This window comes from Mesoplodon bidens (assembly GCF_964165515.1).
Source record: "Mesoplodon bidens genome assembly, contig: HAP1_SCAFFOLD_270, whole genome shotgun sequence".
NCBI lineage: Eukaryota > Metazoa > Chordata > Mammalia > Artiodactyla > Ziphiidae > Mesoplodon > Mesoplodon bidens.
In genome coordinates this window covers 178,605-322,783 of record NW_027672389.1, presented here as the reverse complement: position 1 = coordinate 322,783, position 144,179 = coordinate 178,605, and the positions used below count along the sequence as shown (strand labels likewise).

The window sequence follows — 144,179 nt, the reverse complement described above, 5'->3', positions numbered from 1 at the left end:
TTTTCCTCTTATAAAAAGAGAGTTCAACTAGAACTGTCAATTTTCTCATCTTTAAACAAGATCACTGAATCAGCTGACTGTATTCATTCAGAACTCAATTTCCTTATCTTATGATCACTAAGGTTCTCCCTACATCTAATATACTAAGGTTCTAAGGAAAGGAAAATATATTACTAACGGCATGTTTTGGTTTTTATTTCTTAGAGTTCAAATGTCCACCATTCACCTTGGTCTAAGCTTAAGGAACCATTCAAGGGGATACAATGCAGATGGGAGGAGAAAACAGAACCCTCACACAAGCTGTGCCGTGTTGCAATGAGGCTTCCATTTGAAAAATAATCTTCTCTATAGCTTTAAAGTGATAACTTTGTACCTGCACTGCTTCTTGTTTCAAACGGATTTTCTCTGGCTCTTCCTGAACACGTTCTGAGGAATCATCAGCCTCTTCCACTTCTGAGGAGGAAGGACTCTCTACAGTCACAGTCATAAGAAATTCTGATGGACCTGAGTGTCTGAGGAAGAAGATAAGAAATCCCAGAGTTGTTACACTGAAGTGCAAAGAAAGAAGACAAGATTGTATAAAAGACAACACAAGCCAGATACCAAGTATCCAAATATTAGAGGACATTTAACAAAAGTGAACTGAGGTATCATTCTTTATAAATGTCTCTCACTGCTCCTTAGTCTAAAACAGGCAATGACTGAGTAAAATTACAGGAACTTATTTTTGCTATGTTACTGTACAGACCTCTGTTGTACGTGCTTAGGATTAGTAATGGGAATTGCCCATATTATTTTTTTAAGTTTCTTTCACAGAAGCCAAGTGAAGATCCAAGGTAAACATTTTTTCTCAGATCAACTTTATACTGCAAATGAAAAATTTACTCTTCACCATCAGACAAAAACAATCTGGAAGAAAATGTAGTTTTTCAGAAGAAAATACATCAGCAAAGGGACTGATGAATAATCAGAAAGTCAACATATCTAAGCTGTGAATAATAGACATTAGAATTTAAAAAAATAAATCACATACACATACACAACTAAAACTGACCCATCAAAAATTTCATCTTCTCACCACCCTTAAGCCAAAACTAGGGCAACAGTAATACAATTCTCCCATCAAGCTTCACTGCCACTGCAAAGTTGTTCAATAGGACATTTCCAAACATTTAAAAACTGACCTGGCCACAACCCCATAGAAGTCTACAGATCATAAAGTATGCTGGGATTATACAACCACGCAGAAAACAGTTCACTAGGACATCCTTTTGACAACAAGCAGCAAACCCTGCAGCATAGGAAAACCTTAACAGGAGAACGAGGTGCACACCCCTCTCTCTGGGAATGCAAGGCCAGGACTGACACCCGAGATGCTCTTCTCTCAACCTCAGCAGTGGTGCCATTCACAGAGCAACTATGCAGTCTCCCAAGACCACTGGGAAGGAGAATCTGATACTGACAGTATTAGCTTGACATGAGGCCATAAGCGAGGGAATGTGTGTGGCCTTGGTGAGAGAGCAGAGGTTTGGGAGATGCTGCTTTATACTGGCTTTCAGATCAGGAATTTGTACATTTAGCCCGTAAACAACGTTTCTTGAAAACGTGTGAACATTCTTGAGTATAACAGCTCCGTGTGAGGGGTCAGAAATGGCAGTCAAGTTCGCTTCACTGGGTAACAGCTGATTTGCGGACTGGAAAACAGGCTTCCTTGTTTACAGACATAACCACAGGCTGCGTGCTGTGTGCCAAATCCACACAACTACACAGTTGCATTGGGAGAGCGACCAAACATGTTTTACATGGATTTATTTCAGAGAGGGAAATGCTTCATGTAAGGCTCTGTCAGTTTCAAAAGCAAGAAGAATGACCATCCACCTTTCCCAGTTCAAGCCCTATATATCATAAATATGATAGCTACAAACCGGCAACTGATTACCTACATCACAAGCTTTGATGAATGGAAAGCCCCTAAAAAGATATCAACAGAACGAAGTTAGATCTTCATGTAAATACATCACCAGTTAAACCCACTTAATACAACTATTTAGTATTATGTACAGTATCCATACAGAATTGTGTATAAAAATAAATAAGCTCAAAAGAAGGACCTGGAAGGCTCTGCTATGGAGAAAACTCAACAGCATTCAGCCGACTGGCTTGGTAATAACTCTCTGAACTGCTGAGAGGCCCCTTCAGTTCCTATGTTCAGGATGGTTGAGATTTCAGTCTCACTTCTTTAAATGGTGATATTAATCGTTCTCTAATTTACCACTCTGTGTAACGAGGATGGACCTGAGATTAAGTGTCTCAGGAAGAAGACAGGAAACCACAGAGTTGTTAAACTCAAGTGCAAACACTGGGGATTCAACACTATGGTTTATGCAACAGCAATTCACATCACCATTTGGTCATATTCTTTCTACAAAACAAAAGCTGCACTCACATGTATGAAAAGACAAAAATTAACTGCCATCTGTATCAATATGTTAGTGTGCTTCAATCACATATGTTTTCATGAAAGTTTAAACATAAAATCACCTTTAAGATCTTGACCATGTGATCTGTTCCCTGCCAGGTCAGATTATACCCCATGAAGTTTACTGTTTTAACAGTGATAGAGTTCTTTATACCTTGACAACTAAAAGGAAAAACACACACACACACACACACACACACAATAAGATCAAGAGCCTATACATTTGTCAATCTTGACTTATTTGCTTTTCTTGAGTCAATTGGAGGTTTATAGCCACATTCTTAAAACCATTAATTACAATCTTCCCAAACAGGTAATTGATGAACTGATGCATTCTAAAACTCGTCAGTAACAAAGTGTTATTCCAGTTTACAGCAACAGTTTAATTCTATTTAGGTACTAAAACTGAATACACTGAATACTGCAAACTTTATTCCCAACCACTCAGTAAAGTACTACATACTTTTGAGACAAAGGGAAAAAAAGAAAAACCTAAAAACATAAGACTCCTCCGATTTTCATTTCCAATGATACATGCCAATCTTGATGATCAATCAGCGATTTAAATGTCAACTATAATCCCGGTATTTTATTAGCTGCTCTGCAGTGTACTAGAGCAATAGAAGAGAGAGGACCTCAAACCCTCTGTTCCCTCAAAGTGAAAGGCAGGCTTCCTGACCCCTCCAGACCACTACTGGACACAGGGAAGGCACACTAATCTTTCAGGACCCTAATCAAGAGTCACCTGCTTTGTGATTACTTCCATGACACACCCTCACCAACACCACTGAGTTTGCTGCTCCTACGGGACGTTACATATATTTCCTATTTTAACACATACCACACTGCAGCATAATTATGATTGCAGATAGATGTTTTAACAATTGAAAGAGAATGATGACTTTTTTGCTCTTCATCTTGCTATTTCCCTTCCTATTTCTTGAAGAGAAACCATAAAAATATAAACAAACAGAAAATATACAAAACATGTGGTTTGTGGCTTAACACAAACTTAAGTAAGATTAATTCTGACAGTATCCAGCATGACAAACTTCCATGGTACAAATGAGAATGGACCAAGGTTTGAGCAGGTACAGGAGACAATCCAGGCCTGAACAACAACAACAAAAGGTAGACAAGAAAATGTAGACAGACGTGGTGTGTAGGAAATCACGAGACCAGTCTGATGGGAAGAGACTTAAACAAGACTGAAACTCACTTTCTAAACCTCCATCCCCAACTGGACAATTCACAAGACACAGGTGCACCAAAGAAGCCAATTATTCAATCCCTTTAATGGGGAGGAACAGTTTAAACTTTTATTGGTTTAGTTCGCTCCAAAAAGCAACTATCAAATGTTGGCAGGACACAATGAAGGCTTACCTTTGTTAACATAGTTAAGTCTCTCTCTCTCACAACTAGCCCACTAAGCTCCACATTCCTTAGCACACCCGATGCACTTACACAGCATTTATGAGCTTTACACAACTGGAAGGTCACATCTTTATTTCTTATCTCAGGAACACGACTTTTGTAAACTTTATTTCTGTCACAACCTAAAGCAAAATTGTTGTAAAATGAGTGATTTAAACCATACATTTTATCATCATTAAAAAGTATCTAAATAAAAACAAAAACATCTGCTCTGTGCTAAGGATTAGGAACGACTCCTGCCCTTAAAGCCTTCATTAAGGAGGAAGATGTATAAACTCAAAATTTCAATCACGTGAGATAAATAAACATAACCTTTATGCATAGAGGTTCCTATGGAGGCAAAAAGTTATATCTAAGTGACGGCTTCATGATAACCCTGAAGTACAGTCTAGAAAGATGAGGCTACGCAGAGTTGGAGTAGGAGGTGCATTAACTGCAGAGGGAACATCTGTGAAAAGACACTCAAGCCTGACTCCTGCTGGGCACTGTAAATACTGCAGGTGGGGATGACAAAAGGCCAGGGGTCCAAGTGTGAGAAGAGACAGAAATGAAAATAGAGATGTTGGCCCAAGCAAGCCTGGGAGAGGGCATGGCTTGTATCCCACAGGTGGTGAGACCTGGGGCTACCACTGGCTGAGTAAGGGTGCCTCCGCTGATTAGAAAAAGGCTCCCCGCTGCTGAAGGACCGACTAGATAAAGGGAGTGATCACAAAAAGCTCCCCTTCCTCAGGGCAAAGAGCCCCAGGAGGCTTGGCCGAACATAGTTCAGACTACACGCCTCCGTGCAGAGCACACGCTGGGCGGCTAGTCTGCACTAACTCTGTGTGGGCAAGCCATCAGCAGCATTATTTTAAGCACATCTTTTTATGTTAGAAGATCACTTAACCCGAGTAGGCACATGAACTTAGAGGAACTGAACCCAGGGGCCGTGAAACCACCCAGGAGTTTCTGCCATAGTCTGGGCAAAATGCAATATGGATGAAGAAGCAAATTTAGGAGGAGGCCAAAATTTACAGGATAGACCCACTGGGTGCAAGACGTAAAGAAGGTTCAGTGAAGGAACTCTGAAGAGAATGGGCTCTGCAATAAACTTTTCTTACATTCAGTGTAAAATATTAGGCAAAATTAAGTACAGTGGCCTTTAAGGTCCCTTCCAGCTCTAATTCCTTTTGATTTCTAACTTATTACTCTGGTTGAGTAAAGTCCCTTCAGAGGTACAGAACAGTTCTTATACCTGAATGGGATGCAAAGAATAATCTGACTTCTCTTCACCAGGGGATGAGTTGAACTGTCCTTGCAGAAGAGGTAACAGATGGTGTGAACCCCAGATCCTAGAAAAGGGCCAGGCACACGATGAGTATTCAGCTTTTCAAAATCAAATGAACAATCATTTCCTCTCCTAGATCCTCACACCCTTCCTCTGCTGGCTACTTTCTCACAGCTTATAAACATCCTCAAATATACCCACTTAAAAATCTCTCAGACCTAGGATTCTTTGGATCTTCTTGTGGATAACCTAAGTCTCACCCATGCCTTCAAATACCTGTCCTCCCAAAAAGCCCAGATCTGTACCTTGGGTCCAGACCCGTCTACCAGGCCCCTCTAAAGCACTGAAGATGAAGTAAGATCCTCTCGCCACCCCCAATCCCTTCCTACTCTGCTCTGTATCTCTCAAAAAGATGCAGCTGTAAACTGTCACCCATGCTTGCTGCCCTCCCTTTTCTAACTGGTCACCAGGCCTCACCCATTCTCTCTCAGATCTGCAAAACCCAGTCCCACCTTTCATAACTTAAGTGGGACCCTCAGATTACAATTCACCCTGCACCACATCAACTGCCTTCCACATGGAGGTCCGAGTGAGCCTCTAAACCACAAGTCCATCTCACTGTTCTTTGGTGGAAATTTCCCACAGCCTTCAGGATAAACATCCAAACTTCTGACAGGACAAACAAGGCCCCCTTCTCTTGGGCCTCACTAAGTTTCCAGTATCCACTCTCATTTCTTTCCCAAACCCTGAGTTCCACTCCTGTACATTAGTTTTGCCATATTTTCTTATATTTCTCAAACTTCAACACACACTGCTCTCTCCTGCCACCCCAGGACCTTCTACATATCCTTAGAAAGGATGGCACCTCCTCCAAGAATCCTATCCTGAACTTTCCCTTCCAAGATTCTGTGCTCTGCAAAGGGGAAAGATCGGGGGGAGGGTTAAATTAGGAGTTTGGCATTAACATATACACACGACTATATATAAAATAGATAATCAACAAGGACCTACTGCATAGCACAGGGAACTCTACTGCATATCCTGTAACAAACTAGACGGGAAAAGACTCTGAAAAGGAATGGATATCTGTATAACGGAATCACTTTACTGTACACCTGAAACTAACACAATATTGTAAATCAACTATCCTCCAATATAAAATAAAAATTAAATTAAAGAAAAAAGAGATTCTGGGCTCTGTAGCACCAGAACTCACTTCTTCCAGAGCACTGACTACTGTGCTTGTGTTTACTTGCTGCCCAGTAGAAGGGAAGATTACATACAGCAGAAGCATCCTCCCCAGCAGCCCTTGGTTCTGACAACTCATTCAAGTGCCAGGCTACTTTACACACATAACCTGCTTAACTAATTCTAAGAACCCACAGAAAGAGTGGTTATTAACGTCATTTTACAAGTGTGGGGATTGTAGTGCAAAAGAAACCTGCCCAGGCCACAGACAGCATAAGCCCTGCAATTCACACCCTAAGCTGCCTTCACACCGGTGCTCTTTGCACTATATGATACGACTATTGAAAAAAATTTATTTTCCTGAGCCCTGTTTTAATGGAAAGGAAATGAAGCTGGGATATATCCATTTCCTAATCGCTTTGGTGTGTACCAGGCAAAGTCATTCAACGGACCAGGTAACATCTGTGCAACAATTAACGATGCTCCAAACTGTGCTAAGTGTTCTACTTTGTAGAGTCTAGAAGCATTAACACAGTGCATCCTTGTATCAGCCACAGAGACTGGGTCCTGTTCAGCCCACGCTACAGATGGGAACACTGAGACCTTGAATCCTTAAGGCACCCGGCCGGGGTCACCGAGCTGGCAGGAGTCCTAGGCCGCACACCCCGTCTAGTGCACGCACACCCGGGCACTGCGCACTGGTTCTAGTGCCCACCCTCCACCTTGCACCATTTAACACCCCGCTTCTCAGCGCCTACATGAGGGGCCCTGGAAGCGGGAAGTACAAACCTGTCTCGACAAGCCGTGGCTGGAAGAAGCTCTGGATACAGATCAGGGGCAGCGGGTGCTCAGGAGTGGCGCCCAGTGCACCCCGCGGAGGCGGTCGGCCTTAAGTCCAGCAGGCCCTCCTGTAGGGAAGCGCGCACGGAGGGCAGAGGCACCGAGTCCTGCAGCGCGCACAGGTCCTCAGAGCGCGGAAAGATGTCGGCCGCGCTGTCCCGGCGCAGCTTCACCGAGTGATCATGGCCCGAGCGCGGCCTCGGCGACGCTGGCTGCGGACACGATGCCCACACCCGCCTGGGGGACACGGCTCGCCTCCCGGCCCCTCGGGCGCCCACCGCCCGGCAGCTGCGGCCCCGCAGCGTGCGCAGGACTGGCGTCGCAGCCAGAAGACATAGGACCACGGGCCCCAGCTAGACCAACCCCCGCATGCCGCGCTCCGGAGACCCCGCGTGGCCTGGTGTTGGCGCAGGGATCGACGCCCTCCACGCCGCGGGGCTGCGGTTTACGTCGGCGGGCGGTGCCGCGGGGGCGGGGCTCGAGGACGTCAGCACGCTCGCCGTGCGTCGCGTCCCCCCGCAGCCCTGTCTCCCATGGTGACGCGGCCTGAAGAGAAGGGGCTTGAGCTCTGAGACTAAGGCAGCGCGAAACGTGCGAAGGTGTGGAGACTTCGGGGTTTCCAAACAGCGTTTGCTGACTCATCCTAACAAACGTGAGACCTGGTTGTATCAACGCATTTTAAACGTAAACTCCCGTAAGTGTCTGGGCTCCCCCCGCCCAGGAGAGAGCGTGTATTCCGTGAGGGACACACGAAAGGCGGAGTGAACGTCTGCCTGTGGTCCCTTACCTGGTGCACGGGTGTGTGAATTTATGCGGAGAGCTCTTAATTTCTGGAGTTTCTGCTAACTTGACACGGTAGATGGCAAATGGTGACGTGTTCCATGCATTCAGGACATGATCGTGGTTACTAATAATCACTTTGTTTTGTACTGACAACTCCACCGAGAATTTACTACTGAATATCCACTTTACAGAAGGGAAACTGAGGCGTAGGAACTGAAGTGACGGAGTAAGAGGAAGGACTCAGACAACTGGTGTTAGTAAATGAACCCTGCAGGGGGCCGTTAGCCTGCGGTGGCTCTAGCGATGCGGCCGCCTACGTAAACCAACCAAAATCTAAGCCTGTCAACGGCTCAGGGTGACGCACACCACTGAGGACAACCAGTCACAAACCACCAACTAGGCTTTAAAGCGATAGCAAGTCAGTCATTTCCTTGCTTGGCTTCTGCCCTTTTAAAATAAACATCTCTGCAGCTCCTGTGGCTGGAGCGCTCCTCACCACTTCCGCTTTGGTGGTGCCTGAATTGAATCTATTTTTGCTCACGGAAAGTCTTATTTTAAACATGCCTCAGTCTGTCTTTTAACATTGGCCGTAGAAGTTGGATTTGTGTCCAGTTTCTAGAACAGTGGTCGTCCTCTGGTCAGGCCTTAGGCGTTATGCATACAGCGTTCCTCTTCTACCACCACCTTCTGGATGCCTCCACCCACTACCAGCTCCCGCGTATCAGATCCCCTAGATGTGGTCAGCAATGGCTTTCACACGCAGCGTGCTCACATTATAACATCGCAGACACTCCTCCGTCCTCCAGCCAGCGTGTGAACTGAAACATTACCATTCCTGTGCAAGAGCCTGCTGTGACCACTTTCCCCAACACAGCCACTCCCCAGCTGACCCTGGGTAACCACTCTTCTGAACTTGGTCCCCATCACTGCATGCATGTCTTTCTATTTTTAAGTACTCTTAAACCTCATATAGTATTCTACTATGTTTTCTCTTCTTACTTGCTTTTTTTAGTGTTATCTTTGCTAGGTTCATCCATGCTGACACGTAAAGATCTGTCTAGTTCATGTACTTTCCTCACTATGTAGGATTCCCATGTAAGGAAATACAATAATTTATATGTGCATTTTCCTGTTGATGGACATTTAAATTGTTTCCAATTTTCAGTATGATTTCTGTTTTAAAAATTTTATATACTTTCTAAAGGTTACTTTACATTTACAGTTACTACAAAATCTTGGCTATATTCCCTGTGTTGTACAATACGTCTCTGAGCCTATCGTACACCCAGTAGTTTATGTCTCTCACTTCCCCACCCCGTATTGCCCCCTCCTCCCCCTCTGCACTGACAACGATTAGTTTGTTCTCTATATCTGTGACTCCCCTTCTTTTTTGTTATATTCGGTAGATTGCTGGATTTTTTAGATTCCATATATAGGTGATATTCTACAGTGTTTGTTTTTGTTTGACTTTTTTCACTGACCACAATGCCCTCCAAGTCCATCTATGTTGCTGCAAATGGCAACATTTCTTTCTTTTTTAAGGCTGAGTAGTCTGCCATTGGTTATATGTACCGCATCTTCTTTATCCATTCATCACTTGATGACACTTAGGTTGCTTCCATATCTTGGTAACTGTAAACACTGATGCTCCGAACATTGGGGTGCATGTATCTTTTCAAATACGTGTTTTTGAAAACACGTGTTTTTGTTCTTTTTGGATTTACACGCAGCAGTGGAGTTGCGAGGTCATATGTTAGTTCTATTTTTAGTTTTTGAGAACCCTCCATACTGTTGTCCACAGTGGCTGCACCAGTTTACATTCCTACCAACAGTGTGCCAGGGTTCCGTTTTCTCTGACAATTGTACATTTTCTTCCTCGGGGTAACTGAGATGATGGTCGGATAATAACGTAAGATCGGGCGAAGTCTAAAGGAATCGTAGAACAGCTGGATGGAGTAGGAAAACGTCTGTTCGCTGGCGTCTCAATGTGAGAGAGACACCAAGACATGTGGGCCACGTTCTGGAGAGAAGGAAACACAGACGCAAGCTTGACATTGGGCACAGCTTTTCTCCTTGGGGCATTTGCTAGTTCAAATGTTACAGCCTAGGAGCTGAAAAGCCAAAGAGTTCAAAAGACTCTAACGACAGAAGCCAAACGGCAAGAACCGTTTTACATTGATAAACAGCATTTTAACTATGTAGAAGCAGAAAATGAAAAGAAAGAACTTTGCTTTACATTTAATAAAAGTTGAGGGAGATCTTTGTGGCATATGAGTGAACTTATTTGTGGAAATTTAGCCATGTACATTGTGTTGAAGAGGCACCAAGAGTTCAAGAATTCTCACAATTTGAGTACACAGTTGCCTTAAATGTAGGCATGGTGGCACCATGTACATCACAATGATTTGGAGGATGTTGTGTTAGTCAGCTCTTGCTGTGATAATGCTTTGGAACAAATCACACCAAAGTCAGTTACATAAACAAGAATTTATTTTTCTTGGACCTATGGGCCAGCTGCAGTGGCTCTCTTTTAGACCTCTAGATGGCTAGTTTTGCTCCATGTTTTCGGTCAGTTTGAGGTCTGTCATACACCTCTTCGTCTGGAGCCCAACTGTGAGGCCGCAGCTCCCAGGCCCTGTCTTCTCTAAAAGTTCACGGAAACATAAGAGGTGAGCCCAACCGCACAAGCCCATTTAAGGCCTCTTCTGCTCATTTAAGGCCATCATGTCTGCTCATACTTCAGTGGCCAAAACATGTCACAGATCTAAGCTGTATTTAGAATATGTGTATTTGTTTAAAGCTGGGTGCTCTCACAGAAGAAGATTGCATTTTGGACAGTGTTAGCTTAGCCTTTCCATCGGCATTTGGAAACGTGATAAACGTCGTGTGCACTTTTTCACCTTTGAGAACTTTTTGAAATTGTGGGACAATTTCTATGGGGAAAGAGGAAGGTACGTTTTAGAACTCAACTCTAATTATGGCAGTGTTGGGCGAAGAATTAATGAAATAAGGTCAATACAAATGAAAGATTTGGGATTCACATATTCATAATTATCATTAGCATTCTACAGAACATTCCTGGAGAATTGTGATGCTTCCTTTACGTGATTTCTATCATAAATCATTATAATCTGACCAAGCCACTTCAGTAAAACATACATCATACAGTACATCGCATTTTAGTTGTTCCTACCACTGCACAACTTATCGTCAGGCACGAAAGGCTACATATGGTATGGTTCCATTTATACGAAATGTCCAGCAGTGGCAAATCCATACACATGGCAAATATTATACATTAGTGGTTGCCAGGGCTTTGGAACAGTGGGAAATAGGGAATGGCTCCTTCAAATGGGTGTAGGTTTCCTCTTGGGGTGATGCAAATGTTTTGCCGCTGGACAGTGGTGATAGTTGCAGAACATTGTGACCGAACTAAATTCCACTGAATGGTACAGTGAATTGTAAAATGATCAAAATGGTGAATTTTGTGTTCTGTTCATTTTACTACAATAAAAAGGAGAAAGCATTAGGGAAAGACTTAGAGTTTGGGAAAGTAAGGTGAGCTGGTCAAGAAAAAGACAGCTCTACTGTTCAGTTTTCTCTCAGCTCTCCCAGTGCATTAATCCTCAGCAAAAAGTAGCCTGAACTTGTAGATGATAGTCATTCCACACAGTCCGGGGAAAAGTAATAAAATAAAAGCCAACTCTTCTTCTTTAGCACATCTATGAAAGGTTAACTTCCTGCTCAGCCACATGGACATCCATGAAGATGTTTCACTTTAGGTTTCCTCTACTTCAGTACTTTACTCACAGCTCATTCACACGTGTAGGCAACAGCATTCCTTAATTCGATGGAATCTGCAGTGCTGGTTGTGACCAGTGTCATGAAAAGAAAAGGGAAGGAGGAAAAAGCCTCCACATTGACTTGGTGGTCTTGACGAAATGGATGCAGAAGACAGCTTGAGTGTCAAACTGGAAACTTTTATTTTCCTTTTCCTTTTCTTTTTATCTTTCCTATCAGGTCTTCTGCCCACTTCTCACCCCCTTCTTTCAAACAGGAGAGACACTCATTAGCTGCTTTTTTTTGTTTGTGCTAAAACAACTATTGTTTTGGGTTTCTTGTTGTTCGGTGAACATTATTGTTTTTACTGCCAAATGAGCTTCGGTGGTTGATGTAGGGGGTCTCTTGGGAACTTAAGTTTTTCCAGTTTAAGTGGAAAAGCTTTTTTGTTTGAATGGGCTTTTACTGGGTGCTTCAAGGTTTGCTCTTGGCTCTTTGATGGGAGACTGGATTGCACTGTGTTTCCTTTGAGGTTCCGATAAATAAAGGATCCTACGTCCTCCTGGGCACTTTGTATTGATTTTGCTGTGTGTCCTCTCTAATAGCCAGATGCAGATTCCAGGAAAATGACATATAAATGAATATGAGTAATCTAATACTTTTAGAATTTGCTTTGCCCATACTCCTGGTCTTCTTCTACTTGTAGCAGATGGGTTTAAAGAGCATTAGCTATGTACATATTAAATATAATATAAATATACCAGTATTAAATATTATATTGATATATAAATATAATATACTTATGTTTATATTAATGTATAACAATTATGTATTATATTAATATATATTTTTGCCTAGCATATATTATATACAAAATATATGAGTAATGAAATGTATTTATATGGTTAATATGTTCATAATATTAATATGATATATCGTGTAATATTGATTATAAAACAATTATATCATAATATATAAATTATAAATATATGTATTTATATATATATTATAAATATATAATTATTATTATCTGATATAATACACTATAGTTAATATATTCTATATAACACAATACATAATGCATTAGTATGACAATTATATTATATAATATAAATATAATACATCTATAAAACTATATATATGTTAATTCTACATTACACATACAAGTATGTATAGCTATTTATAATTTTATTTACATAGGAATCTGTTCATCATAACAGTTGATGTAAAAATATGCAATATTTTCATTCAAATGGGCCTTAACCTCACTACCTACACATAACTACTTTTACAATCGTGAACCCTGTCTAACTCATGCTTCCATATCTCTCAACCTGCTTTTCTACACATGCACATAGACACACATTTATATACGATATATATGTATACTACCAGTTTTCAGTTCAATGTATATAACTATATAATATCTATAATTATATTCCTGTGTATGTATACAAATATAAATCAAAGGTATGTGTATAGGTATGTATTTCATATGTTTACATAACTATATCATACAAATAATGTATGTGTATATAAATACATGATTATATACATACATTCACAGAAATATACTTATTTAAACAAAAGGGACCTAAATAAACATAGTTCTCTAAGAATAAAACTAGTTATGTCTCACTGTTTCAATAACAGTTTATAGTTTTCTACTGTATGTGCTTCTATAATTGTTATGAACAATTCCCATTTGTTGAATGTTAAGTTGTTTTAATTTTTTGCCATTATTAATGAAGCTCTAAAGAATACAGTGGGCAAGATTACTTGAAAAACTCTCCTAAAGGAAAAGGGTTAGGTATGCTAGGTTAAATGTACACAACTTATTTTTCAGTGCGTGGTTGATTTTTGAAGTATGCAGTAGAAATTTCCAGGACCCATGAAAGAAGGGTGGTACATGTGTGAGAGTTATAGCTATATTAGGAGTGGATTGAAGATCTTGATAGCTTAGAACAGAAGCTGGAAATGCTGTTTTTATGGAGCCAAGTGGCAAATATTTTAGGCTTTGTAGACCAAAGAGGCAAAATTGAGGATATTATTTAGGTACTTAGGTAACCATTTAAAATGTTACCAGTTAAAATGTGAAAATTATTCATAGCTCATAGGCCATAAAAATAGGCATCTGTCTGGATGCCTTAGTTTAATGACACACCTGACATAGAGAGTTGTTTTTAAATGGCCATGACCACATGAGAGGCAGAAGGTAAGACTCCATCCCTACTAGATGGGAAGTTAGAATTAAACCTATCTATCCCTAGCTTCACCTTTAATGAAAGGGTGTGCCAGGAGGAAAAATATCTGCTGGCAAAGGGAGACTAAGACCAAATTCTCTTGGCCTCTGCTCTGGGTAGGAAACAGGTAGAAAATCTTGAGAATTCTGAACCCCAGATCTGTGTTCACAGTGTTTGGGTTGCAAATTTATGTGCGGTCTTGCAAACAGAAGCTAAGAAATTAACTTAAAATGCTCCCAAATCGATGGTATTCCAAACACAAAACTAAATCCTTTCTGGAGAGGTAGACCTTCAACACAGGCCTATAGCATTCCCACAGATAAAGTTTAGGTAAACGTGAACTCATGATCTAAATTTATCCAATAATGAAGAAATCAGCTAGAAGTGGAGAGAATCAGCAAAAAACAATCAATACCAGGATTAGATTCCCACGGCCATCCATCAGATGTTGCAATAATCAGGTGCAAGGCAGAAAATATACATAAAACTAGAACTGAAACAAGGAACAAGGATGTTTTAAAAGACTGGGTAGGATCTTTAAAACATTTTTCAAGTACATGTCATTGATAAATCTAAAAACTCAAAGGTCGTGTAATACAGCAGATTAATCATGGAGAAGAGTGAATTTATGCTGTGTTTAAAAATATGGCAGATCAGATTTTCTGCCTAATTATATAAGTAGATTTATCTTTAAAAATACACATTATTTTAAAGACTTATTGGCTGTAAAATAAGTTAAGGGTATTTCAAAGGGCTTCTCTCCAAAGAAAAGTGAGAAGTAGCAAAACACAGAAAGTCGAGGGGAAAAAATGTCAATATATGCATTGCGATAGGGTGAACTAAGCCTTAGGCTAGCAACAATGTGGACGAGCTGACCCTTAGATACTTACAACTAAGCTGGAATCTTCAAGAAGTTCAACTATTTATAACTAAAAAGATTTCTTAAAATTAATAACCAAGTGTTTTAATTGACATCAGAAGAGTAAAACAATAAACCCTGAGAACATAGAAAATTAGATAATAAAGATATGAGCAGAACTTAATAAAACAGAAAAAAGTATAAAATTGAGATGATTTAGTAAGTCAAAAGAATATTCTTTGAAAAGATTTAGAAAACACACTTTGATTAAGCAAAACAAAAACACAAGTAAATAATATACAGAAAGAATCAGGACCATGTTATAGCAGAGAGTACAAACAGAGAATATATGAAATGCCAGTAAATTTGAACATTTCTGTAAAGTGGACAAGTACCTAGCTCCTAAAGTTTACCAAAACTGACACAAGAGGAAATTTATAGCTGGAGTTCTTTCACCAGTAAAGGAATGAAGTCAATACTTTACAGTCTTTCACCAAGAAAAGACCAGACCCAGCCAGATCATTTGGGAGGTGAATTCTATCGAACTTCTATTAAACAGATAACATCAATATTAACAAAGAAAAACTTCTAGAGAGTAGCGAAGGAAGAATGCTCCTTTATTCATCTTATGAAGTCTATATAATCCTAATACTGAAAATAGATTAGGACTGTGAGGAAAAAGAAATTTACAGCTCAAATTTACTTGTAAATATAAAAGCAAAAATTTTAAACTATGATATTAGCTACCCAAGTTCACCAGAGTAAGAAAAAGCATGAGCAAGTTAGGTCATCCAATGAATGAAATGGTAGTTTAAAGTCAAGAATATATATCAATAGATTGAAATCACCACATTTGATTTCTTTCATCTGTCTCTTTAAAAATTGATAAGTACTTCTATTGATCTATCTTGTACTAGGCACTGTGCTAAGTCACTTACATATTTACTCCTTTAAACCTTCTATCATCCCTGCGGGAAAGTTCTGTTTTGCTTCCATTTCGTAGCTAAGACTCTAACCCCCAGGAAAGTGAAGCAACATTTGTAAGTTTTTGTGGATGGTCAGTGATGGGACCAGTACAGGGACATCCAAAGTCTGTGCTTGGAAACAGTGCCGCATGTTGACACTCACATTACAGATGAAAGGAAAGGAACCATGCACTTACCATATAGATTAAATCTCACATTAGAGGTTAAAGGAAAGGAACCATGCACTTACATTATAGATTAATACCCCCATAACAGGTTAAAGGAAAAAGAAACATGTGCTTCTCTCAAAAGTTGTAAAGAAAGCATATCCATTTCTTAATATATTTCCCGATTTCTTTTGCTTGTTTTCTGACCTTTGTAGTGCATTTTGCCATGAGGCAAATTTTAATTCTTATATAATTAAATGTATCCTTTTTTCTTTGTATCTTAGAAAGGTATTCCTCATGAATACTTTATTTCATGTCTCCCAGGTTTCTGATGCCTTTACAGTTTCCTTATTTTTTAACTTTTAACTAGTTGCTGTATCTAGAATTTAGTAATGATAGCCATATTTTCCCACTTTTGTTGAATAATTTTTGCTCCTGATCCAAAATGTAAATTTTATTTTAATCTCAATTCCCTTATGCTCTTGCATCTAATTTTAAGATGCTTCCTATTCCATTGGGTGTTTTGTCTATCTAAAACAAAATGCTACCTTAATTATAATGTAATTATACTATAATAAATGTAATTAGTAAATGTAATACAATATATAATAAATAGAATATATAAAATAACAAAATATAATTTACCATATAACAAGGTCCAAGGAGAGCAAAACTATACAATCACTTGAAATATCCTGCAAAAGATAGTTTATAAAATTCAATATTCATTTGTAATTTAAAAGAAATAGTAAAATAGGGATTGATGAATGCTTCCAAAATAAGAAGAAATTATATGTCTAAAAGAGAAAGAGGTAAATGATAAACTTTAGTAACACTGGCAATATGCAGGACAAGATGAGGATGCCTGATATAATGTTAAAGAAAAAGTATTATGTAACATTGTTTTTGCAGCACTGATGAGTTCAGTGAAAAGAGAATCTCATAGAAAAGAGTATCTCGTTCTTCTTAATGTCTGTACACTTGTCCCTTGCATGAACATAACGGCTTATTTAGCCAATATGTTACTGATCTGCATCTGGATTTCTAGGTTTTCATGGAATTTTACCATGCACAATTGTTTCAAACACTAGGACTTCCTCTTATGTTTATATCTTTTGAAACAAACAATATGTCGACAGATGATTTATCTGTGCTGGCTGCTAGCTGACTTTGGGTACTTCTCAGTTCTTCCCTTTACCTTCCTTGTCAATATGAAAATGGAAGGCAAGAAGGTCTCCTGTTTAGAGACTGTAAAGATAGATCTTGGTGATAAAGTCTTGGTGGTAAAGGCTAAAAGTATCAACCCAGAACAAACGTTTTTCCAGCTGTAACTATGTGTGATTCCCTTGGCTTGATTCCGTAGAAGGTGTAAGACAAGACTGTAGAATCTGCGCCAAAGTGCTTCCAGTAGGATGGGCTAAGTCAAGTATGGTGGCGTATGTAATTCAAGACAAAATATAATGTCTCCTTTTCTCTCCTAGCAAAACTTGGTGGAGTGAATGTAGAAGTCACTGTCTGCTTTGAATTAAAGGAACACAATAAATCTTGTTTTGGAAGGTAAGTATTCTGGTCTCTTTGTGGAGATGAATTGGAAATTGTCTAGAAGAAGGAAAACGAGGTTAACCAAAGTTAAACTCGTAAATAATTGAGCATTAATTAAATATCTGTGGTCTATGTTTGTCTTTGATCATAATTTCTCCCAATTTATAGACCTCTTTGATACTTGATGAATCCTTGTCAAAGATGCACTTAACAATGATTATTACTTGTGTATTAGGTTTTTCCTGGGCCCTGAAGAAACTATCCTAAATTACCAGCTATGATTGTCACTTGATTTCCTCACAGAGAACAATCAGACCTCCTTGTCTTAAGTGGCTTGGAACGTGAAACTAGTTAGTCTCTTAGATATTGTTAGAGGACCCTACAGAGCCCATTGGTGAAAGTTTGGAAAATATTGGGCTTCTTAAAATTGATTCTTGTAGTGCTTTAGGAAAGATCACTGAACCAAAAGTATAACGGTGTTTCTGGTTCTGTTGTTAGCGTTCTCCATGGAAACATTGCTGAAGCTTCTGGACTCAATCTCCTTCCCCATGTGTGAATGTCACTGAAAATGTCCAACTCCATTCTATCCCCATATAACTTCAGAAACTAAGCAAAATGAAGACTCAAAATTCATTTCAAATAATGAAATGAATATATAACGTAGACTGGAACTGGGAAAATAGCTGGTTTAAATTCTGGAAAGTACCAACTATACAATTCTGGATAAGTTGCTTACTCCTACTTAGTCTAATTTAATGCCCATCTCACAGGATGTTATGATGATTAATTTAATGTCTTTGTATAACATACAGTGTTATGTAATTTCTTCTTGTTTTTCTTGAGTAAATTCATATCCTTAAGCAGCTCACTGTAAACAATAGTTACTTACTTGCTTAAATTACTCTTATCTTCTATTATCACCTGAACTGTGTCCTGCTCAAGTTAATATGTGGAAGTCTTAACCCACAGTACCTCATAATATGACTGTATTTGGAGATAAGGCCCTTAAATAGGTAACTGAGGTCAAATGAGGTCAAATGGGTGGGCTCTAATTCAATATGGCTGGTGTCCTTATAAAAAGAAAATATTAGGACACAGACATGCACAGAGAGAAGACCATGTGAAGACAAAAGGAAAACATGGCATCTACAAACCAAGAAGAGATACCTCAGAAGAAATCAATCCTGTTGACACCTTTTCTCAGATTTCTAGCCTCTACACCCGTGAGTGAGTAAATTTCTGTTGTTTAACCTCCTCAGTCTCTGGTACTTTGTCATGGCAGCTCTAGGAAACTAATACAACTTTTTATGGCCTCCTTGTCTGAAGTTGAAAGTTCAATATTTGGCACCATAGCTAAGAAACAAAAATATCATCTACATTCCTTGTTGTAGTCTTTCTTCCCCATTCTCATTGCTAGTAATTTTCATATTTGGGTCTGTTTTCTGTATCTTGTAAACAGAGCGTTATGCTCATTTCTAGTCTTACTGCTAACATACAATAAATGTGCAGATACCGAATAGATTTTGGAGAAGTGCAACATATAGTTGGTACATGTGTGATATGTGTGTATTCATATAATTTATACTTTTTCTCTATTTTCTTCCTTTGGTGTGAGCTAAGATTCTCTGCTTTTGTGACTAGTGCTCCTGAATACTAATCCCTGAATTTAATTCACCAAAAATTGTCAAAAATAATAATAATATGGGGAAAGAGAGAGTGATAGAGGGAGAAGAACAAACAATCAGGCAAGGGCAGTACTGTGAATTATTAGGGTCTTCTTAATAACATTATGTTAGTCTAGAGGAAATGACCGTAAGTATCATCAGTGAGCCCAGTTGGTCTTTATTGACTGCTAGAGACATCCCTGAGTTCTGTTCTTAGTCTCCAACTGTATGATGACTACTGTCTGGAAGTATTATTTGAACAACTAAAGTGACTTAATGGAAAAGGAACATGTCTTTAGAGAAGCAACAGTAATTTTTCTATCTGATTAAAAAGCAATGTTGACTGTCTGGCAACCTCAGTCATATTTGTAAGCAGAAAAGCATTGGCTCTTAAAAGTGGATGATGTAAAGAGATGAGCAGAAACTTTGGCGATAGGTATACCTGGATTTAATTCTCACTTCTACCACTTGGCAGCTGGATAGCCTTAGGCAAGTTTCATACCTCCCTGAAATTCACTTAATTCAGTCTGTAAAATGGCATAATAACTTATTATAGCATCCTTTTAGGAATTTTAAATCAGTTATTGAAATAAAAGTACACACTATATAGACAAGTATGGATTCCTCAATAGGTGTTTGACCTTTCATTTCTCCAGTATCCCACCCCCATCAAATAAAGAAAAATACTTTTTAAAATTTATGAATATTTCATTGTGCTAAAGTTAAAGCCATAAAAATAAAAATAATCAAATGACTTACTATCATACCATTAGAAGAACAAAAAAATAGTGTTCATGAGAGTTCCAAATTAGAATACAAGTTTTCATTAGGCACCTGTTTATGTATGGTATTCTGCTCTTTAAAATAAATAATTAAATTTGAAAGACTTATTTCCTCACTTTGAAGACTTTGTTAGTTTACAAATTATATATCAACCTATGCTAAATATTATACCGACCCATGCTAATGAATTCAGTACAGAAAACAAAAAACACTGCACTCAAGCAAACTACATATATATGTGTATATATATATATTACTTAAATGCATTTATATCCTAGCATGTCTCCTAAAGCATTGTGGTAACTCACCGGAATACATACAATCAAATATAATGGCAAAAGCACTTAATATAAACAGGGCCAAGGAAACATAGACAGAAGATGAAGAAAAGATGAGGGAAATGTGAACAGGAGGAAGTGTAGTTAATCAGGTTGTATGTTTTGACCTTAAGATTCTCTGTGTGGGGACTTCCCTGGTGGCACAGTGGTTGGGAATCCACCTGCCAGTGCAGGGGACATGGGTTCGAGCCCTGGTCCGGGAAGATCCCACATGCCGCGGAGCAAATAAGCCCGTGTGCCACAACTACTGAGCCTGTGCTCTAGGGCCCATGAGCCACAACTACTGAAGCCCGCGTGCCACAACTACTGAAGCCCCAGCGCCTAGAGCCCGTGCTCCGCAACAAGAGAAGCCACAGCCATGAGGAGCCCGCACACCACAACGAAGAGTAGCCCCCGCTCGCCCCACCTAGAGAAAGTCCGTATGCAGCAACAAAGACCCAACATAGCCAAATATAAATAATAAGTAAAGTTATTTTTAAAAAAAGGTTCTCTGTGGATAAAACAACATGTAAATAATTGGTTACAAAGCCACATTATTTGAAGGTGCCAGACTGCACATTAACAGTCTGACACAAAGGGACAGCACAGGAAAACTATTCAAAGATAAAGATTTTTAAATCTTTGCAGTTTGAAACCTTTCAGAGCAAGTATAATGAGCTCGACACACATTTCAACACTCAACATGTTAATCACATGTTCAAAGTATGTCTCAAAGTCATTGGAAATAGCTGTTGTCTCTGTCCCTGATATCCAAAACTGATCTGTGATGTGTAAAACTCAGGAGGTATTGATATCCACTTTTTGGCATCTGAACAGGAAACAAAGTTGTTTTGCAGTGATAATAAAGAATGAAGTAAATGCAAAAGGATACAAAAGACAAAGTACTGAGGGAATGTATTAACAAAACGAGTCAAACTAAATTCTGGTGAACTGGGGCCTACAATTGTACACACTCCATGGAAATACCCCAGCCTAAATACTGGCATAGGCGGAAGGGTACTGCAAAGCCCATCACAGTATAATCCTTTAAAATGTCCCTTTCAAGGTTGGCTCCACTCAACACTGAGTATAGGAAATCTTCCCATCAGGGAGAAACACTGGCTGCCCAATGATTGACCAAGAAATTAACACACTAATGAATAAATGATGCTAATTTATTTCTATCCCTGACAACGGGAAACAGCACACACCCTGTGTCAATGGTATGTCCTCTTTCCCACTTTTCTAAATGGTAAATTATGTTTTTTCCTTCATTGCTTTATATCATGTGTGGCAGGCATGTTGGGAAATGGCTATCAATGGTTCTGTTATTGATCTCTACCTTCATTTCACGGTGGCTAAAGAAGATACTTTGTATGATTTCAATTTCTTAAAAATGTATTGGTACTTGTATTGTGGCCTAACATATGGTCTTTCCCGGAGAATGTTCCATGTGTACTTTAGAAAAATGTGTATTCTGCTGTTGTTGAGTGGAGTGATCTATATATGGCTGTTAGGTTTCGTTGGGTAAATGTGTTATTCAGTCCCCATACCTCTCGACTGATCTTCTGTCTAGATGTGTTATCCATTATTGAAAGCAAGGTATTGATCTCCAACTATTATTTTAGAGCTATCTATTTCTTCCTTCAATTCTGTCAATGTTTGCTTCGCATATTTGGGGGTTGTTTGGTACATATATGTTTATAGTTGTTATATCTTCTTGATAGATTGAACTTGTTATCAACATATAGTGGCCTCCTTTTCCTCTTGTGATAGTTTTTGATTTAAAGTTTATTTTGTGTGATAGTAACATAGCCATCACAGATCTATCTTCCTTCCTTCCTCCCTTTCTTTTTCTGTCTCTCTTTCCTTCTTTTTTATTACTATTTGCATGGGATATTTTATTCTATGCTTTAACTTTAAAGCAACTTGTGTCTTTTGAAATCAAGTGAGTTTTTTGCGGACAGCATGTACTTGGATTATGGTTGTTTTTAAAGTCCATTCTGCCAATGTTCATCTTTTTATTGGAGAGCTTAATCCACTTACTTTTTCAAAAATTACTGATGAGGAAGAACTTAATTCTGTCTGTTTCCTGCTTGTTTTCTGTATGTCTTATGCATTTTTTTGCCCCTCATTTACTCCATTACTGACTTCTGTGCTTAGCCGATTTTCTTGTGGTGAACTCTTGATTCCCTTTTCGTTTCTTTTTGCATATAATGTATTGATATTTTCTTTGTGGTTATCAAGAAGATTGCATTTACCATTCTAAAGTTAAAACAATATAATTTCAATTGAAACCATCTTCAGTAGCACACAGAAACTCTGTTCCTCTACAGTTCCGTTCTCCTCTTTACATTATTGTTGTCACAAATTACACCTTTATACTTTGTGAGCCCAATAACATGGATTTATGATTATTTTATGCATTTTTTTTCAATCATGTAAGAAATAAAAAGTAGAGTTACAAGCCAATAACACCATACTGGCTTTAGTATTTGCCCATGTATTTATCTTTACTGGAGATTTCTATTTCTTTCTACAGCTTCGAGTTGCTGTCTAGTGTCCTTTGATTTCAACCTGAAGGTTCAATTTAGCATTTCTCATAGGGCAGTGGTAGGAAGTTGTAAAACAAACGCCCTCAGCCTTTGTTCATCTGGGAATGCGTTAATTTCTCCCTAAGTTTTGAAACCAGTTTGGCCAAATATAGAATTTTTGGTGGACAGTTTATTTCTTTCAGCACTATAAATATGTCTGGCCTCTTGATTCCATGGTTTCATATAGGAAATTAGCTCTAATCTTTTTGAGGATCCCTGCTTTGTAACAAATTTCTTTTTTCTTTCTACTTTGTGAGAAAAGATTCTTTCTGTGTCTTTTGGCTTCTGAGAGTTTGATTGTACTGTTTCTTGCTGTGGGGTTCTTTGAGTTTCTCTTAGTCCTGAAATCAGCCAAAGATTTGAAAATGGCAGGAAAGCTTTGTGGCATTTTTACTTGCCCTTGCCCCATCCACTGTTAGTGTAGTGGTGGTCTTAAAGTGGTGGAGTCTTAAGGCAGTGATAGTCTTAAAGTAGCAGCAGACCATTCCTAGTGTGGGACCCTCAATCCTGCTTCAGGAGGGAGCAGAAGAGACCGTACTGTCAGATTATTCTGTGTATCTGTTCTAACCTGTCTGGGAGCTACCTGAAGGACTGACACAAGATGCTTATCTCTGTCTTAGCTAACTTGGAACACAGTCTGGAAAAGCGGCGGTCATTGCTCAAAAGCAGTGCAAGGTGAACGAACAAAGCACAGATGGCTGTGGCAGAAGACTGTGCACTGAAATACAATAGACCCCATGAGAGGCAGGAGCCAAAGTCGGCGGAGATTCTTTGGGAAATTAGAACCTACAGAAAGTACACATGTGTCCAGAGAAATTAAGAAAGCCACATGCATACTCAAGATAAGATGCATGTTCTGAAAACACCAGAGGAGTCTCTAAGCTTTTACCATGGGCTGAGCCCTGAACTCAATGCAGGACAGCTAAATGTTGAAGGAGTGATCCAGCAATCTGCACAATGGGCAGAGGTGTGTGGTTTTGAGTGTGCATGTGGATGTGCTTGTGTATATTTATTTTTGTTTGTTTTAGGTGCAGGAATTCAAGGAAATCTCTCTCAAAACATTAGCTAAACATGAACTAAAGGAACAGAGACTTCAGTGTGTACATACGATAAGGAAAACAGTCATTGCAAAAATAGTTTGGAAAGGTCCCTAAACAAACAGACTACTACAGCCTTCAACAATCAAAAGCCCAGGAAACCTTGGGAAAGTCGGAGAATCTGATTTCCATAGATACCACATTATAATGTTTGAAAGACAAATTTTCAACCAAAAAAATCACAGGATATACAAAGACATGGAAAAGTATGGTCCATTTAAGAAAACAAATTAATTGATGAAACCATCGCTAAGGAAGCCCAGACATTTCTCCACTGCATATTCTTGCCTCCTTTGTCATAGATTCATTGACCATAAGTGCATGGATTTCTTTCTGGGCTCTCTATTCTGTTCCAGTGATCGATGTTTTTGTGCCAGTACCATACTGCTTTGATTACTGTAGGTTTGTAGCACAGTCTGAAGCCAGGGAGCATGATTCCTTCAGTTGTGTTCTTCATTCTCAAGACTGTTTTAACTATACAGGATCTTTTGTGTTTCCATACAAACTTTAAAATTATTTGTTCTAGGTCTGTGGAAAATGCCCTTGATATGTTGATACAGACTGCATTGAATCCGTAGCTTTCCTTGGGTATGATGGTCATTTTAACAATATTAATTCTTCCAATCCATGAACATGGTATATCTTTCCAGCTGTTTGTGTCATCTTTGATTTCTTGTATCAGTGTCGTATAGTTCCCGGGGTACAGGTCTTTTACCCCCTGAGGCAGATTTATTCTCATGTATTTTATTCTTTTTTATGTGATTGTAAATGGGATTGCTTCCTTAATTTCTCTTTCTGATAGTTCACTGTTAGTGTATAGAAATACAATAGATTTCTATATATAAATTTTGTATCCTGCAAATTTACCAAGTTCATTTTTGAGCTCTAATAATTTTTTGATGGTGTCTTTCAGATTTTCTATGTATCATGCCATCTGCAAACGGTGACAGTTTTACTTTTTCCTTTCCATTTTGGAGTCCTTTTATTTATGTACTTTTCTTGTCTGAATGCTGTGGCTAGGACTTGCAAAACTACCTTCAATAAAAGTGGTGAGAGTGGGCGTCCTTGTCTTGTTCCTGATCTTAGGGGAAATGCTTTCAGCTTTTCACCATTGAGTATGTTAGCTATGAGCTTGTCATATATGGCCTTTATTATGTTGAGGTATGTTCCCTCTAGGCCCACTTTCTGGAGAGTTTTAACCATGAATGGATATTGAATTTTTTTCAAAAGCTTTTTCTGCATCTATTGAGATGATCATATGGTTTTTAGTCTTCAATTTGTTACTGTGATGATGAGAGACCTAAGACAGCTACAGAGGCTAAGTGACCTTTCCTTCCCTGAATGGGTAGGTATCCTTGTTCTGCCTTCTAATTGAGTTAGTATCTGAGTAAAGAACTGCCAGGTGTCATTTAGTTCACAATACACTGCTGTGGCAATATAGAAATGAATTTGCCTAAATCATTTGGCTTTTCTAAATTATAGTAAATGAATATACTGAATGAATACTTCAACTTAAGGAAATGTTCTTAAAAATATATTAATGTAGGCACTTCAGCGGAAAATTGAAAACAAAATAAATAATTCAGGTAAAATTAAAGTACACTCAGTTGTATCCAGTTTCCTCTTGTTAATCTCTCTTTTTCATTTGAGTGGACAGTCACTGGAGAATATCTGACTTGGGACTAAGGAGATCTAAGCCTTCTTGGCCACACTGTATTCTCCTATGTCGTTTAATAAAGACACCAGTTGGGTTGCTGAAAAAATAGTGGGAAAAATCAATCCCTCACATCCAAAGGGCAGCTCTTGAAAATATGTGGATTCTTGTAGTCATTTTGCTCTTCTGGCCTCAGAAGTTTTAATCTTAACCTTAGCCCCTCATGCAGAGAGACTTTTTAAACCAATTCCCACATTACTCATTATGTGACTGTTGAATAAGAGAAACCCAGCTCTTTTCCTGTGCTTTCAACCAGTTATCTTCTTCAAACATTTGTTTGGATTGTTATACCTTAATATTGCCTGGCAAGGGACTTATGGGAAGGTTCTTATTGTTTGAAAGTTTGGTGCCAGTATCTGCAAAGAAAGAAGAAAGTAAAGAAGGAAAGGTGTGTTTATCAAACATCCCAATAGTGAAGGTGTGTGAAAGCAACTTTTGAAAAAGTTAATCTGTCAGAGTTTAGCCGTATTATTACATTTTATTTTATTCATTGAACATAAATAATTATCAATGAATCCTTTCTAGATTTCCTAGTTTCCCAAAGTTCCCTGTATTCACATTCTAAACTGAAAAATGGTATTTTAAGTCACTGCTCTCCACCTTATATTATTTATAATCACCCTCATGACCTCTTCCTTCAAAGAAACGTGATCCTGAGAAGTGTCCTTTGTTTGTCTTTGTGGAATAAGTGATGGGGATGCATCCTGGAGACCTGTGAGATGTTTAAATTGTGGCCTAATGAAACTAGGATGGAGAGTTCTGGAAAGATCTGGAAAGATGGCTGGTAGAGTGTGGCCAGATATGGGAGAAGAGACACGTACAGAGAGAGGGAGAGGAAATTTTCAGAGGGAGAAAATTAAATAATTCGATAAGTTTTGTTGTGTGGTGTGGGATGCAAGCCTTTCTCTCCCCCTTTCCTTCACAATCTCTTTGTGAAAGACTGTGTTTTTCATTAGTTTTACTGAGATAGGATTTGCCGTTTTCTTTGGATACTGAGAATGGACCCATGGAAACAGCTCCATTTGGATTATCTCTGACTATCTTTAATGAAGAACATAAATATTGGCCACACTATCTATGCACATGCTATCACCATGCCTTTTTTGTTCTCTGTTCATATATCTAAGTCCTCTTCTTTGAGATCAATCTCAAATCTCATCTGAAATGTACATTTATTGATAGATTCAACCCATAATGAACTGTCCCTTCTTTGTCCTCCTTAGGCTCTGATTATTTATAAAAACTCATTTTTGAACTTAGAAACTGTCCAATATGATGTATTAGTTATTTCATCAGCATCTGTTATATCCTCAACACAGTTATAAGCTTTTGTGGGACTGGGATCATACATTCTGTAATTTTTCTCAGTACTTACACTTACTTTGATAAAAAGCGCATTTATTCATCTAAACATCATTTATTGAGTGTTAATTAAATGTCTCAACTCAGTCAATATTGTTTGAATGAATGCATGCATGAATGAGGGAGTATGCAATAGGTAGCCTAATGTACCGCCCGATGTGAAAAAACCAAAAACATAAACACAAAAGCAAGCCAAAAAGTGGCCCAGGACTTTCTGTAAAATATCCTGCTTTTGTTGGATGAGGCCATGAAAATCAAGATGCTCCTGAAAGGTCTTAAGAGCTGACCAAGAATAGTAAACAATTGAAATTCTCTCAGGCTTATTCAACCCTATCACTGGACACATTTATACCTCTCAGGAATGTTATTAAAAGAAGAGATTAATATAGCTTTTATAGATGAGTTGATAAATCTCTAAATATTTAAACCTTCATTTCCTCCAAGGTTTCTCTATTTTGGGTTTCCAAAAGATTTCAAGAAACCACAGGATAATTAAAAAATTAGACATTATCTTTCTTACCTTCATGTTTTTTGATGGTAAACACCTTTTTATTTTCTTCATAGTGCTGCCCAATTTCCACCAGTACAGTTCTTAAGTGAATTTGGCTCTGGATGGTGGGATATATAAGATGTAAATGAATTGTTTGTATATGTTTTAGAATTCTTCAAAAGGGCCTGGCATTGGAAATGCATTGAATATTACTTAAATAAGTAAAGTAACTTCCTCAGCATTATTATTCTCTTCTGGTTAGGATACTCTCTTCCCTGGTTTGTTAAAATTTCCCTCTAGAGTGGTTTTAATTTTGTTTCTGATAGGGTCCTAGGATTTATTGCCACACCCATCCTGCATCTGTTTTTCTTTGAATTACTCTCCTTGCAGTTTCTGATTCCTACAGGGCCTTAGAGGTTAGTGACAACCTGGCCATCACAACTCTGGGAAGGACAGGCCTACTTTTCAGAGGTGTTGATGTTTTCTGTACCTGAAGGTTTTCAAGAGATATCAATCTTCCTCACCACCTCCCTTGGCCCTCTTAATGGACTAAGCAGTTCCTCATGAAATTTCTGTAGGATATCTGTACTAACTTCTCAATATTGTTCCATTCTGAGTCTAAATTCCTGGCCTCAAGGTAATGTTAGATTTCTAGCTGCAGCCCCTATTTACATAAGGCCTATACTAAGGAACGGAACCCATACACATCAGTCTGCTCTTATTTCTCTGGATTTCATTTCTCTGTTACTTTCGGAAACATGCAGGTGTTCCTTTCTTTCTTTTAATCTCAGCTATGTGCTTTTAACATTTTCAAAATTGACCCAGAATTTACATGTGTCTCCAGTAAGAGTACATTAAATTGAGCTTAGTCTGCTCTTCTACTGGCATATTTGAGATCCAAAGAATTTGCTACTTAACTGGATTCAGTTAACTGTATATTTCAGGCACTTAAAACTCACCATGTTCCAAATTTCCCCCTTTATTGTTAGTAATTTTCTTGGGAATCTGGATAACATTAGATGGAATAAAGTTAGTGAGTGGCCCAAGATTGCCTGAAATTTTGTTTGTCAGAGTGGCCAGGGAAAGTTAAGCAAAGAAGAATACCAAATGAAAAACAGAATCACATTATTATGGCTGAGACAAGATTCCATGCAGAGCTCTCTGTAGAGCTGGGTTGGGTCATAACTTATGCCAAAGCTCTAGGTGGGGTTGGCATCTCATGCCAAGCTCTCAGTTCTGGGCTAACGTCATCTCTGGTCCACTCTATGGAGTGGAAACTTTGGAGGAATGGCCAATGTGTTCCGCGGTGTAGGAAGAGGGAAATTGTGAACGTTACTTTCTAAATTGTGGAGGAAGAAACCACTGTAAATGTGCCTTCAACTATGGTGTTTAATTTGACCAGTCAGATCAATGACTTTCCCCTTGAATGAAATGCTGCTACGTATATGAGCAGAAAAACAAAACTTGTATAAGGAATAGATAGCTAGTGGGAAGCAGCCGCATAGCACAGGAAGGTCAGCTCTGTGCTTTGTGACCACCTAGAGGGGTGAGATAGGGAGGGTGGGAGGGAGGGAGATGCAAGAGGGAAGAGATATGGGGACATATGTATATGTATAACTGATTTACTTTGTTATAAAGCAGAAACTAACACACCATTGTGAAGCAATTATACGCCAATAAAGATGTTAAAAAAAAAACTAGTATAAGGAGATGGAGAGACTGGGAGTCTTATTTTCCCAGCAATTAACTTTTCCTCGACCATGACCTTCCCTTGGAGTCTCCTAGACCTTGGGGATGATCGCAACCCCTTGGGTTGGGTGATGGCAACCCCATCTTCACTAGAACCTCTATAGTTAACTTTGATTTTTCCCACTCCATCTATCCATCCCATGTATGCAGTCAGACATTTGATCTTGGACTTTTACTGACAAAATATCCTTGCATATAACCATTTCTTTTCACTCCCACTGCTACTGCTTTTGTCACTGCCTTAACTAGGGCTTTATCTTTAAGTTCTTTATATAAATATCTATATATAAATAAAATATACAAATAAATAAAATATAATATTAATTCTGATGATTTTAAAGTCTTTTCTTGATAAAGACTTTTCCTGATAAATATACACAATATCTTATATAAATATTTTTGTATTATCTGTTCTTTTCTTAGAATTTTAGTCATATGATTCTATCTCTTGGTATGTCTAGAAATTTTTGATTGAATGCTGACTATTTTATTTGGCTTTTTTTTATTTTTCTCAGTGGAAATGGTGTTTTGCTTCAAAATATTTTACTCTACCTGGAAGTAGCAAATCTTCAAATTACAATTTTTTAAATGCTTTCAAATATCAATACTATAGGTGTCACAAAATCTAGAAAAATGACATTTGGAAATTAACTCCTGCCAGATGTGTCTCTATAAAACTTTTTCCCCACTCTTGTAGCTATATATTCTTTAACTGCCTCCTCATATGACAGTTTATGTGTTTTAGAAATAAAATTTTAAGAAATAAACTTTGTAGTTTATAGACATAGATTTCTTTTAACATGGTTGATTAGAGTTTGCTTTTAGTTATTAATAGTTTAGAAAAGTTTATTTCAGCGTCACAATTTATTATTGATAATGTCACATTAATTTTCATTGTTATCTTTGAGAAAAACTCTATGGATTACTTCCTCATAAATATTTACTATTATAAATGCATTACTGATTTCAGTACTGCTATAGGTTTGTGCATTACAGGAATTCTGATAAAATACTCATTCACACCATTCCATTACACACATTATTGATGGGGTATATTCTTTTATTTTTTTATTTATTTATTTTTGACTGTGTTGTGTCTTCGTTGCTGTGCACAGGCTTTCCCTAGTTGCAGCGACTGGGGGATACTCTTTGTTGCGGTGTGCAGGCTTCTTAATGCGGTGGCTTCTCTTGTTGCAGAGCACGGGCTCTAGGCACGCAAGCTTCAGTAGTTGTGGCTCACAGGCTCAGTAGTTGTGGCTCACGGGCTCTAGAGCGCAGGCTCCATAGTTGTGGCACACGGTCTTAGTTGCTCTGCGGCATGTGGGATCTTCCCGGACCAGGGCTCGAACCCGTGTCCCCTGCCTTGGCAGGTGGCTTCCTAACCACTGTGCCATCAGGGAAGCCCCTGGAGTATATTGTTTTTGTTGTTGTTGTTGTTGTTGTTGTTTTGCGGTATGCTGGCCTCTCACTGTTGTGGCCTCTCCCCGTTATGGGGCACAGGCTCCGGACATGCAGGCTCAGTGGCCATGGCTCACGGGCCTAGCCGCTATGCGGCATTTGGGATCTGCCCGGACCGGGGCACGAACCCGTGTCCCCCTGCATCGGCAGGCAGACTCTCAACCACTGCACCACCAGGGAAGCCCTGGAGTATATTCTTGACAGAAGGAAATTTCCATTTTGACTAAGCGTTGAAAAAAACTGAATCTTTGACTTATCTTTCACATGCCTGATGATTGAAAGAATTTTCCACAGAATAACTTCTGGTTTTATACTTTTCAGTTCTTTTTTTCTTCTTCAAACGCACATGCTTTGAGAGCTGTGAAGTGCAAGACATGGCTATATTGTAAGGTGGTTTTTGTCCTTACGCTTCTGTGTCTTGTGATAGTTAAGTCAGTAGAGTAGTCAGTAAGAGTACTGGAAGTTATTCCTGTAATGGGATAGTATATAGTCAATTACATATGGTGGTGTCTGAAAATCACATAATAGCCTCACTGAAAACATCTCCTTAGCCAGATTTCCAAAAAGCCTGTGACCAATCCAATATGATCCAACACAGCAGAATATGATAGAAGGAAAATTGACAAAGAAAGAGACGCTGGTCTTACCTGATGGAAATTAAAATATCTCACTTTTGACAATTTTGCAAAAATCTATAATTACATGAACTAATTTCAAGGGTTCTTCGTAGGACCTAAAAAGGAACCCATAGAGTTGTGGAACAACAATAGAAGCTACTGTGATGAGAAGCCCGGGCACTGCAACAAAGAGTAGCCCCTGCTCGCTGCAACTAGAGAAAGCCTGCACGCAGCACTGAAGACCCAATGCAGCCAAAATAAAAATAAATAAATAAAAATAAATAAATTTATCTTTTAAAAAGTAATACTCAGGTTTGAGGCATAAGAAATTTGATGAGGAGAAATTAGCTAATGTTTTCAGAACTTTTAAAATATCAAACTCAGTCTCTAAGATTTTAGCATTATATACAACATCGGTTACTTATTAGTGGTTTGGGAAGGCCAATTTAAAATTTTCTCATCTTACTGTATTGAAATTCACGGCCCTAATGTTTTCCACGTTGACTATATGAATGATGAAGAAAAGTCAATCATGAATTTCATTTCCAAATGGACAGAAAACCATATTTTAAAGTGTTTGGCCTACTGACTTTTGATTTCTTCTAAGGCAAATGGATAGGTAATTTTTATTCCCTGATTAGGAGAAAAATGGTGGAAGAGGGCAGGGTTAAGAATTAAGATTTCAAGAGCATGAGAGGTAGATGGCCAACCAGAGTTCCTAAGGTTCGGTGCCTGTAACTGTTGCCGCCGCTTAAGCCTGTCAAAGCAGTGGTACGGCTGCTGCGCTCGTGCTTGCTACCACTAGAAACATTCTTGCCAGTAGTGGCGGCAGCGGGACTCAATTACCCCCTTTTTTCACTCTCTCCAGAAGCTCCAGATGGCGTCTTCCGTGGGCAACATGGCCGACAGCACAGAAGCAACGAAACGTATGCTTTCCTTCCAAGGGTTAGCTGAGTTGGCACATCGAGAATATCAGGCAGGAGATTTTGAGGCAGCTGAGAGACACTGCATGCAGCTCTGGAGACAAGAGCCAGGCAATACTGGTGTACTTTTATTACTTTCATCTATACACTTCCAGTGTCGAAGGCTGGACAGATCTGCCCACTTTAGTACTCTGGCAATTAAACAGAACCCTCTTCTGGCAGAAGCCTATTCGAATTTGGGGAATGTGTACAAGGAAAGAGGGCAGTTGCAGGAAGCAACTGAGCATTACCGGCATGCGTTGCGTCTCAAACCAGATTTCATCGATGGTTCTATTAACCTGGCAGCCGCTTTGGTAGCAGCAGGCGACATGGAAGGGGCAGCACAAGCTTACGTCTCTGCTCTTCAGTACAATCCTGATTTGTACTGTGTTCGCAGTGACCTGGGGAACCTGCTCAAAGCCCTGGGTGGCTTAGAAGAAGCCAAGGCATGTTATTTGAAAGCAATTGAGACGCAACCGAACTTTGCAGTAGCTTGGAGTAATCTTGGCTGTGTTTTCAATGCACAAGGGGAGATTTGGCTTGCAATTCATCACTTTGAAAAGGCTGTCACCCTTGACCCCAATTTCCTGGATGCTCATATCAATTTAGGAAATGTCTTCAATGAGGCACGGATTTTTGACAGAGCTGTGGCAGCTTACCTTCGTGCCCTTAGCTTGAGTCCGAATCATGCAGTGGTACATGGCAACCTGGCTTGTGTATACTATGAGCAAGGCCTGATGGATCTGGCAATAGACGCCTACAGGCGAGCTATTGAACTGCAACCACATTTCCCTGATGCTTACTGCAACCTAGGCAACGCTCTCAAAGAGAAGGGCAGTGTTGCCGAAGCAGAAGATTGTTATCATACAGCTCTCCGGCTGTGTCCCACCCATGCAGACTCTCTGAATAACCTAGCCAACATCAAAGGAGAACAGGGAAACAGTGAAGAGGCAGTTCGCTTGTATCGTAAAGCATTAGAGCTCTGCCCAGACTGTGCTGATGCCCATTCAAATTTAGCAAGTGTATTGAAGCAGCAGGGAAAACTGCACGAAGCTCTGATGCACTACAAGGAGGCTATTCGAATCAGTCCTACCTTTGCTGAGGCCTACTGTAATATGGGAAACACTCTATGGGAGATGCAGGATGTTCAGGGAGCCTTGCAGTGTTATACTCGTGCCGTTCAGATCAACCCTGCATTTGCGGATGCCCACAGCAATCTGGCTTCCATTCACCAGGATTCAGGGAATATTCCAGAAGCAATTGCTTCTTATCGCACTGTTCTGAAGCTTCAACCTGATTTTCCTGACGCTTACTGTAATTTGGCTCATTGCCTGCAGGTTGTCTGTGATTGGACAGACTATGAGGAGCGAATGAAGAAGTTGGCCAGCATTGTGGCTGACCAGTTGGAGAAGAATAGGTTGCCTTCTGTGCAGCCTCATCATAGTATGCTCTATCCTCTTTCTCATGGCTTCAGGAGGGCTATTGCTGAGAGGCATGGGAACCTCTGCTTGGCTAATATAAGTGTCCTTCATAAACCACCGTATGAACATCCAAAAGACTTGAAGCTCAGTGATGGTCGACTGCGTGTAGGATACGTGAGTTCTGACTTTGGGGATCATCCTACTTCTCATCTTATGCAGTCTATTCCAGGCATGCACAATCCTGATAAATTTGAGATATTCTGTTATGCCCTGAGCCCACATGATGGCACAAACTTCCGAGCGAAGGTGATGGCAGAAGCCAATCATTTCATTGATCTTTCTCAGATTCCATGCAATGGGAAAGCAGCTGATCGCATCCATCAAGATGGTATACACATCCTTGTAAACATGAACGGTTATACCAGGGGTGCTCGAAATGAACTCTTTGCTCTCAGGCCAGCTCCTATTCAGGCAATGTGGCTGGGGTACACTGGGACTAGTGGCGTGCTTTTCATGGATTATATCATCACTGATCAGGAAACTTCACCTGCTGAAGTTGCTGAGCAGTATTCTGAGAAACTGGCTTATATGCCCCATACTTTCTTTATTGGTGATCATGCTAATATGTTCCCTCACCTGAAGAAAAAAGCCGTCATCGATGTTAAGTCCAATGGGCACATTTATGACAATCGGATTGTGCTGAATGGCATCGACCTCCAAGCATTTCTTGATAGTCTATCAGATGTGCAAATAGTCAAGATGAAATGTCCTGATGGAGAAGACAACGCAGACAGCAGTAATACAGCTCTTAATATGCCTGTCATTCCTATGAATACTGTTGCAGAAGCAGTTATTGAAATGATTAACAGAGGACAAATTCAGATTACAATTAATGGATTCAGTATTAGCAATGGACTGGCAACTACCCTGATCAACAATAAGGCTGCCACTGGAGAGGAGGTTCCCCGTACCATTATTGTAACCACACGTTCTCAGTATGGGTTACCGGAAGATGCCATTGTGTACTGTAACTTTAATCAGTTATACAAAATTGACCCATCTACTTTGCAGATGTGGGCAAATATTCTGAAGCGTGTTCCCAATAGTGTACTGTGGCTGTTGTGTTTTCCAGCAGCAGGAGAAGCTAATATTCAACAGTACGCACAGAATATGGGCCTTCACCCGAACCGTATCATTTTTTCCCCTGTTGCTCCTAAAGAGGAACATGTTCGGAGAGGCCAGCTGGCTGATGTCTGCTTGGACACTCCACTCTGTAATGGACACACCACAGGGATGGACGTCCTTTGGGCAGGGACCCCCATGGTGACTATGCCAGGAGAGACTCTTGCTTCCCGAGTTGCAGCTTCCCAGCTCACTTGTTTAGGCTGTCTTGAGCTGATTGCTCAAAATAGACAAGAATATGAAGAGATAGCTGTGAAACTGGGAACTGATCTCGAATACCTGAAGAAAATTCGTGGCAAAGTCTGGAAGCAGAGAACATCTAGCCCTCTGTTCAACACCAAACAGTACACGATGGAACTAGAGCAGCTCTATCTACAGATGTGGGAGCATTATGCAGCTGGCAACCAACCCAATCACATGATTAAGCCTGTTGAAGTCACTGAGTCGGCCTAAATCATGACTGTGTGCCCAGGAGAATTACCCCTGTAGCTGAGCCTCAACCTTCTGAGGGAAAGGGAACTACTTTTTCAATATCATGTTGCAGATGGGTGACAGACAATGATAAGAAATAGCACAGCCAGACTTGCTTCCTGCATGATCACGATAGGGAGAGACACAAGAGATGGGAAACTGCTGTTCCACAACGAGTCTCCATCGAATTTTGCAGCAGCCAGGTGTTTGGAAGGTCTGGAAGGTAAGTCTGGAAGGTCTGATCTCCCTTGGCCTTCCAGGGGATGGATGGTTAGTGTGGAAGGGAGATAGAGATTGCCCAGCCGTTTTGTGATTATCATGGATTGACTGAGTCTTCTGAATTAATTTTTTTCTTTATATTTTGGGTATTGGAGCTTTTAAAAATGTTTGGTTTCAGGTATTTTTATTCATGTGAAGTGTATATGATTCTCTTGAGATAAGGTTTTAAGCTAAAATAGTCCTTGTTTTAGTTTCTGAACTCTACAGATAAATGGGGACTTTGCTGCTGTAGTCTTTTTATAGGTTTTATCAACCACTTGAGCCTGTATCAGTCACTTTAGTGTCTGACATAACGTTTGGAACTCTCGGTGCTTTCTTGGTTTGTACATGACGGCTTCAGTTCTTTTTCTGCTCCGTTTCCTTCTTCCCTTCCCCCCACTGTAAAAATCCTCCTGTAACTTGGCTAACACAAAACCAAGTCTGATTCAAAACCTCCCAGAGTGTTTCTCTTAAACACATCATCTGGTGCCAAATGAAGATTCTTAGGAGTGCTTATTAATTATGAAGGGCACAGTTGTGGTACTGTCACCAATGATAATAATAATGGATTTTTGGCCTAGAGTTTTGACCTATTTCACCAGTGTTTTACCATTGACTGCCCCTCTATGCTGCTTCCAAAAGTGATAGTGTGTGATAAGATTTTTACTTCCATTTCTAAAGTTTGTTTTTTTTTAGGTGAGTCCTGTTCTTCCTTTTTCTTTCAGCAGAAATGAAATCCCAGGTAAGTATAAGTATTCAAATATTTGATCAGTAAGTCACAATTATCTCCAGTACATTAAATAACTTTCATCAAAAAACATGTTATAGGGCTTCCCTGGTGGCGCAGCGGTTGAGAGTCCGCCTGCCGATGCGGGGTACACGGGATCGTGCCCCGGTCCGGGAAGATCCCACATGCCGCGGAGCGGCTGGCCCCGTGAGCCATGGCCGCTGAGCCTGCGCGTCTGGAGCCTGTGCTCCTCAACGGGAGAGGCCACAACAGTGTGAGGCCTGCGTACCGCAAACAAAACAAAACAAAACAAAAAAAACATGTTAAAGGTAAAAAGCTCTGAAGGACCAGCTATGTATATGATAATTATGTTTCAGGCCTTCTAGGGTATTATATATAATAACTTGTCTTCTGGTCGTGGTCTTGAAGTCTTTATGGATTCAGCCTCAGTAGTAGCGAACTGCACTGCTACTTGGTTTGGAGTACAAATTAGACTTTAGCCCTCCTGGAGGTTGAGTTTTTGGTATTGAAAACCATAGGAATGAAATTATTGTATTTCAACAAAGGATCGAGGGCTTGAGGCTTAAACAAGCCAACATATGTGTGGGAAGCAGTCAGCCTTGAGAGCAGGCTACGGACATGCCAGGCATGCCGCCGCTGCTCGAAGGGACTGTCCCTACTTGTTCCCCTCCTTGTTCCAGTCCACGGGAGATAAATCACCAGGGCCCAGAAATCAGAAAGAATGTAAAATGAGACAAGCAAAGCTGTCTCCCCCCTGCACGTGCAGGTTATTTTGGATGATTCTGGGTTTATGGGTTTTCTCCCAGGGAAGTTAACCTTGAGCGGAGACAGTCATTAATTAGATAATGTAAACCACCGTCTGGCAACCTTCCCTTCTAGTCTATATAATCTGCAACTGTAGCCTTGCAACCATCAGTTGTCTTGGTCCTTCTGACCCCATTCGTCGGTGCTACTTCAGTTCCTTACCCCGTCCCTTCTGACCCTGGGCGGTGAAATCCTCTTTCTGAGGCTGGTCCGCGGCAAGTGGCGCCCGAACAGGGACCTGAAGTGTGAAGGCAATTAAAAGAAAAAGAAAGTGCAGGTAAGAGAACCCTTATGCAAAATATGTGTGGACACGAGTAAAAGTGAGACTAATAGAGGCATAAGGCAACAGTCAGAAGTAAAATAAGATGGGGCAAAAGGGCTCAAAGGAGCGTGAATTATTTGCTCCGGTTTTACTTTCGATGCTTAAAGCTCGGGGTAATAAAGTTTCTACCTCACAGTTGACTGAATTTTTGCAGCATATCCATGATGTATCTCCCTGGTTTCCTGATGGCGGCTCTGTGACATAGAAGTCTGGCAGAAAGTTGGAGAAGATTTAAAAAATTATTATGAGTCTCGAAGGCCTGCCTACTCATACTGCCGTTGTTACATTTAGTTTGTGGAATCTGATAAAAATATGTTTAGGTTCTTCTCATGATAGTGTTGATTTGAATGTAAAGTCAGAAAAACATAAGCCTCTGACAGAAGAAAAGTCTGTATTATCAGCTACTGTGTCGCCACTTCCTAAACCGAAAGAGCTAATTAATTTAAATATTTCAGATGAAGAGGAACATTTTGACTTAACAGATGAGACTTTTAAACATAAAAGAGAGAAATATCCTGAGGATGATTTTCTAATGGCTATGATAGATAAGTCAGTGAAAAAGCTGCAAGTTAGTAAGGACTGTCTTCCTCAAAAGTCTACATCTGTAAAAATGCTCAGTCTCTTGCAACGTGCTGTACAAGCAGCAATAAAACGAGGAGAAGATCCTATTTTCTGTTGTCCTGTCCTAGAAAGACCTGATCCTAATAATCCTCAACAGGCTATTAGGGAGCATCAGGCTCTTCCTTTTAAAGTTTTGAAAGATTTAAAATCTGCTTGTGCTCAATATGGGCCCACTGCTCCTTTTACTACTGCTATGGTTGACACTATTGCAGGAGAAGCTCTTTCCCCCGCTGATTGGAAGTCTATTGCACGAGCTTGTTTAAATGGTGGAGATTATTTAATATGGAAGTTTGATTTTTATGAATGGGCTGCTGAACAAGCAGAAAAGAATGCTACCCATGATATTCCAGTTGATTATCATATGCTGATTGGGGAAGGACCATATATTTCTTTACAAGATCAATTAACTTATACCTTTGTTGCTTATCCTCAAATAAATTATTTGGCATTACAAGCCTGGAGGAAATTACCTTCTACACACAAAACTGAGGATCTTTCAAAAATGAGACAGGGACCTGATGAACCATATGCTGATGTTGTAGACAGATTGTTACAGGCGGTGGGGAGACTCATTGTGGATGGACTCACTGGTACAATTGTAGTTAAGCAACTTGCTTTTCAAAATGCTAATAATGCATGTCAGGCTGCGATTCGACCTTGGAGAAAACGGGGAACACTGGAGGATTATATTCGCCTTTGTGCAGACATTGGGCCTGCTTATATACAGGGTGCTGCTATGGCTGCAGCATTAACTAAAGTGGGGTTTAAAACAATCAAAAGAGAACAAAGAGTAGTTTTGAATGCGGAAAGGCAGGTCATTTTGCTGGAGAATGTGGATCTTTTCATTGTAACCCTGCTCCTTCCTTCCCTACTCAAAAACCTCCAAATGGTCAGAAAATCCCTGGTTTATGCCCTAAATGCAATAGGGGAAAACGTTGGGCACGAGATTGTCGCTCAGTGGCCCACAGGGATGGGTCACCACTGTGGGGAAACTCCTCCCGGGGCCTTCCCCGGCCCTAACGAATAATAGGGGCAACGTCTGTGTATCATCCTCAAACTAACAATCAGACATTGACCAAAAACAAAAACATACAGTATCTTCGCTCTCCAGAGCAACAGCAGGAAGCACAGGACTGGACCTCAGTACCTCCGCCCGATATGTATTAACTCCTGAAATGGGTCCTCAGGCCCTCTCTATGGGCATCTATGAACCTTTACCCAAGGGTTTGATTGGACTATTATTGGAAAGAAGTAGTGTTGCCATGAAGGGTTTAACTATTATGCCAGGACTCATAGATTCTGACTACGAAGGAGAAATAAAAATCATGGCACAAACTATTAAAAATATAATAACGATTTCTCCTGGTGATAAAATTGCACAATTGCTACTTTTGCCCTTTGTGCCTCATGGGCAAATTTTACAACATCAAAAGAGAGAAACAAAGGCTTTTGGATCGTCTAGTGCTGCCTACTGGATTCAGAAGATAGGGGAAGAACGTCCAGAAATGAAATGAACCATTCATGGAAAGGTTTTTTCAGGTTTGTTAGACACTGGAGCTGATGTCTCTGCTATGACGCAGATGCACTGGCCTAAACATTGGCCCGTTAGTCCTATTATTACAGAACTTCAAGGAATAGGACAGAGTTCTTCTCCTATGCAAAGTAGTCAGTTATTATTATGGCAAGATAGTGAGGGCCATTGAGGATACTTCCAGCCTTATGTTTTGCCTGGGCTGCCTTTAAACCTCTTGGGCCAAGATATATTAAAAGAAATGGGAGTATTACTTTATAGTCCAAATTCTCAAGTCTCTAATATGGTGTTGGATCAAGGATTTCTTCCCACAGAAGGGCTGGGAACAAATCAAAAAGGAACTGTCTATCCTATTGATGTGAAAATAAAAAGTGATAGACAAGGTTTGGGTTTTTCTTAGGGGCCTTGGATTCTCCTCCACTCACTGCGGATCCAATTACTTGGCTGAGTGATGACCCTGTATGGGTGGACCAATGGCCCCTCACAAAGGAGAAATTAGAAGCTGCAGAACAACTAGCACTGGAAGAATTAGGGCATTTAGAAATTTCCAACAGTCCTTGGAATACTCCTATTTTTATTATCAAGAAATAACTCTGGAAAATAGAGGTTATTAGAGGGTCTAAGAGCTGTTAATAAAACTATGCTAATAATGGGAGCTCTTCAACTAGGCCTACCCTCTCCAACAGCCATACCACACAATTATCATCTTTTAGTTATAGATTTAAAGATTGTTTTTTCACTATTCCTTTGTTTCCTGAAGATAGAAAACATTTTGCTTTTAGCTTGCCTTCCTTAAATTTTAAGGAACCCATGAGGAGATTTCAATGGAAAGTATTGCCTCAGGGCATGGCAAATAGTCCTACATTATGCCAAATATATGTGGCTCAGGCCTTAACTCCTGTGAGGAAAAGGTTTCCAACGTTATATCTCATACATTATATGGATGATATACTTTTAGCCACTGATAATATTTCTTGATTAGAGACTGCGTCTCAATTTTTACAACAATCCTTACAATCATTTGGCTTGGTCATTGCCTCAGAAAAAATTCAAAGACAATCTCCATTTTTCTATTTGGGAAAATATATTGATAACTCTACCATTAGGCCTCAAAAACTGCAAATTCGAGTTGATAATTTAAAAACATTAAATGATTTTCAAAAATTACTTGGAGATATTAATTGGCTAAGGCCTTCCTTAGAACTTCCTACTGCTCAGTTAGAGCCTTTATTTGATATTCTTAAAGGTGACTCAGATCCTTCTACTTCACGATCTATGACTCCAGAGGATTTCAAGCTTTACAAATAGTTACTAGAGCTAACAGCTCTGCACAATTAACTCGAATACATACTCACCTGCCAATTTGTTTAGTTGTCTGTCCAACACCTCATGTGCCTACTGCCATCTTATGGCAAGCTGTTGGAATTATTGAATGGATTCATATGAAAACTACATCCTCTAAAGTTATTAACCCTTATTATGAACTTATTAGTAAGTTAATAATGCAAGGTAGAACTAGATGCTTACAACTTATAGGTATAGAACCTTCTCAAATTATTATCCCTTATTCAGTTAGTCAACAAAATTGGCTTTTTCAACATAGTAATGAATGGGGTCTTGTTCTTGCAGGATTTTCAGGTACCTTGGAATGCCATTAGCCTGCTGATAAATCGATCCAATTCAGCAAACTTAACTCTTATATCTTTCCTTCTATAATTAGGCAACAGCCTATTCCTCATGTACCTTTGGTTTTTACAGATGGTTCTTCTTCAGGAGTGGCTACTGTAATCACTGACGACGGAACAAAACTCATTAAACAAACTTCCTTGACTTCAGCTCAACGTGTTGAACTGTATGCTGTCATTATGGCTTTTATACATTTGCCTTCTATATCTTTTAATTTGTTTTCTGATAGTAAATATCTTATTCGCTTATTATTTCTTCTGGAGACTGCGACCAGAGGATATACTAATGACCCTGAATTGTCATCCTCTTTTCGTTTGCTTCAACAGCTTATTCGTTCCCACGATGGTCCTGTTGCAGCTCTGCATATCCGTGCTCATTCTAACTTGTCTGGTCCATTGTCTAAAATGAATGCGACTGCAGATGCTTTAACTCGATCTAAACGTGATCTTTATCCTGTGCATTTTCCTCCCAAAAATAAAGTTAAAGTTACTCTTCCTCCTCAATCTCTTTTCCCTAAAGCAGGACATATCCCAATTTACCGTCCTCCTCCTTTCCGTTCGTCATGCTGTCAAGAATGGCTAAGGTATGGCATTCATTATCTTCATACTGTTGATACTCATGGTCCATGTCCTGGACACCCTCATATTATGGTAAGTTATGATCAAACTGCTTCACAAGCAGCACAACAATCGCATGCTTTACACCATCAGTCGGCGGCTACATTACACAAACAATTTTCCCTTACTCGTGAAGCCACCCGACAAATTGTTAAGCAATGCCCACACTGCTTACCTCACCTTCCTGTTCCACATTATGGTGTTAATCCTCGTGGATTATTACCTAGTCATTTATGGCAAATGGATGTTACTCATATCCCGTCTTTTGGGAAATTACTGTTTGTTCATGTCACTATTGATACTTATTGTGGTTTCCTCTGTGCTACAGCACAGACCCGAGAAGCTACTAAACATGTTATCACTCATTTATTACACTGTTTTGCTTTCATGAACCTTCCCAAAATTATTAAAACAGATAATGGGCCCACTTAACTAGTGTTGCTTTTGCAACATTTTGTGATTCATTACAAATTACCCATATTACAGGCATTCCATATAACCCTCAAGGACAAGGTATTATAGAATGTGCAAATAGATCTTTAAAGCTAACTATTAAAAATTAAAAAAGGGGGAATTATATAGAACAACACTACATAACCTTATAAATCATGCTCTGTTTATTTTAAATTTTCTCACTGTTGACAGGGGAAAGGTTGGTGGCTGAGCCAAGATTGGCCTCTCAATCTCTGGAGGTCCTCTGGAAAGATCCGCTAACCAGCACTTGGTGTGGTCCTGATCCTGTGTTGATTTGGGGACGTGGTCACGTGTGTATATTTCCCAGATCAGCTCCTGGACCTCTCTGGCTTTCTGAGCACTTAGTCAGGCAAATAGATGGCTCGCCACAGCTCACACCTAGTTCAGAAGATGAAGAAGCTCTGTATCTCTCCCGAAAATTTGACAGTATTTATTGAGAAAAAGAAGAAGAAGAGGAGACCACTTGCCAGGACGACTCAAAGGAGTGATGTTCCAACTTGGGGACAAATTAAACAATTGGTTTCACGAGCTCAAGAGTTAGTGAAACAACAGAATAATCCTGTTACACCTGTGACTTTATTTTTGGCTATGTTGGCAACCATTTCATGTGTTCCCTCTGTTAATGCAGCAACTTACTGGGCCTATGTACCTGATCCTCCACTGTTACAACCCATATCTTGGTCTGAAGCAGAGTTTCCTGTATTTTACAATGATACTGTTTATGGGCCTCTTATTGGGAATATAAAACAAATCAATATGTCTGTAAATTATACTAACTGGTTTAGTACATATCCTGTCTGTCTTAGCCCATTGAATCTGGAAACTGGATGTGAAAAGGCTATTAGTTATGAGCATACAGATGTTGATGAGGGAACGGATCAATCAATTAGTTTGTCAGGCTCTCCAGGCATCCTTCGTTTTACAGGAACCAACATTACTCTTACATGCCCGGCTACCAGCCGACGAGAGGATCTTAAGGATACCATCATTTGCTATAAAAATGGGCAACCTATTAATATTAGAGGTCGAATCTCATACGCCTCACCACTTAGGGATTCCGCTATTACTATAGCCAAGGTTACAGGTGAAGATTCAGGAAATTATTTGTGTATGAAGCATTTACTTGGAGGACAAGGGATACTTATGCCTGGACATATGGTTACTATTCTTAAGAGAAAATCAAAAACTCAATTTCCTCCTTTTATGACCATTAACTTTCCTGGATCCAATTTTGAATGTTGCAATGCATCTTGGAATAATAACCAAATATGGTGTACTATAGATTATACCAAGGGGTAAATTCTTATCTCTTCTATTCCCGTCATAGATAGGTTTATCGCATTTCAAAAGAACTGGGATATATGGAAACTAGCTCTAACTTATTCCAATACACCTGTTATAACTTGCGTTGCTCCTCCATATACACTTTTGATTGGTTCTATTAACATTGGTAATTCTTCCAAAGGAGGATAGAATATTAGCTCTGTTCATTGTATTTTTACAGTTGTATGTTCCCTCCTGCAGGAACACAATCTGTGCTTATACTAAGGCAACCTATATATGTTATGGTGCCTGTACATCTGAGAGAACCTTGGTATGAAGATACTGGAGTACAGGCATGGGTGGAACTCTCTAAAGCCTTGCAGAGAAGGAGACGCTTTACTGGGTGGCTAACAGTAAGTTTACTTGCCTTGGCTGCTCTGTCTGCTACCGCGGCTACTGCCGGTCTTGCTCTTTCACAGAGTATTAATCATGCTCACTTTGCTAATCAGTTATCTCAAAATACCAGTCTTGCTTTATCTTTACAAAGTCACATAGATTTACAGATGAATAACAAGTTAGATGAATTTAAAAACGCAATTTGGGGGATTGGAGATCAGATGGCAGCATTAAAATTGAGGATGCGTTTAGCTTGTCATGAAAAGTATACATGGATTTGTGTTACTCCTTACAAGTACAATGACTGTATTTGGGAATGGGAAAAAGTAAAAATGCATCTGCTGAGTGTTTGGTCAGATAATAATATTAGTCTTGATCTTAAAAAATTAAATGCTGAAATTCAGGGTATACAAAATGCACATCTTGATGATATTTCGCAAGAAGATGTAATTAAAACTTTACTGGACCATTTAAAGTGGTTAAACCCTCAGTCGTGGATTACTGGAGGGTTGTCAGGATTTATTACCCTGGCCATAATTTGCCTATTATTGATAATAATCTTCTCATGTCTGTTTCGTATCCTCATGCAACAATATACTACTCTCGGCACTACGCTTCATGGAATTATTTTGCAGCAAAAATTAAAAAATAAAAAAGGGGGAACTGAGGGAAACAGTCAGCCTTGAGGTCAGGCTACGGACATGCCAGGCATGCCGCCGCTGCTCGAAGGGACTGTCCCTACTTGTTCCTCTCCTTGTTCCATTCCATGGGAGATAAATCACCAGGGCCCAGAAATCAGAAAGAATGTAAAATGAGACAAGCAAAGCTGTCTCGCCCCTCCCTGCACATGCAGGTTATTTTGGATGATTCTGGGCTTACGGGTTTTCTCTCAGGGAAGTTAACCTTGAGCCGAGACAGTCTATAGATAATGTAAACCACCGTCTGGCAACCTTCCATTTCTAGTCTATATAATCTGCAACCGTAGCATAGTAAAACTTGCCTTGCAACCATCAGTTGTCTTGGTCCTTCTGACCCCATTCGTCGGTGCTACTTCTGTTCCTTACCCCGTCCCTTCTGACCCTGGGCGGTGAAATCCTCTTTCTCCAGCTGGTCCGCAGCACATATGAATATATGTTTTTGTCTTGCTGTACTGCACATATGCTGTCTAGTAACAGAAGTTGTGTCTGCTAGTAGTGTTGTAGATTATGTCTTTCCAAAGCGCTGAGGCAGTGCACCTACTCTGTAGTTGCAGCTGATGCCTGAACGTATCCTAGCTGACAAATTATTGATTAATAAGAACTTGAATTTCTAAAGATTAGTACTGTTAACCAAAATCTGAGCAAGGAGTCTCAAATGTAATTCTTAGCCAGAATTACATGTTAATGAAACATTTAACAGTGTAAATCAAGGAACATCAATGTAGGGATTTCTTTTAATTTATTTCTTACCTGCTTGAAATATCAGTTAAAGGTTGCCAGCTTGGTTGCAGATGAACGGACGTTTGAAGTTCACCAAACTACTTAATGTGGAATAGGAAAATAGACTTCCAACGCCCTCAAGGCTGTGACCTTGCAGCCATTTTACATAACACATCATCCTCCTTTAGGGATGAACCTTTCCCTGGCCCGAAAAGTAGCCACTCCGTTGAAGCTTTGCTTATTGTAACAGGCTTTTGTTTCCAGGTTACATGTCTGTGGAAGACTTAATTCTGAATAGAGATATAGATATTACTGGAAACTAATTGTTTTTGCTATTATACTCTGCTTTATCAAAAAAGTAAAACATTTAAATTATGCTAAAAAATATAGATGTTGTCTTGCAATCTTTAAACAATAAATGAAAGAATTGCCCTTAAAAAAAAAGAATTAAGCAATTAAGCTGTTGGTCCCACATCAGACAAATTATCCTTATACCTCCTGTCAATATTGTTAACAGAGACTGTTATTTTATTAATCCTTATGATCCCGTGATTCTTTCTTTCATGTTTCGGGGCACAGCAGGTGAGAGAGTGGGTTTAAGCTGGTGGGTTTATCCTTCTTTTATGCGTTCATTCAATTTTATGTTCATTTACTTATTGTACACATATGGCAATAGAAGCTGCTAAGGCAATCATTGCTATTCTGCAAAACAACAAGGCACAGAAGCAGATGTCTTATTTCCGATATTTGTCCCCCCAGGTTTTTTATGATTAAAGATCCTTTCGCCCCACTCCCTGGAGAGGACAAGGGGCTGTTCGCTGGAGGATTTATAATGACTTGGGGAAAGGCTCAAATATCCCCCCATTATGGTAATCCACCCCAAGGGCAAACCACACAAGAATATTATGAATTTATTTTATTTTTCTATCCTTGCAAAGGTAATACGCAGCTCATTAGAATATGAAAACTATACTGTCAAATTTCAGAATTACATGGATGAAGAAAATCACCAAAGTGGCATCATATCATGTGTGTTCTAGTTGTGTTGACTATGTTGACTATATTAACTATGTTGTGTTAACAATGTATTGTATAACTGTATATTGAAAAGGCAAAATGCTGTACCTTATTTCAGAGAAAATAATTATGTTGGCAAACCCCAAATTGTACATTGTAGACGGGTCCTAGGAAAAGAAGATTTCATTCATAGTGGACAAGAGGTTAGCTTCTGTTTTCATCCATGTGCTATTTCAAGAATTAAACATCATTAATAATACAGGATATAAGAGGAATAGTCTAAAGATGGAAAAGCACATTTTGATTAGGAAAGAGAATTTAAGGCTTAAGTCTTTTTTTTAATGGAAAACTGCCTTATTACTATGAGATAAGAAAATTGTTTCATTCTTTTCTTCCTTGCTTTCTTCTTCTTCTTTTTAACATTTTTAATATTGGATATTTGACCTCTAAGCTGAGATGACTGGAAATGCCTCCTCTGGGCATCAACCATTTTGAAAGACTTTTTCCCCCTCCGTAAGGGCTATTTGTCTCTTGGAGGCATTGTCTACATTACTCACCAAGAGGCAAGCATTTGTCCTTACACTAAATGCTGACATCTCCTGATAAGAGGGAAGCTGCAAAGTAGAAGAATTGAAGGTCAGTATGTTGATATTGGTCTCAAGTGCATTGATGTACATTTGTGTATTGGGGAAGGGGCGTGAAGCTTGAGAGTGGGCCAGTGGGGAGGGGTAAATATTTTGTGATGCTGTCTACCTATGGGCTTATAAAGTTTACAGCTGCATTAGGAGGACAAGCATTACCATTAGTATGAAAAGTAGGGCAGACGTCAGTTGCAAAAGCTTCTAGCCATACACATAGGGCCATACGTAAATGATACACCTTATTGCATTCACCCATTCACCCTCCCCTGTTCACGGTAATTGGAAATTTCTATCCACTTCAGAGAAGTAACACAACTATCAATCATTTTCCCTGGCACGAATCTTCCAGGAGGAAGAAAATGGAATACACCTAGCAACAGAGCTCACGCACTAGCCCATGTGTCTTAGATTTAATATCTGATCACTAGCTGGATTGAAGCCAAGATGTGGTTCACAAATTTGCTGCACATTAGAATCACCTGGGGAACTCTGAGACCTCCACGTGCCCAGGCTCCTCCCTAGACCTACTGAATCAAAATCTCTGGGGCTGGGACCCAGACACCAATGTTCTTCTTCAAAGCTCTTTAGGTAATTAATACGAGCAGCAAAACTTGAGGACTAGCCCAATAACGGGAACAAACTTATTTCACACAGATAAAGTGGGGCAATTCATATGTTAAAAGAACATGTATATATATATATATATATATATATATATATATATATATATACACATTATATTTCTTTTTTTCTCTTTATTCTGTTTGTGTTTCAAATAGGCTTTTTATTTTTCTTCTGCAAAAAGCATTATTGTTTCCATTTGGTCCAAGGCTTGGGAGAGGGCTCCAGGGCGGTTACAAAGCTGCCTAGTGGCTGCATAGCGGTGCTTCAGGCAGAAGCTTTGACGCCAGAGGGGCTCCTCAGTGGCCGTGGACTTCAGAGACTCCTGTTTGGCTCGAGGGTGAGCCTTTTGAAGAGATACTCGCCCAGCACAGCCTGCGGACCAGCCAGCCTGCGAAGGTTGGTCAGGTGGTCGCCCATCTTCTTGATGAGTTTCAGCTGCTCCTCCAGGAAGCGGCTCTCCAGGAAGTCACAGAGGTGGGAGTGTGTGCGGGCAGGACCCAGGGTGTGCAGATCCGATAGTGCCTGGTTCAGGTTCTTCTCCCTAAGAACGGCGGCTTCCACAGTGTCCTGGGTTCTACCCCACTCATCTTGAGAAGGCTTCCGCGCATCCTGGAAGAGGGCGCGGCCGCAGCAATTTGTTTGCATTTTCAAGAGTCGCTGGGCGCCCTCACACTTCTCTTCAGCCAGTTGGCGAAAAATGTGGCCCCCACTGTCCAGAGTCCCATTGTTGCTGTCGAAATAGAAGCTTAGAGAGAGGTAAGTGTCCACAGATGCATGTTAACAGGCGGTGGACGGCGGCCTCCACCTCGATGGAATAATTCTGACGAACCTGGGAACTCGTGGTTGATCAGTGATAAGGAGCTAAACTCAAAAAACGGTGTTGGCCTGTCCTGGAGGCTGAGGATAGCTGATTCCAAAGGTTGCGACAGGAAGAAAGGCTGGACGGTTGTCGGGGGCTGGAGCAAGGAGCGTCCCTGGGTCTGTTCATTCCAAACACCGTTGAAGCAAAAGGCAGATCTGCAGGACTGCCGAGCGCACGGCCTCAAATAGGCTTTGATATAAGTGAACAAGAAGTCCAAGCAAGGACAAAACGTACCCTTCCCCCCACCAAAATAGCTGGCGATTCTAGAATCTAGATCTGGGTAGGGATTCTTCCATTACTTTCTTAACATTCCAAGCCACTAGAGCAGTGGTTCTCAAAGTATGGTCACCTTGTAACCGAGCAGTACCCTATGGGGCCTTCCTAGGACAGACCCATCCCCCATAGCCTCTGCTGTAGTTCCTCTCTGAAGTACTCAGATAATAGTATCTCAGGCATATTTCTTGAGTTTTCAGATGCTGAAAACCACCACCCAATGGAAGAAATGAACTCCTTGATGATCATGAGCACGTAGCCCCCAGACCTTCTGGCACCTAAGGATGGATAATGTTACCTGTCCTGTGGCCTCAACATCAACCAATCAGAGGATTGTGCATGAGATGATCACATTCCCTGGGACGTCCCTCCCTCATGTGGCCTTTAAAAATGCTTTGCTGAAATCCTTTGGAGATTTCAGGGTGTTTTGGAACACAGGCCACCCCTCTCCTTGCTCGATCCTGCAATAAACCTTTCTCTGCTCCAGACTCCAACCTTTAGGTTTGTTTGACCTCACTGTGCTTTAGACACACGAACCTGCATTCGGTAACAACCTGACCAGCTTTACCAGCTTCCCCTGATAATATGTCATATATTCAAGTTTTAGGGCCCTGTCCCAGCCCTATGGAATCAGCAACTCTGGTGGGGCTCAGTGATCTCTGTTATAACAGGCCCTCCAGATGATTTTTATTCACCTTAAAGTTTGAAAATATCTGCATTGTCAGCTGGCCAAAGCGTCCACCAGCAGGTTAAGGGGAGTGGCACCTGGAAAAGTTAGGGAGTAGCCAAGTCAAGTACAGCAGCATTTGCCGTGGTAGTAATGGAGAATGCCTTTTCTCCACTGGTTGGCACAGACTAGTATCTGGGAGTAGTGGCAGGGTTATTTAGGATGCTTTACATTTCAGTGTAGAGTGACCTCTGTCCTGGTTTGCCAGGGACTTCCCCTGTGTGAGCACTTAAAATCTCATCCTGGCAAACCCCTTAGCCCTGGATTTGAAAAACTTAGGGAATAACATGAAATTTAGGGGAAACATGATCTAGGTTTTGGGCAAGTCACAAGTGCTAATTAAAGCTAGGCAAGTATGGACAACATCTAACCTTCTTTACACAGTTGCGGCGGCGGGGGTGTGTGTGTAAATCTGATTGGGTGAAAGGACTTATTGTTAAGAAATCTTTGTAGAAACATCCCCTTCTGCTTAGTCCGCTGGTTCTCAGTTCTGGCTAGACATTGGCATCGTCTGAGGAGATTTAAAATGATTTTATTTGTTTAGGATGCCCAAATGTTGGTGTGAGGGGTTTTAAAAAGTGCTTCAGATGATTCTAATGTGCAGGCAAATTTAGGTGCCACTGCTTAAGCTTTTGAACCACTGCTACATATTTTCACCTCATCTTCCTATGAGAATATCTGTAGTTGGTTTTTTTTTTCTTTTTCTTTTTTTAACTGTCTTATTATAAGATTTACTGTCTTAAATAAGATTGAATGTACAGAAAATCCTGCTAGTCCATCTGGTATAGCTGGATCCTTAGACTAGTATCGTTAAGATATATACCATTTAAGTATTGTGACTGGTCTTTTAAAAATTGACATATGCATTGAATTAGTACCATCTGTTTTGAAGTTGTCATGTTGGGGAGCTATACCTCTAATCTGCTGCCATTGCTAAATATCTGGACACCTCTTATTAGGAATTACTTTCAAACATCTTTAGGGATTAAAACCAAGATTGCTGTATTATTTGTACTGGGACCACACAAACCTCACAACGTTCCCCCGCTGTACCATCTACCCCCATCTCTAACCCTTGGCAACTTCTAATCTCTTCTCCATCTCCACAGTTTTGTTATTTTAAGAATAATGTGTAAACATCATCATGAATTACTTAATCTTCGGAGATTGGTTTTAAAAAATTTTTCCCTCGGCATCATTCCCTTGAAGTTCATTTCAATTTTTGCATATATTAATAATTTGTTCCTTTTGTTGCTCGGTAGTATTCAGTCATAAGATTTTATCACAATTTGTTTCAACATTCATCCATTGAAAGACATTTGGGTAGTTGCCAGTTTTTGGCTGTTATAAATAAAACTGCTATGAACATTGACGTGTAAGTTTCTGTGGGAACTTAATTAAGTTTTTGTTTCTTTTGGATAAATGCTTAAGAGTACAATTACTGCGTTGTAGGGTGAATCTAATTTTAGGATTAAAAGAGACTGTCAAGCTGTTTCTCCGAGTGGCTAAACCATTTTATTTTCCCACCAGTGGTGTGATATAATTTTTCTATGTACTCACCAGCATTTGATGTTGTCACGATACTTTAATTTTAGTTATTCTCTGATATCTCATTATGGTTGTAATTTGCATTTCCCCAATGGCTAATCATGTTGAGCATCTTTTCATGTGCTTCTTTGCCATGAGTATATTCTCCTCCATGAAGTGTCTGTTCCTGTCTTCTGCCTATTTTCTAGTTGGATGTTTTAAAGTTTTTGGGAGAGTTCTTTGTATATTATAGATACAAGTCATTTGTCTCATATGGGATTTTCAAATATGTTTTCCCACTGTGTAATTTGAGTTTTCATCCACTTAACATGATCTTCTATGAAGCATTTTAACTCATTTTGATGAGATCCAATTTATCTGTTTTTGCTTTTATGGATCATACTTTCGGTGTCCAGTCTAAGAATTATTCACGTAGTTCTAGATGCCAAAGATTTTCTCCTATTATTTTTTCTAAAAATATCCTGCTTTTACATTTAAGATTATGATCCACTTTGATTTAATTTTTGTGTAAGGTGTGGAGGTTTAGGTTAAAGTTCATTTTTTGTTTGTTTGTTTTTGTCGAGGGATGTCCAACTGTTTCAGTACCATTTTTTGAAAAGTCTATTCTTCCTTGATAGCTTTCGCACTGCTGTCAAAAACAAGTTACATGTATTTATGTCAGTCTATTTCTGGGTTCTCCATTCCATTCCATTGATCTGTGTATCGACCCTCCATCATGACTGCAAAATCTTGAAATTGGGTAGATTAATTCCTCCCGTTTTAATCTTCCTTTACAAATTGTTTTAGCTATTCTTCAGCCTCTTCTTACCATATAAATCTTAGAATAAGCTTGTCTATATCCACAAAAACCTTGAGGGCATTTTAAGAGTAATATGTTAAGCCTCTTAACTTGGGGAGAATTGACATCTTTATTATGTTGTGTTTTCTAATCCATGAACAAGGTATGTCTCCCTATTTTTTGGGGACTTTTAAATTTTTCTTCATCAGCATTTTGTAATTTTCAGTATAGAGGTCCTATAAATGTCTTATTGGGCTTATATTTAAGTATTTATTTAGGTCCGTTGTAAATGGCATATTTTTATTTAAGCTTCTAAACATTTGTTATTAATATATAATTTGATAAAATTGTGTTGATCTTGTACTCTAAAACATTTACAGGGCTTCCCTGGTGGTGCAGTGGTTGAGAATCTGCCTGCCAATGCAAGGGACACGGGTTCAAGCCCTGGTCTGGGAAGATCCCACATGTCGCGGAGCGACTGGGCCCGTGAGCCACAACTACTGAGCCTGCGCATCTGGAGCCTGTGCTCTGCAACAAGAGAGGCCGCGATAGTGAGAGGCCCGCGCACCGCGATGAAGAGTGGCCCCCACTCGCCGCAACTAGAGAAAGCCCTCGCACAGAAACGAGGACCCACCACAGCCAAAAAATAAATAAATTGATTAATTAAAAAAAAAAAAAATTTACAAACTAATATGATTTCTCAAGCTTTTTGTGGATTCCTTGGTATTCTCTCCATTTAGATTATCATCTCATCTTCAGATACAGACAGTTTTACTTTTCCTTAGGCAATATAATAGGATATATTACTATTCAACATTCAGTAGGCTATATTCCTTCCTGTTCAATGTAGTAGGAATAGTCCTTTTATCTTTTAAATAAACGTTTTAAAAATTTAACTTTTAAATTTATGTATTTATTTATTTTTGCTTTATTTTCTTAGTAGAACCTCCTTTAATATATTTAATAAAAGTGGTGAGAGCAGATATCGGTGCCTTGTTTCTGATGTTACAGAGAAAGAATTCAGTCTTTCACAGTGAAATATAATGTCGGTATAGGTTGTTTGTAGATCCTCTTTATGAGTTTCAGTATGTTCCTTTTCTATTCCTAGTTTGCTTGGAGTTTTTTTTTTCTTCTTTTTTAAAATTTTTTATTATTATTTTTTTACAACTTTATTGGAGTATAATTGCTTCACAATGCTGTGTTAGTTTCTGCTTTATAACAAAGTGAATCATTTATACATATACATCTGTTCCCATATCCCTTCCCTCTTGAGTCTCCCTCCCTCCCACCCTCCCTCTCCTATCCCTCCAGCGGTCACAAAGCACCGATCTGATCTCCCTGTGCTATGTGGCTGCTTCCCACTAGCTATCTACCTTATGTTTGGTAGTGTATATATGTCCATGCTTCTCTCTCGCTTTGTCACAGCTTACCCTTTCCCCTCCCCATATCCTCAAGTCCATTCACAAGTAGGTCTGTGTCTTTATTCCTGTTTTACCCCTAGGTTCTTCATGACATTTGTTTTTTCTTAAATTCCATATATATGTGTTAGCATACGGTATTTGTCTTTCTCTTTCTGACTTACTTCACTCTGTGTGACAGACTCTAGGTCTATCCACCTCATTACAAATAGCTCAATTTCGTTTCTTTTTATGGCTGAGTAATATTTCATTGTATATATGTGTCAAATCATGAATGGGATTGGATTTTGTCAAATGCTTTCTCTGCATTAATGGATAGGATCACATGACTTTTCCCCCTTAATCTATTGGATATGGTAGATTACACTGTTTGATTTTCAAATATTTAATCAACTTTGCATAACTGGAATAAATACCACCTATCATGGTATATTATTCTTTTTCTATATTTCTGGATTTAATTTGCTAATATCTGGCTGAGGATTTTTACAGGCAATTTCATAAAACATATTGGTCTGTAGTTTTCTTCTCTCTATACTATTCCTGTGTGGTTTTGGTATCAAGGTAATACTGGCTTCATAAAATTAATTAGGAACTGTTCCCTCTACTTCTATTTCTTATCAAATCATGTAAAATTGGTTTTAATTCTTTAAGTCTTGGGTAAAAGTGAAACATCTAAGCCTGAATATTTCTTTGGGGAGTTTTTAAATGAAAAATCAGTGTTTCTAATGGTTACAGGAAAATTGAGATTATCTATTTCATCTTGGCTGAGTTTTGGTAGTTTTGGGTGTAGAAGCATTGGCCCATTTCATCTACATTTTTGAATTTATAGTGTAGACTTGTTCATAATAACTTGTCCCTTATTAACCTGCAGGATATGTCATGGTATCCCTGGTTGCATTTCTGATAGCTGTGATTTGTGCCATCTCTCTTTTTACCTTTATCAGTCTTGCTAGATCTTTATTGATTAAATTGTTTATTTCCAAGAACCAGCCTTTCGTTTCATTGATTCCCCACCCCATTTTCCTGTTTTCAGTTTCATGGACTTCTGTTTCATCTTTATTATTTCCTTCTTTCTGCTTGTTTAGTGTTTTTTCCTCTTCCTTTTTTACTATTGTAATATAGAACATTAGATTATTGCTTTGAAATATTTTCTTTCCCAATTTAGTTCTATAAACTTCCCTTTTAGCATAACTTTCACTTCATTCCACAAACTTTGATCTGTTATATCTCCATTTTCTTTTATTCTGTGCATTAAAAAATTTTTCCTTGATGCCGTCTTTTTTACCCATGAGTTATTTGGAATTGTGATGTTTAGTTTTCATGTGATTGAAGATTCTCCTGTTCTCTTTCTCTTATTGATTTCTAGTCTGATTCCTTCATGGCTAGAGAAGATACTCTGTATGATTTTAATTCTTTTTAATCTGCTAATGTTTTTTTATCGCCCAGTATATGGTATATGAGTGAATGTTCCACAGACACTTGAATATGTGTTCCGCTCTTATTGAGTGTGTTCTTTAAATGTCAGTTATGTCCTGTTGATTGATGATGTTTTCAGTTCTTCCATATCCTTGCTGATTTTTCTGTCTGGTAGTTCTATAAATTGCTGTGTTGAAGTCTCAAATAATAATTGTGGATTTAAAATTTTCTCCTTTTACTACCTTTTTCAGTGTTTGCTTCATGTATTTTGAAGTTCTGTTGTTTGGTGCACACACATTTAGTATCACTAGGTCATCTAGGTGGATTATTCCTGTTATCTTTACGTAATGACCCTCTTTGCCCCTAATAATTTCCTTTGCTCTGAAATCTACTTCATCTGATATTAATTTAGCCATTCCTGCTTTTTCTGATTAACGTTCACATGATATATCATTTTCATCCTTTTACTCTGAACTACCTATATCATGATGTTTAAAGTAAGCTTCTTATAGACAGTATATAGTTGGATCATGCTTGTGATATTTTAATCTACTCTTCCAATCTCAGTCTTTGACTTGGTTATTTAGATCATTTACAGTTAATGTAATTATTGCTATGTTAAAGATTAGGTCAACCGTTTTATTTTTTGTTTTGTCTTTTACCTTAGTTTCTCAATCTTGTGTTTCTCTTATTTTGCCTTCTTGTGGGTTACTTAAACATTTTTTAATAAGCCCATTTTAATTTAATTTATTTATAATCATTTGTGTATACTGTTTATATAGTTTTCTTAGTGGTTGCTTTTGGCATTACAGTATACATATGTAACTTATCATAGCCTACTGCAATCAGTGTTTTATTACTTCAAGTGAAGTTTCAAAATTTTACTTCCATTTAGGTCTCTTAATATTCCCCAGTTTTAAAGTATGACTTTCTGTAGTATTTCCTTTCTCTACATTGAGAACCACATCACATGATGTCATAATTTTTGCTTTGACCATCATATAGTATTTAAGAAACTCATGAGACTAATGATAGTCTCTTATATTTACCCCATTTGTTTTCACCCATTCCATTGTTCCCCTTTTCTTTCTGAAGTTCCCAGTGTTCTGTTTTTGTTTTTTTTATGTTTTCATAACTGTAGGTGATATCTGGGCTTTGCAGTGCCATTGGATATGAGTTTCAGGAAACCCTGAGCCTGGCTCACTTAATGCTGCTGAGTTGGAGGGTTTGTATATGTGGGGCCTGTTGGCTCAGCAGATGCTAGCAGACTAGGCTAATGTTGATGGGACTAGGGCCACAGGAGGATGGGTTCCCATTCAGGCTATGCTGCTGCTACAGTAGGTCAAATCCCCCTCTACTCCAAGTATGGGGCAGTGACCTGCTGCTGTCACTGCTTTGTATTAGGCTGCTTTTGCCTCAGGTGTGTGGTGGGATCCCTTGGAAGCTGCTGCTGTTGCTGTCAATCACAATGTTAAATTCATTTCAGAAATACTTAAGTATAAATATATAGCCTGGCTCTTGTAGAACCTCTGTATTTGTTTTTTATTGCTTTCACACAAATTACCCAAAATTTAGTGACTCAAAACAAGGTAAATTTATTACCTTACAAGTCTGACATTGGTCTCAATTGAATAAAGTAAAAGTGTTGGCAGGATCGACAGACGAATGGATAAAGATGTGGCACAGGGATTCCCTGGTGGCACAGTGGTTGGGAGTCTGCCTGCTAATGCAGGGGACACGGGTCCTGCCCCGCTCCAGGAAGATCCCACATGCTGCGGAGTGGCTGGGCCCATAATCCATGGCTGCTGAGCCGGCACGTCCGGAGCCTGTGCTCCACAACGGGAGAGGCCGCAACAGTGAGAAGCCCACGTACTGAAAAAAAATAGTGTGGCCCATATATACAATGGAATATTACTCAGCCATAAAAAGAAATGAAATTGAGTTATTTGTAGTGAGGTGGGTTGACCTAGAGAGTGTCACACAGAGTGAAGTAAGTCAGAAAGGGAAAAACAAATACCATATGCTAACACATATATATGGAATATAAAAAAAATGGTTATGAAGAACCTAGGGGCAGGGCAGGAATAAAGATGCAGCCATAGAGAGTGGACTTGAGGACACAGGGAAGGGGAAGGGTAATCTGTGATGAAGTGAGAGAGTGGCATGGACATATATACACTACCAAATGTAAAATAGATAGCTAGTGGGAAGTAGCCACAAAGCACAGGGAGATCAGCTCTGTGCTTTGTGTCCACCTAGAGGGGTGGGATAGGGAAGGGAGGGTCGTAGGGAGATGCAAGAGGGAGAGGATGTGGGGATATATGTATATGTATAGCTGATTCATTTTGTTATGAAGCAGAAACTAACACACCATTGTAAACCAATTATACTCCAATATAGATGGTTAAAAAAGAAAAAAAAGTGTTGGCAGAGCTACATTCTTTTCTGGAGGCTCTTAGGGGTGTTTCTGTTCCCTGGACTTTATCTGCTTCCAGCGGTCACTTGTAGTCCTTGACTCAGAGTCCCCTTTCTCCACCTACAAAACCCAAAATGTTGCATCACTCTGATTCTGGTTCTATTAGGACATCTCTCTCTTTTGCTTTCTAAAGTTGGGAATGGTTTTCTGCTTTTAAGGACTCATGCAATTAGATTTGTTCCATGAGTTAATTCAGGATAATCTTTCTATCTCAAGGTCTATAACTTCAGTCATATCTGCAAAGTCCTCTTCACCATGTAAGGTAACATATTAATAGGTTCCAGGGATTAGGGTGAGGGCATTTTTAGGAGCCATTATGCTGCCTACCACACACTTAACAAGTGACATTGAGAAAATGACTGAGATTTTTAAAGCCTTACTTTCCTCAAACATAAAATGGAAAGAAAGATAACTAGTTAATATCATGACAGTGAAACAGTGTATATGAAATCAACTAACTCAGAAAATAAGATTTCTTCTTTTTCTTTATGATTTACATGATTCTCAGAGTTCAGTTACTTGAAGAGTTACATTTTTTTAAAGAGAACTAAGGAATTTCAGGGTTCAGGTGCTGTAAGATTGTCTGAATTACCTGAGTAACAATTAGCTAAGCACAGGTGTAAAGCATTTGATTTACACCCTAGTGTTTTTTATCTTCTCATCCCACTAAATGCATATCCCTTGTCTAGCTCCAGCCAGTAGAGTCAGAGCTTGTTTTACTGTTTAACTAAAGTTCAATTTAAATTCTCTCTACATCTCCAGATTCTCAGCCCTGGTTGCACATTATAATCACCTGGGGAGATTTCAAGAACTACTGATGTCAAATTTCTACCTATCATGGATATTTGAGGAGGGACCTGGAATGAAATGCTCTAGCTTATGGTTTTTGGAGCCAAATCATGTTTCTACAGATACTGTAGAAAGTATCTTCTAGGTATGAAAATAGTTCAGATAAGTCAAATTTCTCGGTAAAAGATGACAAAACTATGGCTTAGGTGGTAAATTTTCCATGTCAATTTGTCTGGACCACCATGCCCAGTTATTTGGTCAAATATTATTCTGGATATTTCTGTGATGACGTTTTTGTGTTTTTTAAATTTTTTATTATTTATTTATTTATATTTTTGACTGTGTTGGGTCTTCGTTGCTGCACGTGGGTTTTCTGTATTTGTAGCAAGCGAGGGCCACTCTTCGTTGTGGTGCACGGGCTTCTCATCGCAATGTCTTCTCTTGTTGCAGAGCATAGGCTCTAGGTGCATGGGCTCAGTAGCTGTGGTGCATGGGCTTATTTGCTCCACGGCATGTGGGATCTTCCCAGACCAGGGCTCAAACCCGTGTCCCCTGCTTTGGCATGTGGATCCTTAACCACTGTTCCACCAGGGTAGTCCCTGTGATGGTGTTTTTGGATGAAATTCATATTTAAATTGGTGGTGGACTTTGAGTAAAGCAGATTATCCTCCATAATATGGGTGGGCCTCATCCAATCAGTTAAAGCTCTTAATAAAACAAAGACTGACTTTCCTGTTGCAAAAAGGAATTCTGCCAGAAGACTTACAGAAATTGAACTGCAACTCTTCCTAGAGTCTCTAGACAGCCCAACCTGCAGATTTTGAATTTACCAAGCCTCTATTATTGTGTGAACCAGTTGTTTAAAATCTCTCTCTCTTTCTCTATCTTTATATAGATATGGATATAGATATAGGTATCAATATCGATATCTAGATCTACATCTATCAATATATATGGGCACATTGTATACACCTGCTGTTGGTTCTGTTTTTCTGGAGAAGCTTGATGAATATAGTTTCCCATATAAATAAAAGGATGAACCCAAGTTCACCCAGGTAGAAAGTAGTACAATGAGAACTGGAACTTAAGGCCTCATGACTCATTCAGCTGTGAACACTGACCCAGAACTGGGGTCCACAAACTCTGGCCCACTGATCAGATCTCGCTTGACTCCTGGTTTTGTACATAATGTTTTGCTTGAACACAGCCGCACCCATTCATTAACGTATTGTGCATGGCGGTTTCTGTGCTACAGCAGCAGATGGGCAGTTGCAACGGAGATGTATGGTACACAAAATCCAAAATATTTTCTATCTGACCCTTTACAGAAAAGATCTGCTGACCCTTGCTCTAGGATGCCATCTGTTTTCTGATAGCACTGAGGAGAATAATTCATGCACATTGTGATCGATTGTTAATCTCATGTCCTCCTTAGGTCAAAGATCTCTCAAGTGCTCACCCTTGCAATAGCCAGCTTGGGGAGCACTGTCTGAGGATGCAGAAATATTTCTTGCCAGGTCTTTCCAATCCACACTGCTCCCTGACTATGGTTCTTAAAACCTATTTTTTAGAAAATTTTTATTGGAGTATAGTTGATTTACAGTGTTGTTAGTTTCAGGTGTACAGCAAAGTGAATCAGTTATACATGTACATATACCCACTTTTTTTTTTTTTTTTTTTTTGCATCACGTGGGCCTCTCACTGTTGTGGCCTCTCCCGTTGTGGAGCACACTCTTCGGACGCACAGGCTCAGTGGCCTTGGCTCACGGGCCCAGCCACTCCGAGGCATGTGGAATCTTCCCGGACTGTGGCACAAACCCGTGTCCCCTGCCTCGGCAGGCGGACTCTCAACCACTGCGTCACCAGGGAAGCCCCACTTTTATTTTTTTTTAGAGTCGTTTCCAAATAGCCCATTACAGAGTACTGAGTGGAGTTTCCTGTGCTAATAAGAAGAGCAGGTTCTTATTAGTTATCCATTTTATGTAGAGTAGTGTGTATATTTCAGTCCCAATCTTCAAGTTTAGCCTCCCCTCCACAATCCCCTGGTAACCCTAAGTTTGTTTTCTACATCCGTGCCTCTACTTCTAAAACCTGTCTATTTTAACCAACTACCACTCATTGCTTACTGTCTCTGGCTTCATGTACTTGATAATAAATCTACTTCTTATTCTATCCTGGATGACATGTTCCAAGGACTGAGATAATACCTTATTCTACATAACTTGTCCTTGATATTGTCTATCTTGGGGTCTTCATCTATGTCCCACAGAAGACAGTCACACTCTGTCTTCTATTACTATTAATAATACCACATTTTAGGGCATGAATTTGACCCAATGCACTGAACTATCCTTTTAGAAGCTGTATGCAACCTGTCACTGGATTTTAGCACAGGGTTAGAACTCAGATTAGTGTTCATATTTAAACAAATCTACTTGACCAGAAACTTTTTGTCTCACCATTTATTTTATTACACAAATAACTTCTGTCTTTGCATCTATGATGTAAATATTTTTAATTTCCTAAATTATCTGAAAAATTACTTAGAGCTTCTGTTTCAATAGGCATTGGAATTGCTGTGTTACGACTATTTCATTATTTTATTTCCAAATGTTAAGGTAGCCTTCAAGCTTTGGCCAAGAGTAGACAGGAAAGGGTTTAAAAAGAAATGAAGAGTGGGAAAGATTTCTGATGCAAGGGAGACTTAATAAAGGTTTGATTTTGACTCAATAATTTATAATAAAAGTTTGATTTTGAATCAATAATTTATGTCATTGCAAAATAGCTCCCTGGTAAACTTCCACTCTTTGGTCATCATTAAGTACAGAAATTAATAATCAAAATATGCAGTGATCTTCTTCATTTTCTAAAAACAAACCTGTATCTAGATGAGAGGAGAATTCATTTCATCACTCAGGCTCTGGACTTACGACTCCAAGTCCTGTCTTCTTTCAACCATACCTGCTAAGTTTCTGTCTAACTACTTGAGCATGAGGTGATGGCTTCAGCATTCATCCCCTTCCTCAGTATATAGCTTGGTGACCATGAGTAAGCGATCTAAAACTTGAGAACTCGGGTTCAAATCTTGACTCTAAAATTTACTTGTTGAGTTCTCTTGAACATGTTATCTGTTTTTGCCTCAGTTTTCTCATCTATAAAATAGAGATAGCATTACTTCTCTCAGCGAGTTGTTATGAGGGTTAAAAGAGAAAATTCATACAATGCAAGAATTTATCAGTTCTTGGAACACAATAAATACCAAAAAGAAATGTTAGCCATTATCAAGGGCCCCTCATTTTATGGATAATATAGATTAGTTTATATAGGTCTAATATTTACATATACATAAACATTTTGTACCTATGTGTGTGTGTACGTTCTTCTTAGAAATTGAGCAGTCAACATTCACATCTAAAAGTATGTGCTCTGTGAAATGTAGATCTCCTGTGTACACAGTGCTCTAGTTGTCTATTGCTACATAATAAAGAAGTCCAAACTTAGTGGTGAAACAAACAAACATTTTAACATGTGCTCAGATTCTGTGGGTCAGCAGTTCAGAGTACACAGAGGAGATGGCTTGTCTCTACTCCATGACTGATATCTGAAACCTCAGCTCATGAGGATTCAAATGGCTGGGGCTGGAATCATCTAGATAATTTTAATTCCCATGTCTGGCTCTTGAGATGGGATGACTTGAAGACTGGGCCCAACAAGGACTGTTGCCTGGAGTGCCTATAGATGGCTGCCCATGTGGCTTGGACTTCTCATAACGTGGTAGTTAGGATTCAAGATAGATATCCCAAGAATGAGTGTCCAGAGTCAAAGCATTCCACGAGAATCATGCCAAAGCTGCATGACCTTTTATGATCTAGTCCTAGATGCTACAAAGCATCACTTTCATTATATACTATTGCAGGCATTGGGGACCTTTTTCCATAAAGTGTCAGACCCTCAATATTTTAGGCTTTACAAGCCATACTGTCTCTTTTGCAACGACTTAGCTCTGCTGCTGTGATGTGAAAACAGAGAGAAACAATACATATACTGAGGAACATGGCTGTGTTCCAATAAGGCTTCATTTGTAAAAGCGGGTAGAGGGCTAGAGTTGGCCCGCCAGCCATAATTTACTGACCCCTGCTCTATTGTTTGAAGCCATGGAAAGCCTGCCTAAATTCAAGGGAAAATGGCCCCATCTGGATGCGAAGAATGGCAACGAATCTGAGACCCTGTATTAAAACCACTACATAAGGGGATCTGTCTGCATACCTTGTTTCTCCCATGTATGGTGGATATGAGGTATTGGGACATGTTACGTCTCTGTAAGCCTGGGTCAAGGTCAAAGTTGGAATCTGAACTCAATGACCTTGATTTCTGGAATAATTGGTAACTCTAATTATGATTTCCTTACACTCCTTACCCCAATAAATTATACCACAAAAGATAGATTTCAAGTAAACAGTTGCTTTATGGCAGATTTTTATTAAGTCTCCATTGACTGAATTATTCCATGTTGGTTGGAAAGCGTGAGTTTTGTTTCTTTCCTAAAGAGATCTGCAACTTTTCAGATGTGGCGTTTCACTCTACTGAGAGGGTGATGTAGGCTTTTATAAAAGGAAAAAGCAGGGCAGGCTGAGTTCACTCAGATCCTACTAATGCTTACAGGAGTAACCGAAACTGGAATACAGGCTTCCAGGTTTTCCTGTCCTGTGCTCTTTCCGGTAGGTGCCATGGTCTGCTGGGCCTGGCAGTAATGTTTTGACCTTTACCTCTCTACGCTATTGTGACGTGGTTTTGGGTTTTGTTAGCTTTCTAATGGGTTTGTACGAAATTGTGTCCATAAAGTAGGCTGAATTCCTGAGGGAAGGATGATAGCTGTTAGTGTGTTATTACTGCAAATGTTGTTGGTTACCTTTTTTTCTTTTCTTTTGTCCAGTTGTTTCCTGAGCTTAAAAGTTATATTATCCGAAATGAAAGATGTGCATCTGGTGGAAAACACTAATTTAAGGGATGAAAATTCCTGATGATTGCTTCAGTCAACCCTTAATACACACTGAGCTTCATCAGTAAATAGACAAGTCTCAGATCTTTCCCTTGGAAGAGGTCGCATAATCAGGCTTTGTGTTGATTTTGCATTCTGTTCGTTAGAGATTGAAGAAATTAGAGTAATTGGCTGGTACAGGGAAAGCACAAAGAACTTTCTTCTATTTTTGTGATGCATCCCGTAATAAGGGTTGAAAATGAGACTGGAGGTAAGAACGTGAAACTCAGAAAAGCAAAGGAGGATATTGTTTCTTTGAAAATATTCTTTCAGTGTTGGCCCAGAAGATATATGAAGGTGAGGAAATTTTTCTTTTAAATGATGATTTTTGTGTTAACGATGTGAATGTGGAATTGGTAAGAATCAGGAAGCAAGCATCCTTTTCCACCAAGGACTTGGGAGCAAATGAAACCATAAATACTCCCCGCTCTTGGAAACCCTTTTGGAGCAGTAATCAGAGGAGGGTAAAGGCAAAGCCTCAGGGCAGAGGTGTTCAGAGCAAAGGGATAGGAGGAGAACAAAAGGAGAGTGGATATTTTTAGAGCTGTCATTTTGAAATTTACCTGCTTCTGATTCAGTGCTGCTTTGCTACTGTGTTGGTCCAGTGGAAATCCTCAAAGCAGGAGCAGCCTTATTTTAAAATAATAAGGTTAGAGCAAGTGACTTGAATCCGGGTCTCTTTAGCTCAAGAGCAGAGGGGAGTGTGAGGAAAGAGTGAGGCCGCAAGGAATTGTTCACTGGGTACATTTTCCCCAAACCTCACTAACTGGGAGAAACTGACCACTGGATTGTGTGCCTTGAAGGAAAGCAAAAATGTTGAAAGCAAAGAGTGCGGAGCTTGTTTAGAAAGCAAGCTCTATCATCTGGTCACCTGCTGATGATAATAGCATTGGCTGAGACCTGACCATTTACAATGAAGGCACTTCTGTAGGTCATAAGTTCCAGGAGGGCCAGAACTGAGTATGTCTGTTTCAGCATTTAGCATGGTTTAGCATCTTCGAGCCCGGTACATTATTGGCATATAGTAGACTTAAAAATGAATATTTGTGGATTGTCTGAATGAGTGGATGGATGTGTGTGATTCATATCCTATTTGCAGGTCCTATGCCCTACAGTGGATTTTCAGTGTCAGATTGTGAAAGTATTTATGACGGGGATTGGCATTGTTCCCTATCTAATGGATAAAGATTACACATCAAAGGACTTTACACTGACATCCCAAAAGCCTCATAGGAACTACTTAACAAAAAAATAAAATTGGATTCTGTATAATTTCTAATTTATAAGCCGGCCAGAACACTGGTATTTCAGCCAGTCCTCTGGTAGTTCCAGTGATGTCCCCATGATCATCCAGGCATAATCAGAATGGCTTTAGGATTTGGGAGCCAAAATGTTCCTCAGTATTTACTGCTTTGCTAGTTCATTTAAGAAAATGGACTATTGAAAAAATAGCTTCAGACACAATATGGCACATTTTAAGATTTAGCATGAAATCTGAGAAATATAGAGGTTATCTGAAGCCTGCAATGGTAAAGTTCCCTCTGCTATTGAAGTTATTGTCTTTAAACAAAGATTCTACATCAGTAATGATATATATATATATATATATATATACACACACGTATATATATACATATATATATATGGCATTTTATCTTGATGTCACTTAAGTATTTCTATATATTATTCCCACATTTGGGAACAGAAATGTTGAAGTTTTATCAAGATAAGAAGTTATTTATTAACAGCAATGCTTTTTCAAGAATCTATCAGGCAGCATTTGGCGGAAGAATAACTTTACACTGTTACAGTCTCCACAAATATTGCACACAATGATTTAAATGTTAAAGCTCTCATATAAGAAGAGTGGTATTCATATTTCCATTTACAGCTTGCAAAGAATCTAAAAGTTGCTTTTTCTGAAAAAAATCTGTGGGCCATCAAAATTCTATTTTCCCAAAAGTACTCAGGGATGATCATAGTGAAAATAAAACCACATGGAAAGAATATTAATAAACAGTGGTTAGCAAGATTTCAATGAGAGGTAGAAAAAGGTTAAGTTAATAAAAGAACCTAGGGGGCTTCCCTGGTGGCGCAGTGGTTGAGAGTCCGCCTGCCGGTGCAGGGGACGCGGGTTCGTGCCCGGGTACAAGAAGATCCCACATGCTGCGGAGCGGCTGCGCCCGTGAGCCATGGCCGCTGAGCCTGTGCGTCCGGAGCCTGTGCTCCGCAAGGGGAGAGGCCACAACAATGAGAGGCCCGCATGCCGCAAAAAACAAACAAACAAAAACTAGGTAAATGGGGAGATATTAGTAAACACTTTGAAGTTATTGCAGAAAATACCAACACTCTAGAAATCAGTTTATAGGAACTCTCATTTATGATGTTAACTTTTTTTTAACGTATAAAGTAGACACATCTCGCTTTTCCATTGAAACAAACAATAAACCTAACAAAGGATCTGGGAAGGGAATAAAGAAGAGAAAATTCAAGAGTTGACTATTAGAGGGCTTCCCTGGTGGCGCAGTGGTTGAGAGTCCACCAGCCGATGCAGGGGACACGAGTTCGTGCCCTGGTCCGGGAAGATCCCACATGCCGCGGAGTAGCTAGGCCCGTGAGCCATGGCCGCTCAGCCTGCGCGTCCGGAGCCGGTGCTCCGCAACGGGAGAGGCCACAGCAGTGAGAGGCCCGTGTACTGCAAAAAAAATAGTTGACTATTAGAGAGATGATGAATATGGCAAGGATGCAGCTCTAGTTCTTCTACATGAATTATTAGTAATTATTATCAAATGCTACATATATTGTATATACCTGTCACACAGAAAAAGCTGTTATGATAATATAGAATATAGTGTTACTTTTTTTTTTTTTTTTTTGCATTATGCGGGCCTCTCACTGTTGTGGCCTCTCCCGTTGCGGAGCACAGGCTCCAGATGCTCAGGCTCAGCGGCCATGGCTCATGGGCCCAGCTGCTCCGCAGCATGTGGGATCTTCCCGGACCAGGGCACGAACCCGTGTCCCCTGCATTGGCAGGCAGACTCTCAACCACTGCGCCACCAGGGAAGCCCTATAGTGTTACTTTTTATATTAAGTTATTCTTCATGGATATTTTTATATTTTCCATCAAGTCCTGTGTTTTAAAAATTCCTTTCAAATATAAAGATTTCTGACTGATTCACTTTGTTATAAAGCAGAAACTAATTTTTTTAAAAAAGAAAAAAAAATAAGGATTTCCAACTTACAATTCTAATCAAGATTCTGGTTTTCATAATGAGCAAGACTGAGTAAGAAGCATATACAAAATATTTTCCTTCTTTACAGTTACTATTTAAATGCAACTATACGAAGGTGTATAAGCTGCTCTACTGGAAGAATCATTGTAATTACTGATTCCTAAAAATTATTAATAAAATTTTTTACATTTTTACATTTCTTTTTTATACCAAATCTTTGAAATAAAGAGAAAACAAAGTCTAACAGTAAACTGAGATTCACTTACTTATGGGATAATATCAAGAGGTAAATCATGCAGGTATTTGAAAAATAAAAGTCAAACTTTTAAAATAATGAACTTTTTTTTAGAGAAGTTTTATATTCATGGCAAAATTGAGTGAAAAGAATGAGAGTTCCCATATACTCCCAGTTTCCACAACCTCCTCCACTATTAATATCCCAGACTAGATGGTACATTTGTTACAATCCATGAACCTACACTGATACATCATCATCCCCCAAAGTTCATAGTTTCCATTCATGCTTGCTGTTGTACATTCTATGGATTTTGACAAATGTATAATGATATGTGTCCTCCATTGTAGTGTCTTACAGAGCAGTTTTACTGTCCTCAAATCCTCTGTGCTCTGCCTGCTCATCTATTTCTTTCTCCTCCTTGGCAACCACTAATCTTTTTACTATCTCCACAGTTCTGCTTTTTCCAGAATGTCATTTAGTTGGAATCATACAGTTGGTAGCCTTTTAGATTGGTTTCTTTCTCTTAGTAAGATGCACTTAAAGTTCATCCATGGGTCTTCATGGCTTGATAGTTCATTTCTTAATAGCATTGAATAATATTCCACAGTCTGGATGTACCACACTTTATTTACCCACTCACCTACCAAAGGGCATCTTGATTGGTTCCAAGTTTTGCTAATTATCAAAAAAGCTGTTGTAAACAGTGTGCAGGTTTTCGTGTGGACATATGTTCTCAATTCATTTGGGTAAACACCAAAGACATGATTGCTGGATCATTTGGAAATAGTATGTTTAGTTTTGTAAGAAAATGTCAAACTGTCTTCCAAAGTGACTGTACCTTTCGGTATTGCCACTAGCAAGGAATAAGAATTCCCTTATATGTGGAATCTAAAAAATACAACACATTAGAGAATATAACAAAAAGAAGCAGACTCACAGATATAGAGAATAAACTAGTGATTGTCAGTGGGGAGAGGGAAAAGTGGAGGCAGTATAATAGGGGATTAAGAGATACAAAGTATTATGTATAAAATAAGCTACAGTGATATATTGTACTGCACAGAGAATAGAGACAATATTTTATAACTATAAATGGAGTATAACCTTTAAAAATCGTGAATCACTATATTGTACATCAATTATACTTCAGCAAAAAAAAAAGAGTTCCTGTTGCTTCACTTTCTCATCAGCATCTGGTGTTGTAAGTGTTCTAGATTCTGGTCATTCTGATAGATGTGTAGTGGTATCTCATTGTTATTTTAAGTTGCAGTTCCTTAGTGACATATAATGTTGAATATCTTTTCATATGCTAACTTGTCACCTGTAGATCTTCTATGGTGAGAAAAAAGGTCAAATTTGATGAAAACTATTTAACAATAGATAAATGCCAATGAATCTCATGAAACACCACTACCATCATGACTAAATTGTTGAACACAGCCATAAAGAGTATATCTTAGGAGCAACCAGAGAAAAAATGACACGTTATGTATGTGAAAATACAGGTATGAGTCATGAAGACCTGTCAGAAGATTTGTAAGCCAAAATAATATAAAATGGCATTTTTAAAGTACCAGAAAGAAACTCCCAACCTTGGATGCCACAATCCGATCCTGTCCATTAAGGATAAGAGACTTCTGCCCTTCTTTAGCAACTAGAAAACTGCAAAATACATTAATCATATGTTTGTAGAAATTTACAACAGGCATCTAAGGACTGTGATCCCTAAGAGAAGGGAAGCAGAATTTGCACACATCTTTGCAACGTATCAAGCCCGACAGCAAAGACATCATTCTACATGCTGTGTAATCCTGTGTAGGTTGCCACCTCCCTTGTTCTGGTCGATATGCTCCTATTCATAAAGTTTATCACTGTATTTTATACTATTTTCTTTTTCTTTTTCTAAAATCATTGTTATCCTCCAGTGGTTTAGATCCCACATCTCATATGTAACTTTGCCTTTTTGCTTCTCTCTTAGTTGCTCACTCTCAGATTTAACAGACAATTTACACTTTTACTTTGTGGTATACCTTTTATAGACACTGTAGTTTGTTTTTCATTGAACTTTATTCTTCATTTCACTAATATTTTTATATTGATTATGTATTGAAATAATACTATTTTGTATATATGAGGTAATATAAATTATATGGTAACATTATTTTTATGTCTTTATTCTTACAGTTTCAATGTGGCTACTATGAGATAAAAAATTATATGTTCCTCATATTATATTTCTGTTGGATAGCACTGCTTTTGAGGAATAACAGAACAATTGGATATCTATACAGACAAAAGTAACCATGACCTTTATATGAAATAATCATAAAAATAACTCTAATTAACTCATAGATCTAAGCATAATACCCAAATTATAACACATCTAGAAGAAAACAAAGGGAAACACATGGTCTAAAGACAAGAAAACAATTTTTAGATAATACAAAAATTATGAAATATAAAATAAAATATTGACCATTTAGTATGTATCAAAATTTTAAAAAATTTCTATTGTATAAAAATCAAAATTAAGAAAATCAACAGAAAAGATCAAACTTGGAAAAGGTTTGCAATATCGATATCTGGCAAAGAACTTATATACAGATTAAAGAACTTTTACACTTCAAAAATAAAAAGACAATCCAATGGGAGAAAATGGAAAAAATATATCTATGGATATGTTATATATATAAATGTAAAGTACATGTATCTATGAATATATGCCTATTGGCTATTTGCATATCTTCCTTTTATTTTTAAGTGCCTAATTATATTTTTTATATAAATACACACTATTATATATAAAATAGATAACTAATAAGAACCTACTGTATAGCACAGGGAACTCTATTCAGTACTCTGTAATGACCTATATGGGAATAGAATGTAAAAAAGAGTGGATGTATGTATATGTATAACAGACTCACTTTGCTGTACAGAAGAAATTAACACATTGTAAATCAACTATACTCCAATAAAAAATTAATTAAAATATTGACATATATTGTATATAACATATATATTAAGTATATATAATTTGTATAGATTTAGAGATTGCTCCATCAAAGACGTACAGATTACAATTATAATGAGATACCACTACATACCACTATAATGTCTAAAATTTAGAAAACTGTTAATATCAACTTTTGGTGTGGACCTAGAGAAACATGAATACATTGTTAATGGGCTTGTAGCAAGAAAGCTTTAAAGTTAAATATACATTTACACATGACCAAGCAATTACCTAATAGTTCATACTTATCCAAGAGATACGAAGTCTCATGTCACACAAATTTGTTCAAAAAATGTGTAACACCATTATTCATAATAGGTAAAACTGGATATGACCAAAATATCCAACAAGATTTTTTTTAACGTCTTTATTGGAGTATAATTGCTTTACAGTGGTGTGTTAGTTTCTGCTTTATAACAAAGTGAATCAGTTATACATATACATATGTTCCCGTATCTCTTCCTTCTTGCGTCTCCCTCCCTCCCATCCTCCCTATCCCACCCCTCTAGGTGGTCACAAAGCACGGAGCTGATTTCCCTGTGCTATGCGGCTGCTTCCCACTAGCTATCTATTTTACGTTTGCTAGTGTATATATGTCCATGCCACTCTCTCACTTTGTCACAGCTAACCCTTCCCCCTCCCAATATCCTCTAGTCCATTCTCTAGTAGGTCTGTGTCTTTATTCCCATCTTACCCCTGGGTTCTTCATGACATTTTTTTTCTTAGATTCCATATATATGTGTTAGCATACGGTATTTGTCTTTCTCTTTCAGACTTACTTCATTCTGTATGACAGACTCTTAGTCGATCCACCTCACTAAAATATCTCAGTTTCGTTTCTTTTTATGGCTGAGTAATATTCCATTGTATATATGTGCCACATCTTTATCCATTCATCCGATGATGGACACTTAGGTTGCTTCCATGTCCTGGCTATTGTAAATAGAGCTGCAATGAACATTTTGGTACATGACTCCTTTTGAATTATGGTTTTCTCAGGCTATAGGCCCAGTAGTGGGATTGCTGGGTCATATGGTAGTTCTATTTTTAGTTTTTCAAGGAACCTCCATACTGTTCTCCACAGTGGCTGTATCAATTTACATTCCCACCAACAGTGCAATAGGGTTCCCTTTTCTCCACACCCTCTCCAGCATTTATTGTATGGTACTGGCACAGAAACAGAAATATAGATCAATGGAACAGGAGAGAAAGCCCAGAGATAAACCCACGCACATATGGTCAACTTATCTTTGATAAAGGAGGCAAGAATATACAGTGGAGAAAAGACAGCCTCTTCAATAAGTGGTGCAGGGAAAACTGCACAGGTACATGTAAAAGTATGAAATTAGAACACTCCCTAACACCATACACAAAAATAAACTCGAAATGGATTAAAGACCTAAATGTAAAGCCAGACACTATCAAACTCCTAGAGGAAAACATAGGCAGAACACTCTATGACATAAATCACAGCAAGATCCTTTTTGACCCACTTCCTAGAGAAAAGGAAATAAAACCAAAAATAAACAAATGGGACCTAATGAAACTTCAAAGCTTTTGCACAGCAAAGGAAACCATAAACAAGACCAAAAGACAACCCTCAGAATGGGAGAAAATCTTTGCAAATGAAGCAACTGACAAAGGATTCATCTCCCAAATTTAGAAGCAGCTCATGCAGCTCAATATCAAAGAAACAAACAACCCAATCCAAAAATGGGCAGAAGACCTAAATAGACATTTCTCCAAAGAAGAGAAACAGATTGCCAACAAACACATGAAAGGATGCTCAACATCACCAATCATTAGAGAAATGCAAATCAAAACTACATTGAGGGCTTCCCTGGTGGCGCAGTGGTTGGGAGTCCGCCTGCCGATGCGGGGAGCACGGGTTTGTGTCCCGGTCCGGGAGGATCCCACATGCCGCGGAGCGGCTGGGCCCGTGGGCCATGGCCACTGAGCCTGCGCGCCCGGAGCCTGTGCTCCGCAACGGGGGAGGCCACAGCGCTGGGAGGCCCACATACCGCAAAAAAAAAAAAAAAAAAAAAAAAAAAAAAAAAACTACATTGAGGTATCACCTCACACCGGTCAGAATGGCCATCATCAGAAAATCTCCAACAAGATTTATATGGGTGAACCAGTTGTGGTATATCCATACAATGTCATATCATACAGCAGAAGGATAGAATTATGAGGAATGCAACAAGGATGAATGTCAGAAACATTATGGTGAGAAAAAAGCTAGACACACAAGAGTATATACTTTATGTTTCTGTTTATATGACTTTCTAGAAAAGGAAAAATGAATCTCTGGCGACAGAAAACATATCAGCAGTTGCCTGTATCATATATGGAGTAGAGAGTGACTGCAAAGAGGAAAGGGAAAACTGCAAAGGGGGTAATAGGAAAATTGTCTACCTTGATGGAAACAGAAGTTACAAAATATTTACATTTGTCAAAATTCATTAAAGTGTACATTCAAGTTAGTATATTTTTAGATTATACCACAATATATTTCTTTTAATAAAAAAAATTATGAAGAGTAGGTAAGGGGGCAAAGGACCTGAAAGCCAGCTTTAGCTATGTTAGAGCTGTAAAATCAAAAAAAGATCAAGTTGCCCCTAATTTAAAAACCAAAAAAATGCATACAAGTTGAGGAATAGAGAATTTAACTCATTTTAAGAGTGAGTTTTCTAACAATTAGAGCTTCCTAAAAATGAAATAAACTTATTTTGAGTTGGCAATTTCTTTCTCAGTGAGGACATTCAAGTACAAGATGACGATCATTTTTCAGGTGTGTTGTAGAAGTGCCTTAGAGATTGAAATTTGCATTAACCAATATTTAAGATGATTCAATAACATCAGAAAATATGCTATATTTATATATGCTCTTTTATGGTAGAGTTCTGTCTATAATGTTTTCTAAAATATCCTTTGAATTAATATTTCAATAGTAGTCTCCAGTGCTGCAAATGTAGGCCAGAAAGTTAGATCTGTGCACAGTCTATTTTTTAAGAAGCTTGTAATCTGGAAGAGAAGATAGACAAAAATGTTGTAGCAAAATGCAGTAAGTTTCATAATAGAGATATCCTCATGCTCTTATATGACATGGAAGCAGTGTCACATTCTTAATATGTCATTTTTCTGAAATACTTCAGTATTAATTTCTCATAATTATAATAAGTAATTAAGGCATGAATTATTTACAGAGAGATTCTAGTTATTCCTAAAATATTTGGAAATTGTTTTAACATGAAGGTATTTCTTAGAATACCTCCAATAAGGTTCCAAAACATGTCTTTCAAAGCCTAAATGTGTTTGTACAATCCTGGCAAACCTTAAGGAAAAATGTGAATGTTGCTGATTATCCACCATTTAAAGTTTTCTAGGCTATGGCATTTTTCTGTAAGTATAAATAATTGACTATGAACTATGCAAAGAGTTGTTTTACCTGAATTTCTTTGAGATCCATCAGATGTGGCCATTAAAATGAGCCAATCTCCTCCATTACAACTACTCACTGTGCAGGCTTCTAGTCAAGCATTGGTGGAAATAGCGCAGCTCAATTTAAATTAAAATTCAAGGTAATGTAACTAAACAAGTAAGTCCTATCCTTTTCCCCTTACTTTCCCTTAGAGAGTTTTTGAAGTTAGGGATTTGTAAAATGAAAATATTAAACCAAATTTAATAGCAAAATGTCATTTTTATCATTAGTGAAACTAAGCCCAGTTTCCATTTACCCCAAAGTATAAATTGCCTATCTGAGAAGCAGTTCAAATTTAAGTCATGTCAGATTGGTGGTCTTTCTGAGTTTCAGTTTGGAACTCTTATTTGAAGACATTGTTTCATTCAAGAGCATCTCAATATCAATAGCAGGTTTTCTACTTCAGCAAAAGCCTTGATGTACAGCAGTGCCATTGGGTCCAGAGGATAACCTCTTTGTACGTTTTTTCTCCCAGTCTCACAGCAATCTCACTGATATCACAGAGCACATTTTTAATCCTAAGTATATGTCCTAATTTTGGCAGAAATCCACTCCTCCACTTTTATGCAATGTATTAACAGCCAGCAATTTAATTGTATTTGTTGAGACTGTAATATCAACGTGAAGCATTCCTTTTTTGAAGCTCAAATTCTTAATATTTGCTTTCCCCTTTGCAAGAAATACTTACTCCTTTACTCCCTTGTCCCCTTAGGCTACCTACCACATACATCAATTAAGAAGACATTTCACAAGGGATGCCTTTCCTCATCCTTCCAGGTGAGAAAGGCTCCCTGTTCCATGGCTCATAGTATCTTGTCTATATTTACTACAATTAGTAATTATTCTTTAGACTGCAGGCTCTAAGAAGTATGGACAATGCTTGCTTTTCCCCACCTTGTATTACCAGTACCTAATGCAGTGCCTGGGACATAGTAGAAGTTCTATAAATATGTAATGATTGATGAATGAATGAATGAATGAATGTGTTAGTAACAAGATAAATGCATAAGTCGTATTTGTAAAGCACAATACAAAGTAATTTCATTAATATTCACCCACTTATTTGTACCTTTATACCCTTCTCTTCATTTATATATCTTAGAATTACTTTTAATTTTATCAGCAGGGATACAGGATTTAATGCCTAAATTTTTTTTTTTTTTTTTTTTTTTGCTGTGTGCGGGCCTCTCACTGTTGTGGCCTCTCCCGTTGCGGAGCACAGACTCCGGACGCACAGGCCCAGCGGCCATGGCTAACGGGCCCGGCCGCTCCGCGGCATGTGGGATCTTCCCAGACCGGGGCACGAACCCGCATCCCCTGCATCGGCAGGTGGACTCTCAACCACTGCGCCACCAGGGAAGCCCCATTAATGACTAAATTTTGATGAAATGTATTAGAAATATTCGTGAGTGAGTAAGCACTATGCCATGGTAAGAGAGAGAAAAAAATGAAAGCTATTGCTATATTCTTGACTCAAGTCATACTCAATATTATTTGTTACATATTATATTACACACACAAATGCATTCTCACTGGCATGGTATCACCTACATTATTATAATTTCCATTTCCTTTCCAATCCCTTTAAAGCCCATATCTGACCCTTAGACTTATTAAATTGCATTGCTTTAAACCACTTCTCCAATTTGTCAAGGTCATATTATGGTCATGTTGAATTTTGATCTTGAGAAAATATTAATCAGTCTTATCAACTAAAGAGAACTGTAAATTACTAAATCCACATGCTTTTCTATCATCCTAGTCTTGATGAAAATATTAAATAGCCTCTGGCCCAGGATTGACCTCTACATATAAAACTTCTGTCCACTTTGGTTGAGGAGGAACTATAAATGAGTTTGATTGTTCTACCTACTTTGTTTCCAATAAATAGGTCTCTGGTGCTGATCTCTTTTTATAAATTTGTGAATGAATTCAATTTGTAATATTTTTATAATATTAATATTTAATGTCTGATTTCAAGTCGTGGATGAAAAAATGCTCACATCAATGAAAACTACTACTTGCCCAAATAGATTAATAATAGTAACAACAATTAAAGTCGATTTTAAATCTACTGTCATGTTTATTTACTCTCCTGAATTGTTCCCACTGTGCCACTTCCTTACTTTCTGAATGTGAAAGGTTCGTGCATGACGTCCTCCTCTAGATGCTGTGCCATTAAGAAATCTCTCTGATTATAATAGGTGATCATCTATGATGGATAATAAGAGAAATATGCTTGTGCATTTTCAATCACAAATCCATGTCTTGCACAATGAATTGATTTTACTTGTTGCTTGATCACGGGGACTTCTTCCTCTGAATAAATAAGACTTGACTTTGCCTCTTTATGCAGTCATCTGTTCACAGTTCTGCCTCTCTCCGGTAGACTGTGTCTCCTTAAAGACAAATGAATATTCATTCATCTTTGATCCCCATTGCTTAGCATGCATAGTAATTGTTCAACAAATATTTGTTTAGTAAGTTAAACACCAATATGCCATGAAGTAGGAAAATCTGGAGATGTGAGTGGTCAAGATGGGGGGTGTGATTAAAGGACCCCTCTGAATTCTAAGAACAACATACTTAGGATGGAATGCATGAGTAATCAAACGGGCTGACTACTTGACAACTAGTATGTATTCAATTTTCAAATTCTATATTATAAGCATCCCTGAGTGTAATTTGAAATGGATAGACAGGAATTTTTATTTTATTTTTTCTAATGAGGAAGCAGTGTAGTTTTCTATTCTCATGGCCTCTGTTGCTTCCTATGAATAATTCTCCAATATCTTGACATAATCATTTTCAGGAAGCCAAGAGAGTCCAAAAGAAAATGACAAACAACAGAAATTGCTTTCATTTTCTAGTGTTTGGAAAAACATAAAAATAGGTTTAAGTTTTTCAAACATACTTAGATTTCATGAGATTTTACTTGGTTTATAATCAATATGATAAGAGGCATATATATGTATATAGAATCATCATTCATTTTAAATTGGAAATAATGTGTATTCCCATGGCTGATTTGCAAACTGTCAATAATAAGAACCAAGCTTATGTCCTCCTAAGTCTTTTGTAGCCCCATTTTAACACATTTTCTGGAAGTTATTTCACTTCAACCACTCTACTTTCTAAAAAAACAATAGATGACTTTTTAAAATTTTTCATTTCAAAATGAAAATATTAAAATATGCTAAAAATTGGTGCAATAATGGAAGCTACAACTTACCATGTAAGTTTGTTTGTAATTGAGCAAAATATGTTCCAATAATTTTTGCATTGTATTTGCCTTTCTCTCTGTAATTACTAACGCTTTTTCTTTCACTATGGAATGTGAATTTTGATTTCTCATCTTCAAATTTGCCTTTAAATACATTTCTACCCTTATTTTTCTTCCGTCTGGAAGCTAAGTTTTCAAGAGAAAATTTGTTTCCACAAATATTGAACGTCTTCATATTAGGAATAATTCTAATGCAACTACTTTGTATTTGGAAATGTGCCACTGTGTTTAGGAAGGCTAAACACATACTTTTGTGTAAGTTCAAAAAAGTTTACTCCAATGATTCAACCAAATATATTTCAAGCATATTGATAAGAATTTTCAAACTAATTGTGTGTGATAGCCATCATAAAGACATAAAGTGAATGTCTGCTATTTTAAAACATAATTAAGCCAAGGAAAGGCTGTGCATAACTAGCATGTTCTGTAAAGATAATTGGCTCATTAACTAAATTCCAACAGCCCATTCACATTTCTAGATTTTAATTTTGAAGAATGGATGGAAATAGTAAGGTGAGCTCATTGCCCAATACACATAAGCATGTGACAATTTTAATTTCTGCAGAAATGCCAATATTGTATGAAATCTTATTAATAATGTGATGGAATACAGTGAATCATGCTGTGAAAGAAGCACATATTTGACTGTTGTACATGTGTTCACACACACAGACACACACACACAAACACACAGATACACACACATTTCTTTTCTCTCCTCTCTATTCTCATTTCAGTCCCATTTTTCCTTTTCTTAGATAAAGGTATCATGAATTGAATATAAATACTTTGAATCCATGCTTGAATTTTTTACTATATGCAAATGAATCCATGAAAAATACATGATTGCTTTGAGTTTTAAAAATTTGTATACATGTCATCATGCCAAATATGTAATCTTGAAAATCATTTATCATGTATATAATTAATTATTTCGAGTGATGTATGGCACTGCATCTTAAAAATAGTTTATATGTCTTTTGTAAGCAGCATAAACTGGAATTTTTAAATTTATTTTTATTGTCTCGGTGATCAAATGTATTGTGATTATTGATCTATTTCTCCTTTATTTTTCCATGTTTTATCCCTCCCGGTACTAACTTCGTTTAAACACATTTTTCATTCTCTTTTTATGGTCTACCTTTTTATGAATCATATATGAAGTATTCATTTTTAGTGTTTTCTGAAAAATTCGACATATATTTCTAACTTTAAAAAGTCGAAAACTAATTATCTCATCTTCCTCCTAAGTGGTTCATGGACCCCTCAAATTTTAAATCTGATCTCCAGTATTTCAGTATATTATCTAGTGTTTTAGTATTACTTTGTACATACCAACATTGGCTATTATTTTTTACACTCAACCGTTATTCAGATTCATTCCAACATTACAAATTTCTTTGCTGGTCACTGTTCAGTGCACCCTCCTACTTCTTTTTATGCTTATTTTCTTTCTTACTGAAGAACATCATTTGTACAATGGTCTCCAATCTTGCCTAAAACACATGAGAATTATGTGAGAAGTTTTTAAAACTCCCATTATTGAAACACCGCCTAGATCACTTTGGTTAAAAAAAAAAAATCTCCAAGTATTGGCTTCAGGCATCAGAATATTTTTTAATTCCTTCAGACAATTCCAATAGCTGCTGCTACTGCTTTAGTCATTTTTTGTTGTTGTTACAGTTTGTGGGTGGTAATTCCTCTTTGTCTATGAATGAAAATTTCTTTACTTCTTGTTCTTGAGTAGTTTTTTAAAATGAGGTATAGAATTTTAATTTGGATAGCTATACGTCCTCAGTACTTTGAAGATATTATTCTATTGTTTTCCAGCATCTACCTGTTTTCTGATAAGACAACGGATATTTAAAGCCAGCCCTCAAAAACAAGGCTTATTATTTCCAGGGCCCCCTTGAATTTCTGGGTTTCAACTCCTCCTCACTACTCTAATGTTGAATTTGTTTTTTCCCCTTAAATCCTGAGACTGTGGATCCCCCCTTTTTGTAAGCTTGTTCATTTATTGCTTGTTGATTTGCTTTTTATGTGTTGCTACATGTAAAAGCAACATATAAAAGAAAACACAAGTATAACAAACTGTGTGTTCAGATTGGAAGAAAGGATTCTCAGTATCAGTTCAGCCTATCCTATTGACTGAAAGCATTTACCTTGTTTCTTTTACAACTAACTTGAATATTATGAGTCTTACATCTAATATACAGTACTCTTCACCCTTCTTGGAATGTCTATGCTCAATAAAGACATTAGTTGATTTGTCACTATTATTGCTTTTCCTACATGTGAGTGCATTCAGAGTTCTATCCTTTCCCATATACATAGCATAATCTTATATTTTGTATCTAACTGGCATCAGTTTTCTGGTTTTTTTTTCAATTTACTTTTAAGCTTTACTTTTAGCAGGACTGTACTGAAATACACTTACACCTTAATAGATCTAATTGTCTGGACTTAAAATAATAGATTTTTGTATCACAGGGGCATTTGTCTTTACAGATACTGATTTCTGTTCTCTGCACATGTTTTCATGTTATATGCCCAGTGTAATATGAAGCGAGTTAATTTATTGTGTTACATATAGTAAAGAATCCAGCAGAATAATGTAATTTAGGGTTTTTTTTTATTATTTCTATGAATAACAACAACATCAACAATAGTAGTAATAGAAAAGATAATTTCTACCTATAGCAAGTCTCAGTTTTTTCTTAAATGCAGTAGAAGGCCCTTCACACTCTATTTGTCCGCTTGGCTTCAGGTTTTCATTTTGTTGGCTAGAAGACAGATAAAGGGGATTATGGACAGAACTGAGCCTGGTTTCTGCTAATCTCAAACTTGAATTCTTTCAAGGGTTGCAAAATATGATTCAAGTATTTCACAGGCCTGTATAACCTTTGTCATCTCTCTGGTATATGTGCCATCATGGGTGGATTTGGAATTGACATTTTATATCTCTGATCTCAACTGTATAAATATTTGTTTAGACTGACTATCAACATAGAACGCAGACATTCTCTTCTGATGTATGGATGATAGAATAGTTCTTAACGGGGCCCCTATGGATGGGGCAGGCACAAACTAACAGAGGGCAATGAGGCAAATTTTCAATGAACTCAGATTTTATATTTTTCTTTAGGTAAAAGAGTGGTGGCTTCTATACCAAAAAACTATTTCTTATAATTTGGGTTACATTAAAAATATCTCATATTTACAGCCATTTATCTGAATCTATAAGAGTGACTTGGTTTTCTCAAATACATTATATATGGAGTCCTTTAGACTGGAATTAAATTAATCATGGTTGTATTTTTTTTTTCTATTGACTTCCCAGCTATTTTCCCCTAGGAAAACTCTCTTAAATAATCAAGAGAAATATTTTAGGCAACATTATGTAAATCATCACCCTTATTAGATGAATTAATATTCTTGAAGTTATAGCTCATTTCATGGAAATCAGATTAACCTGATGTTATGGGCATAGTCATTTATCAGTAAGTTATTTGTTAATATGCTCAGTATGTGACATAAAATATGTAACTTTAATAAGAGAGTGGATCACCTCAAATAATTTAGCAAATCTTGAAAATGATAAGGATTAAAATTGTGGATGTATAAAGGACACAGAAGCTTGGAGAACTTTAAAACCATCTATTTCTCTCCTGTTTCCCTCAGACAAGGAAATGAAGGCTGACACTTTAGCATGGTTTGGAAATCCTTCTAAAAATTATCTGACTTTCTCTTAGACTTAACAAGTAATTTAAAGTTTTAAGAACTGCAGAACTGATCACATGAATTACCATAATTTAGTCAAGAATTTTTTTGAATATCCACCTTTTGACAAACATTGTACATATATGTACCAGGCTGTAGAGATGAATAAAATCATCCTTAGTCTCAAATAACTGAAAGAAAAATCCCCCAATATTAGTGATTACTCAGGAATTAAGGATGATGCTATGAGAACATTTTTATAATGTGAAATTTATTAAGTTAAATAAAATATTTTGCTTTTGAGATTAGAATGCCTTGTTTTTGTTCTAAGGATACTGATGATAGTGCTTGTATTTTGCAGAAGTTTTATGGGAGCAAAATAAAAACTTGGTAATGTGATATAAATTTGGTCCCCCAAGGCGATTTTTATTGTTATTTCTATTGGTGTTGTTAATGAGAGAAATTTCTGTGAGCTATTAGAAAAGAAAATGTGGATATCAATATCTAATCAAAAAGAAGGACAAAATAATGGATAATTAGAGAATATATATAACCAATAAATTAAAAATATACTCACATGCTAAGGAAGCACAGTGGTGGAAGTTTTGCTCATCATAAAGCTTTAACAGTGAGTAGAAGTTATCTTGGTGTCTTGGGTGTGGGAAGATATGCTAACAACCAGTGATAGATCCGTTGTAAAATTTGGAACTGTTTCTTTGGTATTAAATTTCACTTAAGACCTGTGCTTCTGGACAGGATGGAGTAATAGGAACTGGATTTACTCTCCTGGCTTAAACTGCTAAAAGTAAAAAAATATATATATTAAACAATAATTTTAGACATTGAAAAACAAACAGCATAAGACAACGGTTGTATAAAGCTGTTAATTATAATGATAACCCATAAAAACCAGTGGCATAATGTTTTGTGTAATACAGTTAAATGTTGGTGTTTGAACAAGTCCCTGGTCACCTGTAAAAAATAAAGGTGGATTCTCTTTTCATATTTATTAACAAAATGAATTTCATAGGGATGCAGTATTTAAACATGTTAAAATACTACAATTACTAGAAGAAAACATTTTTGTTTTATTTAATAAAAGTTAATTTTTTTATATTTTTATGTGTTGCATTTATTGCTTTAAGATTATACAAATATGTTTTGATATAATTTAATACATGCAGCATCAACTAGAGTATACAATACACAGACTATTCAATGAGTATAGCCTTAGTAGTGGGACAAAATTAGCCCTAGACTAACTTGTTTCAGTTGCGGCCTAATAAGGCTTACAAGGAAGCCTCAAAATGATCAAACTATTTCTTAACTACCTCTTTGAGCAAAGTTACAAATCTTTAAAAAAATAATACAACAACGCCCTGCAACCAGTAAAGTAAAATTCACAATATCTGACATGCAATCGAGAATTACCAGGGATGCAAAGACAAAGGAAAATATAACCCATAACAAGGAGAAAAATTAATTAATGAAAACAGACTGAAAATGGTACAATCAGTAAACAAAGACATTCAAACAGTTATTATAACTAATTTTCATAGGTTCAAAAAGGTTAAAGGAAAGCATCAACATCTTAAATAGACATATAGAGGATATAAAAATAACCCAAATTGAGTTCCTAGAGATGAAAAATAGTTTCTGAGATGAAAAATAAACTGGATGGGATTAAAAGAGATGAGGCAATGCAGAAGCAAAGATTGACCTCCCTGCAAAAGCAAAATTTTGTTATTATAATATAATCTGTCCCACTGAGTAGTCCAAATATAAAGTCTGAAATGAAAAATGCCAGCTTGGTCACCTTTTTTCATTTCAAATTTGCTTTACCCTTTCTGGTTTGTGCTTCCAAAAATAATTAAAGTATAAAATTATGAAAATTGTATTCAATGGTATTAAAATTAAGCATCTATCCATCTTATGGATTGCCCTGCATAATGCAAATATCTAAAATCTAAATATTATGTGTATATATACATATATGTATATATATCTCACTAGCAGAATGAAAAGAAAATATGAAAGTACAACACAAGTTGTGGAGGAATATAGTAAAGGAAACTAAAATTATAGTATTTTTGTTTTTAGATATAGTTGCTCTACGCAGTGGAAAAAATGATATGCGGATTAGCATATTTTATTTCTGAGAAGCATGAATCAATTTAAAAGGCGAAAGGGCAGATGAATTTGAAGAATGATTAATTTAAATACATTATCAGTCTTCAATTTTTTTGTTACTGACAACATCCCCTTTAGGATTTTCAAAACGCTGAAAGGAGGGATTCCAAGATTTTTAGTTGCTATTGAAGCAATTATTAGCAAATCCTTTCTTCTAATCTCATTACAGAAAATAAAGCCCTTTGTGCCCAGAGAACTCCCATTAGAACAGATAGCTAGTGGGAAGCAGCCACATAGCACAGGGAGATCAGCTGGGTGCTTTGTGACCACCTAGAGGGGTGGGATAGGGAGGGTGGGAGGGAGGGAGACGCAAGAGGGAAGTGATATGGGAACATGTGTATATGTATAACCGATTCACTTTGTTATAAAGAAGAAACTAACACACCATTGTAAAGCAATTATACTCCAATGAAGATGTTAAGAAAAAAAGAAAAAGGAACTGCATTTCGGAGCAGCTCAGAACATAGGGTGTACCACTCTGGAGCTATCCCACATTTCCTGTGTCTTATTAAATATTGTGTATATATGCTATATATTTATATCTCCATTTAAATATACATCTATATCTCCTAAAATACTGTCTCACATATAATGAAGTCACAGTTTCCAGATAGTTGTTCTGGAAGTCATTAGACAAAATATAGTCTCATTTATTTAAAAAATGTGAAATGAGAGAAATGTACGAAAAACTTGATCCATCTTTTGACTGAATTTGTAGTATTAGTACCTTCAGAAGAGGAAATAATTAATTTATTGTAAATTATTTTATTCCTCATTTATTAGAGAGGAAATTTATAAACTGAATCTGTTAGGGCTTAAAGGGTTTTTTTCCAGAAGATAATATCTGTGGTTCTCACCTTACACTGAGCAGTATATCACTAGTGAACAATCAGACAAATATGTACATTATTAAGTTATTTTATTTTCACTTGGCTTTTTAATACTATCATCTGATATACATCATATTAATCGACACTGCAATTTCTTCCTTGATTTGTATTTTTTTTTCTACAAACACTTTGCATTCCAACTTCCACGTATCTGATTTACTCATCCATGTGATGGTCTTCATCTTCAGACATCTTGCTGTCTGGGCTGTTCAACCCTGTGACAGTAAAAGCACACTCACTAGGGACTAGGAGTTTGAGAAGGACTTAGAAAATTGTTTGACACCTGAAAAAAATGGCTCCAGAATATGAAGAAAAAATCTGCAAAATTGAGATAAAAACTTGTGTAATTAATATTTTCAACTAATATTACTACAACAGCAATGTTACTCAGCTTTCATATAGTTATCTATAAATTATATTGGATATGTGACTTGGGCACATTTTAATGCATTTGATAACATTTAGGGTAAAGCTTCTAAAAGGGCAATTGCCTAGGACTGAGGAAGGTTTAAAAATGGCCCTGCACAGAATGAACTAGAAGTGACTTCAATGGGAGGCTGAGGCAGAGATGCTGGACCCGGAGAGCGACAGAGCAGGCGTACATTGGAGAGAGCTTTCCTCTACAGGAGAGCCAAGAATTTGTTACTTATTGAGGGGGGAGCATGAAGGTAGGGGACCCTACAATGAGAATCCTAGGATTGCTCCAAGAGTTCTAACTTGGATAAATGACAGGACGGTACTCTTTGGTGAATACTGAAGGAACAGCAACAGCAGCAGAAGTCTAAGAATGGAACTTTAACGTATCACAATGCCACCTTTAAAGTAAATTTGGCGTTCTTCTCCTTTTTGAATGAATGAAAATGCATTAATTAAAGACACGCACATTCACACACCTGCTAATATCTGCTCTTCTGCAATCATGTGTTTTCTGTATAGTGTCTAATCTATTCCAGTGGAAGTAGTGCTTAAACACTTCAATATGCCTCTTTTCAGCCATAAAGAAAAACTGTTTGACTGTTTCAACATATTTTAAATATATGTATAATCATTGCCAACTTATCTGCTTTGCAGATACTAGTTTCCTATACAATATTTAATATCTCCCTTTAGTGAAAATGTCATTGCTCAGTATTATGATTGTTTTTCATTTTTATTATATGTCTGAATGTTAGAATTATTGATTAATCTCTTTATTAATGGAATGATCTCAGCACAATGTTAAATACTCTTCTTCTCTACCATTATTATACGTTATTTTAAAGACTTTCCATACAGTTACTTTAAATGCGATTTTCAGATTTTTCAGGCTTTTTGAAGTCAGTAGGATAGGCTCCAGTGAGTAAAAGAAATGCTGGAGAACAACAATATGAATTAAACAAATTTAAGTAGTTAAAAAGCACTAATCTAGTCATTGAGAAATATATACTAATATTTACATAGTATGTATATATAAATCAATAGTTTCAAAATGAGATAATCTACTGAACAAAATATCTTAAAATGTGAATGAAAAGATGTTGTAAAATCTCTATATGATTAAAGTACAAAAATTTTTATAAGCTTGGAATATAAATAATAAGTGCATTTTTGTCTGGGAGACAAGTTGTTATCTGGGAAACCTCAAGGCATTTTGTAGATTATCGAAATCACTTTACTATCACTCTTGAGCATTTCTCCTATCAACTCTATAATTAGTATTGGAAATTAGCATTATGACTATTTCACTATCAGGAACATTGAAGAAACTATTTCAAGTGCTAAACATTGGTTTTAACAAATAAAAAACAATTCATCTGAAGAAGATGTTACAGTGAACTGAGGAATTAAAAGATCTCAAAGTAGAGAAATTTCACTGACTGCAGTATAAACAACTTGAGGGTAGAGAGTGTCTGTTTTTCCTGTTTGCCCTCCAAATTTGGGAACAGTGTTATATGCACGGTGCAGGGTAATAAGCAAATATTTAACAAATGAAAAGTACTGAATTCATTACCTTGTGGTACAAATTAGGATTTCTTTTTTACTGTGACTAGAAGATTTTAATTTCAGCATTATGAATTATTAATGTCTTTGTCTGATTCCCAGTTCTGTGTCAACCAAACTTATTTGAGTGATAATTAGAGGACTTCGTGTTTATCCTATCTTCTAGGATTTCACTTTTGCATTTCTGTTAATTCATAATTTTGATTTTTATTACACAACCAAAGACTATAAAAACACATAGAGCAAGCACTTGCCAAAGAACTCTAAATAAAACAGGTCTCAGATATGAAATTAGAGCCATACATGGTTATATTTCTAAGTGCTTCATCTAAAGAGAGACGTGCAACACTGCTGCATGAATTAATCACCTACGGTGACTTTTAAACCTACCAACAGCTGGCCCCTCTATCATATCTGATTTTATTCAATAGTCTAAGTGATAATAATTTTTTGATCAAGAACTTTATTTTACTGGTTGTAAAGGTGCGCGCATGCACGCACACACAATCCCCAGTGCTTTTAAAAATTGTGTGACAGAATTAATCATAACTATTGAGTTTAAATGTCATTTATCAACTTACTAAAGTGCAAGCATGCAGGGAAAATAAGCTAAAGACAAGACTTTCGTTTTTCAATTTAGTTTTAAAAAGTCTTGTAGAAATCTTTATGAAATTAACACAAAATGGTGGTACCAAAAATCTTTTTAGTTTGTTTATTCCCTAGTCTGTGGCAATGTAAACAGTGGAAGTTAACCCGGAATTTAAGTTAAGGAAAGCTATATTGTATTAAGTTTAGCCAAAATTCTCTAACTTGCCATATTTTTTCAAATGAATAAAATTTCTATTCTCTTCCCTCTCTCTTCATCTCCCTTAAGGTATGTCAACTCTAACCCCGCCCCCCCATACACACACCTTGTTGCCTCTGACATTATCTCCTCTACTAGATGTGCTTTTGTACTTATTGCTGCACAATAGTTCAACAATAAAATGTGATAAATACAGGCAAAGTTGTTTCAAGAAAGAAGGTAAATGTCCTTACACATTTTCAACATAGAAACAGAATTTTTCAAAAATGAGTTACAAAATAGCAAAATTAAAAAAAGTTATAGATAAAGTTTGCAGATAATGTTGTCATCCGTCTTAAAAGAAGAGGGATAAGGCACAGAAGAAATGTAGTGTTGAGGACAATGAAAATCAGCAGTTATTGCAATCTATTTATGCTGCATTCAATGGATTCAGAAGACAGAGGCTTGAGTGCTGTCGTTATTACTTGTTTGCCATTTGATGGTGGGCAAAATATCTAATTTCATTGGGTTTCTCTTTCTATGCCTCTAAAATGTGGATTCCCAGGCTAAGAAAATATTTCAAATCTTTTCTAGGTCTAAAAGTCACAGACCTTAGTGTACCCTTTATAAAGGCCACATTTTCACAAAAGATAGCATTCTTGTAAAGCACCTTTATAGAAAGAAAAAGATATATTTAGAAAGTCCACTCAGCGTCAAGGGTTTTCTGAAGTCGTACTGCTGTTTATAACCAGGTGTAGGCCAGTAGGACAACACATTTGCTTTAATAACTGTCCAGATTTCTTGGAGTTAAAGATAAGTTTTTCATTATTCTAAGTGTTGACCTAAGAAATTATTGAAAATAAGGATTGTTCTAATTTACTTCTTGAATTGCCCAGTTCTTACACGGCCTGACATGAAAGGTGATTTAAAGATTGCATTTAAGTTTGGACATATAGCCTTCATCCTGCTGTTTCATCACAGACCTCTTACAGGAGAAACACGTGCAACCATTTTGAGTTTCTGAATGGGAGTGCTCCTTATAGTATTTTCCCCTTATACATTTCTTGCCAACTTACTACAATTTGTATGTAGGTAGAAATTTATAAATTTCTCCAAGAACTTATTTTTGTTTTTATGAATCTTACTGATTTTGTTTTAATACCGAGGACTTTATCAAATTCATAGACATTTGATAGAATAAAAAGCAAAAGCATAATTAGGAAAAATCCAAAAACCTCAAATAGAAAATAAGATGCTATGTTGTTAGTAACAGAAATTAGCACAAATAGACTGAAAAACTGACCACTATTGTAAACTGAGCTTTTAACTATGGCAGTCGCCAGGAAAAGGAGGGTTACCTGACTCAGGGGTCTTCTCCTCTTTCTTTGCCTTCTTTTAACAATCTCGAAAATTAAAGAAAGATTGAAATGACAATACAAATAATTTATTTCCCAAACCATTTGAGAGTAGTTGCCAACACAATGCAATGTCTCCCACAAATCCTCTAGTATTTCCTACAAACATATATCCAAATATAATCATGAAAATCAGGAAATTAACACTGACACATGACCACAGAGCTCCTAATCCTCAGACCCCTTTCAAGTTTTGTCAATTATCCCCATCATGTCCCTCATAATAAAAGGATCAGCCCAGTGTCACATGTTGCATTTAGCTGTCCTGTCTCTTTAGTTTTTTAATCTGGAAAATTTTCTCAGTCTTCCCTTGAATTTCATGAACTAGAAAATTTTAAAGAATATGGATCAGTTATTTTGTAGGATTTAGCTGTTTGTATTTGTCTCATGATTATTCAGGATATGTGTAGTTGGCAGGAATAACTCAGTGGTGAAGCTCTGTTCTTCTCACTGCTTCCTATCAAACAATTTCGGCAAACTTTTAACTTGTAACCTTACTGGAATATCACGTTACTCATTTGATTAAGGTGTATCACCCAGTCTTCTCCATTGTAACGTTATTTTTTTCTCCTTCATTATTAATAATTTTTGTGGTAAGGCACTTTGTAATTATGTAAATATCCTGTTCCTCATCAAACATAATTTACTCAATTTAATTATTAAAATCAGTATGAACTCATAGACTCCTATTTTATTCAATTGACTATAATACGTTTCTACCATTATTTATTTTGAGGCTTAGATTGTTCAAGATTTGTCCAGTGGAAACCCCTTCAGTTTGGCTTCTATATCCTTTGATGTTTCCCAATTATTCTTTGATATCTCCCTTCTTCTTTTTTTTAACATCTTTATTGGAGTATAATTGCTTTACAATGGTGTGTTAGTTTCTGTTTTATAACAAAGTGAATCAGTTATACGTGTATCCTCATATCTCTTCCCTCTTGCATTGCTTTCCTTCCCACCCTCCCAATCCCACCTCTCTAGGTCACAAAGCACCAGACTGATCTCCCTGTGCTATGCGGCTGCTTCCCACTAGCTATCTATTTTACGTTTGCTAGTGTATATATGTCCATGCCACTCTCTCACTTTGTCACAGCTTATCCTTCCCCCTCCCCATATCGTCAAGTCCATTCTCTAGTAGGTCTGTGTCTTTATTCCTGTCTTACCCCTAGTTTCTTCATGACTTTTTTTTTTTAGATTCCCTATATATGTGTTAGCATACGGTATTTGTCTTTCTCTTTCTGACTTACTTCACTCTGTATGACAGACTCTAGGTCCATCCACCTCACTACAAATAACTCAATTTCATTTCTTTTTATGGCTGATCCCTTACTTCTTGAAACAATAATATGTTCTAGGGTCATCTTATATTTTCCCTGTAGTTGTTCTAGAATCAGCCATTTCTCCAAAGAGCTTTAGTTCCTTCAGTTGGAGAGCTGTATTTAGAAACCAAGATCTGGACACTAGGTGTATTCATTGCTCTTCGGAAGTAGTGGTCCCAGGTACTCTCAATAGGCAGAGCTAGGGGATTTAGGTACATATATACATACACACATATGAAAACACACATTCATAACCATTTAAACGTATTCATAAACACATTCATAAACATATGCATACATATTGTCTATGTTTAATTCTATAATGTCTCTATATTGAAAATCATCTGTTCACATTAACATCCTCCATTCCCTTTCAACACCCTTTCCTTCTAGTTTTTGCCCTTTTCATATTTTAACTCCCTCCACAGATATTAAAATAACACTGATTACCATATCCTTATTATCCTTACTTATTTGATCAGTCTTCCTGTACTTAAGTAAATTCATGTAGCTGCCACTTTCCCATCCCACCCATTTTCTCCACCTGGCATGTGTTTTGACTATCTGTACAGAGTGGTTGCCAAGGCCACTTCCTCATGTGGATGCCTTTTCACACGAATCAGACTTCAGCAGTCAACGCCAGGCTCCCTTATGCAGACATCCTCTCCCCTTTCTCAGACTCTGAGACCCAATGCCAAGTCATGTGGTTCCTTGAATGCCCACCTCCCCCATGCTGACAAAGGGTTATTTTACCTCACTTAATGGATTAATTTGTTCAAGAAGGGAAGGGATCACAGCACTATAAAGCAGTTATACTCCAGTAAAGATATAAAAAAAAAGAAGGGAAGGGACAAGGAAGGGGATGAAGACAGGGAGGTGGACAGGGGTGAACAGGTTCTTTTCTTTCTAAACAATGTTTGAAGAGGTCCTTCATTTAGAAGTTACAAAGACATTATGAAGTATCAGCTGAAGAACTGAAACAATGACATATATTTACACATCTATATCCCTACATCTATGACACACAATGTACACCTAATTTTATAGCAACCAAAATATAATTTAAGAAAACTTATGATGCTTAGCCATACACTTTAATACTCAGCAACTTACAAAAATATGCAGTGCCATTTGGCTATTAACTATCAGTCCATGTATATGAATGGATTTGTAAAACTCCTAGCCAAGAGTGCTTGGGATAGCGTCTCTACTGGTCCTTACTGGATCCTCTTCTTCTTTTGTCACTCTTTTCAGTCATTTTTTGATTCTCGACTATATCTCATTGGTGACTTGCATGACCACTGGCAATCATATCTGGGCAAATACCCCAGCTTGGTGTCTCTCAAAGGGCTGACTGAAAACCATTTGCAACAGAATCTACTGAGGTACTGGATAAAATTCAGGTCCACAGGCCCTGTTCTGATTTCCTGCTCAGAAGCTCTTTAGAGAGTAATGAGTATTTGGAAAATACCTTAGCTAACTCTCACACATTAACACTGAAACCATGGTGTAGTTTGCATGTCTACAATTCCTCATAGTTCACGGTTTAAAACACATAGGTCTCAACAACTACAGTTCTTTTATTTTAGCTTCATCAATTCACATTTGTTATTTAACCAACTTGGAAATTGCCAGATGTATGAATAGCCGCCAAAGAAAAATGTATCTATCTTTTGCAAAAATGTCTTCTACCAAATGTCTCTACAAAATGAAATGTAAATACCTCCTAAGATCTTCTTGGAGAAATATTACAGATTTTTAAACTCTTTCAGGTTTTAGGGAATAGCAAGTGCAAAGGCCCTGATGTTGGTTAAGCCACTGCAGAAAGAAAATCTGGATGTGTGTGTGAGAGAATAGTAGTAGTAAATGAGCTTGGAGAGTAGGGCAGAAGAAATACTGAATAAAGCATGTAGGACAGGTAAAAAGTTTAATTTTTATTCTAAAGTGATGGGAACGGGTTTTGGGAAATAATGTGATATGATTCATGTTTTTTGTGTGATTATTCTGGCTATTGTATTGGTTATAGACTATAAGGATTGGGGCAAGAGGGGAGGAAGCAAGGAGGTTGTGGAAGAGGCTGCCTATTGCATTAGACGAGGCAAGCAATGATGGCTTGGAGTAAGTAAAGACGGCAAGAGTAAGGTGAGAGGTAGGTGGATTCAGGATGTATTTTCAAGTTAGAGCTGGCAAGAATTTCTGATGGACTGGACATAGGAATTATGGGAAAGTGAGAGTTTAAGGATGAATCTAACATTTTTGGCCTGAGCAACTGGATGAGTTATGGAGCCAGGAAAAACTGGAGTGCAGTGGATGGATCAAAGCAAAATATTTAGTTTTATTTGCTAAGCTTGAAATGTCTATTATGCATAGATTGGAGATATTTAGTGGGAAATTGGAATTAGGAGTCTGGAGGTTAGGTGAGTGGTTAGGGCTAGAAGTATGAATTGGGGAGTCGTAAGTCATCTTCTCATTAAAGTAATGGGACTAGATTAAAACTCATGAGTAGTTAAGGTAGATGGAGAGTGAAGGGGGCCAGGAATGAGACTTAGGGTATTCTAACAGACATTGAGGGATGGGAGGCATCACCAAGGGATACTTCCAAGGAATGGTGAGTGAGGAGGGGAGAAATCTAGGAAAAGATGGTGTCCTGGTAGCCAGTGAAACAAAATATTCATTCTGGAAATTATGAAGTTCATTTTCCAAAGTTTCTTGAATTGATGATCATTTGAAACTTGGTATTTTAAAAAGAGCTTTAGCAAACAGAAAAGAGAATAATTTTCTATCATGAGTGATTGATTGCAGTAGCATGGGGAATGGAGAAGTTGTGAAAAGGGAATCAAGAATCTATGTAAAAGACAATTTTAAACAAAAGTATTCATTTAAAAAACAAGCACACAATATTTAGACATTATATTTTGTTTTTGTGTCAACAGCAGCTACAGCATGCTGTAAGTGAAAGATGAAGGATTACAGTTGAATATCAAATCAGGGAAAAAGGTGAAATAGTTGAATTCTTTGTAGATTTTTAATAGATTTCAAACCTCTATTGGTTTTGAATAATGTCATATTTCAAACATAATTTTCTAAATAATCATAACAATTTTAGAATCAGAATAAACCTTATTTAAATGCACATATAGTTCATTTTTATGGGTAAAACTAGGACTCTGGTTTTCTGATTACCAGTACTATTTCTTATTGCAACACACTGTTTAAATGTATAGATGATTGAAAAAAAGAGCATACCAGTCATTTCTTAAATGGTTTACAAAATATCAAGTAATTAAAATTAGGGGAAATAAAGCTCATGAGGATTAAATTACAGGAAGAGTTTATAAGAGGGCAAAGAAGTAGGAGATGTATTTCCACACAGATAAATATGAGATTTTAGGAGAAAATGACCAAAACTGCATTTATAAGGTCATGATACTAGCTAAATGAAATAAAGACAACCATCATGTGAATAACATATAATTTTGAAGGTAATTTTGAATATGGAGACTGATACAGGTTAACATCTGATTATAATAAAAATCAGATAGGCAGGGTAATAAGGTCTTCTTCATCCAATCACAGCTTATCAGGAATAAGGGAACCTCTTGATACTTTGGTATGTGCCATTTTAGGACAGTGAACTTGCTACAAAGTGAACACTTGACACAAGAAATAGTTTAGAAACATAAATATGATTCAAGAAATTCATGGATGGTGAAAGCTATGTTGGATTATTTTAAAAAGTTAGGGATGACTAGGTTAAGTAACTTCTCTTTTTAATAACAGAATAACTGTCACATGAAAGATCTCACTATGCCATTGACAAAGATAAAATCCCGGGACGCCATGGCTTCACAGTCTAATAGTCTAGAGATACAATGTCCAGTATAGTGTCCATTAGTCACAAGTGGCTATTAAACACTTGAAATGTGGGCAAGTTTGACTTAGGAACTTAAATTTTAATTTTATTGAACTTACATTTAAAAATTTAAAAACACATGTGACTAATGGCTATAGTTTTGGACAGCACTAAGAACAATTCCATTATCATGGAAAGTTCTATTGACCAGAGCTGACCCATAACATTTTTATTTAATTTTACATTTATTCCTCTTTGCTAAGAAAATCGTCTCTCTTACTAAAAAAACAACATTAGCAAGATGGCTAGATATAAGATCAAGATGTAAAAATCTATTGGATTTCTATAGAAATCCAGGAACAAAGCGAGAGCTTAAAAATTATTTAAAATGGAAAAAAAAACTGCCTAGGAACAAATCTAAATAAAATTGTGCAAGACATTTATGGAGAAAATAAAACCTTATTGAAAGATATTAAAGAAGTCTTAAATAAATGGAGAGATACATCTTGTTTATGGATAGAAAAGACTCATCATAATGGTGTAAGTTTTCCCCAACTTAATTTATATAGTCAATACAATTACAATAAAAGTACTTAATAGAGGTTTTACAGGATTGCCAATTCAGAAATTTATGTGAATGGTCAAGAACAGCTCAGACACACCTAAAAAATCCATTCATTCCAAAATGGTCCTGGAAAACTTAATTATTCATAAGAAAACAAAGAAATTGGATAATACAGACAAGTCGATTGTAAGTGCATTAATGGCTTGAATATAAAACAAAGATACACTAGAACTTTCAGAAGAAAATATACTATATCTGGGTAGCATTAAACTAGGGAAGGACATTTTAAGTAGAACAAAAAGACACTAAGCTAAAAGATACATTTGATTTCATTAAAATTGAGAGCCCCTATTTATCAAAAGACAACATTAAGAAAGTGAGAAGGAATGAAATAACTTATTTGTGTCATATATAGCTGATGAAGGATTATTTGCTTGTATTTAAAGAACCATAGAAATAAGTAAGAAAAAGATAAACAGTAGAAAAATGGACAAAAGATATTCTCTGGACTTCACAGAATAGGAAACAGAGGCAACTATTAAACAAGTGAAAGGATTCTCAGCCTGTCAGTAATTAGGGAAATACAAATTAAAACTGTTATGGACTGAATTGTGTTCCCTAAAATTCGTATGTTGATGCCCCATCTCCCAATGTGGCTGTTTGGAGACAGGGACTTTAAAAGCATAATTATGGTTAAATGAGGTCATAATGGTGGGGCCCTTACTGATATGACTGGTGTCCTTGTAAGAAGAGGAAGAGATAAGAGCGATGTATACACACAGAGAAAAGGCCATGTGCGGACATAGCTAGAAAGCAGTGGTCATCTGCAAGTCAAGGAAAGAGGCCTCAGTAGGACCCAAAACTGCCAACATCTTGATCCTGGACTTCCAGCCTCCAGAACTGTGAGAAGATAAATCTCTTGTTTTTTAAGCCACTGAATCTGAGGTATTTTGCTAGGACAACCTGAGCAGACTAATACAAGGAACAAAAGACTAGAATGGCCATTCTAACCGGTGAAGCTATAGAGCAAAAGGGCTGAAAATTGATTCCATAACTTGGAAAACATTTTGGCATTATTTTTTAAAGTTGAATATTTGAATTCCCTACAAGTCAGCAATTCTACTCTTAGTATGTCTACTCTTTTACTTATGTTAAATCTTGCACATGTGTACCAGGAAACATTAAAATAAATGTTCATGGAAGTACTGTCCGTAATAGGCCCAAAACAACCCAAATATCATTAATAGAATAATAAACACATTTTCTTGTATTTATACAATAAAATATTATACAGTAGTACAAATGAATGAACACTAGTTAAAGCAAAGTGGATGAACCTTAGAAACATAATGTTGAGTAAAAAAGCAAGCACAGAAGACTAAAGTATGATATCAATTTTATAAATCTCAATAATAAGCAAAATTATGTGGATGTTGAACATAAAGCCAAGATCAGAGTGATTTCTTTGGTGAAAGCAGGAAGGTGGGATCAGGGTAGAGAACAGAGAGAAGACTCAGCAGTTTTGATTCTAGTTCTTAGTTTCGGTGGTGTGTTTGCAGGAGTTTTTATTATCTCTCATAACTTACATACAATTAAACATATTATTTTGTATATTATCTAATAATATAAAAAAATCAAAATCCATTATATACCAAAGATAACCCCTAGACATTAATTATAGAGAGTCCACTTTGAAACAACATACATAGTTACTCATAAATCTTCTGTAGTTGAAAGCTTTTAGCTATGAAATTCTTCCCCCTTCATATGAGGACTTTATGTTCCATAATGAAGGAAAATTGTTCCTACTTTGGGACAATTTGCCTTCTTTATTTAAGTGATACTAGTCCTTTGGCTGCCTAGAAATTTTAAAAACAACTGATAACTACATCTACTGCCTGCAAGAGAATAAAGGAAAAGGAGCATAGGAGGCAATCTCATACATTATTGATAAACACATACAAAGACAATACTCGTACAAAGCTATTTCTCCATATAGCACCTCTGAATTTTATTAATAAATACATATATATATATATATATATATATATCAAACATTAATAAAAGAATAAAATTATCCAATATGAGTACATTTGCTCTTTTTTTTTTTTTTTTTTTTTTTTTTGTGCGGTACGCGGGCCTCTCACTGTTGTGGCCTCTCCCGTTGCAGAGCACAGGCTCCGGACGCACAGGCTCAGCGGCCATGGCTCACGGGCCCAGCCGCTCCGCGGCATGTGGGATCTTCAGAGACCGGGGCACGAACCCGTGTCCCCTGCATCGGCAGGCGGACTCTGAACCACTGCGCCACCAGGGAAGCCCATTTGCTCTTTTTTTCCAATTAGTTCCAGGATTCTATTTTAGATTATTACTTCATATCTGTGAGAGTTGGGTGTGTGTTTGGTTTTGTGGAAGTTGCATTGTGCTAAATTTTACATTTCTTTCTTGAATTAAATGGCTTTTGTTATCCCTTGGGAATACTGAAGATAGCAACAGCATATTACTACCTACCGGTGGAAAAGTATAAACAGCAATTTTAGCTGCTAGTGATTCTGAAATTGCCCTTAACTTTGTCCTTCTAAAAATGCTCCAAGAATTACCTTTTGCAAATCCACAGATTTACTATCCATACTCAAGTCATTTACGTGGACAAAGAATGTAGCCTGCGGTATCAGTAACAAAGGATGTTACAGCCATCAAGCCATCAGCCACTGAAGCCACCCCCAAAGCTGCACCCTGAGGGGATTCAGGATGGAGAAAACAGGATACTGGCCCTAGATAATTAAAGTGCATATCAAGGGAATGATTTCCATGAGACCAGATTCTTGCATCTCACCATATATAGAAAAGTGCTAAATTTATTAACTTAAGATGTCTAGTTTCTTTAATTAACAGTAATCTTTTGATGTTCCAACTACCTGGGTTTTTTTTTGCAAGAACCCCTAAATATCCTGTGCCCTCCCTTACCTCTTCAGAACAGTCCCTCAGAGCTATCTGAGAGGCTGTCTCCTGACTTAAGTCCTCAGTATGTCCTCCAAATAAAACATAATTCTCAACTTTTAGGTTGTGCATTTTTTTCAGTCAACATTTAATTGTATGGCTCACGTAGGTACTATGCCTAGATGTAATGGGATGAGCTGTAAATTATGAAAACTAGATAAATTCTGTCAGCTCTACCACTAGCTGAGATCCAGGCTTTCATCTCTGGATACTTCTGTCATAGACCTTGGCAGATATGGGGTCTGTGTTGGTCTTAAAATTATTCTTAGAATTGTGGGGGCTCATTCATTCTTTCAACAAAATTTTATTGCTTATATTCTATGTGTCAGTTACAGTGCTGGGTCTTGGAATATAGAAGTCAACACATGAAAATACAAGGATAAAACACATTTTCTACCATATTAACTTTTTTCATTCATTAATTCATCCCTAAGTCATTCAACACGCATCTTCTTATTGAATACTGATGGGGGGTCAAATGCTATGCTAAACACTGAGTACATAACTGCAAATGAGATGGATAGGCCCTGATTTTGATGTCACTACTATGTTTTGTCCTGCCATATAATGGGACAGCTTCATTATTCCCTTTACCCTAAGTTTTTATCACAAATTGCTAATGAAAATAAAACTGTTAGTGGAGTTTCAACATGCATAGGTAAATGAGAACAGAGAACTCCCCTTTCGCATGCCCCATTCTTCTCCTTCTAACTCCCTATGTGAACTCACTTTGTGCCAAGACCAAGAAGATGTACCCCAATAAGAACCAAGCTGATTTCCTCACACTGACTGGGGCTATTGCTCACTTAGGAGACTTGATGCTTAATTTTGATAAGCAATTAGAAGACCATGGAGACAACCTATAAAAATGATTTGTCTTGGGAGAAAATACTAAAAAGGGTTAATGTGCTATTCCACATGTCTAACCTCCTGGGATTAAACCACAGGCACCAAGGTCACCAAGTGTACTTGGCAACAATGAGCTAAAAATGAAAAAAAAAAAGCATTATACTGTTATTGTATTCATTTTCTCCCAAGGCACTCTCTGATAAACACCACAACCTCTAAGGGAATTGAGAACAGCTTCCTTGTGGGGTAGTTTATATATGCATCTTTTTCCAAGCAGTTAAATCATATCCAGCTATCAGCACACCTTACTTAAGGTGACTGTAATGTATGAGATTAAATGTTCCTACCTGATTGGAAACCTTCTTGTCCTCAATTCATTGGCTATACTGGATTTTGTTTTCTTGGGTCAGACCTCCAGAATTCTATCAGAAATCATTCCTTTGGGGAAACCAGGCCTTCCCAGAAACTCAGGAAACTGAAATGGAGACAGCAAGAGAGAAGGAAATTATTTGGACATATAGACCTCAATTGTTTGGTTTTAAGTAAACGTCCAAGCAAACATCTTCTAAATGGTATAATAATTTTAGGGAAATTCATGGTTTATAAGTTTGTGTACTCATAAACTGAACATATTATAAGAGTACAGGTTGCATTTTGTGTCTTCAACTCAAGCAAAGACTTCAAAAAAGGCCCAGTTATCCTTTGTTCATTAAGACACAAAGAGAGGGCAAAAAGGGCAAGTTTCTAAGTCTTTTTCTTTAAAATTTACGTCCTTTCTTCAGTCTTCATCAAGATCTTCAGGAAATTAACTTTACTAAAGTTAATTATTCATAAAGTAAACATAGGAACCTGCAGAAGACTATTTCACAGAGACCTGTAATGTACAATATCCATTGCATACATGCACCATGAGCTTGTCTTTTCTAGCACTGGCATACACAAAACTCTGTGTGTGTGTGTGTGCATATGTATGTCTTTTTTGTGATGGAGCTATAGGGAGAAAATAAATCCATTGGTTGCAGTTCAGTGATGTAGAAAGATTTAAGGGTAAAGGAAAAGGCTACATCAAGTGAAGCAATAAAGGCATGAGGTTGTGCTTCCATAATAATAACAATAGCAGTCTTCTGTAACCAAGGGAGCAGGCTCCTCAAATTATAGTCACACCTGTTAGACCATCTGCCCATAAATTTCACACTATCATTAATGGAAAACAAATGGCACTGTCTTTCCTTCCCTTTATCCATTGGCTATTCTCATATAAACGATTTTTCTCTTCAAGGTCATGCTCTTTCCTATCTGTTTAAAAATATTAGGATTTAGGAGGAGTGATACATAATGTGCCATGCCTTGGTACTTGTACCAGTGATGGCTCTGTAAGGAGCACTGGATTGTTAGGAGGCTGTAACTTGAATTCCCCTAGAAGCAGAACCTGGGGGAATAATTTGAATGCAAACTGTTCATCTGGGAGGTGCTTCCAGAAAACTCAGAAGTGGAGTGGGAACTGAGAATGGAGGCATGGAAGGAAGCCAACAGAGGTGCATTACTGAATAAATTACTCCTGCAGGGAACTGCTGCCAGTACGTCAGGGGAGTTCTGTGAAACTCTACAGAACATGTCTCAGAGTTATGCCAAGAATCGGTGAGAAACTTGAAGTACTTATCTTCCAGTCCCTCTTTCCTTGGTTGAAAGCTACACCCAGATACATTAACTCCTGTACATTTCTGGCCTGCCCTAAGGTGGAAAATTGCAGGTGGTAGCATGATTCTATCAGCATATACTGGAATGATGAGTGCTGGGGAGATATGAGTGGAACATTGAAACCATCTAATACAGTCGGGGCAGGAGATATTAATTATTGGCTTGCAAGTCCAAATGGGTAACCTTAAATTCCTGGGTTAATGGTTTTACTTTGAGGTATTTAAGCATGATGTATGAGTAAAAATTTCCTCTATTAAATCAAGTTGAAGATCCTAAGTCCCTAATCTTCTGGAAAACTGTGGATATCTTTTTAACAGATTTTTGAAAAGTAACATGATTAAGATTTCAAACTGACCATTCATTCATTCAACAAACATTTATTGAACACCTAAAGTATGCCATGGGTTAAACTAGGCACCAGTGTTACTGTTACTAAAATCATTATCGTGCCACCTAGAAGTCAATGTATTGTGACACTCAAATAAAAAAATCCATAGTTACCATAAATATTATTACAGAGTGATATAGGAAGACACGGTAAGACCTTAATTCATGCTGTGGACAGTAGTATATGGGGGATATCAGTAGGGCTTCCTGTAGAAGGCAATTGAAATGGATATGTAACATGAAGGAAGGGTGAATTTTTGAGGAAAAGAGAAGATAAATTCATGTTTGCCAGAAAATGAATGGTTAAGCATCAGTCCAGAAAGGAGTTCCATTCATAATCAGTATAAGAAATGTCACTGGGGCTTCCCTGGTGGCGCAGTGGTTGAGAGTCCGCCTGCCGATGCTGGGGACATGGGTTCGTGCCCCGGTCCAGAGAGATCCCACATGCTGCAGAGTGGCTGGGCCCGTGAGCCATGGCCGCTGAGCCTGCATGTCCGGAGCGTGTGCTCCGCAACGGGAGAGGCCACAACATGGAGAGGCCCGCGTACCGCAAAAAAAAAAAAAAAAAAAAAGAAAAAAAGAAAGAAATGCTCACTGGAGTGTAAGAACAGAAGACAATGGAGAGGGTGGTAGAAGCCAGACCATGAATGGTCCATGTACCTATAGTAAGTGCTATGGTGTAGTCTTTGTGTTCCCCTCCAAATTCATACGTTGAAATCTGAATTTCCAGAGGTTATAGTATTAGTATGTGGGGCCTTTGGGAAATGATTACGGTATTCGTGCTCTTATAAAAGAGACCCCACAGAGCTCCCGAAGCTCTTCTGCCCTGTGAGGATTCAATGAGAAGTCTGTGACTCAGAAGAGCGCCCTCATCTGACCATACTGGCACCCTATTCTTGCACTTGCAGCCTCCAGAAGTGTGAGAAAAAAATGCCTGTTGTTTATGAGCCACCCAACCTGCACCATAATCTTACAGCAGCCCAAAAGGACAAAGAGAGTTTGGATGTGAGATTTTACTCCAAGAAAGATGGGAATCCATTGAAGGATTTTAACTGGTAACTTAGAAGAGAGAAAAGTTTCATAACACAATCAGGTATTTTTATAAGAAAAATTTGTTTCATTTTCAGAAAGATCACTCTGGAAATGCTGTGACTAGATTTTTGGAGAAGGGTGACGGCAGTCCCGGATATAGAAAGATGAGTTAGTACTCCATTAATACAAGTCAAACAAGAAAGTGGGTATAAAAAGTGTGAACTTGTGGCTGAGCGTTCTTTTCTTTTAGCACTTGAAAAATGTTATGTCAATGCTTCTGACTCCAGAGTTTTAGACAACAAATATGCTGTCATTGGAATTGGTGTTTCTCAATAAGTGATGCATTGTTTCTGCCTGTCCACTTTCGAGATTTTTTTTGTCTCTACTTTTCAGAAGTTTAATTATGACGCATCTTGGCAAGGATATCTTTGCGTTTTTCCTCTTTGGGTTTGCTCAGATTCTTGAATTTGTGTTTGTCTTCTAAAAAATTGGGACCTTTTTAGTCATGATTTCTTTGAATACTTTGTCAGTCGTACTTGTTCTCTGTTTTCATTCTGGAACTTTGATGATATGAATGTTAGTGCTTTTCTTATTGTTTACAGCTTCTTGAGATCCTGTTCTTTCTCCCATCTCTACCCCTAAGTCTATTTTTCTCTGTACATATGGTACATTGTACTGATCTCTTCTAAGTTCATGATTCTATGCTTTGTAATCTCCACTCTACTCTTCAGCAAAGTTTTTTGATTGTTGTATTTTTCAGTTCTACTGTTCTCATTTGTTTTTATTGTTATAACTTCTAGTTCTTTGTTTACATTTTCTATTTTTCCCATTTCTGTCAAGGAACACATAATTGCTAATTGAAGCATTTATGTGACAGCTTATTTAAAATCCTTGTCTGATCATTTCAATAGATGTTTCATCTCCGTGTTGGTGTATGTTTATTGTCTTTTCTCATTTATTCTGTGATTTCCTTGTTCTTGGTGCCATGAGTATTTTTCCATTGTATTCTAAACATTGTGAGTTATTATATGACTCTGTAACCCATTTAATTTTATTATTACTTTTTAGAAGGAAGTCATCCTATTTGAGGCGTAGTATGAGGACTGGGGGGTTATGTACAGATTTCCACTGGGCCCTACTGACAATACCCCAGCAAAAGTGGGCACTTACATTGTCTCACTGCAGACAGATTAAGTAGAAGTTCAGCTAACCTACTGGCCCTTCTGACACCTTCCCCCCAAAAGTGGGAACGTTAATATCATTGTGTTGCCTTTTAGTAGGAGTGGAAGTTCATCTCCCCAGTAGATTTCTTGACACCAGGGGAGGGGAGAAGTGAAGTGCTTGCTGTCCTTCCTCCCACTTCATTCCTTCTTGTTGATGCCGGGTGTGGGTACAGGGTCAGCTACCTGCTGGCCCCACTGACACCAGGGTAAGAGGAAGAGAACTGCCAACTAGCCCTGCTTGGGCATCTCATTCTGTCTTACTGCCTCAGGACGGTTATGGGGATTCAGCACCCCAGTGGGTCTCACTGACACCATGTGTTGGGGGTTAGTGGGGTGCCTACTCCCTCCAACCTGTAACACCCTATTCTTATTGATGTCAGGGAGAGATGGAGGCTAAGTCCCACCATTGGACCCTACGACTGTGTGAGGGCAGCCCAGTGTTAACTAGCCTGTCAGGCACCACCTTTTAAAGTCTGTTTGCTAATGGAAAGGGGTGGAGGCTCAGCTCACCACTGGGCCACACTGAAACAACCCTGGTGGGGAATCAGAGCGCTGGCTCTTCTGGACGGCAGGAGTGGGGTGGTGTGGAAGATCAAATCCTACCTTGGCCCAACTGAAACCACAGGACATAGGGGATGGGTGCAATATTCCACTGGCACTTGGCTTGAGTTGTGTGTATATTCCACTGGCACTTGGCTCGAGTAGTGTGTATATTATTGCCCAAATGTCTTCTGTCTTTAGCAACACCTTTCCTCATACTTTGGCTAGGGGGAACAGGGTTTTTTTGGGTTTTTTTGAAGCTTTTTTGTCTGTTGTTCTGTTGGTGGTTATTGATTGGGGGTTCCTGTAATACCCTCTCCAGGATGTATGGGAAGCAACAGGAAACACAGGGGACTCATCACCATGTTATTCCTCAAGTCCCAAAGTCCCTAGTTAAGTCTGCCTTCTCATTTCCACCTTTCAGCGTCTTCCTATGTTTGTTTGTTGTTATGTTCAGGGTTTTAGTTTTAAGTGGGAGAACCTGGGAGAAATGGGCTACTTCATCTTCTTGGAAGCAGAGGTCTGGAGGCCTTTTGATGTTAAAAAGTACTGCTGACTATAAATTAAAATTTGATGATATACACCTTGCCCTTTAAAAAATTTTTCTGCTAGATGATGTGGCTTCCCAAAGTTGCTACAATTTGATTTTCATACTTCTAAAAGCCAAGTGTTTTGCTGGAGTTGAAATTTAAAGATAAGCAAGAGATGAGGCTAAGATGATCTATGTAGTAACAGATTAAAGTTGGAACCATCAATATACATTTATGTTTAGCTTAATATTGCTTCATATTACCTTAATACACATGGTTATATAGAGATACTTATAGATATGTGCATATACATGGGTAATGTACACACATATTATCTCTTTGCTCTGTCAGCTGAGAAGATCTAGAAGCAATGACATCCGAGCAGCAATTAGCACACCCCACACCCAGATCCTGCTGTCTAATACCGTTCTCCACTAAAAAGACCTAGTTATCCTTGAAGAAATAGCTGATTCTAGGACTGGGGCAGAAAATATACAAGATTTATATACAAGACCATCTTATAGTGTCAGAAAGTAAGGAAGTTCCAAAAAAATATATAGGATGGGGATACCTCAGAGTGGCACAAGAGCCAACTGAAAAGAGTTCACAAGGGTCAGGACTAGAGCAATTTGAGGAACAAAGTAACTAAAGTAGAATTAGATTATAACCCAAAGTATAACATAAAAATCCATGAGTTCTTCTGATATAAATAAATAATTGGATACATAAATGCAGGAGAATAGATAAATCTCCAGTGCAAAGGAATTCCAAATACTTTATGTAGTACTCCATCTTAAGCATAACTCCCTATTCCTTTGTTGTGGGCTGAACATATTGACTTCCTTCCAAAAAAGTACAGTATGAAAAAGGGAAAACAGTAATCTTACGATGGAGAAACCTGAAAAACACTACCTCAGCCTGGTGATCAAAGTTGACCTCAGCATTCATAATGCATATTGATACTTTGTACACTTGATGTGATCTGACAAAATAACCCTTCTACTCTGTGGTCTTCCTCCCCCAAACACATAATCCCAATATTATCACGAAAAATGCATCAAACAAATTCTAGTAGTGGGCATTCTACAAAAACCTAACTACTCAAAATTGTCAGGGTCATCCAAGGAAAATCTGAGAAGCTATCAAACCCAAGAGGAGCCTAAGGAAACATGGCAACTAAATGTAATGTGATGTTTTGGATGAAATCCTGGAATAGAAAAAGGACATTAGGTAAAAACTAAGGAACTGGACTAATGTATGGAGTATAGTAAATGATGATGTATCAATATTTGTTAATTGATTGTAACAATGTAACATACTAACATAAGTTGATCATCATAGAGGGAAATGGCTATAGTGTATATGGAAACACTTTATACTATCTTCTCAATTTTTCTGGAAAATTAAAACACTTCTAAAAAATAAAGTCTATAAAAACACTGTGTTTTCTTGTTTTATGATTAGGTACCTGTATTTCCTAATAAATATGTAAATTTGCTTTACCTTCCTTGATACTGATATTACAGAAAATACTAAGAAACTCTGAAAGAATTTGTAACTCCAATTCAACAAGCAATAATTCTTGGTATTAACTTTTTGGAAGAACCCACTGAATAAATCAAAGCAAATTGTCTTTAAAGGCTGAATTTCTTTTCAGTGTTTAATCTTTTATATGATTAATGCATACCACAAGCATGATTCTGTTTCAAAGGGCAGAAAATGTTGATTGTAGGCAATGTCTAAAGTACAGTGAAATATTAATGCCTGATGCTATAACAACTTTAATGTATTTTATGTTTTCAAAATGATGAATTGCTATTTCAGTGAATAAAGTATTCACTTGTATACATTTCCTACCCACCTTTTCCCAAAACACCCACAAGGAAATGATACTATCATCTGATATTAGTTTCATCAATTTAAATTGGAGTTTTTGGTAGCTGTGGTTGCCAACGGTACTGGAATGTGTGATACTTTTACAAATCCTCTCCATGGCAAAATCTGATCTTCACAAGGTAAATCACACTAGGTGCCTAAAGCCAAATGACATATAGCTTTGTAGCTAGATTACCCAGCATTTTACTTAGAGGCACAATAGAATGTAGAAAAGGCCATTTCTCTTTCTGTCTTCTTCTGCTCAAAGGTCACTCACCATCTTACTTTTTATCAGCCATCTCAGAAGTTTTCCACAAATTTAGACTATATAATGTCACTTAATGTGAATGTAGCTCAACATTCTGTTTTAGTACAGCTAATCTCACATTATTTTATTGGTGCTAAATATGTAAATCATCAGCAAATTTTTGTACTTAACTTTTTTTTTTTGATGTGGACCACTTTTTAAAGTCTTTATTGAATTTGTTACAATACTGCTTCTGTTTTATGTTTTGGTTTTTTGGCTGCGAGGCATGTGGGACCATAGCTCCCCAACGAGGGATTGAACCCACACCCCCTACATTGGAAGGCGAAGTCTTAACCACTGGACCGCCAGGGAGGTACCTGTACTTAACTTTTAAAAATAATTAAAATAAGCTATTCAACACATTTTCCCTTAAAAAAAAAAAAAGCAATTCTTCTTAGGCTGGCCCTGGGCACATACGTGACTTTGCCATTTTTTCCATGGACTATTTTCTTATCTGTTCTACTGTGTCACATGTGTTCTACCTTCTCAAAAAGAAGCATTTAAAAATTCATCTACGCACTCATGCATTCATACATTTATTAAATAAATCTATTGAACACCTACATACGGCACAGAAAAAAAGGCAGAAAACTAATCTGGGTTGCACAGAAAGTAATGAACTCAGTTAAAATTTTTGGTGAAAACAGGTGTTAATCTACTGGAAATTACATTTCATTACGGGGACTCACAGACTCAAGGAAAACCAAGACCTAAATAATAATAAAATAATAAAAGCACTAGCCATTTACTGAGTGCCTGCTTGTACCTGACTCTGAAACTCTAAAATCATTACGGATGTTTTGAGGATTGTCTGATATAATTGTAATCTCCATTTTACAGATGAAAATAACAAGGTTCAGAGACATTAGGTTACTTGCCTCAAGTGAAGTGGCCCAGAAACTACAGAACTGGAAATTGAACCTTAGACTTCATAATGCCAAAGTCTGCTTTTAATCACAATGTGTGTGTGTGTGTGTGAGAGAGAGAGAGAGAGAAACAGAGAAACAGAGAGAGAGAGAGAGAGAATGTGTTTAATAGAGAACTTCTGAGAAATGGCAAGAAAACTGCCAGGTATCCATAAAACAATAATTTAGGAGCTTCCTACTATACAATTAATTGTTAATCATATGGCTGGACTAAGCATCTCTCACTTCTGAACTAAGAAATCAAAAGCTTCCAGAAGTTGTGTCTAAATTTTACACTTACATAAGATACTTCATACAGAATGCTCAAGTATAATAACTAAAGAGCCTGAAAATACTGGAAGCATTCATAGCAGTATGATTTCATATTGTGGATAATAGAGGATTTAAGAAATTGGCAGATGCAACTGCAGACTCATTTGTTATCATTTCTGTGAAGGGCAAGATAATTGAATAAAATGAGAAAAATGAAAAAAGAATGGCTAGCAATTTTAGGTCGTTTGCTTAATCTCCATACTAGGAAAGACTAAGCAAAAAAAAAAAAAAAAATTCTCGAAATTTTATTTTGAAAGCACCTACAAGTGTATATGGTCTTTTTATACCAAATAACTTGGAATTATGAACTGTGAAATAAGTCTAATCTTCTCTGATGACAAAATTGCTGACTTTATTTGAAACTATGAAATGAAAAATGAGGTAATAATAAGAAATTCTTAAGAAAAGGAGTAGAAAAAACAAAATTATAAGAGTTATGTTAAAAAATATTTTGAAACAAACATAAAATCCCCATTACTGGTACAGAGCTTTTAAAACCTTATTTTGATTTTAAGTTTTAATAAATATTTATATGTTTACATAATTACTGTCATAAGGAAGACACAATTTTAGGTCAGCTTTCTTCATTCTTTCTTTATTAAGCATTATACTATAGTAACTGTGTAATTTTCTACTAAGTGGATATAATTTCCTAAACTGTTTTCCTATTGTTAACAATTAAAGGTGTTTCTAATTTTTTGTTATTGCAAATGACATGACAATGAGCATCTTTATATAATAATTTTCTGGATTATAAATTATTTATTGGCATAAGCTTCCAGAATTAGAATTAATGTGTAAAAAGCTATTAACATTTTATCTTGCTAGACATTGCCAAATTACTTGTCAAAAGATGGAACCAAATTATATTGCAAAAATCTTTGCCAACAGAAGACATTATATATAATTTTGATTTTGCTAAATTAATAAGTTGGAAACCTATGTTCCATTTCTTTGATAACAGAGTGCTGCTGGAGTCTGGGAGGGCAGCCATGTCCATGAAGGCTCCCCAGAGTTGGAGCGGGGAAGTAGAAAAAGGTAAAAAAAATACTAATTGTATTTTCCCTCGATTGTTATCTCTCACTCTTTTCTGCCTCTGTGTGACTTATATCCAGGTAGCTGGAGAAAAATCATGTGGCAGGGCAAATTGGTGTTCCAATAAATTAATAATCACCAGCTTCAAATGGATTTTCAAGACTGGAAATATTGCTCTGACCTACAGTATGTTCTTTCTAATTCTCCTTAAGGACTATTTTCTGAGAAGCTTTACCTGCCCTCCTCAAATGTTCCTCCATCCTCTCTACTTCCTTCACTCTGAGCTGGTGAGGTGCTTCATAACTCATTAAGAACACAGAAGTCAGTAAATAGTCCACTGCCAAATCCATTAATTCATTAGCGTTTGCATTGATCTTTGTATTCCCTTTTACTACAGGAGTTAAAGGTAAAAGGCCATGTGCACTACAGATAGCATTTCATTTTCTCTCATCTCCTCAAGTACGTCACAGCACTGCGTTTTCTACAGCCCATTTACTCCTTATGAATGATTCTTGCCAAAATTCAACCTCATCCTAGACTAGTAACTCCAATTTAAAATGTTAAAAACTATACATGCAACATGAAAGCCTCCCTCCTCCCCTAATCCCTGCATATCTTCTTTAGCCAATTCATGTCTGAACTTTTCAAAATTGTTATCTTCATATATTGTTTCCATTTCCTCACGTCCCATGTACTCTATAATTTACATCCATCTGACTTCTCTCACCATAATCTCTTTGCCCACTGTCCTGAAATTTTACTTATGGAGGTCACCAGCGATCTCCATGTCAGTATAGCCAACAAATAGTTTTTGTCCTATTTCTAGGCTCTTTCCTTCTTTAAAAAAGGAAAAGAAAAACAAAAACCGTTTTTTTCTTCTATGCTTTTACACACTCATCATCTTCTGTCTTGGTATATTTTACTGGCTTTCTGTGTTTAATCTGATTTCTAATATTCTATTAGTTTCCTTTATCTTCAGTGGAATAAAGCAGTATATGAAGGATTATTCTCAACAGTTAGTTCTCATAATAACAGTACTAGTAGCAGCAGTCAATACTCTATAATGCTTATCATGTGCCAGACACTATTCTAAGACACTGTTTAAATACATATATATAGACACACACAAATATATATGAGGTTTTCCTCCTCATAGGCCTATGAAATAAGCCTATTATTATACCCATGTTACAAATGAGAAAACTGAGGCAATGAGAGGCCAAGGTCCCATGATCAGTACATGGTGAAGCCCCGCCTGAGTTGATGCTGGAACTTTAGAGTAGACATGATAAATAGTGTCTCACAGATTGGCCTTAAAAGTGAGCAACATTTAATTAATAACTTATGAAGTACCAGAAAAAAATGGAACATTTTAAATTGAATGGGAACTACTAAGTCATGTATCAGTAACTAAGAATGACTCTTATTGAATGAAATTATTTTTCATTATTCTTTTGAAAGAAGAATATTCTTGTGTAAGTGTTTCACAGTTTTTTTTTCATTCACATATTTATTCATTTATTGGACACACATTTCCTACACAACTTCTATGTGCCAGTGTCTGCTGCCAGCTGTTTTGCAAAATCAGAAGAAAAGGAAAGGTAATTCCTTTTCACCATTGCCTCAGCCAGAAAGCTTTCCCCAACAGGTTCTCAGAGGCTCTCCCAGAGAAACAGATTTCTTTTTTCCTGTATAATTAAGCACAAATTGTTAGGTGCAGGGCTCGGCCATGGAGGGATGGATGGTCAGAGGTGTTCCATGCAAGGCTGGGGGACGCTTTTGTGTTTGGTTAGCTGTTAGGAAATGCTAATTTCCTTTTCTCTTGCCATTAGGCACTAATTCCCTGCTGTGCCAGAAATTTTTTGCAGGCTGGGGCCAGAAAGGTGAAGGGAGCTGTACGGCACAAATGCCACAGAATCACCTGCACCAGGAAACTGCTGCTGGGCCAGGAAGGTGATTGTTCACCCAGCGTTTGTGCCAACAATGGACCTCACAACTCCTTTTCTTCTTGTCCTTGGGAGCAGGCCTAAGAGTAGGGACTAAATTTGGTCTCTGACTGTCTCAGGTCGCTAAGCGTGTACCCTACACACGAGGTTCCACTAGCAATTAAGCATCTAATCAAAATCTCCTAGCTCAGGAACAAAAGCCAAGGCTTAACTCTTTCCTGGGCTGCTGACTGCAAGGAGATCCGTGTTGCCTGCCCGTCAGAGCCACGTGTCTGCGTCCCCACATCTACTGCTCTGAAGGGGAGACAGCCCACAGCAAGCTCCCAAGCCCTACAGCACAGATACCCTGAAAGCTCGGGGAGGGCAATGTGTGTTCCTTCTGCTTCTCACAAACACAAGGCAAAACGGGCTGCACCCACCTCACCCTAACACCTCTGCCTCTGCAGGTCTCATCCCAGAAACGCCCTTTACTTTTAAAGAACCAGGTGGCCAGAACTGTGACCACAGATGACAATTTTTCTGCCATTTTATTTTAGCCCTATGCAAAGAGCCTCTAGCGTGGCCCTATGACTCTGTTCGCCTGGTGTTGACACCTTGTATGATCACCACCTCCCTCTGAGCATAGACAGGACCTGTGACTTTTTTCTAAACAATTGAATATGGCAAAGGTGAAGGGGTTTGGCAGATGTTATAAAGGTCCCAAGTCAAAAGGGTAAATCAAAAAGGAGATTATCCTGTGTGGCCTTAATCAGGTGAAAGCTCATAAAAGAGGCACCGGGCCTTCTACAGGCCAGAGACCCTCCTTGCTGGCTGAAGCAAGCAGCCACACTGAAGAAGCCCACAGGGAGGAACTGCATTGCCTCTAGGATCTGGGGTGGCCTCCAGTGACAATCAGCAAAAAGCTGGGGACCCCAGTCTTGGAGCAACCAGGATATGAATTCTGCCAACGTCCTGAATGAGCATGGAAGTCATTCCCCCCCAGACTGATGTCCACATGAAAATGTGGCCCACTCAACACGTTTATCAGAGCCTGGTGAGACCCCAAGCAGAGGACCCAGTGCCTGGACTCCTGACCCATAAAACCTGGGTTGTTTTAAGCCACTAATTTGTTACTCAGCAAACAGATAACTAATACAATTCCTAAGCATTCAGATCCTACATTTTTAAATGACTGGTGACTCAGCTGTATTGCAGCCATGGTCTTCATCATTAATATCTTTAAATCACCAGCCAATTAATATATTCCTTCTATGCATTGCCCCTTGGGTCCATGGTGCATATTTTTTGAGACCACTGAGCTCTTGAGATATTCTGTCAATCATTTCTCATTTCTTCTCAACCTTGCCTTTTTAGTCACTGAGAGCCCATATTGCAAAGAAAGATCTTAAAGTGAGTAGAAAACTACATTAAACAAAAAGATATGGATCCTATGTTCGACACACAAATATTACAAAAATATATTCTTTTTCTTTTAATCAAGCTTTCACATGCACAAAGAGAAAATCATATTTTATTCCTGCTTGTCTTAAGCCTCATGAAGCCTTCAGTTCATAAACTTCTAGAAAACTTTCAAAGTTCTCAACAAATATGTTTTGTAGTTCAGATCATTTTAGAAATCAACTGCCATATACCAATAGGATTTTTTCCCCATGGAGTATGACAAGCTGAACCTATTTATATGGAAGAGCGGGCCAAGAAAGGCTAGGATACTTCTAAAGACTCCAAATGCCAGATATGAAGAATTATTATAAAGTGATACTTTATAGTATATTATAAAGTATGATGTTGGCACAATGATTTAAAAAATAATAAACCAACAGAAGAAAAAGAGGTGCCCAACACAGGCCCATGCATGTATTGAAATCTGATATATGGAAGATGGGACATTACAAGTCAGAGGGGAACAATATTCTATATACTGAATGGTACCCCATGATAGGTTCCCAATATAGGGGTGGGGGATAAATAAAACGGAAGAAATCTTCATTTAGGAATTTAGTTAACTACCAAACAATGAAAAGAAAAAGAGGTAAAAAAAAGGTATAAGCCAGTATTTTTAAACTATAACACAGTAAACAGTTATATAAATCATGTTATTCATTGTGTTTTGCAATCATTTATCATTTTAAAACAATCTAGGGTTAAGAGAGGCTGACTGACCTTTTAAAATATATTAATTACTGCCTATGATTCAGCTCTTAAAAATATATGCTTAATTTGTGATTGAGAAAGGGGATTCATTTTAAAAAATAGCTTTAACATGCCTTTGGCCTAACAAAAGCCAAACATGGGATGTATTTCAAAATCATAGGATTATGAAGATTGGATGTGAGCATGATGAAACAAGATTGGTCATGAATTGATAAGTACTAAAGCAAAATAATGGGCATCTAGGGATTTATTATGTATGTGTGTGTTTGACATTTTCCATAACTAAGAAAGTATTTTTAAAAAGGACAAAAAAGAGTGTTTGGTAAAGCATCTCAAGTAAGAAAGTTAAACAATAAGTCCCCTACATACAAATGAGTTCCATTCCGAGAACGCGTTCCTTAAGTCCAAATTGTTTGTAAATCCAACAAAGTTAGCCTGGGTACCCAACTAACAAATCGGCTATATAGTACTGTACTGAAATAGGTTTATAATACTTTTCACACAAATAATACATACAAAACAAACAGAAAAAATAAAGAAAACATTTTTAATCTTACAGTCCAGTACTCTGAAAAGTACAGTGGTACCAGCTACTTTACTTCTGCTTTTACGCTTGCTTCTGGACATCCTGGGCTTGAAATAAAGATACTGTACTACTGTCCTCTATACAGTTCTGTAAACTACACAAAAGCACAACCACCTGTAGAAGATGCATGCACGTGACAATTTACCCCAGACACTTGAACTTACGTGATTGGACATGCGAATGCATGTTTGCATCTTTGAAAGTTCACAACTTGAAGGTTTGTATGTAGGGGACTTACTGTACAGAACTTGTGTGCTATTATTTTAAGAAAACACACATGTATATATGTGCATATATATGTGTATATATATATAGGCATAATAAAATGTGCATAAAAAGTTATGTTATATATACACACACACACACATATATACGCATATATACATAATTAACATAACTTTTGGGGGCAGGCAAGTCTACATTCTTACACGGTCATGTTACAGGTGAGGATCCTGATCTCTCCTGGGTGGTTATCTTCTGTTTGCCCTCCCAGGTCCCCTCTCCCCCCTTCTCTGGTGAACTGGAAGGGTGAGGTTGACAGAATCCCAGCCCCTGAGACTTCTAACTGGGTCTGGGCCATGGAGAGCATCAGAGAGATGGGAGGGAGGGAGGAGGAAAGTGAAGGCAGGGGATTTGTTTCCCTGGCTTTCTCCCTGCTAGATAGCCTCCAAGTGGGCTAACTATGACCTTTTACTGAAGGTTACCGTACCTCTCAAGAAGACCAATTCTCCAGGGGTCCTTCTTCTGCTGGGGTCCTAAAACTGATCCCTCTCTTCTTCCCTTTGGACATAGAGATTGTCTCAGCTCCTAGCCCCAGATTCCTGCACAATCCCTCCTATGGGGCTGTACTCACACCCTCGTAACAGTTTTGTGTGCCATCTGTTATCTATTAGGACCCTAATTACCACCCTCTTCATTAAACAATAGATGGTACACAGTTATTATAAATAGAGATGGGGAGATTATTATTCTCTACATTTGCAAATACTTCCAGTATTGCAGTTATGTCCTAGGTGATTCCCAAACTGGACACAGCAGATATAGGAATAAAGGAAAAGAGAGATGTGCAATTGGGGGCTATCAACTAGATACTCACTGGTCCACAAACCAGTTCCTTTTGCTAATAGACATGGAGGGAACTGAGAAGACAGTCCTTTCTCTGAAAAGCCCCAATTGTGAGAGCAATTCAGCTCTTTTAACTTTCCCTATATCTGAACCTAGACTCAGTGCTATAGGACTATTAGAGCACATCAAATATTTGCACTATAGTTACCTGGATACATGTATTTATCTCCTCCAGTAGGCTGTGAGCAATTCAAGGAAAAGAGTCCATCTCATTCAACTTTATATCCTTGCCATCTAGCACAGTGTCTGCCATATAACAGACACAGTAAATGTTAATTGAATGAATAAATGCCTGCTTGAATAAGTGAATGCCAGTGGGGCCAGTGTGTTCCATAGCAGGGCTCTAAACAGAGGCTCTTCTCACCTTCCAGTCACCATCTGGCTTCCAAAAGCAGCACCAAATCCAAATGTGACCTTGGTACCATGGAATAAAGAATCTTTCTCATCTGAATCACTCGCATCTGCCTGGCTACAGTCAACATAAGGTCTTGAGGCTGAGACACACCTTCATTTGTTAAAAGGGGGAGGGGAGCAGATGGCAAATGAAGGTACTAAAGCTCATTAATTCCTAATGGAGTTGTCCTCCTGGATGTAATTAGAACAAAAAGAAGAGCCAAAGAAGGAGGGTTTGGGAAATAAAGTAGGCAGCTGGAAGAGGTTTATGAACGGTATAAACCCTCAGGGAGCTTTCCATTAGAGAGAATAATAATGTCCACACTTCACAATGGCATAGTTCTCCTCAACCAGCAAAACACATCTGCATACATTATTTCAATAGCGTCTCAGGAAATGATTGTAAGACACAGAGGAGAGTTTTATTTTTCCAATTGTGTAAATTAAAAAAGTTAAACTTCTCCTCAGAGAAGTTAAGCCACCTGCCCTGAGTAACATGGCTAGAAAGTTGTAGAATAAGGATGGATTTCAAACATTCTGACACTGAATTTGGTCTCCATCCATTCCATGGCTATAAATGGAGAGAGTGACCTTCAGACCAATTCTAAAAAGCATGTGACACTCCACCCAGCTCAGCTATTCCACAGCATGCTCTTTTCTTCCATGCCCACTACCAATCACTTAAAGACAACCAGTTGCCTTCTATTTTTGATTGGCAAGTGGGACACAGAAGTTCTTATGAGCCTAGAGTTTTTATTTCTTTATGTCCCCATGGAAGACCTCAAGCCAAGAGAGAAGGGAACTCTTCCTATTAGACCTAGTTAACTGACTCCATTTCTTCCCACTGTTCCCAACACAAAATAAATTTATTCAAATATGTAGTTGCATTGAAATTGAGAATTACATATTGTACTTTGATCTTATAGGAAGTGTGCAGCATAAATCTGAGATATCAGCATTAAATGCAGAGACTTTATAACTAAGGGCTTGCTAGTAAGCCTGGGTTTTCATACTCAGGTCAGTCTACCCAAAAAGAAGTACGTTATTTGAAAATTGACTCTTTGCATTAAAGTAAACTTGCCCCTTAAAGTCTTCTTCTTCCTCTCTCAAAGACACACAGCTGACTTAGTTCAGAAGCAAGCTGAAAAGAGTAAGGAAGATGTTCTATTTAACCAGCATCAATTGCTTATAACTATCCTGTTCTCAGCATCTTTTCCCCCCAAGGAAGCATTCAGCCAACATTTTTATTGGACTGATGCCCAGATGGCTCCATTAATTCATGCAACTACCTTTGTTGGAGTGCTCCAGGCATTATTACTCATGAATCCTACAGAGCACAAATATATCTCTAGAAATACTGTCATTTGTATTACATATGACCTTAAAGCATCTTCATAAATTATACCTTCAAAGCAAACTAGAGAGCACTGAAGTCTTTTGCTATGTTAGTCATCTTAGTTTCACTAGACCCATTGTCTTTTCTTTACATATGCAATGTAACTAAATTGGTTTTAGTGATCTGGGTCCTTCAGATTCATCAACTTTATCTTAAAGTGTATAAGATATATGATCTTTAAATCTGTAATGGTATCTTTCTGCTCTGTGGGTTTCATTGGTTCAAACTTATCTTCCAATTATGTCTTCCTGAGATGTATTCTAGCTATGATGGGGGCTTCTAGGCTGTGGTTTATTTCTGGTACTGTATCTATTAAGTAATCAAACAAGAAAAACAACAAAAATTGTGCTTTGGCTTCATATACATTAGACCATTTAACATGAAACCTGTCCATTTTCAGAGATTTTGGCAACAAATATAGTCACTTAATTATTAAATTAGTTACTTTATCCTAAACAATTATCAGTAGCCCACCACAGTAATAAGAAAGTTCTTTCTCAAAATAATTACCATTTGATTTTCAATTGCTTATAAAATGAGCACTGCTTTCTACCCAAAATTTCCATGAAATCTTAAAGTCCCCTACTATGATTGTGTTACTGTCGATTTCTCCTTTTATGGCTGTTAGTATTTGCCTTATGTATTGAGGTGCTCCTATGTTGGGTGCATAAATATTTACAATTGTTATATCTTCTTCTTGGATCGATCCCTTGATCATTATGTAGTGTCCTTCTTTGTCTCTTCTAGTAGTCTTTATTTTAAAGTCTATTTTGTCTGATATGAGAATTGCTACTCCAGCTTTCTTTTGGTTTCCATTTGCATGGAATATCTTTTTCCATCCCCTTACTTTCAGTCTGTATGTGTCTCTAGGTCTGAAGTGGGTCTCTTGTAGACAGCATATATATGGGTCTTGTTTTTGTATCCATTCAGCCAATCTGTGTCTTTTGGTGGGAGCATTTAGTCCATTTACATTTAAGGTAATTATTGACATGTATGTTCCTATTCCCATTTCCTTAATTGCTTTGGGTTCATTATTGTAGGTATATTCCTTCTGTTGTGTTTCTTGCCTAGAGAAGTTCCTTTAGCATTTGTTGTAAAGCTGGTTTGGTGGTGCTGAACTCTCTCAGCTTTTGCTTGTCTGTAAACGTTTTAATTTCTCCATCAAATCTGAATGAGACCCTTGCTGGGTTAGAGTAATCTTGGTTGTAGGTTTTTCTCCTTCATCACTTTAAATATGTCCTGCCACTCCCTTCTGGCTTGTAGAGTATCTGCTGAGAGATCAGCTGTTATCCTGATGGGGATTCCCTTGTGTGTTATTTGTTGTTTTTCCCTTGCTGCTTTTAATATGATTTCTTTGTGTTTAATTTTTGACAGTTTGATTAATATGTGTCTTGGCATATTTCTCCTTGGATTTATTCTGTATGGGACTCTCTGTGCCTCCTGGACTTGATTAACTATTTCCTTTCCCATATTAGGGAAGTTTTCAACTATAATCTCTTCAAATATTTTCTCAGTCCCTTTCTTTTTCTCTTCTTCTTCTGGAACCCCTATAATTCGAATGTTGGTGCATTTAATGTTGTCCCAGAGGTCCCTGAGACTGTCCTCTGTTCTTTTCATTCTTTTTTCTTTATTTTGCTCTGCATCAGTTATTTCCACTATTTTATCTTCCACCTCACTTATCCGTTCTTCTGCCTCAGTTATTCTGCTTTTGATCCCATCTAGAGTATTTTTCATTTCATTTATTGTGTTTTTAATCAATGCTTGATTCATCTTTAGTTCTTCTAGGTCCTTGTTAACTGTTTCTTGCATTTTGTCTATTCTATTTCCAAGATTTTGGATCTTGGAAATAGAATCTTGGATCATCTTTACTATCATTATTCTGAATTCTTTTTCAGGTAGACTGCCTATTACCTCTTCATTTGTTAGGTCTGGTGGGTTTTTATCTTGCTCCTTCTCCTGCTGTGTGTTTTTCTGTCTTCTCATTTTGCTTATGTTACTGTGTTTGGGGTATCCTTTTTGCAGGCTGCAGGTTCGTAGTTCCCGTTGTTTTTGGTGTCTGTCCCCAGTGGCTAAGGTTGGTTTAGTGGGTTGTGGAGGCTTCCTGGTGGAGGGGACTAGTGCCTGTGTTCTGGTGGATGAGGCTGGATCTTGTCTTTCTGGTGGACAGGTCCATGTCTGGTGGTGTGTTTTGGGGTGTCTGCTGACTTTTTATGATTTTAGGCAGCCTCTCTGCTAATGGGTGGGGTTGTGTTCCTGTCTTGCTAGTTGTTTGGCATAGGGTGTCCAGCACTGTAGCTTGCTGGTCGTTGAGTGAAGCTGGGTGCTGGTGTTGAGATGGAGATCTCTGGAAGATTTTCGCCGTTTCATATTATGTGGAGCTGGGAGGTCTCTTGTGGACCAGTGTCCTGAAGTTGGCTCTCCCACCTCAGAGGCACAGCACTGACTCCTGGCTCCTCAATTTGGGATGATTTGTTGTCTATTCAGGTATTCCACAGACGCAGGGTACATCAAGTTGATTGTGGAGCTTTAATCCGCTGCTTCTGAGGCTGATGGGAGAGATTTCCCTTTCTCTTCTTTGTTCTCACAGCTCCCGGGTCTCAGCTTTCGATTTGGCCCCGCCTCTGCGTGTAGGTCGCCGGAGGGCATCTGTTCTTCGCTCAGACAGGACAGGGTTAAAGGAGCAGCCGCTTCGGGGACTCTGGCTCACTCAGGCCGGGCGGGAGGGACGGCACGGAGTGCGGGGCGAGCCTGCAGCGGCAGAGGCCGGCGTGACGTTGCACCAGCCTGAGGCACGTCATGCGTTCTCCCAGGGAAGCCGCCCCTGGATCCTGGGACCCCGGCAGTGAAGGGCTGCACAGGCTCCCGGAAGGGCGGCGTGGACAGTGACCTGTGCTCGCACACAGGTCTCTTGGCAGTGGCAGCAGCAGCCCCAACGTCCCACGCCCGTCTCTGGGCTCCACGCTTTCAGCCTCGGCTCGCGCCCATCTGTGGAGCCCCTTTAAGCAGCGCTCTTAATCCCCTCTCCTCGCGCACCAGGAAACCAAGAGGGAAGAAAAAGTCTCTTGCCTCTTCGGCAGCTCCAGAGTTTTCCCGGACTCCCTCCCGGCTAGCAGTGGCACATTAGCCCCCTTCAGGCTGAGTTCTCGCCGCCAGCCCCAGTCCTCTCCCTGCGCTCTGACCGAAGCCCGAGCCTCAGCTTCCAGCACCGCCCAGCCCGGCGGGCGAGCAGACAAGCCTCTCGGGCTGGTGAGCGCCGGTCGGCACCGATCCTCTGTGCGGGAATCTCTCTGCTTTTCCCTACCCAGGTACGTGGGGAGTTTCTTGCCTTTTGGGAGGTCTGGGGTCTTCTGCCAGCGTTCAGCAGGTGTTCTGTAGGAGTTGTTCCATGTGTAGCTGTATTTCTGGTGTATCTGTGGGGAGGAAGGTGATCTCCGCATCTTACTCTTCCGCCATCTTCCCCGGAAGTCTATCCTTCTTCTTCCTCCATGAAATCTTTTAATAAATATTCTTGTTTCATATTAGGAGTTTAAATGAATAAAGCATTATTCACATAAAAGAAATAAGTACTTTGATCTACTACATTATTTTCAAAAGGAAAGTAGAACCACAATGTATGATGATATCCTGAACATGATCTGGGACACAAAAAAATCAGTATTATCTGTGAAACCCTGAGCAAAATTTCTCTCCTTTGTGGACAGAAAACAACAATGTCATTCAGCTATTTACATATGGCCCAGATACTAATGAGGAACTGTTTCCTGCTTTCTGTGAAGGAAAAGTGAACTATGAATAAATATCACTGGGGTCATTATCACCTGCACACACAGGTAACTGGTGGCTTGCAATCAAATAGTGTCAGAAGCAAAATGGATCTGTAGCAGGAAAATCTGTCTTAAGGCATGATTGGGGGTAAAAGACTAACTGTGGATAAATATTTGTGGTGCCTGGCAAAGCTCTCCAAGTTTCAAGATGAGGAAAGACCTTTCACGCATATATGGAACTTTCCATGAGAGTTCTAGAGCCTTTCAACCTCAGAATATATCTGGCCTATCCTCTTTTCAAAAGGTAAACTGACAGGATCTTGGAGAAATGGGAGTTGAACCTACTCTTAGAGATCTTCAGAGAAGAGGAATTTCAGCTTCCTGGCTTAGCTACGCTGCTTCTATCTAGTTTATTTTACATGGCCACACTTATCATGCTTAAAAATCAGCCCAAGTCCACCTGTTATTTTTTTTTAGCAGCATTCACTCATTTATTCAATAATTATATATTGAGCACCTCTTATGGTCCAGGCACAACTTCAGTAGCTGGAATTCAAGAGAGAACAAGAGAGACCATAATTCTTCCTCTTGTTGTCTTTATTATTCTAGCAATAAACAGTTCAATTCCCCGTAACATCCTTATTTCTTATATGAAATTGGGTCAACTTCTTTGACCAAAGCTAGTTTTGTTAGAATTTAATTTCTTTAACAAAAAATTCAGCAACATGAAAACCAACATTAGTTTTGTACTCACAATTTGACAGCATTTGGGGCTGGTTCTTTTTTATTATTTGTCATTCCCATGTTTTCTAGAGGTGTACCCTGAACTGAAGAACAGTTTCCCTCCATCCTGGAAGGATACCAGTTCAACCGCATACGCATCCCTGAGGGACACAGGTGGAATGTGAAGAAAGAGGGGGCCTAGCCAACCATATGGCCCATTCAGCATTGGGGAAAAATGGAACTGCCTTTACATCAAGTTTCCTAGGGAGGATATAGGGAAAGCTTGTACAGAATTACCACTCCAGCTAATCTGTAACTATTGCTACTACTACCATTGTCCTTTGACCTCACATACATTAGAATACTTGGTCCTCACAGCAACTCCATGAGGAACAGATGAGAAAACAGGCTGGAAAAGGTAAGTGACTTGTCTACAATTAACAGCTCTGACAAATGGTGGTGCTGAAATTCAAACTTATTTCAGGGGTCCGTCTCATGAAAAACCTATGATGTTAGTTATCTAATAAAACCATAGAAAGGGAGGAAAACCTAGGCAGAACACTCTATGACATAAATCACAGCAAGATCCTTTTTGACCTACCTCCTAGACAAATGGAAATAAAAACAAAAATAAACAAATGAGACCTAATGAATTAAAAGCTTTTGCACAGCAAAGGAAACCATAAACAAGATGAAAAGACAACCCTCAGAATGGGAGAAAATATTTGCAAATATTTGAAGCAACTGACAAAGGATTCATCTCCAAAGTTTACAAGCAGCTCATGCAGCTCAATATCAAAAAAACAACCCCATCCAAAAATGAGAAGACCTAAATAGACATTTCTCCAAAGAAGATATACAGATTGCCAACAAACACATGAAAGGATGCTCAACATCACTAATCATTAGAGAAATGCAAATCAAAACTACAATGAGATATCATCTCACACCAGTCAGAATGGCCATCATCAAGAAATCTAAAAACAATAAATGCTGGAGAGGGTGTGGAGAAAAGGGAATCTTCTTGCACTGTTGGTGGGAATGTAAATTGATACAGCCACTATGGAGAACAGTATGGGGATTCCTTAAAAAACTAAAAATAGAACTACCGTATGGCCCAGCAATCCCACTACTGGGCATATACCCTGAGAAAACCATAATTCAAAAAGAGTCACATAGCACAATGTTCATTGCAGCTCTATTTACAATAGCCAGGACATGGAAGCGACCTAAGTGTCCATCGACAGATGAATGGATAAAGAAGATGTGGCACATATATACAATGGAATATTACTCAGCCATAAAAAGAAATGAAATTGAGTTATTTGTAGTGAGGTGGATGGACCTAGAGTCTGTCATACAGAGTGAAGTAAGTCAGAAAGAGAAAGACAAATACCATATGCTAACACATATATATGGAATCTAAAAACAAGGTTCTGAAGAACCTAGGAGCAGGACAGGAATAAAGACACAGATGTAGAGAATGGACTTGAGGACACGGGGAGGGGGAAGGGTAAGCTGGGTGAAGTGAGAGTGTGGCATGGACATATATACACTACCAAATGTAAAATAGATAGCTAGTGGGAAGCAGCCACATAGCACAGGGAGATCAGCTCAGTGCTTTGTGACCGCCTAGAGGGGTGGGGAAGGGAGGGTGGGAGGGAGACACAAGAGGGAGGAGATATGGGGATATATGTGTATGTACAGCTGATTCACTTTGTTATAGAGCAGACACTAGCACACCATTGTGAAGCAATTATACTCCAATAAAGTTGTTAAAAAAAATAGAAACGAATTAAACTTTAACCATCATTATTTCATCCTATAGAATGACATAACCCAAGAGAAAAAGATAGAGGTGTTGAATATCACTCATGCATTTTCAGTTCCTTCTGAGAATCTTACTAATGTAATAAAAACATTGTTTTGAGCATTGTTTTATATGCATCCTCATATAAGACCACACATGCCTGTATCGATTAAAATTTAAAAGAAACAAATATTAACTGCAGATATCTAGTTCTCTTACCTTGAACAAAGTAGCTTCAGGTGCTTCCACTTTTGAAGCTGGATAAATATCAGACAGGAACGAAGTTCACTTTAGTTTGGTCCAGGAAGAAAAAAGATTCACAGCTCTGAGAATAAAGAAAGAATCAGACCTTGTCAGGGCATTTGGTTCTAATTAACTAGTGACAAAATGGTTCTACACTGCAACTATGTAAAAGTGGCTGAGTTATTTGAGCTAGGAAAGGTCAAAAACAATGATTATGATCAAGATATTATTATTACTGCATATACTTTTGATTATTGGGAGTGAATTTTCCTCTCCCTTTTCCTCATTAAAATTTTATGGTTTATCAATTTAAAGTTGATAAGTGAACAAGATAATTTAACATTATTTTGATAATGGAGCATATTCCTTGTAAAACATAAATCCCTGGAGGCTTTCTCAATTCGCCTTCTTCTATCCCCACAAAGCTGCCTCTGTCTAGTATTGAGCCATGGCTTTGCTCAAGAAAGCAAAACAAAACACGAATTATCTAGTGGTAGCAATCTGAATGAAGACCTGGCCCAGAGGACAAAAAATGTGATTTAACATAAAACAGGATGTCATGATCTAAACTACTCATTTGGCATTTACCATAAATCCCTGAGTACCATTAGTTGTCTTTTCAGATAAATTCAATAAAAATTTATTGACTATTTTCCATGTACAAGCACTTTGCTAGATATTAAGAAAATGGAGGTGAATAGAAGACCAGGCTCTCTTCTCTGCAATCTATCTTTGAAGAAAGGAATATATGCAAACAATCCTGACATAATTTCAGGGTTAGAGAGAAAAAATAGCATACTTTTGAAGAGTAATGCTAACTTGAAATGATTATATTTTATTCTTTCTGATCTATTGTAAACCCTTGGAAACCAGAAATTTGTATTTTTCAGAATCTTTGCACGTGAGTATTTTAATCAGTAGTCCTTTTTAGTGAAGGACAGAAATTGTGTATGTTCTAAGGTACACGTGTAGCCTGATATCAGCTTCAGACACAGTTGGATCAGGCTTTTTTGTTTTTTGGTTTTTTGGTACGCGGGCCTCTCACTGTTGTGGCCTCTCCCGTTGCGGGGCACAGGCTCTGGACGCACAGGCTCAGCGGCCATGGCTCACGGGCCCAGCCGCTCCACGGCATGTGGAATCCTCCCAGACCGGGGCACGAACCCATGTCCCATGCATCGGCAGGCAGACTCTCAACCACTGCACCACCAAGGAAGCCCGGATCAGGCTTTTTAAAGAGGACATAAGAATTTCTTTCTCCATTCCTTGGGCCTGGTTTTCTCTATATTGGCTTCATTCTTCAAAGATCCTCTAATAGTGGGATTAAAGATAGCCCCAGAAATACTGCACCTGGTTAGTAACCCTCGGAGAAAGACAGCTTCTCTTCCCAACAGTTTTAGTCCAAGGTCATGGAATTCATTCCTAATGGACTGTTTTATGTCGTGTACCCATCACCACACAATTCACTGGGGCCAGAGAAATGGACTACACTGATTGGCCAGTCTGAGTCATGTGCCCACTGCCAGAGCTCTGCTGCTTCCAAAGCACATGACTGAGAGATGTAGGGAGAGATGCCCCAAAGGGAAACCTAAATGTAGTTACCATAGGAAAGGCAATGTCTCCTGGGCAAGATAAATATCATGTGCCACCACAAAAAGAACTCAGCAAATATTTGTTAATTGATGTATTGATTAGTAAGTCTGGGATAAGTGAAATGATGATAAATACAATGTGTGAAGGGAAACACAGCCAAGATAAATTGTGAAATGGAGCTACAGAGGTGGGCAGTATCCTACGAGGCTTCTTGGAAACAAATCAACAAAAAAGGAGCTGACCTTGACTGTTTGCACTGTTTGAGAAGAATTAACTGAGTCTATAATCCGTAGACAATGCTGAGGGCTTGGTAAGGTGAGTTCTGCCTTCTGTGATATGAAAATTGTGTCATAGGTATCAGAAGGTGAACATGGCTAACTGTCTGTGATTGCCACAAAACAAGAAAAATAAAATGAAACAGAAATCTTAAATCAGTCCTTGAATCACAACAGATACAATTATGAAAACTAGACTATATATTAATCAGATTTTCATGTATTACTTTAAAAGACTTCCCTAAAAAGCCATGAGGAAAAGGGACCTCTTATTTGAACTATGGAATGATCTGAATTGGCAACAATATACCAGTGCTTCAAAAGAAAGTCAATTAGTCCTATAAAAACAGTGTCTATAAAATATGTGTAACCTTTGATAATTCATTATATTTGCAAGGCAGAGGAACCTTTAAAAATGCATCATTTTTTTCCCTAAATGACTTAATATTCATTATTATACTACTTTAAACAAATTTTAATTAATGCATTAAAAGCTTTGAGAATTTCTTACTTTAACCAGCCAGCAACTAGAACAAGTTTCAAGAAGACTTCAAGACTTCATGCCTCCAAGAAAAGCTACACCTACAGTATCACAGACGAATGGCCTCATGTGTCCATCTTGGCATGTCAGGATTCATGTCACTTGCCCAACTCCTTGCAAAAGTCTGTTTTTACATGGAAATGATTCATTTAAGATAATTAGAAAGCCATAAGTTTTCACTTATTCATTCAGAAGCAATTTTTAGTTCCTACAAGCACTGTGCTAGGAAATAGGATACAAAAATGAATATGTCTCTTGCTCCTAAGGAACTCACAGACTGAAGACACCCAGGTGAGGCAAAATTTTCCATACAATCTGATGAGCATGGGGACAGGGGGACATGCAAGGTAAGAGGGGCTACAAACCTTATCTGTACCTGATTACACTATTTTAAAAGTTGGCCATTCCGAACTAATTCGGAGTACGTTATCTCCAAAAGTTTATATGTTCCTAATTTCTCCATCATTTCCACTCTTAGGCATTCCCTAATTGTACCAAAGGTAGAGTGTGGTTTTTATATGAAAAAAACTGCTACAGCGCAATCATTGACAGCGATGTACTAATATAATACCCGATCAGAGAAAGCACGCTTTGCCATGATAAATTGTTCAAACTATGAAGAGCAGTAGGGCAGAAATGAATCTAGTCGTGAACAAAAAAAAAGATTGAATGGAAACAGTTTGTATAAAAGGATACACTTGATATTTTCGCTCTAGACATACAGATTCAGAGGCTGTCTATCAAGGTAAATCAATTTGAAATTTGAGACTGATTTTCTCCACCCTCAAGAAATGATTTGCAGGCATTTGTGGCTTTTCATTTTGGTTTGACTATTATTTCATATTTTACTTGTAATTCTTCTTATGGAACACTAAGAACATTTATTTGTTCTTCGGTCAGGTTTATTGAGGTATAATTTACAGCCAGTAAAATTCACCCTTTCTAGCGTACAGTTCTAAGAGTTTTGACAAATGGATATAGTCTTACAACCTCCACCATAATGAAGATAGAGAATAGTTCCAGCATCCTGAAAATTTTTCCCTGCCCCTTGGAAGTCAACCTGTAGCCCCCTGACAATCACTAATAAGTTTTCTGTCCCCATAGTTTTACTTTGTCCAGAAAGTCATATAAATGTAATCAACAAGTATGTAACATTTTGATTTTGGCTTCTTTCACTTAGCACAAGGTAAGTGAGATTATCCGTGTTGTGCGTGTCAGGAAATGTAGACTGGCATATTGTCCTTTAGAGTTTCCCTTATTTTTCCAAAGCCAAAGTCAATATGCAAAGCCTGGATCTCTTGCCATTTAGTTTGTCCATGGTTAGGAAGAAACAGAGTTTTTATTATGGCTGTTTGTTTTCAGCATAGCAGGGAAAGAATAAACACTCTCAGGGAATAATCATAATCTGTGATTATTATAGGCACTAAGTCATATGTTTGTAAGACCCAAACTTTTGTTAGTCAAATGACTGGGCACTAAAATTAATTCGGAGACTCAAGGCAGAGTTTGAGTGTGGTTTTCCTTATTTTTTCATTATTGCAATAGCAACGGAATACATATTTGTGACTTAATGGTACAACACATTAGTTTTCTTATCTGACCCACCTTTAACAAAATGGAATTACTGTAGAGGCAAAGGAATCAAGCAGGTAAATCTCTTACAGGAGTGGGAGAGAATGGATAGAGGCCCCTGTGACCTAAACCTTAGTCATTCGAGTGCCACCTGCATAATTGTGCCTCTCCCCACACATTACCCATATCATTATTCATTTAACAAGTATATGGGTCACAGTTTTACTTAGATAAATTTATTTTCAAAAGGAAATTTTTATTCCTTACTCTTTTAAATGGAAATCCCTTGCCATAAATAAAACTATGAAACATATCCAACAATATAAAACTCTACCTATATGAGTCAATGTACCTCCCCAAATCATCCTGAGTTCTTGAGTATCACTGGTGGAGCCCATATACACACCCACACATGCTTTTGGAAACACAGCAACGAGAGTAGCTGTCCCATGCTTTAAATGCTTTCTCCTTGACCATGTATTCTGTGCACACCAAGGCAAAGAGTCTGCTCAGAGATATAGTAAAGCATTAAAACCTATTTAAAATAACAAAGTACGATATGTCTTTCTACCTATGTCAGGCATTGGAAGCCTGCAACTTATTTGCCAAACAGGTTACCAGGGCTGATTTTTATGGAAATACGGACCAGATGTACCTTCTTCCTCATCTCTTCAAAGTGGCCCTTCTGAGCAAGGCCAAGGCCAGTGTGATTCAGCAACACCCACGTTTGTTAGGGTATCTCCTTACCCTAGACTAAAAAATGGAACAGAACCTTGGCCCCAAAAGACTTAAAGAATTTATTCACCAATTCATATCTTTATGCTAGTATAATCATGTATTTGATGGTTGCTATAGAAATCTATGTAGACAATCATCACCTTTTTAAAGGAAATACATGAGTGAAATTTCTTCTGACCCGTGGTCACTATGCTCTTTGACAAGACAGTTGACCGTCACGATGTTAATCATCCCATCTGTTTGAAAGGGACTAAAATGTTTGCTCTGCTTCCTGTTTAATAAAGCTATCAAGAGGATTAACGAGAGGAAACCTCTAGAATACTCCAAGCTCTTTCCAAAAAGGCAGCAGTAAAACAGCAGGTGCCTCTTGTGAACATACATTTGTCTTCTTCATGTAAACTCATCCTGAAGGACATCGGGCTTCCAGCTCATATGTAATTGGCTGATTATGTTGTCACTCTTGAGCTCCTTGCCAAGTTACAGGGAAGAGTTTTCTTGGAAACCATAGTTCCCCAACTTTCTCCAGCTATGCAGTTTAATTACATCTAGCAAAATGACAACAGAGCTCATAATTAGCCTGGAGATTAATTACTGCTGAATCAGTCCAAACACCACAGCTACCAAATTCAACACAGGTGCTTAGACGAAGAGAAAAGAGTTATTCTCAATACCCAACAGAAGGTGGATATGGAAGATGTGCTTTATGACTCTCTTCCCATGAGCTTAAACATACAACCTGTGCAAAATGCCTTGTGTCTTTACAGCCAGGATGCCCCTAAGTATTTTAAAAAGAACCAGACTCAAAAACATTTCAAATACTGATATCACATATTTTGAAATGTGCAGTGACTGGGGCATACTTTCTTTCTATGCAAATTTCTTCAACCTAGAGCTCCCTTTCCCCTTCTCCTTTTATTGAGGCATCTAAAAATCCTACATAATTCATCTACTGTTTCTAAACTATGAATGAAAGAGTGATATAGAGAAAATTATAAAGCAAGTGAAAAATCATGCTGTACCTCGTGTTCATCCTGTGACCTCTAAGAGTGACTATAAGCCTGTAGGGTGGGTACCATACTCCCAGAGAGTTATGAATGCATTGTCAGATCAAAGGCTTGAAAGCCAACAACCTCCCAAGGGAACCTCCTGTTTTCTCTCTGAGAATCACCAAAAGAGGAAGAAGCTAGATTAGGTAGGTAGAAAAAGGAAGGAGTTGATCCCATTTAACAAATGTCATCCATTTCTTACCTCCTCTATGTACAAGTCACTTAAGGTATGTTTAAATATATGCACACCTAGAATCCAACACAGACAAATTAAATCCCCAAGTGATTCTAACGTGCAGCCAGAGTTGAGAAGAGCTGGTCTGGAGTAACCAAAAGGTCGGCCAGAAAGAATGAAGTTACAGATCAGAACTCCAGAAGCTCACGTTCAAAAGAAGCTAAAGGTGTGTGGCAATAGACGAACGCTCAATTCTTAAACCGTGTAAGAAACAAGTACACCAACCCCTAACTAGAGGCTGATGAGATTGTGTTGAAGAAGCACTTTTAATGGATTTGTAGGATGCATCTGTTTGCTGGTTTGATTTTCTGTTGGCTTGTTTGTGTGTTTAGAGGAGTTAGGGGTTTTGCTGCAAATTTTTATAAATAATCCTAATATTGACTAAAAAGAAAAAACGTGTTCATACAACCCAAAGGGAAATCCATGGAAAGGAAGGAGGAACTTGACATCTAGAGAAGGCCTTGTGGAAAGATCCAAATAAGGGAAATGTATACAAGTGCACAGCCCTGATGCTTGTACCTTGCTTACACCAGGACTGAGGGGAGCCGCTGCAAAGCCATTTGCTTGCACAAGGCTGGAGGAGAGATTACATGGCTGCCAGGAGAGGAATGTTGTCAGAGCGAGTTCGGAACGAGCTCAGCCATGCTCTCCAGTGCTGGGAGGCCCGACCACTGTGCACGCAGCCGCACCACCATCTGTACAGGGCTGCTTCTCAGTGCTGGGCCAAAACCAAGCTACACCCCCGCCCCCACCCCACGAGAGGTGGAGCAGGCAACGTTCTAGAACACAGCTCTGTCCACTGGAGGGCAGGTGTATAAGAGCCATGAGGCGACCTCCTGGGACAGCCTCTGTGTGGGGGCACACGTGCCCACGTCCACACGTGGTAGGAAATGGCTCTCAGAGAGATGTGTCCCCTTCACTCTCAGTTCTTGAGGTGGCATTGCTCAGGTTGGCTTGCTGCACCTGTGATTTGAAATCTGAAGACACGTGTTCAAGACTCAAGTCTACATCTCACTTCCTGGATGACCACTGGCAAATCATTTCTGTGAGCCTTAGTGTCACCATTTTGTAAGTGGAGGTAACAGAATTTTAGAGTTCATCTAGTCTAAGCATATCATTTTACAGTTGAAACTGAGAACCAGAGAATGTGAAGTGAATGCCCACCTTCAGCTAGCTAATGGATGGCTAAGCAGAATTCACACTCAAATTTCCCAGCTTAAGTTCAGTTTTCTTCCCTAAGCACTGCAATCTTCTGCCTCAATACTTCCCCTGACTCATAGGATGGGTTTAAGAAAACATGTTAGGAGCTTCTGATTCAAGATGACAGACTGAAGACACATCACTTCCAATGCCTCCCGAAAAGCCCACGGAACTTATGGAAAAGATTTTTAAAAGAAGGAGAAAGGAGAAGAAGAGGATGAGAAGGGAGAAAAGGGTACCAGCAGTGAACTATGAACTGTGAACAAATCCTGGAAGATTGCGAGCACACTGGGATCCGATTGGTAGAGAAAATTATTCAAAAATAAAAAAACAGTTTAAGTTAAAAAGGGTGCCTCCATCAATAAGAACATTATTAAATATATTATATTATAAATAGGATATATAATATTAAATTTAATATGAATGTATTAAATATATATTTATAAATAATATGTAATATTAAATATATTTTGATTCATATATATATAATAGACTACTACTATGCAGCCTTTGGAATTCATAGAAGTAGGGAAGATCTTTATATACTGACATGGAAAGATATTAATTATGTAATGTCAAATGAACAAAAGATGTCAAAACGATACAAATACAAACCTATTTTACGTGTGCATGTCATATGTTCCTATAGTAAAAATGGCAAATGCTTACAGTGCTTGTTATGTAAATAACAAGCTATAAGCACCATTTTGTACATAAGAAAGAGAAACATGAGAAACAGAGAGGTTAAGTAACTTGCCCAAAGTCACAAAGCTACAATTAAGTGGAGGGGCTGGGACAAATCAAGGCCATGTGGCTCCTGAGTTGATGTCTTTCCCAGCAACTCTCAGCCTGTCAGAACAGCATAGATAGCTCTGAAAGGATACACATCCTGGCATGAGTTAGGGAGGTGAGGAGTGAAGACTCCATTTTACTTTTACGCTTCCTATTGTTTAATAGTCTTCGATAAGAATGTATATTTTTTTCACTTTGTTTTAAAACTTATTATACCGGGGCTTCCCTGGTGGCGCAGTGGTTGAGAATCTGCCTGCTAATGCAGGGTACACGGGTTTGAGCCCTGGTCTGGGAGGATCCCACATGCCGCGGAGCAACTAGGCCCGTGAGCCACAACTACTGAGCCTGCGCGTCTGGAGCCTGTGCTCCCCAACAAGAGAGGCCGCGATAGTGAGAGGCCTGCGCACCACGATGAAGAGTAGCCCCCGCTTGCCACAACTAGAGAAAGCCCTCACACAGAAACGAAGACCCAACACAGCAAAAATTAATTAATTAATTAATTAAAAATTTTGTTACAAAATTATACCATAAAATTGGCTCACTTTTGAGGTACACTTTTATAAATTATAGCACATGTATGGGTTCATGTAACCATCAGCACAGTCAGGATACAGAACAGTTTCATTACACCCAAAAAAATTCCCCATTGCTCTCACTTTATAGTCACACTCTCCTGGCCTCAAACCCCGAGCAACCACTGACCTACTCCCCATCACTATATGGATGACCCTTGAACAACATGGGTTTGAAATGCGCAGGTCCACTTACATAGGATTTTTTTTTCAATGGTAAATTCTACAGTACTACACGATCCAAGGTTGGTTGAATCTGCCAATGCAAAACCGTGGATGAGGAAGGCTAACTCTAAAGTCATATTCTGATTTTTGACTTGTGGGGCGTTGGCACTCCTAATTCCCATATTATTCAAGGGTCAACTGTAGTTCTGATTCCTTGAGAAAATCATGCTCTATGTAGTCTTTTGAGGTTAGCTTCTTTCACTCAGCATAGTGCCTTTGAGATTATCCAAGTTGTTATGTACATCAAAAATTTGTTCTTTATACTGCTGAGTAGAATTCCATCACATGAATGTAGCAGTCTGTTTATTCACTTGCCCACTGAAGCCCACATTTAGGCTGTTTCTAGTTTAGGGTGATTATGAATAGAGCTACTCTAAGCATTTGTGTAGAGTTTTTATATGAGCACGCATCTTCATTCCTCTTGGGCAAATACCTAGGAGTGTGCTTGCAGAGTCTTGTGATAAGTATATGTTTACCTTTATATGAAACTGTCAAGCCGTTTTCTAGTGTTGCTGTACAATTTTGCATTCTCACCAGCAATGGATGACAGTTCCTGTTGCTCTACATTCTCACCAGCATTTGGTATTTTTAATATTTTAATTTTAGCCATTCTCATAGGTGTGTAGTAAGAATATATCACTTAAATTGTTAAAAAATGGAAAAGAATTGAACAACATTGGCAAGTATAAAACAAATAGGTTATCTCCTAAGCTGACGGTGGGAAGAAATACAAATAACTGTTTTGGAAAATTCCATTCATCCATTAAATATTTCTTGAGCACCCAATATATGTGTCTGCTGGTCTCCACACATGCATGTTTCAAAGCCTTAGGAATGTTCATGTACTTTATGATTTTACTTTTCATTTTGTCATCCCTATTTTCTATTTACTTATAATACCCACAGTTTCTGTTACACAACACAAATGTAGTTTTAAAAAAGTAGAGTTAAAAAAAGGTAACATATTTAAATTAATTTTTATATTAATAATATGGTATTTGTGAAAACATTGTCCTCTACAGTTACACAAGATAAAAGGAAGTTCAGATAGAGTATACTCAGCTATAGAACTTTACCTGTTTGTTCCACCCTGAATCTGTCTATGTCTTGTCATCTATCAAAAGCACCGTAACAGGTAGAAGAGTTAGTTTATTCCCTACAAATGCCTTGCGAATGCTTGGCAATGAGAAATTAATTAGAGAAGATATAAGGGCCAATTGATTTTCTGGCCGCCAACTGTCCACTTTGCGGATTATTTATGGAAGCCAGAAAATAGAAAAAAGTCAAAGACGTGTGCCTGGGCTGGAAGGCAGCAAGGGGCTGCCCAGGAATTCAATTACAGTAATCCCTGCTGGCTCAGGACTTCCTTGCATCTTTGCCATGTCCTCCTCACCAAACCTGGGCCACGAGACTGAGTGTAATGCATTAGCGTCCCAAAGACCTCTTTCTCCTGATTTTGTATAGATTGTCAACATCTTCAGTAGTACAGAGAGAGATGTGGGAAAGTCCATTTTGAAAATAAAAATTCATGTTACAAAAAGGCTGACTGGGCTTCCCTAGTGGCACAGTCCGCCTGCCGATGCAGGGGACACGGGTTCGTGCCCCGGTCCGGGAAGATTCCACGTGCCGCGGAGCGGCTAGGCCCGTGAGCCATGGCCGCTGAGCCTGTGCGTCTGGAGCCTGTGCTCCGCAACGGGAGAGGCCACGACAGTGAGAGGCCCGCGTACAGCAAAAAAAAAAAAAAAAAAGGCTGACCAACATGGCCCCAGACTGAAGGAAAAAAATCAAGAAAAGAAATTATTCTCAGAAATTACATTTACCCAAGTAAAGTATATTCAGGAAAAGACCTGCATGTCTCCCCAGGGGAGTCTCGTGTTGGTCCCTGACCCCCATTCTCCTAAACCAGGGGAAATTTAACTAATCGGTTAGACATGCTTTTCATAATTCCTTTGTATGGGGTCCTAATCACAGAGGCCTAGAATTGTCATGGGTCGCATATGTGATTGTATATTTTCGTTCAGGTGTCATGGACGGGACACAGAGGCGTCGAGAACGGAGATGACACAGCAAGGTCGGAGCAGAACCACGACCGGAAGGAGAGGTGTCAGGTGTCCGGTCCGTAACACGGGTCAGACGGACTCACCGGCCATCACTGCTGCTTCCAGGAGAGCTGTTCAAACGCATGGCCTTTGGAGCTCACTGCCGTCACCTAGGACAAGTGGTGTTTAAATGACATTTCCTTGCAGAAATGCCCCTCAAGAAAGCAGAAGGAACAGGAAGAGGAAGGTCTTCAAAATGCACATGAAAAACTGCTGCAAAGTAGTTGAGAAAAACGTTTTTTCACGAAAGTAGGTTTCAAGCATAAATAGCTCATTCTTAATGAGATCCAGCTGATCCTAAACAGTTTACAATTTCACTACATCATTTTCTAGTATTCCTGTCCCATGGATCAAGATGCATAAGACAGCTACAAATTAAGTTCAATTCCTCAGTCAATTTTTAAAGGAGTGAAATTCAGCCACAGTACTTCAGCTATCACTATTTATCCAAGAACTACTGGTATGGACTTGGCCTTCCATATACTTTCTATGAGTAGGGATAGAAAGGACCCAAGAAAATGAAAGAGATTTCTGGAAGCAAAGGTAAGTAATGGATTTTCCATTTCCAGGGAGTTCATTCCTTAGGTATATAAGAATACACTTAAGTTATGACTACTCAAAATCCTATCTGATTTTTATGTTATTATCCATATTTAAGGTCTGGAGCATCTAAAAATAATATGTCTAACTGATGTGATCTGTCCTAGCAGAGTGATTGCCAGTGCTGGTTAAATCCTCCTGGTTCAGCTGCCTCTCCTTAAGTATCTGAATGGATACTTTTATTTCAAGACTTTATAATAATCATAACTAATAATTATTAAGCCCTAACTAGATGTCAGGTGCTCTTTTAAGCAAATAACATGCACTAATTCATTTAATTCTCAAACAAACCTCTGAGGTGAGTACTACTGTTATCCCCATTTTAAAGCTAAAGAAACAGGCAAGTGAGGCTAAGATACAGGTGGTCAAAGTCACACGGCATATAAAAGCTGGGAGATGAACCCACGCTTGTGAAGAAACAAAACCTATTTACGAACAAATTATGTAGAGTTTATTCAAGAGTTAGTTTAAGTGCACATGGGAATAGATAAGGATATGCAGTAAATTACTAAGAATTAACGTGGATAACCATGGTCTGGGTTTATTGTTAACTCCACCTCACTACAAAAGCTATGAGCAAAAATTAATTAGAAGCAGATCTTTATCCTGGACCACACCCCTGTCTTGCTGCCTGGTGCTGAGTGTCTCTTCTGCTTCCAGTAGCTCCACGTCTCACACTCAGCCATGCTGCCCTTGTCTGGATCATTCAGTGCCTTTTTTCATAACAAGTAAGTATACTGCAAAGAGTTTTAACTCCTTTCTACTACTGCACCATTTCAGTCCTTAAAGCAGAGAGCTTTCTTGCCTTAACTATAAAAATTTCTTGTCCATGACACAAATGAACATATCCACGAAACAGAGACTCACAGACAGAGAACAGACTTGTGGTTGCCAAAGGGGAGTGGAGGTAGGGGAGGGAAGTATTGAGAGATTAGGATTAGCAGGTACAAACTAGTATATACAGAATGGATAAACAACAAGGTTCTACTGTATAGCACAGGGAACTATATTCTATATCCTGTGATAGGGACTTCCCCGGTGGCACAGTGGTTAAGAATCTGCCTGCCAATGCAGGGGACATGGGTTTGAGCCCTGGTCCAGGAAGATCCCACATGCCGCGGGGCAACTAAGCCCGTGCACCACAACTTCTGAGCCTGTGCTCTAGAGCCCGCGAGCCAGAACTACTGAGCCCACGTGCCTAGAGCCTGTGCTCCGCAACAAGCCACCGCAATGAGAAGCCCATGCTCCACAACAAAGAGTAGCCCCTGCTCACCACAACTTCTGAGCCTGTGCTCTAGAGCCCGCGAGCCAGAACTACTGAGCCCGCGTGCCTAGAGCCTGTGCTCCGCAACAAGCCACCGCAATGAGAAGCCCATGCACCGCAACAGAGAGTAGCCTCTGCTCACCACAACTAGAGAAAGCCCGCACACAGCAATGAAGACTCAATGCAGCCAAAAATTTAAAAAAACTAAATAAAATAAAATTTATTTTAAAAAATCCTGCAATAAACCATACTGGAAAAGAATAGATATATGTATAACTGAGTCACTGCTGTACAGCAGAAATTAACACAACATTGTAAGTCAACTACACTTAAATAAAATTTTTAAAATTAAAGATTTCCTGTGAATTTCTACTTCTCTAGCAATTTGTTGCTATCTTCACCAGAACTGAATGTGTAACTCCTTCCACTGGCATGCCCTCTGCAAATGCCTTCTGAGAAGCTGTGGATATCCTCTGAATTGTATAGGTCTCCCTGGCTTTGATAGCTCTTAGATGGGCATCTATAGGGCTGCCCATAGATCAGAGTTTTTTAAACCCGAATGTTCATATGAATCACCTGCAGATCACATTAAAATGCAGACTCTGACTCAGTATTCTGGGGTAAGGCCTGAGATTCTGCATTTCTAACAGGTGATTTCTTCCAGGTGACATTTATGCTGCTTCAAAGACCACACTACAAGCAAGGACCTCACAGACTTTTCTCTTCTTTATCAGTTTCTTTTATCCCACTATTAATGCCCCAGTATCCTTCTTCCATCTCCTGCTTTAGCCGCAACAGCTGGGTTATAGTATTTTCACATGCAACAAATGTTGTCTCATCAGAGTTTTTTTCCCTGTTTCTATGGTCACCAACATGTATGTTTCTCTGTTCCCCTAAGAATATAATTGACCAAATAATCTAGAAATTTTCTCAAGGTAGTAATTCAGGGCAACTGAAAGAGTGAGGGAAAACATCACCAGTATTACCCTTAGAAATATTTAATTCATAAATGGATAGGCTTTGAAGTTACCCTCTTCTTAGCTCATATTTATTCTCTTCTAGCAGCTGAAAGTCTAACTTAGGAGGAAATGGAAAATAGATGAGGAGGGCTTTGCCCAAGAGAGCTTTCATCAGGAAAGTACCAAAGTAATTACTGCACCTGACAAATTTCTACTCCTTGTTTTAACCCAGTTTTAATAAAAGAAAGATTCAACAGTGGTTTATATTACCTGGCATTGCCTTTAATTTCATCAAGCTCCAATATGAAGACTTGCCACGTTTACACTAAACTGCTTTTTCTCCTGAAGTTCATTTGTGAAGGCAGCTGCTGGGGCTTTAATCATCTTTTCTTCAATCTTTCATTTCTAACACACTGTGAGTGATAATGGCTCTCCCAGGCACCCCCGCCCCCTGTAAACTAGGCAAATTCTCCTTCACGTCACTCCCAGGTAGTCAGTGGTAGAGAAAGCATCTACTAATTAAGAACTGAAAGGCCATTTCAAATGATCTGGCTATGAAGACTTAGCATTTCACATTCACGGTGGGCCCCATCCAAAGGTAAGGTCCTCCGACCTGCTGGACCAGATTATATTTCTCTGAGCTTAGGAACAGCAGGCAAACTCTTGGCATTTCAGAAGTTCCGTCGAAATCTAGGGTAATAAAATGCTGCTCATGTTTGAGAGCACAAAGCCCTTAGAATAACCTTGTCAGTATTAAGCGGATCGCAGGAGTTCAAACCTCAATCATGGAGGCCCTTCTGTCGCAAGGAGCACTTTGGAAACCTTCACAATGTGTTACGCCGCCAGGATAATTCTGTTAGCATTGATACTACTTAAAAAGTTCCTTTCATGGGCTTCCCTGGTGGCGCAGTGGTTGAGAGTCCGCCTGCCGATGCAGGGAACACGGGTTCGTGCCCCGGTCTGGGAAGATCCCACATGCCGCGGAGCGGCTGGGCCCGTGAGCCATGGCCGCTGAGCCTGTGCTCCGCAGTGGGAGAGGCCACAACAGTGAGAGGCCCGTGTACCGCAAAAAAAAAAAAAAAAAAAAAAAAAAAGAAAGAAAGAAAGCAAACCTAAAGTCCAAGTCCGGCTGAATGACCACTACACATCTGGCAAACAAGAAGGAAACCACATGGAAACGGGCATACAATCTCGATATAAACGCCACCCCCAGCTCACCCCAGTGAGCCACAACCAGGAGAAAACTCAAAACCCGGAGCTTCTCCCCAAGACGGAAAGAGTTTGAACCCCACATTGGACACCTTACCTTTTAGGACCTGCACCTGAGAGACGAGCCCCCAAAAGCCCTAACTTTGAAAACCAACAGGGCTCACATCTTGAGACGCAGAGCTGTAGCTATCTGAGAGCCAGCTCTTAAAGCGGCCCCGTGCTCAGATGTACCCGCCCCCGGGCCCAGCTCAGAGGCAGCCAATCAAGCCCTGATTTAACGTGAAGGAGGCTCACCTGCTTATATTAGTGTTGACCTGAGGGGCAGGCATCTAATTTAACACACACCTCTGGAAGCCTGCTGGAACATTCTCCAGGGATGGAGACTGGTGGGGCCATCTTCACACTCTCCCTTTGCTGTGCTCCAGAGCACCAGTATCTCCCAGAAGGAGCTCTTTCCATGTGCCTGGTGCCCAGATCTCTGTGGCTGCCACCTGGGGCGGGGGATACCTCTTGACCACCTGGCTCTGGAGGCAAGTGGAGCGTGCATTCCTGGTCCCATGGGACTGTAAAAATCAGTGTCACCCAGAAAGGAGCTCATACCCCAATTTTTGCAGCTGATGCCAGAGTACACATCTCCATCACCTGGCTCTGGCAGGCAGTGGCGCTTACACTTGTGGGTCTCACACAACCAAAGGAGAAAGAATTCTTAAGCAGCTACCACCCCCGGGGCACAGCAAGAGGCAACAGAGCCAGAAGCCTATCTTTCTGTGAAGAAGACCTATTAGCTTATCATCATGGCTGTGGCCTGAGGGGCAAGCTTCTAATTAAACACACATCTAGGGGTTGACTGTAATCCTTTTCAGAGGCCTTGGAGGGCGGGCACTGTCTTCGTGCTCTCCCTCTGCTGCCCTCCAGAGAGCCGGTGTCTCCTGGAAGGAAGCTTTACACTTGGCTACCGCCTTGGTTTTTGTATCTGGCGCCCCAGTTTTTGCAGTTGCTGCCTAGGGGATGCCCCTGATTGCCTGGCTCTGGTGGACAGGGGGACTTGCATTTGTGGATCCTACGGGATTGTAGCAAATCAGAGAGGTGGTTCTTGGCAGGCTGCCAGCCCAGGGACTGAGCCGGAGGCAGACTGATGCACATCCCCCCGTCATCTGTGAAGGAGGCTTCTTGGCTTATCCTGGAGCTCCAGCCTGAGGGGCAGGCTTCAGGTTCAGCACACATGTAGTGGATTACGGAGCTGCTCTCCGTAATCACGGAATGAGGAATGCAGGCTGTGGATGCCCTCTTGGCACTCTCCCTCTGCCTCGTTCCAGTTCACCAGTATCTCCCAGAAAGAGCTTAGATACTTGTTTGGAGCCCTGATTTTTGTGACTGCCAGGTCACCTGGCTAGCAGAGCTTACACTTATGGTCCTACAAAAAATGTATATGTATACGTTTTCATACTTTAAAAAGCCACTGCCTGAGGGTCTGGCTTCTAAACAGCCTGAATCTAGGGGCTGAGATCCTCCCATTAGGGATGCTGACAGGTCTTGGCACATTCTCAGTTACTGGGAGTTATTAAAAATATAATGGGCTGCTGGCATAAGCACAAAGGTTTGAGAGACAAAAAAGCAGTGGGGCAGGTTTGAACAAGCTTCATCTCCTACACAAGGCCACTCCTTCAAGGCTGAGAGAGGCGATTGTTTCATCTGCTGTACAGAAACCAAAACAGAGTGTCAAGAAAATGAAGAAACAGAGGTATATGTTCCAAATGAAAGAACAAGGTAAAACCTCAGGAAAAAAAAAAAAGTCTTAATGAAATGGAGGTAATAGGAGAAGAACAACAGGATAAGCATATCCAAATAAGGGGTGAAAGTGACAGTGGCCAGCTGATAAGAACCATCCTTCCTGACAATTTCCTCCTTATCCCCATCTGGACTGTGGGTAGTCAATGTCCTGGGAGAGAACTGGACCTGGGACAGGATTTTAAGGGAGGATCCTGGGACAATGAAAAACCCCGAGCCAACTTCTACTTCTTTGAGACCAGCTTGAGGTATCATCTGGTCTGCTTTCCTGGGGGCTCTCTGGCTTCCACAAAGGAGAGCCAGGTGTGTCATAAGACGGAGTGGAGGGGAGTTTTATAATGATGAAGGAGTCACTCCAACAAGAGGATATAACATATGTAAATATATATGCACCCAACACAGAAGCACTTAAATATATAAAGCAAACATTAACAGACCTAAAGAGAGAAACAGACAGCAATACCATAGTAGGGAATTTTAAAACCCCACTTACATCAATGGATAGATCATTCACACAGAAAATCGATAAGGGAACATCAGCCTTAAATGACACATTAGACCAAATGAAATTAACAGGTATATATAGAAAATTCCATACAAAAGCAACACAATACACACTCTTCTCAAGTACACATGAAACATTTTCCAGGATAGATAATATGTTAGGCCAAAAAACAAGTCTTTTTTAATTTATTTATTTTATTTTATTTTATTTATTTATTTTTGGCTGTGTTGGGTCTTCGTTTCTGTGCGAGGGCTTTCTCTAGTTGCGGTGAGGAGGGCCCACTCTTCATCGAGGTGCACAGGCCTCTCACTGTCGCGGCCCCTCTTGTTGCAGAGCACAGGCTCCAGACACACAGGCTCAGTAGTTGTGGCTCACGAGCCTAGTTGCTCCGCGGCATGTAGGATCTTCCCAGACCAGGGCTCGAACCCGTGTCCCATGCATTGGCAGGCAGATTCTCAACCACTGTGCCACCAGGGAAGCCCCCAAAAAACAAGTCTTAATAAATTTAAGAGGACTGGAATCATATCAAGTACCTTTTTTCCAGGTACAATGGTATGAAACCAAAATTAATTACATGAAGAAAGCCAGAAAATTCAAAACTATGTGGCGATTAAACAACATGCTACTAAAACACCAATGGGTCGGGGCTCCGGCTCCGCCTCCCGCTTCAGCTCCAGCTCCTGCTCAGCCCAAAGAGCCTCCATCGGCCTCTGCTTTAGGAAAATCAGCCCCTCCTTATGCTTCAGCCTGCAAGGGTCCAGAAGACCATAAAGGTTTAGGAATAAAGATGAAACCCAACACCCACAGGAGTAAAAGTCTCAATGTCCATCCAGTCATAAAACCCAGTGGAGGTGCTGGGGAAACTGCCCAAAGGAGACAGTATTACAGACAGAAAAGAGAAGGACAACTAAAACATCCACCTACTGGGAAAGCCTTGTACAAATTGGCTAGTTTTAGAGTTGCGAAAACTAGCCTAGTGCTCTCTCTGCTCAGTGAGAGAGGAGGCCACCCGCTGAGATGTCGGGCAAGTGCTACCAGACTCCATCAGTCCACAGGTCTCTCCCCCAACACCCGCAGCAGGCAAGGCGCTTCTCCTCCCTCCTGCTTGGCCTGACTGAACCCCGTTTCTCAACGGTCATTTTGGGGGGTTGATTACAAAGCACACGTCATGGATTCTAGATTTTTAAATGTTAAAAACTTTCCCCTAAGAGAGAACAACAGACATTAAAGATGATCTCTTTTCACTCTTTTGATTTAATAATATATTGACATTTATATTAATTAATTATATTATATATATATTAATTAATATATAATTGTATATATTAATATATATAATTAATTATATATATAATTAATATATATATTAATTAATTATATTAATATATTAATAATATATTTGACATTTCTCAAGAAAGAGCCTACAGACCAGATATTGTGTCAGGCCTACCTTTCCACGTAGCATCTAATTGAATTCAATCAGCAGCTGAGTTTGTAATCCTAACAACGTCCTATGTAGTTAGAACCTCACAATTACAAAGTGCTTCCACACCAATGGTATCATTTGCTTCTCACCGTAAACCTTAAGGAAGGAAAGGGAGGTAATGTTACCCCCACTTTACAGATCAGTACATTGAGACATCCTGCCACTTTGTCTGGCTTGTTGGATTAGACAGCAGCTTCCTTGGAGGCACAGAGGGACTGACTTGGTGGGGGGGGGCGCGTATTAAAGTTTCAGATCGCGGCAGCAACGTGTCTCTGCAAAACAGGATCCTGAAGAGGGGGTTTTCAGGTAAGGATGTGGTAATGAAATACTAGAGCGGGAAGACAAACACTACTTAGGTCACGCTGTTGCCTACGGAGAGCTCTGGGTGAAGGGCTTCCTTCCCTAACTCTCTGCTTTCTCAGTCCTATCCATTCTTCAAAGCCAAACCCAAATCCCACAGATCCAGGAGCCGTTCTTGAGTATCTAGCACAGAGAAACCATAATAACGACACCTTAAGATTTCCATGTGCCTTAGCTCCTTACATCATGATAAGCTTTCGAGGTAGGCTTCGTAGTCCGTTTTACAAATGAGGAAAGTGAAGCTCAGAGGGGTTCAGTAACTTTTCAAGGTGACACAGCTAATAAGCAGCAAAGTCTGGATTTCAAACTACATCACATCACAGCGGCCTCACCTTCCTGTACATGTATCACACCTTGTATATTGCCTGCCCACGTGTCCCTTAGTTCATCAGCCTTTTGTTGTAAGTTCTTTGAGGGCAGAGAGCAGGCCTTATACTTCTTTGTAACCACCCCCTCCCGTACTCAGCAGAGCCCCGGGTACACAGTACGTTCTCAATAAGCATCATATGTTAAATATCTATTTGGTAGGAACAGTAGTTATGGGATTTTTTGGGTACTCTGAATGTCAGGGTCTCTGCTGTATATAATTAAAACAAGAGTGAACATGGAAAAAAAAAGAACAAAACAACCAATGGGTCAAAGAAGAAATCAAGAGAGAAATTTAAAAATACCTTGAGACAAACAAAAATGGAAATACACCAGAATTTGGGGGATGCAGCAAAAGCAGTTCTAAGAGAGAAGTTCATAACAATAAATACCTACCTCAAGAAACAAGAAGTCTCAAACAACCAAACTTTACACTTCAAGGAAGTAGAAAAAGAAGAACAAATGAAGCTCAAAGTTAGTAGAAGTAAGGAAGTAACAAAGATTACAGCAGAAACAGAGACCAAAAAGACAATACAGAAGTTCAGTGACACTTAGAGCCGGTTCTTTGAAAAGATAAACAAAATTGACAAGTCTTTAGCTAGAGTTACCAAGAAAAAAAGGGAGGACTCAAATAAATAAAACAGAAGTAAAAGAGGAAGTATCACAAATGGTACAACATAAATACAAAGGATCATAAGAGACTACTATGAAAAGTTATACACCAAGAAATTGGACAACCTAGAAGAAATAAAAATTCCCAGAAATATACAACTATGAAGAGAGAATCATGATTAAGTAGAAAATAGGAACAGACCAATTACTAGTAAGAAGACTGAATCAGTAATCTAAAAGGAGGTCAACATCATTAGTCATCAGGGAAATGCAAATCAAAACCACAATGTGAATCACTTCACACCTGTTAGGATGGCTATTATCAACAAGACAAGAAATAACAAGTATTGGTGAGGATGTGGAGAAAAGGGAACCCTTGTGCACTGTTGGTAAGAATATAAACTGGTGCAGCCACTGTGGAAAACATTATGGAGGTTCTGCAAAAAATTTAAACTATAACTACCATATGACCCAGTAATTCTACTTCTGGGTATTTATCCAAAGAAAACAAAAACACTAACTCAAAAAATATATGCACCCCCATATTCACTACAGCATTATTTTACAATAGCCAAGATATGGAAACAACAGAAGTGTCTATCAATGGATGAATGAATAAAGAATTTTATATACATTATATATACACATACACACATGATGGAATATTACTCAGCCATAAAAAGAATGAAATCTTGGGCTTCCCTGGTGGTGAAGTGGTTGAGAGACTGCCTGCCGATGCAGGGGACACGGGTTCGTGCCCCGGTCCGGGAAGATCCCACATGCCACAGAGCGGCTGGGCCCGTGAGCCACGGCTGCTGGGCCTGCGCATCCGGAGCCTGTGGTCTGCAATGGGAGAGGCCACAACAGTGAGAGGCCCGCGTACCGCAAAAAAAAAAAAAAAAAAAGAAATCTTGCCATTTGCAACAACATGGGTGGACAGCATGATGCTAAGTGAAATAAGTCAGACAGAGAATGACAAATACCATTTGACCTCTCTTATATGTGGACCCTAAAACAAACAAACAAAACACAAAACAAGCTCAGATACAGGAAACAGATTAGTGATTGCCAGAGGCAGGGGGTGGGGTGGTAGGAGAAATGAGTGAAGGGGGTACACATTTATTTTTAAATGTTTTTAAATTTAAACAAAGAATCTGTGTTACAGATCTATGACATAACTTCATTAAAGGAAAGGGGGGAAATTTATCTGAAAATGAGTAGACATTATAAGACTGAGGACTAAAGGAACTATATGAATAAGCACTCTTCTCTCGTTAATAGAGTGGTTTCCCTCAGTTCTCAATTCTGATACCCCTATGCACGTGTACTGGCTTTGAGCAAATAATCAAAGAGATGATGAATAATGGTTAAAAAAGAAAAAGAAGAGACAAATTTTTAAAAAATAAAATACTGTTAATTCTGTGGAGGTTTATTAATAAAAAATAATGTTTAAAGGGGGCAATGTTGCTCATTCTGGTTCTGAATGAGTCCTTCCTCTCTATAAAAAGCAAGAAACTTTGTGACTATATAGTGATTGCTCCCTGCCCCCAGGTGCCAGGGCTGGGGGCTGCAGGATTCAGGGCACTGCAGGCCTTTTCTTCTTTGTCACACAGCCTCTCTTGCATCTTCTCTTCCCTCAGTTTCCATTACCTCTCTCTTTCCTGGTTATCTTCACTTTTCTCTAACTGCTCTTTCTCAGGTCCTCTGCCGGCCCCTGGTCTGTTTCCCCAGAGCTTTGTCCTTCACTCTCCCATTGTGCAGATTCCCCAAGGGACATCTTCTAAACCCAAGACGCCCATGTCGTCCACCCTGTATGTTGAAGACCCCTACTTACATCTTCAGGCTGCCCTCTCTGCTGAGCTCCAGAACTGGACCCCAAATATATTTAATCACAGGTGTTTATAAAGTTTCTACTATGTATGACATAACTGGGTAGAGGATATCTCTACCTGTTTAGATAATTCAAATTTGACATATTAGAAACTGAACAGATCATCTTCTCTGTTTCTGAATGGCATCATCAATCACCCAAGCCAGAGAGGGAAAGAGAGAGAGAGAGAGAGAGAGAGAAGGAAGGAGAAGGAGGGAGATGGAGGGAGGGAGGGAGGGAGGAAGGAAGGAAGGAGGAAGGAGAGGAGGGAGGGAGTGAAGAAGGAAGGGGAAAGGGGGAGGGAGGGAGGGAGGGAAAGAAAGGAAGCAAGCTCAGTGCTCAGCCTAGTTTGTGGTCAAGAAGTTACAAAATTTATACTGCCGAAGTATAAGTCAGTAATTGAAATGCAATTGAGATATGGCATCCATGATGTCTATGGAATAAAAACACTTAAAAGTACCTAATTCCAAAAATGCTAGGACATTTCTAACATAGAAGTGTATTTTATATGTTCTCATAGGACTGCTTTAAGGATTGTGGCTAACTTAAGTCTTCTATACCAGGAAGCTGACCAGATTCCCCAAGGAAATGCCTCGGACCTCCACACCCAAAGCACTGGGTTCAGAGCACTGCACACTAAAGAAATGACTCCCACCAAATGCTCATTCCTGACCAGGCAAAAAATAACTCTCCCTATTCCTGAGGTCTGATAGCAGGTGTTTCAGTGAAATGCCAAAGAATGAGCCAGGAAAGAGACACATCATATTCAAAAAAGCCTGTGCCAGCAAGGAGAGCGGGGGCAGGAGATGGCAATAAACTGGGGACTTACAGGAACAAAGAACACAGAGACGGAGCAGGTGTGGTAGGGAGATGCTTTCCTGAGATCCATGGCCTTCCTTTGACCATACACATCAGAGAACTGTTCAGATGAGGTCAAGAAACTCAACAGTTGGTATTCAACATACCAACTTGGCCAAATGCCTCTGTCAGTGTGACCTGAATTGCCTTGGGTTTCACCTATTTGTGGGCGTAAATAGAGTTCGAGAAATGGTATCAAGCAAACATTTCCTGGTTTATAGTTCTGTCTTGTTGGAGCGTTTTGGTCCCTAAGTACACACACACTGAGCATCCTCAGAGATGTCTGCATGGGTTTCAAAAACATGTTCCATTTGTTCTTCCACTTTGGCAGCCACTGGAATGTCAGGTGTCAGCTAGGGTATCCGAGGATGGCTCTGTCACACTGACACTGCTGTGTGCCCTTCATGAAAGAGCCATATTTTC

General features: G+C 38.6%; 2 long non-coding RNA genes across 9 annotated transcripts in view; both read right to left on the bottom strand.

The window, feature by feature from the left end:
* LOC308610253 overlaps positions 1-7,437 on the bottom strand; it is a 13,772-nt gene extending 6,335 nt beyond the window's left edge. Inside the window, exons 1-3 of one of the 3 annotated variants that reach the window (XR_014014476.1) lie at positions 7,158-7,437; positions 3,944-4,035; positions 374-512 (exon numbers count right to left, since the gene is read on the bottom strand). This is a non-coding gene — a long non-coding RNA (uncharacterized lncRNA). Of the gene's footprint in view, positions 1-373; positions 513-2,541; positions 2,628-3,862; positions 4,036-7,157 lie in introns of those variants that run through there. The other 2 variants (XR_014014477.1, XR_014014478.1) reach the window with 2 other exon arrangements.
* Positions 7,438-75,404: 67,967 nt separating this feature from the next.
* On the bottom strand, positions 75,405-120,985 carry LOC308610261. 6 transcript variants are annotated; one of them, XR_014014485.1, is made up of 4 exons: positions 120,971-120,985; positions 80,725-80,946; positions 79,122-79,210; positions 75,405-75,543 (listed from the first exon to the last, which is right to left on the bottom strand). It is a non-coding gene; the product is annotated as an uncharacterized lncRNA (long non-coding RNA). The 6 variants fall into 6 exon arrangements; XR_014014486.1 differs by having other exon boundaries at positions 80,725-80,943; XR_014014487.1 differs by lacking the exon at positions 120,971-120,985 and adding an exon at positions 97,340-97,354.
* Between the last annotated feature and the right edge of the window lie 23,194 nt (positions 120,986-144,179).